General features: G+C 35.1%; 4 protein-coding genes and 1 long non-coding RNA gene across 8 annotated transcripts; 2 read left to right on the forward strand and 3 right to left on the reverse strand.

Annotated features, from left to right (window-relative positions):
- Positions 1-1,672: 1,672 nt before the first annotated feature.
- On the reverse strand, positions 1,673-44,504 carry LOC135134873 (probable E3 ubiquitin-protein ligase RNF144A). 3 transcript variants are annotated; one of them, XM_064063743.1, is made up of 7 exons: positions 44,346-44,504; positions 25,801-25,840; positions 14,897-15,162; positions 8,064-8,623; positions 3,392-3,554; positions 2,975-3,327; positions 1,673-2,921 (listed from the first exon to the last, which is right to left on the reverse strand). In XM_064063743.1, exons 3-7 carry the CDS (start codon positions 15,111-15,113, stop codon positions 2,673-2,675), a joined length of 1,542 nt encoding a protein of 513 aa, XP_063919813.1. In that variant the 5' UTR covers positions 15,114-15,162; positions 25,801-25,840; positions 44,346-44,504; the 3' UTR covers positions 1,673-2,672. The 3 variants fall into 3 exon arrangements, with proteins under 3 accessions (XP_063919813.1, XP_063919812.1, XP_063919814.1); XM_064063742.1 differs by lacking the exon at positions 44,346-44,504 and adding an exon at positions 36,084-36,338; XM_064063744.1 differs by lacking the exons at positions 1,673-2,921; positions 44,346-44,504 and adding an exon at positions 36,084-36,339 and having other exon boundaries at positions 3,143-3,197; positions 3,275-3,327.
- Positions 44,505-58,591: 14,087 nt separating this feature from the next.
- On the reverse strand, positions 58,592-61,181 carry LOC135134917 (uncharacterized). 2 transcript variants are annotated; one of them, XM_064063804.1, is made up of 6 exons: positions 60,986-61,181; positions 60,809-60,936; positions 59,473-59,707; positions 59,238-59,387; positions 58,939-59,189; positions 58,592-58,885 (listed from the first exon to the last, which is right to left on the reverse strand). In XM_064063804.1, the coding sequence occupies exons 1-6, from the start codon at positions 61,037-61,039 to the stop codon at positions 58,621-58,623; spliced, it is 1,083 nt and encodes a 360-aa protein (XP_063919874.1). In that variant the 5' UTR covers positions 61,040-61,181; the 3' UTR covers positions 58,592-58,620. The 2 variants fall into 2 exon arrangements, with proteins under 2 accessions (XP_063919874.1, XP_063919875.1); XM_064063805.1 differs by having other exon boundaries at positions 58,781-58,868.
- A 990-nt stretch (positions 61,182-62,171) lies between these two features.
- LOC135135570 (uncharacterized) lies at positions 62,172-62,924 on the reverse strand. The gene has a single exon (XM_064064667.1). The coding sequence runs from the start codon at positions 62,922-62,924 to the stop codon at positions 62,172-62,174; it is 753 nt and encodes a 250-aa protein (XP_063920737.1).
- A 23,002-nt stretch (positions 62,925-85,926) lies between these two features.
- On the forward strand, positions 85,927-87,224 carry LOC135135315 (uncharacterized). Its single transcript, XR_010281502.1, has 4 exons — positions 85,927-86,014; positions 86,120-86,340; positions 86,389-86,606; positions 86,660-87,224. It is a non-coding gene; the product is annotated as an uncharacterized LOC135135315 (long non-coding RNA).
- A 1,606-nt stretch (positions 87,225-88,830) lies between these two features.
- On the forward strand, positions 88,831-89,607 carry LOC135135571 (uncharacterized). The gene is made up of 3 exons (XM_064064668.1): positions 88,831-88,870; positions 88,919-89,214; positions 89,326-89,607. The coding sequence occupies exons 1-3, from the start codon at positions 88,831-88,833 to the stop codon at positions 89,605-89,607; spliced, it is 618 nt and encodes a 205-aa protein (XP_063920738.1).
- The last annotated feature ends 35,220 nt before the right edge of the window (positions 89,608-124,827 follow it).

Here is a 124,827-nt window from a genome sequence, read left to right on the forward strand (position 1 = left end):
GAACATCCTCCATGCTTGAGAATAAGACGAAATAGGACTAGAGCAAAGTGCATTCTTCAGTCTTTTGAAGGCTGCCTTATATTCAGCAACAAAATTGAGATTTCAAGTCTGTCAGCCTGTGCAGAGGAGCAGCAATAACAGCAAAGCCGTTGAAACGCCTTCTGTAGTAATAAAAATTTCGGCAAGGTTGGAATTTTTGGTTTTTCCAAACCCTCGTGAAGAATTACGTTTGACATCCTGTCTTCTCCGGTCGCTGTGTCGTTTTCTTCCTTGTCGACCTCGCTCTCTGGCCTACTTTCTTCCTTGTCCTTTTCGCCCTCTGCACCACTTCCTTCTTGTCTTCTTCTTCCTTCGTGCCTTGCTCGTGTTTTTTCTGTTTGCTTTCTCGTGTTGAAAATTTCTGATAATTACTGTAATGTCGAATCTGACACACGCTTTGGGTTAACTATGTTTACTTGGACTGGGTTTTCCTCAACTGTCTCCAACGCTTCCGTGCTTCGGCACTTGGGAAAAAAATTTCGGTACTGCGCTTCTTCTACCTTGCGTCTTTGACTAGGAGTCTTTAACGATGGTTTCGTTCATGACATTAAAAAAAAATGTGTCTATCTGCCTATGCCCTAGATTGTCTACTGTGCTGCAAGTTCCGACTCAGCACAACATGCCATTACCTACTCAATAGCTGCAAGGTAACCCCAACACACCATGTCTTCTATGTTAGCCTTTGCAATACCGTCTCCATCAGCGTTACACAGTCTAAAAGGCATTAAGGTAAATTGATACAAGCCACTGCCGGTGGAAAAAGTCGTCTATCTTCTTGATGAATACCAACTTGTCAATAGCCGCTTTTGAGGTCTAACGTGGAGAAACAGAGAACAGATATGGATAATGTTGTTTGTCATTAAATCGTGGAAGCGGGTCTTTCTTGGTTACATAGTTTTGTTTCCTGTAGTCTACGCCGAATTGCGTGGACCCATCTTTTTGGTGACTAGCACTACAGGCGAAGACCAAGATCTATTTGATTCCTCCATAACACCTTTATCCAACATTGTTCGTACCAGTTCCTTGGCTTCCTCTTGTTTTGCCAAAAGTAGTCTTCGCGGACCTTGAGGACTCGGTTGAGAGTCTCAAGTGTTTGTCCGATGTCGCACTATGTTAGTGCTCCTAGAGGGAAAAACATTTGCGGCGCCTACAGATATGTCATGATCGGTATTAATTGAAGCACTCACAATCATGAGATTTTCCTTGTGGGTGTGAGGTGGTTGAATAATGCCGAGGGTAAATCCGGGTTGGACTTTTACTGGCCATCTATGGCGGCTAATCAAATCCGTTTCTAGATAAAGTCATCTTCGATGCTAACCACGAGAGTCCGATGTCTTATCTTATTCTCAGACGACCAATGCAGATTTCTACCGTTGATTCGCCCATGATTGGCGACAACTCCCTAATAAATCTTTTTTTTTTAATCTCTCTTGTCCATCGTGTTGTTTGAACGTTTTGGATCATTTTTCAGAAGATTCCTATCAAGCATTATATTCACAATTTTCATAGGTAATGGTTATTTTTGTTTAGTTCATGGTATTTAGTGTTTTTCGTAAAAGTAGTAGATGTTACGCCGTTAATGTGATTCGTAAAATATAAAAAAAGTTATTTAGTATGAATAGTGTATATTTTTTTATTAATAATAAGTACATGGTACCTAATTAAATCTATGATGTTTTAACATTATGTACATGTAGGTACAGCGTAAGTCAGTAAATGTGAACAGTGGAATTTTGTGAAGAGAAATATAAACAAAATCAAACGAATAAAATTTATGCAGGATGTTAAATTATTAAATTTAACTCTAGGATATTATATAATAGGTACATAACTAGGTACTTAAATGAGTAGCTACATTATTTTATATGCACAATTGTCTTCATAGAGAAAGGTAATTGTGTAATATGAAGCAGCTGTGTTCTAGTGAAATAAGTCTTAAACATACGATTGAAAAAATAAACAAAACAAAAGATGCAACAACCAATAAACAATGAAACTGTACAGATAATAAGGCCTTAAAATCACTTTGTCTAATTTGCTGTGTAGTAGAATACTGCAAGTAAACAAAAATACATTATTCATAAAACAGAATGTTCTGTACACAAAGTAACATAATAATAACATTGTTAAATTATAAAACATGAAATAAAATTATTTATCCTAACGTTCGCACTTTAAATCTCCCTAATTGTTATTATTAGTAATACTTCATACGTACTACTCCTCCCATATCACAGCATTCTAATCAACAGCTAATCATTAAAATATAAAATTTCAAATTGAAACAGCAAATAAATGATGTAACTAAGTTCAAGACACAGACGGTTATTCATAATCACAGTTCTATCACAGATTCCGTCCATGTTTAAACTCCAACATACATTAACAAATCAGTGATGGTTGAACGAATACCGTATGCAATGAATGCCAGACTAGACATGATTTTTGTGACGTGAGAAACCTTAAAGAAATGAACTAATAACCTTTATAATTAGTTAATTAACTTTTTCGTACTTTTATTGTGCAAACTAAACTCGTTTTTCTTCAACGTTTCTCAAATATTCAGGTAAAATTAAAAAACTATCTTCACGACCGCAATTAAGAACGTATAATTAATTTCACTGTAAAACACATCAAGGTTCTTCAACAGGAACGTCTTCTTCGTTGTCTAATTTAGTGGTCCCTGCATTGCACACTCGGCACTTACAACATACTATACATGGTGCAGCTAGTAGAAGCAGCGGAGAAGCGACAAGAAGTAGGATTCCAAATCCGGCAAATATTCCAATAACCTGCGTTCTATGCCAAATTACAGAAGCTCTAGAATGGCCTAATTTATTTTTACAAGGTCCCTTATCATAATGCCGAAGTAAAAAATCGTCCTAAAATTAAAAAAATTAGCACATTTTTCTGTTATCATCTGGAATAAGGTTACATCAAGACTGGCTAGACAATACCAACAAAAAACGTGTTTACATCTTTTACACATCATTTGCGCACAGCCTTCGTCTTTTTCAATAGGAACATTACACATGGGGCAGCATTTAATGAGATCTGAATTGAAAGGTATGCCAGGTTCCTCAACTTTGCCTTCTTTTGCCAATTTCTTGTTGTTTTCTTCACATGTTAGACCTTCATGCCATTCTAATTTACAATTACTACAAAAGTCTGTTGTACAATTTGGACAATGGACACTGTGAGGTTGACACTGTTGCGTTGGACATAAATTACACACCGTTTCACAACCGGCCCGTGGACACCATGTGCGACTTTTATCTAATTCTATTTCTAAAAAAATAAAATATAGGACAGTATAAATATAACAAGATGGTTATAATAAGTACTATATTACCTCTATTTAATCTGTACTTTTTATGTTTCTCAAATAAATCATCTCCAGCCAGTCTTTTTATCTCTTCTTCATGCAAGACTCCCTTAGATGGACACTGGGCGTCAGGACATGAAATGTCGTAAGCTCCTTGCGCTATTTCGAATTCGACGTAGACACGCATGCACTGGAACACATTGTCGAAATGATCAAAATTAATATCTTGTTTTTAAAGGTACAACAATTACATAAGTATTTTATGTAAACCGCAAATATTTTTACAGTGCTTTAGTTTCTTAAATTTATTATAAAAATTATACAATTTTATTTCATTTTTAAGTCTACTGTTCCAAAATTTGTAACTTAGAGTTAGTTGCATTTTGATAAGAAGACTTATAAGTTTACCCACTGAAAGAATTTTGTTCCATAAATGTTTACAAGGATTTGTAATAAAATCAAATAAGTATAGTAAAACATATCTTCTAAGGTTTATATAGCAGCAATACAGTTCTTCAGCACTAATAATAGGGTGCTTTACGGAGGCGTCCCTTGAATCATTTGTAATTGTTCAAAGATTGAAGGCTAATAGATTTGGCTTCAGATTTGATATTTTTACCTGATACTTTTAACAACACAAAGCACACTACAAGCTAAATATTTTTCTTTATTGTAATAAATTTATTCTAAGAAGATATGTTTCATTGTACCTGGTTGCTACTTTTAGATGTGATCTTTTTATATACTTTCTTTATAATCTTTACAGCTTCACCTTTTTATATTAATTAATATCGTTAGATCTAGTGTCCCACTAAAGAAATTCTGTTTCCATTAGATTGGAGTTTTGAGCATTGTGTTATGCGCAAAGTCAACTTTACGTAAAAAAAACCTATTTTTTTTTTCGTGAAATTGACTTGGAAACGACCGAATCTTAACGGTCGTTTTAAAAGGGAGGTTCACCGCCATTTTGAAACTATGTTTATTTTCATAGAGTTCTGTTTATTTTTGCGGGAAATAGATTAAGAAAAATAATACTGTACTTATTTAATTTAATGCCTTTCATCACTTTACACGTGAGATCTAATGATTAAAACTGTAAACTTTAGCATTTTGCGGATAAATATTACAAAACTAAAGTCGTGAAAAATTAGAATATGCTTTATTCTATCTTGTTTTACAAGAATCTCGAAGCTGGTTGATTTATTTTTTGTTCTACGGAAAATTAAAAAAAATTGGCTGCAGCCATTATAATATAATCAAAAGGTTCCTAAATTTAACATTAGAACCTATATGTGTTGTGTGAAAAATTTGGTGAATGTTTGAAATGAACACAGTAGGAAGCGGAACAATTTGTCGCTGCCAAGAAAAAATATTTTTATTTTGTATCTAGTACTTAAAATAGTTATCAATGTTTTATCGTAAGCTTAATTTTAAATATATCATCTTCTCATCGGTTATTTACCAGGTTCTTTGGACTTTACTATACAGATCCTTGTACTCTTTGTATTGATCCGAAACATAATCCATAACCTCCGAGGCACAGGGGATGTCGCCTTCTTAATTTTCGTATCAGACTGTTAGCACAATCACTACAATATTATATTAATTTAACTATGTACAGACACTAGATAAAAATTATCTTAATTTCTATATTATTCACTTCACAAACACTTTGGATAAATCCAGAAATCTGCTCTGGAAGTGCGATTTGGAGATTGCTCGTTTTGTAGAAAATTTCAAAGCAGTATAAACAATCACTGTAATTACTGCTTTTTGTAAAATGTTAACTTTTATAACAGTTTGGGGGAAACAGCAAGTTGTAGCATAAAATCTGTGGCCTTTCGAAACAAGTGACGATAAGCCGATTGATTTCACCACACGCAGCATCCACAAGAAAAAAAAAAGAATCGACGGTCAACATAAGATATTTGTAATGTTAACAGCTATAACATTTTCACCGCCATGAAAACAGTTGGATAAGTAAACATTTTGACTTTCCAGAAAGGACAATTTGGGTTTGAAAAAAGAATCGGGGTACTATTCTAAAACGCTTCTACAAAAATTGGTTCAAGTTTATTTCGACAGAACTTCCCTCACTCCTAAAGTACACTCCAACAAATCTCACTTTTTCGAAAAACTATAAAATGCTGTAGATAATTTTAAGGTGACGTCATCAGGGTGTTGGTGGGCGTGATTAGACAAATTTTGGTTAGCCTTTTACCACGATATTGCTAACATTCATATAGATTTTGGCAGCAATGGTCCAGTAGTTTCGGAGATAACCTGGCCAACAGAAATTGACAAAGGCAGACGACAGAGACAGACAGATAACAGACAGCCGACAGACAGACAGACAGACAGACATAAGGAAATGGGAGACCTATTTTTTTCGTACTCTGGAGTCATGAAACATCGACAAAACTTTATTCTATTTGGTTTGATTGATGTTTCGACTTTATTATATATTAACGTCATCTTCAGGTTTTTACAAGCTAGTAACATGGACATTAAAAAACATTAATGAAATTACAATGATTAAAATATTTAAAAAGCCCGAGAATTCTACAAAATGTTTATTCTATTCTTTCCTTTTTACTTCCTTCACTTGCGCTAGGGCAGTAAAAATCAAAATAATAAGAAAGCTTATTTCTCTAAAAAACATGAATAGAATAAAACTTTACAAACTCTTACAAAGAGGTTTTGTGGGTAATTTTTGCATATATCGGTATGTTTAGTCACTTACATTAATTTTAGCTACCAGTTTTAATAAACGACAATATTTTCAGCATCGGCAATCATTCACATTACTTGCAGCGATAAAATAGAAGTCTAATCATGTACGAGAACACCGGAAATTTTAAAGAAACCAATTCCGAACAGTTTTACTTATTTAAGGAACTAATGACCAATTTTTTTTTGGACCAACATTTCTTTCCTATTTTATAATTTGCAAATATGCATTTTTAACTATATTATTGTTGATATTTATAGACAAAATTGTACAAAGTCTAAAGTGGCACATGAAAATGTTTATATATATTTTTTAAATGAATAATCGGAGATATTACTAAGTTGATTACTCAGAAACGTACAACGTCCAGCACTGCTCTGCATGTTTTTTGATACTCAACTGTGCAACAAGGGCCTTTATGACTAAAATGACAACAGTGCAAAAGTTGCCCAATTTTTTTATATGAATAGAAGGCTTCTTGGGTTCTAATCAGATTAGAATGAGTGGTTGTATATAGATCCTTGCCGATCTTGACTACGGGTAGCGTTACTTAACCCCCGTTAAATACGTGAATAGAAAAATTATGTTATTAGACAGAACTTCCTTCATCCAACAAATCCAGGTTCTGAGAAAATGATACCTTCGGCTCATGGGATTTTTAATATATTTTCAGGACGTAATATCTCCGATATTACAGACCTACTGTTGTGAAATTTTAAATATACTCAATCTACACCTTGTGCGATAGATATAACGCAAGAGCAGTTTTTTTTAACAATTTATCGTCATCTTCTTATTAGCATTCTGGTGAAATTTTTCATCACGTATCTTTAAAAATGTCTGTTATTTACAGAACTCTATACATTACCCCGGAAACATTGTCGTTTTTTTTTTTTTGTTGGAAATGAGATACACCAAAAAGAAGCTTGCGCCGAAAAAGGTGCTTGTGCTGTACTTCATTTTCAACAAAAAAATCGGCAGTTTTTCCATGTAACGTATACCACTTTGTAAACTGAAAACAGTGGTGAAAACCGCATTCCAAAATTTCGATAAATAATTGAGATATTAAATGTTAAAAATACGTGATGAAAAATTTCACCAAAATTTAAAAAGAATGATGATGGAACATAGTTAAAAAAAAACTGCCACTGTGTCATACAGAGTAGGTTGTGTGGACAATTTAGATTTAAAATTTCATAGCTATAAATCTGTTAATAACTAGTTTTGTAATTTAATTGCCTATATACCTATCATATTTGATCAAATTAAAAAATAGGCAGTAAAATTGCTGGGATTATTTTTGTACCCAGTTTCAAATAATTAATACCGTTCTATTTAGTGTGGCTACCTACTGGTTATGCTCTAAACTGCAGCTGGAGTTTAGCTATATACCATACTTAGCATCACTGCCAACTCAATTCTTACGCAGTTACCTACTTTTTGATATTTCGATTTGAGTTTTTATCATTCTCGGTGAACGATCAGATGTAAAATGCAGTGATTTCTGTAGTGTCGCGTTTTAGTGCAACGCATCTGAACAAAACATGCTCAAATGCTTATGTTAAGCATTTACATTACATTTGAGAGCAACGAAAACTGACTCTGCGCGTAGTCGTAGTTTTTACGGTGCATTTACTACAAGCCCAAACCTTAAAAAAATTAGCATCCCAGGTATCATCATTCATGTTTTGTGCATTAGAATGTCTTCTCGGTCGACACTTTATATTGCTGCATATTTTGCTGTCGCAATTTCGTGTTTGATAAATACAATTATTTTGATATGCAAAACAGTGAACTTATCTATCACGTACTAAGAATGTATAACAGTTCCATGTCATATCAAATATTGTGAATCTCTCACTTTGTGTGAGTCCAAAAGTAAGAAAGTTATAAATGGTGTTGTGTTAGGCGTTAATATTTCACCTACCTTAACTTAGAGAACAAGTAGATACATTAAAAAATGCTCACCCCTGCACAAAAGGAACATTTACAGTCTTCAATACAGCACGCATCTTTCGAAGGCACTTCCACAAGACAAAGTTTACAAAGTAGTAGCGTTTCCTTTAGAATGGGTACAAATCCCCCTGTGGACGAATTCAACGAGTACCGCGAAGTGGAAGCTAGTGTGAGTATACTGGAACACCGCGAACAAAACCGTGACGTTGAGTCTTGCGGAGGTATCCTTAGTCTGTTGACTGGTTGTAGAGGTTCGACGCTGCTTGAAGAAGACGATGATCGAAGAACTCCAGTAAGTGCAAGTACGGGTTCGTACTTCCGTAAACTTGCCATGCTGGCAGCCGGTTTGATAAGACTAGCTGAGCTGCCATTTTGCTTTACCAACGGCGCTTGGGTTTCTGATCCGCTATTTCGGCGACGATTTACAAGGGTCTTAAGGCCAGGCATAGCCAGGAGATCCACTTTGCTGCGGGACCGGCGAGACGCCGAAGGAGATGCATGAGTGCTGGCGATGGAGTTGACTAGACGGCGGCCCCGCGGTTCCAGTAAAGTGGCGTTGTCAGCCACTTTTCCTGTAATGAAAATTCATTTTGTAAAGCAGAGATCTTTTTGTATCTCATGGTTGGAATTCAAATATCAAAATTTCAGCTATGTATTAGTAGTATCAAAGCGATTATCCCCCACCGTTAAATAAATGTTCTTAACTATTGGAACTAGTATAATTTTTGCATCGTTAAAGTAGTTCCTTTAAAAAAAAAGAGACACGATTACTAGATTAACACAGTAAAACAGGCACAAGTAATAATTATATAGCATTACTCATCTATTGCAAACATTGAAAGGTGGAACTGTCGCACTGTGGTCGCTATTTCATTATTCAATTGCTACACACTACACAGGTATCGCAAATTCCGAATATGCAATAATGAGAACGTGTAATCTGATTAATATACCATCCACAGGAACTTTTGCAAATTTAGATTGGTACTCAAGATGGACACAGGGGTGCACAAAATATGGGGGTGATAAGCGAGTTTACAAAATTCACGTTGATAATGTGGATATTTCGACGTTTTGCTTTTTTTACAACCAATCGGCAGGACAACGTTATCTAGAAAATGGTTTTCGCACCTCCGGCTCACATCACTAGTTTTTGATAAGTGTCTAGCGGCCAGAAAACAAAGATTGTTGCATTAATTCGGCAAAAATTTAGGGATTTTGTTATGATTATAGACATCAGTTAGTATTATCGCTTGTTATTATGTCACTGGACACCTTAGACTTCTGTCAAGGCGAAAAAAAAAAGTTCAGCACCAAGCGGTTCTCGGTCGTCGAATCGATCCTATGAACTTTCGGCTATGGAGGGTTGTACATATATTTTAATTTCCATAAATATATTCCGTTAAAAGCAATCCAATTAATAATAATTTTATTTATATAAAAATCTACACAAAAATCTTGTCTATCACTCGGCCAGAATATGGTTTTGCGAATACCGTTACTTGCAGGCCTCGCCTATCGGCTCGTCCCGACAAATTCACTTGTATTTGCGTAGTCTAGTTTCTAACCTTGTAATACAAGTAACTATTTTTAAAACGTTTAAACTATTCGCTATATTTATTTAGTGACCGATTTCAAGCCATGCCTTATCATAAAGTAATAATATCACATTGAAGCCAGGCGTTCCGTAAGAGTAAATTCTTGCACCAGTTTTCTTTATTGTTTCCATCAATAACAAAGACTATGCCGCCGACATTACACGGAAATATGTCTTAATTGCTTACAAACTCAGAAACAAATCACTTGTGCTTTTCATTGACGTGGCTGTAGTATTTTTTTATGAATAATTAAAATTCAAAAACGAGTCACTTGTATTTTTACAAATATACATAGATGCTCAAAAAGCATGCCACATTATAAAATGTTTAAGACGTTACTGATGTCTTGACTTTTTATCTACCTAATTATACCGAATAGTTCACGCGCAGTATGTGTAAATTTATTACACCTTATTATTGCTTAGATAAAAGCAAAAGGAGACAAAATAGTATATTATCTACCTATAAAGCTTTTTAATATCTTATCTTTTCAATGAAATTATTATATTACTGCTAATCATATCGTACCTCAAAAAACTACGTTTAAGGTGAACTCATTTATTTGTAATAATTTTTTCATGTAAGGTCTGTAATTTTTATAGAGTAGTTCACATTCGTATCATTTCCTTAAGACAAGGGTAACGTTAAATTATTAAAGTTAAATAATATTTGGAAGATTTTCTAATAAATAATAATAAAAAAAAAACGGACATTTTTTTTTTCTACGGAAGGTTATTATCCTGCCCACTATGTAGTGTCTATTAGTACTTCTTTAGACAAACCCACTTCACTTTCAGAGGAATTGATGGCCAAGATCGGAGCAAGAAGAGGTGCCCCCAAGGTAACAAAGTAATTTCTATCAAAAATTGCTGTTTCTCCTTTACATAAGTTCCCTACCTTCGTCTATTTTGGTCAGTACCGATCGACATTATTAGCTGTTCGACCAGTTTATCTAAATTCTATTCATATTTTAAAGAGCAACTAACATCACGCGACATAACATCGTATCAGGACAACGCAGCAATGCTGCAGTATTTCAGTTAAGGTTAAGTTACCTTTTATGTTTTAATACTTTTTTAAAGGTAAAAGAATAGTTATTAAACAGTACATATAAGTATAAGAAAATATACAGGAAATTTCATACAAGATTTTGATTCCTACACTTGTTTGTTCATAAAGATAAACTGTTGAAATTAGGAACGCTTATACGGTACCATTTACAAAAAAATTATAAAATATTCTGGAACTTTACGAAAAAATTTGAGCCCTATTTTTCCTAAAAACTTACAACTAAACTGTTATATACACAACACGATCGCATAAACCTTTTGAGATTTTTCTAAACACACTGTAGAATATATATAAAAAAAACTTTTCTACTCCCGTTCATGAAACAACACCTTCACACACCGATTGCAGAGTCAATATTTAATACCGGTACTTGAAATGCAATGTAATTCTTATGGAATTTATTTCAGGGACTACCGCCATAAAAACATACACTTCTCGGTCGTTATTAATATGTTGTGACCAAAATTGAATTATTAGATGCCGTCAACAACTGTCAAATTTCAGTTCAACTTATGGCTTTTTGGGTTTTTTTACGTTAATTAATATATCAAATTAGGACCTATATTTGCTGCCTACTCCGCCAGAAATTACAGCGGTAGCAAATGAAGCAAGCTGCTACAAAATCAATGGATGTCTATAAAAATGCACCAAAAATCTCGCTCGACAATGTTGTCGATTGAATGGTCTTTTAATTTTTGAACAGATAATACCAGAAATGGAATGCCGAAATAAGAATATTAATTCCTTTTCTGAAAATGGAATACTAAGATCCTTGTCTGAATTGTGGATGAATTTTAAATCACTGTCGAGTGGTGATGTAGAAGCCTTAAGCAAAATGTAAATATTGCTGAATATCATCAAGTATGTGCTTATTTAAAACGAAAAAACGAAGGGTTTATCTACTTAAAAAAAATTACGTGTTTAGGAGAAAAAACAAATCTTCAAACTTATAAAAGAACCGTCTGACGAAAAATGTTTACTAATTGAACAAAGATTTTAATGTATGAGTACTTAAATATATTTGATGTTTATTTTACACGTAGGTTATTTTAATAGTTGAAATTGTTGGTGCTCTGAGAGTTGAATTTTACTATCTAAAAACTAAACGACAGGAAAAGTATTTCCACAACACCAAAAACGAAATTGCAAGAAAATGTACAGTAACTGAACATGTGAATTACATAGAAAATATGCGTCACTTCGTTCTTAAAACGATTCAGAAATAAAGTTATTCATTCATTAATTACCAAAGGGAAACGTGTACTCGTCAAGTCATCGGAATAAATAAAATTGGAAAAGCATCTTCTGAAATTGTAAAATAATTGAAATTGCTTATTATGAAATACATTTAAAACAGATAATAATATAATCAACGGGAAAAATGTATTCTCAATTTCTCAGTACATGCATAACTTCAACTGTTTATGTTTATACCGCGTGATCAGAAATGACTGAGCCTGTTCGCAGTACCGAGTCATCAAAATTGATTGAGAGAGTTGGTACCTTCCGTTTTTGCCGTGAAGTTTGTCAACCTTATGACAGATTTATTTAAGGTTATGTGGCAATGAATTCAGTGGCGTGACAAGAGAACTGGGGGTTAATTGGCGAACTCACCTGAATCAGTTGCGATACGAAAGTTACCTTGCAAAGTTGCGAACGGTTTTAACGTTTGTACGAATCGCCTTGGTCGATGCTATACCTTATTGCTACTCGCACCTTTGCGAACAAATTCCAGAAATGAACAAATCTAAAATTCGAAACTTCAAATCTGAGAACTAATATTTTTTATCAAAAAAAAAAAAAAAAGAAAAAAACAAAAAACATCGAAAAAAGACGCCACTGAGTTTTGAAATTTGAAACGTGAAACTTCAAATCTAGCAGCTAATAATTACTGTACTTTTTAAATAAAAATGTTAACTTTTATTACGTTTATGTTGGTACAACAGAAGTAATTCTGTGCAAATATGTCAATTGTGACATGTGATAAATTTAGATTATGTTTTGGATACAGTTTGCAAATTTAAAAATGTCAGCAATCTGTCAATGTTGACAGCTGACAACCGGAAATTATAGACATTATGATACCAATTTCAATTAAAAATCCACGATTGCCACTAGACTCAATAATCATTTGTGATCACGCGGTACTTCGAAAAAATTCGACATCAACACGTTCAGCCGAGGCATTTGTGTCAAAAGAAAATGAAATTTGATTCATTTTGTCTCCTTAACGCAGAACAGAGGACTAATTAATTAAACACATTCAATTTTTTTTTTCAAAAAATTAGATGTCAAGCGTAAACATTCATAAATTTGACTTTGTAAAATGACGTCATCATTTTTTGGGTGGGGACATAAACAGACAAATTTTGAATAACTTTAAAATGTTTGCAAAATTTCATAGCATTCGGTTTCGCAATTTCAAAGTTAAACTGTAAATGTTGTAAAATTTTTATTTTCTCACAAAACTTTGGATGCCTATAGTAAAAACTCAAAAAAAAGACGGATTCACAGATTACACATGCAGGAATATGTTATTTTATAAATTTAAAGAGAACGAAAGAAAATCCTGAAAAATGGTGACTGATGCGTCAAATTTCCATTACATTAGGGATATATAGATTTATTGCATATAATATCGTTAAATGTCAAATTATGTTACCACAGACGGACCGAAAAGTTGAACTTTAGCAGCCCAGTCCCCTAAGACTTGATTTTAGCGGTCTAGATCCCTAATGTAATAGAAATTTGACGCATCAGCCATCTTTCTGGCTTTTCTTTCGTTGTTTATTTACTTCTAAATTTTCATGAACAACCGAACCCACCGCTCTGTTAATTAAGAGAGGCTAATGTTTTATAAAATTTCTGCGAACTTTTTGCAAAGAAACGGGTATCGTATACGATAAAATAGTATGTAAACTCGTCATATGGCATATTAGCGGCCTTGTTCGGCATGATATCCTTGGCTTACGCCTTGGACGTTATTACGCCGAGCGCCGCCGCCAATATGTTCCCTATTGCTTTCGTTACATAATATTATTATTATTATTAACCTGTGATTTAACAATCCATCCGTAACAAAGAATAAAAAAAACTAAAATTGAAAAATCAACTTTCATAATTTAGAAACTGGAATTGCTTAAAATTTTTAGTTTTAGTGATTACACAATATTTAAAAACATTGTATTCATTCACAAAAAAAACAAAACCATGTTTTGGGTTTATTTGTCTTTTGGAAATTTAGTTTTTGTAGCTGCGTACACTGTCCAAAAGTAATTGATGAATATATTTATTGGTTTCGCATTCTTTTTTTCGGTTTTCCCAGAGAGTTCATATAATTTTTTTTATTATATTAAAATTGACCAATTAAATTTTCCTAGCATTTTTTAACGCAGTGAAGGTTTCTAGTATGTCTTTAAACGATTATATTTTTATTTAAATCTTGTCTAAATAAACGACTGGTATCCGACCATTTCTTTGTTATTCTGTTTGTGTGGATTCCTTCATCCGGTTCGAAGGACCAAACTTACGTGGGAATGTTTGGAAGGCATTAAAAATGGAAATTCGTGTTAACAAATAAATTCAAAGTGTAGTTGTGGATGTATCTCTACTACTAGACTTGTGCACTATACAAACTATTTCACAGTTTGTTTCCATATTTTTGTATTCCTGCATATGTGAATAATAATTGGTCTCGCTTACCTTCGCTCGCCACAGTATTCACAAAAAAATGTTTAATATGGGAAGATATTCTGTCCTAATTTTCAGACTATTGCCTAAACTTATTAGTGTCGTCGACATAATAATGATATTCAAGGTCTATTAGCAAGACGAAGTATCAAAATGTAATGGTAATGTACTGTAAACTGTAAAATAGTAATTATCGATAAATCGTAAAAAGAGCAACACAATTTACAGCTTAGTTCTTACAATGTATTAAGGTGCACCGGGCTTGAATGATTAGTGTAAGAAATGAATTATAACGATGCGCACGTGTCAACGTCAACATAGATATCACAAGTTTCCATATAAAATCGTGAAGTGCCACGTGACCGTCGTGGTTTATCGAATTTTAACCATAAAATAAAATACTATGTCAAATGATGCGTAATAAACTAACGAACGAATTTTGGGTACCTCCTAGTCGACTCGGTTAGTTAGCGTTAAAAAACCAACCTTTTTTATGAAGAAAATCTTGCTTGATTGGCGATTCGTCCTGTTCTGTTAGCGTACCATAACCGACGGACCAAGAGCAAATGGCTCGTCGTCTTTCTCGTCGTGTAGGTGGATCAGCCCAAGCTGCGCTTAGGCAAACTCTTCGTCTTCCAGTGACACCTCCACGTAATGGTAACGATGTATTATCGCCACAAAGAGGCTGGATGGGCAACGTCATTGTGCTGTGTTGTAAGCTTACGTGGAGACAAAAAGATTTTCTTTAAACCCTGAAAAATAAAGGCGCGATTCAGCTTCGTTCGTCTACATTATATTGTTTGGTACAATTTCAAAATAAGACTGCAACGTCGCAGTGTCAGAAATATTCGTACTATTTATTAAAATGAGATTTTAACAAATTATTTCTTCAGATACGTTTGTTCGATTCTAATCTGTGCGCTGTTATATTACTCATATCAATTAAAAGAGAACCAATCAAGTCATAAACTGGTGGCGTCGATATCCTTTTACTAAAATAAAATACGTTTATAGCATGCTGTTAAATATAACGCTAAAATTTTTACATCAGTTACAGAAATATGATTCGGTTGAATAATAAGGTTAGGCAAATTTATATTTCGCATGATTACCACACTGCGTGTAAATAAATGTACTGTAAATAATTCACCCTCGAGCATTGCCCTAAAATATGTTTACTAAAAAAAGGTACAATTTTCAAAGATGACATTTTTTATTATATGTACATTTAAGTTTTGTGGTTTGTGGGCGCTCCTAGATGCAATACGCTGTAAAATTTATCACAAGATTCGAGTTTCCATCATAAAGTATTTCGCGTTACCGGGAACAATTAAAAACTAAATATTTTCTCTCCCATTTACACTACATTTTTTAAATAACAAAAAGGTAGCTTTTACTAATACGCTGTAATTATGAAAATGTACACTTTAAGTAACGATATGCAACATTTATTGTCTTTATTATGTGAGGATGGAAGGAGCCTACTTCCGAAACCAGTTTTGTTTAACATACAATAAAATCGTAAGAACGTCATTAATAAGTTCCACTTAAAATTTATACGGATGAAAACGAGAGGATAGTTCAAATATAATTTAAAACACTAATAAGTCTGGGTTAAAATTATGATTACATAGGAGTACACCTTTTTAAAATATATCCTAATTAAGATACCAAGATCCCATGCTGTATGGTAATATTTTTTTAAAACATTGTTTTCTGAAAGGATAACACAGGATGGTGAAAAAATATGGAATAAAGCAATCATATAACAGACTTCATTAAAAAAATTTTGTATAACAAAAACTGACAGATTTAGCAATTACAGAATATTAACAAACTTAAAAGTAAATCTAATGTCAGTGAGAAGTGTATTTTCTTCAGAATTCAGTGATATGTCGTATACTTAAAACATTTTAGTGCTGTCCACTAAAAAACTGTATTTTCAATATCAAATAACGGGTCAGTATCAAGTTGTTCCGTTAACATAAATTCGCAAATATTAGTGAGTCATAAGACCCAATTCTGAATCAAACCTGTTAAAATTTAAAGCTTGTTAAAAAATAAACAGCCAATCAGATGTACGAATTTAACTCGTTACTATGGAAATTTGAAATTTAACACCCTTTAAATTTAACAATTTTGATTCAGAATTGCCCCTTTAGTCTTATACTAACATGAGCAAACTTATTAGTGTTGCTATGTAGCGAATTGAAACTGCAGCGACTTGAAACTTGGGTCCTAAGTTGATAAATTTAGTCTATGAATAAAGAAAACATTTAATTGATGTTTTAATTTATAAAAAAATGGTAGAAGGTTGCGTCGCCAGAACTTCCCTCGCCCCTAAAGTACAATGAAACATATCCAGCATTTTCGAAAAATTGTAAAATAGCGTGCTAGGCCTATGTTTCAAATGATTTTTTACTTTACAAAACTATGTGATGCATTATCAATATTTTTGCAAAGATATGCTGATATCTTTAAATGCGTTTTTGAAAACTATATTAACTTACAATAATTTTACGTATGTAAAGTAACTAACTATCTGTTTAATAAAAGTTCAAGAACTGTAATATCTTTATTTACACGAATCATTTTGCACGAGTAAAATTTTCTACGTAGTATTTGAACACTTAAATTTTGAAATAATTTGTCATCGATCTAAACAACTGCAAGCTTTTATTTTTCTCGCAATTTTTCGTGTCCTCCAACTTTTGTTTAGCTATTGTATTTGTCTGACGATCTGTGTGAAATGTAAAACGATCTAGCTTTGTTTGACAATGCAGAATCCACAACAATAATATATGAAATGAGAATTTGTCTAAGGCTGTGACACACACTATGACAAGTTCTCAAATTTTGATCAACCCAGTCAGTCAATAGGGATATAACGTGTCTTCAAAAAAAAATTCAAGTGAGTACGAAAGAAGAAAAGTAGTACCTACCTAAACACAAAAGGCATCGAAGCGAGTCACGTTAGGAACACTAACGAATTAGCTTACTAGGGTCTGGTTTATCAATACAAGGATAAATGTGAGAGATAACTAACTGTTAGTTAAAGTTATCTTCATCAATAAATTTTTAACTAAAAGTTACCAATCTAATGGTTAACATGGTAGCAAACTTGAATTAAAGAGTAACTATTGAAGTTTGAAGTTGAAAGTTGAAAGCACGGTTGGCGCCCATTCGAAACCCTTCAAGCAGTTGGATGTGGATTTATATGCAAGATTTATATTAAAAGACGAAACAGTGCCAGTGATGTCAACTTTAGAATTAATTGAGGATCAATTAGAATTTTCAAAAGACAAAAATCACTGGATGCAGCCAGTGGATCAGCTGTATTAGCGCTCGGCTTTTCTGCAGAAGGAAAGCTTTTAATTTGTTCATTTTTTTAAATGTTAGCAAAACCACAGCTAGCAATTTCATTAAAAAAAAAAGATTTGAAAAAATTATCGCCAATTTCCTCCGAGGTGGAGGGGTCTTTTGGCAGATTATTTTCTGAAGAAAATTTCACCTCTTCTTCAAATTTTCATTCCTCAAAGGAAATTGGTAAAATGCGACAATTAGCAAAAGTCTATGTTAATAAGCTAAACGAAATAAAGAACGAATTAAGAACTGTTTATAATAATTATTGCTTTCATTAATAACATGGTTATCTATTTTTTTGATTGGTTCATGCAGGAAAATTGCTGCGTTAGAACTTGGTTATCATTGGGTCATGCAAGGAACTCATCGATCGATAAGTTCCCCGTTCCCAAAAATGTTCGTGTAAGTCGCCATGGATTTGCCAAAATTTAAAATTCGATCAATTCCATTGGCTGAAATTTTCTGAAGGGAATAGTTACTTTCATATTTTCGCGACGTGGCATGACCTCTATACCACAAAAAAAAAGTAGTCTCCCGTTTCCGTCTATCTGTCTGTTTGGCGTCTGTGTTTTTATTAGACGACCGATTTGTGAAATTTTATATGTACATATACATATTAGGAATATCATGTAGATGGTTAAAAGTTAACTAAGATTTGGCTAATCAATGGGATATAACAATAAGTTTTTTTCAATTTTATAAAACAAGATATCCCTGCACTTGTGATGTGTGAAACCGTGTTAAATTTTCACGCTAGACATCCAGAATTTTTAGAAAAACATTGTGTTACAATATTTTGTAATTTAACTTTGAAACTGCAAAACCGAATGTGCTGAAATCTTGTAAATATTTTAATGTTATAGTAATCATGGTAAATCGTTAAGAAAAATTTATTCGTTTATTCCTTCACTAAAACTTGATGACGTCATATCAAAATTTTGTGGTTTGTCAACGCACTCATAGTTTTTAGAATTACTTACATAGGATGACTAAAAAAATTAATGAAAGAGTCAATTTATTTTATTGATTAAATCAGGAAGTGCACAACCGAATGCTTTGAAATCTTGCAGACGTTTTAAACTTAATTGTCTCGTAAATTTTTAATCGAAATATATCTGTTTATACCACTCAAAATTTTGCCGAATAAATTCTATCCAAAATGTGCACAAGATAATATACGTGTGATTTATCATTGCATTAAAACTTCTTATAATACAGGTGAGAATTAATGAATGAGTCAATTTTTTTATCCATTAAATCGGCAACGGCTCACTCAATTTTTCCCGAAAATTTGTGAATACAATACTGTTATCATTAGTATTACTTTGCACCTATCCAAAGTGATTTTTCCAAAAATTTGGCGATTTTGTTAATAGAAAACTCATCTGAAACGTACGCGCACCACGCTTCTTTATATTTACTTTAACGTTACATACATTTCTTTATTTTAACTTACAAGGGTTCTCACAAATAAATTAAAATTCGCAAAATCCCATTTCAAAATGTTTCGAAAAAGTTAGATTTGTTTTATTGTCCTTCAGGAATAAGGAAAGTTCCGTCGAAATAACCTTCGACCAATTTGTTTTGTAGGGTAATAAATTTCGGAGTTTCGATAATTATGGATTTAATTTTAACACGTTTATAAACCTCTCTCAACACTCGTTTTTTAAACACACGCTCCGCTCGTGATTGAATAAATTCGTGACTAAGCATTTATAAAACATCTTACATAATATATATTTATACTATTAAATTTTAAGTTGCATTTTTTGAATTCATATTAATGTATAAAAAAGCCTCATTACTTCAACACGTTAAAATAGCTAGAATAAAAAAGAATTCAGTAACATACAAAACATTTTATTAAGAACTATGTAACTTTCAATAAGAAGTGTGGTAACTTGTGTATACATTCTTGAAATTTTCTTATCAATAATTACCCATCATCAATGGTCAAAAATCATTGATAATAAGGTCCAAAAGGGTAATTGTTCTGTGGTTATTTTCATTTTGGTTCTGTTAGTTGAACATTATAGTGGCAATTAGCGAGTTTTCTGTTGTTTTCTGATCATTCAATAATAAAACTGTCTAGATTGTCTGGACAAAGAAATTTTTCATTAGAGATCAGATCCTTTATTGATATTGATTTTGTTGTTAACGACAAATTTGGTAATTATATAGGGTGTCTCAGAAATAAGTACATTAATTTTAACCAGTAACAGAACTCGTGAAACGGAACAACTTTTTTATCTAGCATTTTTTCGAAAACTCAAGTCAAATTTCGAATTTTCCCACCCATATATTCACGAGCCGTCTATGTTCACCTTAAATAATAACTTAAATAATAACAACACTACAACAATGAAGAAGGTACCCTAGCAACCGTTTTGACACTGACATTCATTTTTAGGTCAATGTTTTTATTAAACGTTGTCTCTTTAAAGTTTGTTTGGCACAGATTTCTAATTTATAGACGAAATGTGTTAAAATGGCTTTGTTTTCAAATCTGGAATGCACCGATATCGTTTTAACGTACGGTGAAGCTCGGGGAAACGGCACTCGCGCCCAACGAATTTTTTCAGAAAACCTCCCAAATCGTCGTCTGCCAAATGTGCGCAGTTTTAAGAACGTTGCAGCATTTTCGAGAGTACGGATATTTTAAACCTGCACCTCAGGATCGGGGTAAGTTACGTAGTAATAGAATTGCTAATATTGAAGAGGCTGTTTTGAAGAGTGTCGAAGCTCGACCGGGCACTAGCACGTATCACTGTCTAGTATGATGTATCGGAGAGTAGTATTTGGAGGATACTCAGAGAACAAATGTACCCCTTTCAGGACCAGAAAGTTCAGTTATTGAAACTAACAGACTTACCACGTAGGCAAAACTTTTGTGAGTGGGTTAATAGACAAATAAACGAACAAGCAAATTTTGTATCTCTTATACCATCAACTGATGAGGTCGGTTACACGAGGGAAGGTGTTCAACACCCACATTTGGGCCGATGAAATTCCGTACGCCATTAGGGAGCAGGATTTTCAATTTCTCTCTAAATGTTTGTCACATTGACAAGATTAGGAAAATACGTATCCTAGTAACTGTTTTTGACCATAAATTATTAATTATAATAATTACACAGGCCTGCGATGGTTTTCCCCCAACAAAATCAAGTAATAATTTCGGTAGGTCTTATATACTCATGTATAAAAAAAAAATGCAAAAATTTCTATCACGTACAGTTTCTGCAAAAAATATTTTTTTCAGTTTTGTTCTTAGTACTATAAAAATTAACTTCTAGATTTTGTGGTAATAAAATGTATGGATAATGGTGTTGATATTTCATTTCGTGTTCAGCTTAGTAAGAGTTATTTGTGTTGATTATGCGCTTACTACCCTGAATTTAAAAAAAAATTACTAATGTCTTCTCGGAAATGGGTTAATTCTTCAGATAACTTCTGTTACATTTGTAGAAGTTATTTAATCAAAAAACAACAACAAATAATTTCTGAATTTATCGAACAACTATGCGAAAGTTATTTTAAAGTTAATATAAAAAACCAAGACAAAAAATGGATGCCTCATAAAATGTGTTCATACACCTGGCAAATGGTCAAAAGGAAAAAAAAATCTTTAAGTTTGCTGACACCAATGATTTGGATGGAGCCACAAAATCATACAGACGATTGTTACTTTTGCTGTTCAAATATAAAAAGATATAATACGAAAAATGTAACAGCAATAACATATCCTACCGTGAATACAAGAGAAAACGCTTAAATAAGAGTTTTGAAGAAAGAAAAAAAGAAGCTTCTTGATTTATTTGTTTTTTTAAGTCTTGTTTATAACTAATTTAGTTCATTTAATAAATAAACATTCAATTTTATATTCTTTATATTTTATTTTTTCATAAAAATTGTTTGAAAAACTATGAATATTTAGGCCTACATAAAAATAAATCTCGATGTGCTACAAAAAAACTAGAGTTATATTTTAATTCGGCATACATAAATATCTTAAAAAAAACAATATTATTTAAAAGGGAAATTAAAAGTTATATTTCGCAGGCCTGTGTTATTAGTGTCCATGGGTGACTGAGGATCCATGGGCGGGTAACCTTAATTGGGATATAACTTTAACAATTTTTAAGTTGATAATTAAAAAGTTCTTGACAAAACTCTACTAAAAAAAGTTGTTGAGTTCACTGAGCTCTATAACTGATTAAAATTAATGTACTTATTTCTGAGACACCCTGTATATTTTGATTTATATTTAATAATTTTAATGTACACAAACCGGTCATCTTTTGAATGCCTGCATAATTCAATTTCTTTCGGGCTTTTCCATCAAAATGTAGAATATTATACTTCGGAATAATTCTGTAACGTAAAATAACTCCAAGTTGCAAGATTCCAAGTTAAAACTAATTCAGAGTAAGAACTGGTGAACACGTGAATTTCGTTGTGGTTTAGATATACCTGTGAATTCTGCCTTTGATGGTCGAATTCAAAACACGGATCATCCCGAACTGTGAAAGCAAACGTGGGCCAATGGGCTAATGACTAGAGTCAAAACTTTTGCTTGTGACTGTACAAGCAACGATCTAGAAGTTATTGTTTCGTGAATTTTATCTATAATAATAGTTAACGCCCATAAAAAGAACCGAATTCCAAAGTATACAGAGCTTATACAGGATGTTTCTTTTATTTGATACAACCCCTGTAACTTCTTAATTCTTAAAAATAAACCTGTAGTTCTTTGAGCAAATTTGTATCATTTTAAAAGATCTATGTGATGGCAACCTAGTAGCATGAAAAATTAACACTCATGTCATTTACTCACATAAGTGATCTTTTAAAATGATACAAATTTGCTCAAAGAACTACAGGTGGGTACATGCTAGTTGGCTCCGGCGGACGGTATTTGACCCTCTGCCGAAAAATGGGTATAGGTAAATTGGCTCCGATGGTGCAAGGAAGGTAGATTTTATGGTACCTCCTACGGTGAGGGGATCATCTGCAGATACGTTATTTCCTGCTGTCGGAAGAGATGTGTTGTTTGAATTACAGGAACATATAATTCCATAGTCATCAAATTTCTATGTCTAGAAAGTGGTGGCGGTAAGGTAGTTACAAAGGGGTTTTCTGGTATTTCCCAGATTTGCGGGGTCTTTGAAGTAAGAGGATAACAATCGTTACGGTGAGAGTAAATATTTCTATACTTTTATTACTATCTGCACTGGTCGAAAATGCCCATTCAACACAAATACAAAATTTCCGGTCGAAAAATATCAGTTTTTTCTTAAACTTTCTTGTGCCCAAGCGCTTAAGATAATTGTTACAAAATGGACTGTTTGGACGAAATGATTAGTGGAAAAGGGAAAACAGTTCTGTTAATTGGGTAATAATTATAAATATAATTTTCATAAAGTGTTAGCTCAAAGTGTTATACGTTGGCAGTGTGTAAAACGTGGCTGTAAATCGTATGTACATCAAGACGAATGCTTCGAATAATAGAACAAAGTGGTGAACATACTCACGAAGCGACTGAAACTTCAAAATTAAACAGACAGAAGCTCAGCAATTTTGTTTTGGTTTATATTTACCTTATCTTTTGCAGCAAAATACAATACTAACAAAAATAAAAAAATATATATTTACCAAGCAATAGTAAATAAATTGTTAAAATTATTAGGGGTAATAGTTCGAACGTATATGTGTTGTTTTTCTTAAATACTTATCGTTGCAATGATGAACGAATAAAATTATAAATAACAACTTTAAATGAAATTTAATTTTTCAGTTGGCATTAGATATTAGGTTTTGTGAAAACAACCACAGTTCTGCGTTACCCGTCATGCAGGCAGCAGGAGATGGGAGCCAACTAGTACATGCATCTGGCGGGAGCCAATTTACCTATTAGTCCGGAGCCAATTTACCTGTTGCTTAAGATTCAAAAGTAGCCGCCGGAGCCAACTAGTATGTTCGCCTACAGGTTTATTTTTAAAAATAAAAAAGTTACAGGGGTTGTATCAAATAAAAGAAACACGTTGTGTACTTAATAGCAATCACATTCTTTCAGATCAAATCTGTGTATGGAATCACAAGTGTATTTTTCGCAACCTATTTTTGTATATTTTTAAAAGCACACTTTAATTATCTAGCAAGTTCATTTCCGAGTTCGTTCATTTTTTTCACCAGTCGAGTTCGAGATGTGTTTTTCATGTAGAATTTGTTTACAAAAAAAGAAATAAATAAAACGAAGAAATCAAAAACAAAAGGAAGTTGTGGTGTGATACATACAGAAACTAATTTGCATTCAAAAGAAATATAATAGTCTTTTATACAGGGTGTTATTGAAATACATGGAAACAAAATATCTGGTGAATGTAGGGAACCTAAGAAGTCAAATTAACGTTTGTTGTTTTAGTAAAATTTTGAAAGGAAAATTTAACCCCTATCCAAACATTCATTCCTCCACTGATAAATAATGGTTTTACGAAAAAATGCGAAACCTAGTAACTGAAAACTGCCGAGGTGTAACTACTGTTGCTATTAATTTATTGCTAGCAACAAATAAACAATGACAATAATTAATGAACTGACAATTAAAACTTCAAAATCATAATTTAATCAACCATAAAATGAAACAAAACGTAACGTATGCAACTAGAGCAAGTTTTCAAAATGTCCACCACCATTTCGTATACACGCTTCCGCACGTCTAATCAATGATTGTTGCCTTGTTCATGTAGAGTTCTCCACAGCACAAAAGGTGAAACTCCCACTCGGTAAGACAATCGTCTAATGCTTATACCTGGATCGTTTTCAACGACATTCAAAATTTCTTCTTCGGCATCAAGTGTCCGTTCTGTCCTTTCACGACCACGATCACTAAAACGAGGTTGAAATTTCCCATTTTCTCGTAGACGCTGAACAACGTTAGCAAATGTTTTATGATTTGGCAATCTTCGTTCGGGAAATGCTTCTTGGTATAAACGTCGAGCTTCCAAGGAGTTTCTTAAGGCTTGTCCATACATCAGAACCATGTCAGTCATTTCAGAATTAGAAAAATTCATTTTGTTCTTCCAAAAAATTGCAAAAACGTCAAAAAATGATGGGCTAATGAATGTATTGTCATGTTAACAAGCAACAATTTTACCTACTTTAAATTACTATAGTGATCAAATTTACCTTTAACATTTTTGAAATCAGTAGCGCACACGCAAATTTTAACAGATTTTCAATCAATTTTATCTCGAAAACTAAAAGATTTTTATTAGATCAATATTTGATGCATAAATTTCGAAAATACCCTGTATATTAATCTGACTTGTTTTATTTATTTGTTTACCATTTGATCTTTTTTTCTTATCTTCTTAATTGTTTGATTATTCGAATGAAATAACTGGAACAGCGAATTTATGATGAAAAATAACGCCAAATAGCAGTTGAAACAAAATAATCCCATCATAGTTTTTGAAATGTATAAATGAATACTCTTCGCTTAACTTTACGACAATATGTCAGCAACCAAATGCATTTCAAAATAATTCTCTGACGCGAAAGCATGGTAAATTTTGTTATAGAAAAATTTAATGCTTCAATTTAATAATACATATTTAGTTGAATGAGGATGTTCTTGGCTGAGAATATTGGGAAGAAAATTTCTATTATTTTCTGGTTATTTGAACCGGCTTTTATATTTTCTGAGGGAAAAAAATCTTCGTGACGACGGATTTTTGAAAACCTAAATGATCAGTTGTTTTGGGAACTCTAAACCACTGGAATGTCACTGAACACACAGAATCAAAAAAGAAACAGGTTTTCACTAAACTGTAAAACCCGGTAAACCTATTCGAGTGAGTAAACATAGTTTAATTAGACTAAACATACATTTATACAACTTGAAATAAATTCGATTTTGTTGTACATTTTTTACAACATTTTAAGATTATTTTTACTACCCGCTGATTTTTTCTTATCCTACCCTTGAGAACTAAATCTCCATTAAGTACGTGACTGAAACTTACCTTCATTGTGAAAGCCAGTACTGAATAATTGAAGGCAAATCTGAAACAAATAAAAAAATGTAAATCTTTAACTTTTAGGTGTAATTTACGTTTCAAGGAGGCAGGGAAAAGGTTTAAACCGGATTTGGGAAGAGTAAAATTAAAGTTGTTATTATTATGGTTACTGGAACTGGTTTGTCGGTAGTTCTAAACAAACCTGGCCATTTACAGTTTTTGTTGGAATACATTATGGAAAATATTTTTGAGAACAAAATATGATAGTATTTATTTACGAGTATAAAATGTCTATCGAAACAATTACTTGAAGTTTGCGACTAATTTTGGGCTATTTCAGGAACATTCAGTTTTTACTTCCCGAGCCACAGAAGTATTAATCGCGTCCAACGGACGACTGGCTACTTTCATATTGTCTGGATGGTCATGAACCCTAGAGTAAGAAAAAATAGGTCTTCCGTTTCCGTCTGTCTATCTGCCTGTCTGTATCGAACTGTCGATTTTTGTTGGACAGATAATCTTCGAAACCATCGATTGTTGTCAAATTTTATGTGTGTATTACAATATCATCTAAATGGTAAAACGCTAACCAAATTTTAAATAGTATACTAAACTCGCTGGACATACACCTAGTAAAACTTTTATGACTTAAGCAGTTTAAGCCAAACCATCCTTACTAGTCAAACTGGCTATTGTATAACTTAACTCAGTTGATATATACCTAGTAAAACGCTACAGCGCCATTATGGCAACAATGGACAGTAATAATCCTTGCGGTTCGGGTCCATAAAGCTTACAATAGCCAGTTTGACTTATAAGGGTGGTTTGGCTTAAACCGTTTAAGTCAAAAGTTTTACTAGGTGTATGTCAAATGAGTTTAGTATAGATGGCTTTTAATCTGTATAAATAACACACTCGTTCACATGTAGTTTATGAATCCGTGTTGAATTTTTTACTTGAAGCATCCAGCCATCCATTGCAAGCATGGTAATTTTTTAATCAAAGTATATCTATTTATCCCCCCCCCCCCAAAAATTGATGACGTCATCTTAAAATTTTGCCGAATAAATCCTATTGTAATGTTAAAACATAATAAGTATATACTTGTGATTTAAAATTGCATTTACATTTTTTAGAATTGTTTATACAGGTGTCCCAAAATAATTAATGAATGAGTCTCTATCTAATTATCTAACTGATTAAATCCACAACGGCGCACTCCATTTTCCCAAAAATTTGGAAATACAATAATGTTATTATTAGTACTAAACTGCACCTATCCAAATTGAGATACGTGTCCTTCCAAAGATGTTTAGGACGTCATCACAAAATTTTGTACAGGAAAAACTTATCTGAAACATACGTGTAGGACGCTTCTTTACGATTACTTTATCATTACATAGATATCTTTATTTTAACTTATAATAACTCATAAAAAAAAACAAAATTCGCAAAATCAAATTTGATAGATTTTCGAAAAAGCTGGGTCTGTTTTATTGTACTTCAGGAGCCAGGGAAGTTCTGTCGAAATAACATTCGAATTTTTTCTTTGAGAAAATACTAATGATGAGCAAAACGACGAAAAATTAATATTGAATGATCACATAAAACAGTACAATAAAGAACTAAATATAATGTATTTGTTGGAAATTCCATATCCAATCATATTAAGCAGGTACCTGGGGTTGTGAGAGGTGGGGGTGTGTCCCACCCACCCCATTTAGTCGGTACCTGTACACACAATTATGTAGTAAGAGTTCTGGAATAAATCCCAAGTACAACGGTCGCAGTGTTCACTTTTGGTCCTTCGAACCAATTCCTAATAATCATAAACATTTTTGGTCAATTCGAGCCGAATATCCGAACCAGTGCCCGAATAGCGGTATAACAATAAGTGAATAAGTGCGGCAAATCGATATTCAAAGCGGATCCAGAACTCCACGAAATCGTAAATCAAGACACATGCCCAACATCCCAGAAGCGGATAATCATCAAGAGATTGCAGCACCCAGCATCCCAGAAGCGGATCATCATCGAGAGATTGCAGCAGCCAACATCCCAGAAGCGGATCATCATCGAGAGGTTGCAGCAGATCAAATCATTAAAAGGTCGGCTGATTTTATCCCAGAAGCGGATCATCATCAAGAGGTTGCAGCAGATCAAATCATCAAAAGGTCGGCTGATTTTATCCCAGAAGCGGATCATCATCGAGAGGTTGCAGCAGATCAAATCATCAAAAGGTCAGATCCTTCCTTTTTCTATCCTTCTAAATCATACAGTTCTAAATTCTTATACATATCAATCGCCCTGTGCTCAAGTTTTACCTTTGTCGTTGCGCGTCTGTAGTCCTTCGAAATGGCCGAACTTATGAAGTTAAAAAATCAGCGTAAAATAATAAAGGCTGCAATAACGCGTATACAAAATAATGTAAAAGACGACGATAGTGTACCGGAATTAGATGCAAGGTTGTTAGATTTGACAGAAAGATTAAAGGAGTACAATAATATTCAAAATCAAATAGAGTCACTTCAGATAATAGACGCGGAACATAATGAATCGTATTGGGAATCAGAAAATGATAAGGAACGTACCTCGGTTGAAAACCAATACTATAAAACATTAGGTAAAATAAAAGGCATAATTATTAAGAACAGTCCGGCGACGTCAAACCCGTCGCTAACCCCTAACTCTACAACTATTAACATACATAATGATGGTAATAAACTCGAAGCCAATGAACATAGCGTAAATTTGAAACCTTTACCACTGCCTACCTTTGATGGCAAACATAGCGAATGGTTCTCGTTTTTTGATCTATTTAAATCATTAGTACACAATGACGGGAACATATCAAATATCCGCAAATTCCACTACTTGCGTAGTTGTTTAAAAGATGAAGCGTTGCGGTCCATCGAATCATTGGCGGTCCGCAACGAAAACTACAGCAAGGCAATCGAAACTTTACAAAAAAGGTTTGAAAATAAAAGATTAATTGTTCAGGAACATATCACAAACATTTTAAACATACCCAGCTTGTTAAAATCATCGCACAAGGAATTACGGGAAATTATCGACACAGTTTCCAATAATGTCGCGGCCTTACAGGTGTTAAATTTACCGGTCGATCAGTGGGACGCAATTTTGGTCCAAATTGTATTCGAAAAATTAGATTATGCCTCTAAAAAGGAATGGCAGTCAACACTAGACAAGGCAGTACCCACTTTCCTGCAATTTTCCGAATTTCTAGAAAAAAGGTGTGAAATATTGGAAGCGATGGATAAGTTAAAAACCAATAATTTACCATCCAATAAGCCCAAATCAATAATTTCTAGTCCTAAACAATTAAATATAAGACCGCAAAACATTATTCAAAAAAGGTTCAATAATTCTAACGTAGTGTCCAAATTTAATTGCCTTTTGTGCAAAAATTCACACGCTCTTTATCAATGCAATGAATTTCTAAGCAAATCCGTTCTAGACAGAAACATTGTATCTCAAAATTTAAAACTTTGTGCAAACTGCCTAAGAAATAATCACAAAACTGAAGATTGTAAATCAACATTTTCATGTAAGGAATGTAATCAAAGACACCACACATTGCTACATAGCAATGAATTTGTACCATCCGCTAACACTTTGCAAAGGCAAACCTGTAACCAAGTCCTTTTATCAACCGCAACAGTTTTTATTTTAGATAAAAGAGGAGATTTTCAAACATGTAGAGTGCTTTTGGACGGCGGCTCCCAAGCACATGTAATCACTAAGGGTTTATGTAATAAATTGGGTCTCACACCAACAACTGGAACCAAATTTATTTCTGGTATCAGTACCGGCAATAATCGAACACAAGGAAATGTGAACGTAACTATAAAATCGCGCGTCAGCGAATTTGCAACAAATTTCGATTGTGTTGTTCTTTCCAAAATTACTCTGCCGATTCCTAGCGTAACATTTCCTAAAGAAATAATTAATTTGCCACCAAATGTAACATTAGCAGATCCTAATTATAATGTTACCCAAAATGTCGATTTGTTAATTTGAGCGCAATTATTCTGGAAATTATTATTAGACGGACCTATTTTATTAGATAAAAATCTACCATATTTACAAAATACAAAACTAGGTCACATTTTGTCGGGCGAATTAATTACAACCATTCCCGCTCCAAGCGTATCATGTAACTTGGTAAATTGTAAACCCATTTTTAATTACGTATTCCATCAGGACGAATATAAGACCAATCACTTAGAATGTGAAAAACATTCCATAGAAAACGCAACTTGGATGTCGTCAGAACAATTCGTGGTAAAATTACCTGTTAAAGGCCTTCGCTTGGATGAGTCGCGCCCAAGGGCTGTAAAGCAATTCTTGAATTTAGAGAATAGACCGGACAAGGACCATAAACTAAAATCCGTCGACAAAGAGTTTATGCTAGAATATCGCGGCTTAAACCAAACGGAGCTCGTTCCTTTTAATACTTTGGAGTTCCCAAATAGTTATTGCCTACCCCATCGTACTGTATTTGAACAAGCAGATTATGAAAAGGTTTTAGGTGACCAACTGAAATATCAAATAAATCTTCCGCCAATTTGTTGTCCTAAAACTGTTACAAAACGCTACATGTTATCCATGGTCGCAAAAATCTTTAACGCTCTTGGTGAAATAAATCCAATTATCGATAAGGCAAAAATTCTCTTGCAGAACCTTTGGTCGCATAAATCGAATTCGGATGAACCTATACCAGTTGAAATTCGCGACACTTTTATCAAATTTATTAAAACCCTTCAGAAATTGTCCAATTTCGAAATCCCGCGAAAGGTTCAAAATAAAATATTGCAGTACTCCGCATCCGTAGGTACGAAATTTCATTTCATACCCAGTAGGTTGGCTGATTTTGGGGGATTGTGGGAGCGTGTCGTACGAAGCGTGAAACATCACTTGCACAGGGTGGTCGATAATGCATCTTTAACTTACGAGGAGTTTTATACTTTATTAACCCGCATCGAAGCTTGTCTAAAGTCCCGCCCCCTGACACCTTTATCCCAAGATCCAAATGACCTCGAAGCTCTGACACCGGGACATTTTTTGATCGGCGAGCCCTTAACAACGCCAGTGGAACGGGACCTGAAGGAGATCCCTGTAAATCGTTTATCTCGATGGCAACGCGTGCAGCAATTGCAGCAACATTTTTGGAGCAGATGGACCAAGGAGTACTTGGCCCAACTTCAATTCCGTCCCAAGGGTCACCAAATGACGCAACCCAACGTCGACGTCGGAACTTTGATAGTTCTAGTGGAGGATGGGCTGCCCCCGCTACGGTGGAGGTTAGGACGAGTCGCCGAAGTTCACCCAGGTCACGACGGAATTGTGCGGGTTGTATCCGTAAAAACTAGTACGGGAGTGGTGAAACGCGCGGTGACAAAGGTGCGCATTATCCCTAGCGAATGGCGATTTTTGTGTTGCCGGCTGTGCTTCGCGAATTAGATTCGTGTGATTATTATAAGTATTTTATATTTTTATGCTCCTCTGAATTTACAATAGCATGTACCATTATTCAGATGCCCCCCTCCAATTATTTTGAAGTTAAACCTTCAACGGGGCCGGCATGTTGGAAATTCCATATCCAATCATATTAAGCAGGTACCTGGGGTTGTGAGAGGTGGGGGTGTGTCCCACCCACCCCATTTAGTCGGTACCTGTACACACAATTATGTAGTAAGAGTTCTGGAATAAATCCCAACAAAAACGGTCGCAGTGTTCACTTTGGTCCTTCGAACTAATTCCTAATAATCACAAACAGTATTATTATAACAATATTCAGGTCGAATAAATGATTGGTTCCTTTAAATAATTAATTTGCCCCGTGCTATTGCAGTCCATTAGTCGTAAAAAGTGTCAAATATAGAACATCAAATTCACCTCATATGTTTCAGAATTTATCTGCAATTTATTTTGTTGATAAAATTAAAAAACGCCGCACCTAATTTTTCGACAATATTTCATTTAACATTCATTAATAAGTGAAGTAATTAGAAATTTAGTGTTATCACACATCTGCTCCATGTACACAGACAGACCACAAATTTTGACATTTAATGAATGTTCTAACACTTGCATAACATAAGATATATATGTACATAATGCGGAACAGTTTAAATAACAAGTTAATATATTCGTAGATTTTTAATGAGTTTTGTGAAAACCAAAAGAAAAAAACAAAATTCAGGCATCTTATTTTCTTATTTGTGTGGAATACTGAGATATACTAAGGCTGTAGACTTTGATTGCCACAATCGTCACAAGAGGATTAAGATGCAAAATACCGGAATTGCAAACAAGGTCATTTATTGAAATCATCTCCAATCACTTAATTATAAATTATTTGAATTCTGATAATTATATATAACAATAATAAAACAATATTACGCACATGTAATGAAATTATCTGTTTTTGCAGTGAATTCATTGAGATTAACAAATACTACAACAAATAAATTTTACTTGTTATTATGTTTATTTTTGTTTAACATGTGTATATAATACTTCCGTGTTTCGGATAAAAGTATTATTTTTTCCATCAAACTTACTTATCAAAACAGTGGGGTTTAGACGTTTTTACTTCCCAAGCATTAGCTAAGGAAGTATTGTAATAGCGTCCAGTTGTCGAATGGCTACTTTAATGATTTTCGATGTTTTATGATCCCAAGAGTTCGGAAAAATAAGTCTCCCGTCTCCGTCTGTCTGATATTATCTGACCAACATTTGTTTGATCATGTCCACCAACAATGTGATGACATCACCTCAAAATCTTTAATAATAAATGTTTTTACATTTTCTAAAATAACATACTCCTACAGCTGTGGTTTATGAATCCGTTTTGATTTTTTACCCGAGACATTCAGATTAAAAAAATCACAATATTGTGTAACACTTTGCAATTTAACTTTGAAGCTGTACAACCAAATACTCTGAACTCTTACAAACGTTTTAATGTTGCCGCAATCGTGGTAAGTCGTTAATCAAAATTTATCCGCTTATCCCCTCCCAAAAATCTGATGACGAAATGAGATAGCTTGTACAAACATGTGTTTGTATGTCCAAGTTACGTTAAGGCAGTGGTTACTGACTGATATTAATTCGGCAAAATGTCAAGTCATTTTCTTTATGAACATGAGCACGAAGAAAAAAATTAATCCATTAATAAGAAGGAATACATTTATTTTATTCCATTATTATTCGTGAATTATATTTAATTTAGAGTGGCACAAAATGTTGGAAAATTGTTGGCAGAAATAGAAAACACTTATTCTTTCAATGATCTTACACATTTTTTTGGGTAAATTAAATAAATAATTTTTCGAGCCTAGGTCAACCGACCTGGAACAGGGCTAGTAATTGTTTCCACGTAGATATAAGTTGTATGCGTACTAAATTTAGTTTTAAATTAACATCGTGTCCAGCAAGCATCAAGGACAAAAAACTTGTCACACAAAACAAACAGCAGACTTTAATATAAATGAAAACCTGCAAAATGCGGAATTAATTTTAAAATATTCAGGCAAGTAATCAAACATGAATACTAGATTCGACAGTACAAAGGTTTCTTCCAACAATAACAATGAAAAACTGATGTTTATTTCCGGATCTAGGGTAATAGGATCCACGGCTATTTTTTCTCCAATTTTCATGACCCCCAGAGTATGAAAAAAATAGACTTCCAGTTTCCGTCTGCTTGCCTGTTGGGACTATCATAAAAAAATAAAAATCGTAAAATCAAATTTTGTAATTTTTATAAAAGAGTGGATTTGTTTGATTGCACTTTGTGTTTGTACTTAGATCAAATTTTTTAAGTTGGTTTTAATAAACGTGTACGCGTAGTTGTAGTTGTGTTACTTACATTATACGTGAGGATCCGCGTGTAACAGTATTTCATTTCATAGAACAGATAGGCTAAAATTAGTGTAAAGTAATTGAGTTTAAAAAAATATACAACCAAATTTGTATATGTATTTTTAAAAATCCAATAATATAAAATCAAAAAAACATTGAAACCTCGCACCACTGACTTACGTAAGCTTTTACATAAATGAAGTATTTTAAGAGTGTTGAAGAAGGAATTCTTTTTCAACATCTATCTGAATTAGCAACTGATACTCCTATTAGATACCAACATATTTTTTTTAATACATTAATTAGAAGTAACATATAAGGTATACAGGGTGTTATTGAAAGGTACGTACAACAAAATTGACAGTTATTCGCGAAGTCTAAGAAGTCTGAAAAACTTATTTTGTGTTATCGAAATTATAAGGAGAAAATTAACCCTTATCCAACCTTTTTAGACGCTACTGAAGGATAAATAGGTAAAATTAATTTATTTTAGTAAATCCTAGCAACTCTAACAATAAAACTTGTCAAATCTAAATGTTTCTATAGAAACGAAAGATGATCTTTCTATCAAAGGCGTACAACGAATTTGGACATTTTTATCTCTAAAAGAAGAACACTTTTACCTGAACTTTTTTTTTTACTTTTAGCACCCATATTTCGAGACCAATTGCCGATTTTATTTTGTACGTACCTTTCTATAACACACTGTATAACAGTAAAATGTTGAAATATGTTCTTTATAATCCGTTTGAGTAGTGTCTGGATTTGTTTTAAATTGAAACGCAAAGAAATATCAAAAGAAAAAACATGGGTCGCAAAACCAGCAAAAAAATTGCTCGCATTATATTTTCGAATACGTAAAAATTTTACAATAATTAATTCCAATAAAAATAAAATCCCCTCCTTACATACAATTCGTTTAAAAAATGCACCATTGCGTTGCTATAACTCGGTTATTCAACTGTTTTCAATAGTTAAGAACAAACTTATTCTAACAAGTTGTAAGATTAATAGAAACTGTGATTTTCTTTCGATTTTTTGATAGGAACTCCTATTTTGTATAATGCGAATTTTGTTGTGTAATATACACTAAGATTTCGTAACTTGTTGCTTTGGCTTTTTTTGTTTGATATCACTTTTGTACCAATATATTAAACAAATGTAAAACAAAGCATTCACTTTGAACAATTTTTGACAACATCGTTTTTATCTGAGCAGATATAAGGTTGTTAAATATAAAATACTTCATGAATTGAATGTGTTGCGATTAAAAAAAAACAAAGGGAGATGTGATCAGTGCACATAGGGTATAAAAGAAAATTGAATAAGCATACGTATATTGCCCATACCTTATAACTGATTTTTTAAATCCTATGATATTAATAAAATAATAACTATAACAATAATAATAATAATTCGTATTAAATATTAAGCTCGCTAAATGTCTGATCATTTAGATCTTTTTTAGTTTAGAACTGAATGAATATTTTTAACTGTCACACCCAGCAAGAATGACAAACTTTTAAGAAAAAAAAAATAATACCACAACTTATAGGTATCTAAAATATCTAAATCTTTTGCTAAAATACATATTTTTGTTGATAAGGCGACAGTAATTTATACCACAATGGAAGTAATCTACTTAAATCTGTAATGATATTACTGTGCTCTTTTTTCAGTTATCACTTCTTTTACTAACATTTAATATTATATTGTTTGAATTTATTATATTATTATGACCGTTTAATGTTTCATTTGTAAATAACATGATTATGGATAACTGCGAAAATTAGATAGATCATTGACTCCTTTTATAAAAACTTCTAAACGTTTAAACTTGAGTTACCTACTTATATTTCTTTTAAATCATCTCTTACTTTTTTACGAAGTAACGATTCAAATTGTTTACTTTTAAATCTTTACTGTAAACAAGATTAATATGTGCACGTATCAACAATCCACGGATTGATTTGTATTCAAAGCAGACGACTATGTTGAAGACAATTGCAACAGTAAAGTTTTAAACATAAATATTATCCGTCAACACGAATGAAATAAAATTTCCGTCCCATAACAAAGTATAAGAAAAAAAAGGACTTAAAACTTCTCACACTACGTCTCAATCTAAATTAAAATGTGTTAACTAGAATTTATTATCTATTCCAAAAGCAGGGTATTGTGCAAATTATGCCATTGTTTGTAAGACGTCAGCGTCAAATCAGTTGTTGACTATTTTAGATTGTTTTGAATACGTACATGCGACAAGGAGTGTATAATTTTATCTAAAGTGATAAAATTGAAAATCTCGACTAGATTCAACCGTTAATATTAAAATGTGTTAATAAAGGTCACATCCGAAACCCGTTCAATTCTGGCCCCAAAAACGATGTTTACTTTACCTGGGAAAAATAGACGTCCTACTTTAAACGCACACAAAATAACCTAAATTCACAGAGTCACTTGGACACTAGTCATATTTCCATCGTATCTTCCAAAGCACATAGTTTATACGGACAGCTAATAACGTTGTTTACTAAATTCGCGTTTAAGTCACCACAAGTCGACTATTGCCACGTTCTGACCTCTACTCCTTCACAATTTTCTAACTGCTGATAAATGCACGATACACACCTCGTCAGTGTAAATGATCAGTGTATAGCTGGGTGCATATAGTCAACATCATGTAGGAATTCTATTCACTTCGCTGTCGCACTCACACATTTATATTTCTCCGAAAAATACGGTGACAGACTGATTGGCATCTCCAAGAGTGGGTGTAGGACTGGGCCGCGGAACTGCCGAAACATTTTTTAAAAAAGGAGTTAGGGGACCAATAATAAATAAAGGACATATCAAAATTTAGAATCGCCGATCCAATGAATGGACAAAGGCAGTTCCTGGTATTAAAAAAAAATCCAAAAAAAACTTACGCATAGTCTGTTAGGTGACCAGTTGCAAGGAACAGAGAATTTTGTGTTGTGTTTTGCATTACTTTATATCGTTGTCTAAATAGAACTCAATGATTAGTTAAGTTTGTATAATAAGTGCTAAGATATTTGTCTGTGTAATGCAATAAAAAATTTAAATAAAATTAAATTATAAAAAAGTTAACTTTTTAATAATTAAATAATTTAATAATTTTAATGTGAGTAATCTGTTCAAATTGTGTATATGTTTCTAAGAAATCTTATTTTCACGAGGCAAAACAAACTATAATTTTGTATGCCAATAAACCATTATTATTAAAAAATCATCATTATCCATTTACAGAGCCATATTGAACGCAACTCATCATATTTCTCACATTTTTTGCACATTATGGAATTGGTATTCGGTATTTTTTATCTTGATCACAACGATAAATTCTAAAATATTGTTTATAAAATTGTTTGGAACATTTGAATATTTTTAAAAGAATTTTTTTGGGTTGTACCCATGAATCTTACACATAGTAGGGAATACTTACTCCTCGAAATTTTATACTTAGTAGATTTGTAAATGAAAAAATTGTAGACAACTAAGAAAAGCTTTGAAATGTTTTCATAATCATTCCTAATGGGTGTTAACTTTATTTCGTCCTTAATAATGCAAAAATAAAACTTAAAATTAATTTGTCGTTGTTTAATTATTTTCGACTAAAATTGTATAAAGATTCATACATACTTCACAGAGTTTATTTGTTAATTCAACAGTTCGTCATGTTAGTTTCAGGCCAAGCAATTAGCTCTCGGAATAGAAAGCAGAAAATACTGGTTGGTCTTGTAGTATCATTTTCTCTTTAAAACATAAATATGTTTCAAATAAAGAATGAATTTTTAGGGTTTTTTTTTTCATATTATAAAAGTAACAAAAATAATAAGAATAGTTTTGAAAGCAAATATTTTATAAATCTTTGCAACTTGCGCCTTAAAAGTTTGCTGTATCCTTACTCAGTATACAAACCTGTAAAAAAGGAGTATATCGTTGAATAACATTTAAATCACTTTAAAATTGAATTCTTTGAGATGACGTCATCAACTTGTTGGTGGGGATGATTAGCCAAATTAGCCACCCACATGATATTCCCAATATTCACACAAAATTTGACAGCAGTCGGTCCAATAGCTTCGGAGATTATGTGTCTAACGTGTGTAATACTTGAAAAAAACTTTGGTTCTCCAGAATGTGGTGCGTCTTCAACGGGTGTTCTCCTGCGCTTGAACTCATTAACTCAAATAATATGAATGACTCAATGTAGGACAAATCTTTTAATGGATTTCTTTCTTAGTTTTTCTTTTCAAAAAGCAGAATTTAATCACACTACGAATTGAAGTTTTCTCACACACTAGTCTTCAATTAATTCTTAAGTATTAATTCCTAAACGAATAATTACTGACAGAATGACCTGACATTACAGAAACATTTGCAATGACTGCTTTTTCTTCTTTCACCCTCCAAGACGATGCGAATTGAGTTATTCATCAAACCACCCTCCTAAAAACCTTCCTGACTGAATCGGTTTTCAAACAAGAAACCGCATTGAAATCGGTTGATCCATTTAGGAGCTACCGTACAACAGAGATACGCAAAGAAAACAGCTGATGATCTTGAAGTGATTGAAGTGATTATCGTTACACGTAGTTAAAAACATTCCGAGTAAACTAACTTTCAAATAAAAAACACCGCATCGAAATCGGTTCATTCGTTTGGGAGCTCCAGTACCACAACACACACACACTCAAACAAAGGGGTCAAAATTATAATACTCCTCTTTTTCAGTCGGAGGTTAATAAAAATTAACACACACCAAACACTCCAAACAGACAAACAGACAGACAGATAGACCGACAAACAAACCTACGGATAAAAAACACGGACTTTTTTGACGTTTGGCGAAAAACTATATTACTAGATCCTTGATGTACACCAACTGAAGTTATTTCGGCGAAAAGATTTTGTCGCAGCTGGAAGAGGTTTTAATTTAATCTTTTGTGTACTAATTAACTAATTACCTAATTGATTTAATAAGATAGAGTGATTCACCCACTCATAGCAGTATTAGGTGCATCACGTATATAGATATTAGGGTGATTCAAAAAAAAAAAATAATTTTTTTTTTCGTGCAAAGAGGTTCAAAAGTTTCTTTTCAACGTAAAAAAATACCAGTTAAAATTTGAGCTCTTAATATTAATATTAAGACGGTCCGCATCGCGTTTTTCTATTTCCCATAAGAATAACATGGGAAAATTTTTTTTTGCACCTTCTGATTTTTATTGCTAGCCCGTCGTGTGTCGTGAAAAAAATTCAATCACATATTTTTATGGAGAATTGAACGCTCTACAAAAAGTGTCTCCTATGATTTTGCGAGAAACTTGATAGTTGAAGAGTTATTTTAGGCTAAAGTTAAATTTATCGCAAATTTTGACGTTTTTGATGCATTACAATAAATTTGATGGTCTTATTGGAATAAATCACCACAAAAATTTATACACATTTTAAATTTAGTTTTTTAAACAGTAATTGTTTATAATTTTATGCTATAATAAGGCCAGTAAAACTCTTTCCGAACATTTTCAGCATCAGTGGGTTAAAAAATCATAGTTTATTTAACCTAAAGACAAATATTTTTCTTCAGTAATTTAAAATACTTACGAAGGAATAAATCAAATGACGATTGGTATTGTATGAATAAAAAATTTATTTACTTTACTTTTAAATCAGGCTTTTAAATCGTTTGAAAATTACTTAGCAATCCAATGTAATTTAAATTTTTGTTATTATTGAAGATTTTTTTTTAAACAATCTGGATAACGTTGCCGATGTTCTCGAACTACTTGTAATAAATACTGTAGTTGGTCTTCATCCTTAGTGAGATAATTGTTATATTCTCCAATTAACGCAATTCCTCTTTCAGCTACGTCATTCGTTACTTTTAACGTTTTAAAAAATTCAGTACATTCGATATAACTATCGAGTTTCACTGACCTTATTATAGCATAAAATTATAAACAATTACTATTTATAAAACTAAAGTTAAAATGGGCATACATTTTTGTGGTGATTTATTCCAATAAGACCATCAAATTTATTGTAATGCATCAAAAACGTCAAAATTTGCGATAAATTTAACTTTAGCCTAAAATAACTCTTCAACTATCAGGTTTCTCGCAAAATCATAGGAGACACTTTTTGTAGAGCGTTCAATTCTCTATAAAAATATGTGATTGAATTTTTTTCACGACACACGACGGGCTAGCAATAAAAATCAGAAGGTGCAAAAAAAAATTTTCCCATGTTATTCTTATGGGAAATAGAAAAACGCGATGCGGACGGTCTTAATATTAATATTAAGAGCTCAAATTTTAACTGGTATTTTTTTACGTTGAAAAGAAACTTTTGAACCTCTTTGCACGAAAAAAAAAATATATTTTTTTTTGAAACACCCCAGTACACAAAAAAATCGAAAGGATCTGTAGGAGGCAATTTGAACATTTTTGTGTGACAAGAGGGTATGTTTTTTAAAGACATACAACTGCGTCGGAACTCGTTCTGACATTAAAAGATTTCGCTTTCAATATGAGACGTTGTGATGGGACAGAATATAAGGAAAGCATAATCAAGACTTTTTGGAACACTGTCGCAAAACATCTGCAGTGTAATACATAGAAAAAATGCGGAGGTCGTCGTCTTGGTGTGTATAAAACAAAGAGTTATAAAACAAAAGTTTCCTTAATTGTACATGTAATAATTATTGTACTTTTCCGAAATGAAACCTTCCTTTTGTAAATAAAAATTTGAAATTAGTCTTATTGTTTATCATTTTCAAGTAAATTAATATCAAATCTGATACTTTTGTACTATTGTACATGATCGATAAATAATTATATAGCCTGATATTTTCGAATTTAAGGAAGAAAAGAAAATGAGGGAATATGATAAATAATAATTAAAAAAATACATGCAAAACACAGGATCAATTTAAATACATAATTAAAATCAAATAATCAACATTAACATAGAAAGAATATCTTTTGTCCAACTTCCGCACAAATTATATTTGAATACAACTGCGTAAATATAAAATACCTATAAAGTAAACAAGACGCTTGGACACTTCTTATTTTCTTTAGTCAATACCAAATTCCTATCGACAGTTTGACTTAGTCGAATTTTATAGTTTAAGTTTTTGACGATAGTGTGGTGTTCGTGAAATGGGATATGAGATAAACATAATCAATGTCATGTGGATACCGAAACTGTCGGCGCGTGCAAGTTTTCGGCGACCCTAAACTGCGCACCATCCACCTGTGACCCTTCATAATCTTACCTAAACTGCGCACCGACTGGAGGATCGCCTACTTCGGGTTCCTAAATTGCGCACCGAGTGGGTAATTAACGGTGTCCTTTAAAGCGATTGTTGGTAATCTCCAATTTCAGTAGTAAATGAAAAACATAGAGCATTTTTGATTTCTGTTTATTTGCATAACCTTAACATTTTACATAATACAATCTATCAATACATCGGTTAGTATACTCATTTATTTTACACTAAACAAATTGTTGTCTCCTTCTAGTATCTACAACTTTTATTCTTACTCTTTCGTTCACACTTTGTAATTTCATATAAGTATATATTTGAAACTCGTTCAAAACTGCCACAAAATTATTCAAAGTTGGGTTTTATAAGATATAAAGTGGTACCTAACTGACCTGACCTGGTTGTTGGGGGGTGTAATAAACATTTCAAGTAAATGGTAATAAGTAAGAAGTCGTTATAAAGGATTTACCTCAGTCTTTCTCAACCTTTTCTGTTGCGTCCCCCCTTTATCTAATAGGTACCAATTTTTGTCGGCGCCCCCCTCGTAATGTAATGTACTGTTTGTGCCATAGTTTACAACAAATTTTGACTTTTAAGACACTATATTGTTTTCAAACTTTTTGTGAATATCAAGTTAATTCGAAAAATAAATAATAATAAGTTGATTGAGACTGATGTAGTTGATTTCAAAATTTTTGCGTTAAATTTGGAATGCTTTGAAACATTCTGTGTCGTTAATACGCCCTTTTTCTATTTTTACAAAATAACGATTCATCTTTATTTTATTTGAAATTCTCGCGGACGCGCCCCGTAGGTTGAGACGCAATGAATTTCGGTAAGGTATTATAGGTACATGAACAGATAATGAGGGTGCGGATTAAAACAGTGCGCAGTTTATGAACGCCCCAAGTTTTAACTAGGGGTAGACTGATCTTTTGTGCATTTATTGTCGCTGGCATTTTTTGGCGCCAGTATTTTAACTCAGGATTGATGATTCTTATGAGAAGAAAAATTTTCACATAACCATGCACACTACATTTGGTAGTAACGTGCCGAACACTGCTCATTTAATATATATCAATGGCTGCACAATATGCATTTAAATTCTCATCTATTAGGGGAGTATTTATTTAAATGTCGATGAAGGTCCATAAAATCTAAGCGTAGTGACGACCTTTACTAAATAGTAGAAATTTTAGAGACAATATATTTATTTCTTATTTATTTGCTTAAAAAGAGGTTCTATAAGCGGTCAAAAATTTTTACTTCCTGAGCATAAGCTAAAGGGGTCCATCGGGCGACTGGTTATTTTTTTTTAATAATTGTCTCGATAAAAAGTGGAACTCAAATTTTCTAGAATCATCGCCTTCTATAAATTAAGAACCATCACAGTTCAGAACATTAATCTGAAATTTTCTTAGCTAAGAAAAATTTGTGAACATGTGCGTATAGATTTTTTTTTTCACTAATAGCGTAGAAATGCACCATTATTATTTTTGTCTGTGAGTTGCGAATTCGTTTCCCTCCATTAAGTCAATAATGATAATGAAATTTGACCAAGGTTAATAACAGAAGTGAAGTTGATCATTTTATACCAAAGTTTAATGTATGTGGGTAATGCTTGACAAACGAAAATTTAGAATTACCAGATTTTTGAAATTAAGAATATAAGGAATGTAAAAATGCTACTTGCGATTATTGCATCTCGGGATGGGTACATAATTCACTGTGTGTTATATTTCTTAAAAATATTTAATACTAATTAAATGAAAATTTGGAATTATAAACCACATTACAAACCAACATTTCAAATGTTGAAAAATAATGATAGCAAATATCAAAGCCTAGTTAGGTGATGTCATTCATGTTATTTTACTTTTAATAAATTGAAAATTTGTCAAATCTGTGTTTTGGAGTGTGCTACTAGTGAAAAAATAGTATATTCGCTACAGTGACCTAAGTACGACAATCATAGACCTCGCTACGCGTCTCGGGCTACGATCTCCGTTTGGTCTATGGGTAATGTTGTTTTCGCTACTTTGGCGTAGAATATAATATTAACGATGGCTCTGCATGATAAGTAATTCTGAAAAGTTACGTTGTTATGTTCGCTGTGTGTGCGAAATAAATTCCCGTTTAATTAATTATTTAACAAAAATGTTAAACTTACTGCTTTGGGAAATATCTCCGAGTTATTGCGCCATGGCAAATTCCACTTGCATACGGAATCTTCATAAATATTCACAAGCTAAAGATGTAAGCAACTCAAGTTTCTCAGCAAACCTCCACAAAGCTGTCTATTAATCAGTAATACAAGTGACACAAATTGAAATTTTGCTGGTAGCCAACTAGATTTTCATATAGGTAGTTGCTTGTTAAATGACTGGTTATTTTTATTTTAAGATCTCTGTGAAGACTCAATAAAAAATCTTAAATAGGAGTATTTATTTTATTTATAACATTGTGAATTTCAGATAACACCTTTATGTTTGATTTATTTAAAAATAGTTAATGTGAGTCAGTTAAATGGTTTTTGAAAGAACAACCAATGATCACAAAATAAAAAAAGAAAACCTTAAATATCTTAACTTATTATTATTGTTATAACTTACCAGACTTTGTAATCAGATCAGAATAATTCTTGTTAGGAACTCAGTGTGCTATTAAATTTTTACCCGTAAACTGGGTGCTTATGTTTATGTATAGAATTCCGTGATTGCCCACTTGGCGCATAGTATTAAAGTTAACACAGCCATGATCTTTTTGGACAACGTACTTTGTCCTTAGGAATTGGTATTTTTCTACTTTTCTCTAAACTTTATTACATATTTTGCTCTGCAAATATATTTATACATAAAAAAAATTATATTCCATGAAGCCATTTAAACTACATATTTTGATTCTACACTTATGTTAAAATACCATTACTCTCATTTAGAAGCGTTATTTTAATTTAAATATATCTTAAACAAAATCTAATTTTGTATTTGTAATAAAGTGTGCATTATTTACTATTATCATTATTGGCATAACCTGTATATAACCAATAATAGAATATAACTTTTAGTACTACCACTAATAATAATTGTAACTGCACTAAAATCTTATTATTTTTATGCATATGGTTCATATTTTGATAACAATACAATTGAAAAGCAACGAATCGTTATTTTTTAACAAGAAGTGTTACTTCTATTTGCTATTAGCATAAAATGAACTTTGCCGTGAAACAAAAGCTAAAGAATTTTTTTTTCAAAGAAGGTGATGTGAATTTGTAATTGTAAATGACATGCTGCTACCTCTCAAAGGTCGGTACCTATCTATCTACATAACAAATAAAAACAACAAGCTGAGTGATACTCACGTGACGAAGATGTTTTCTATTATTATTCATTTTAGTACAAACAAAAGCAAAATTCACTTTTCACAAATACAAAATCACAAAATATTATTTGCACTTGGTGTTTTTTTAGACCGATTTCGTCTTGATAATTTTACAGTGGCGCCAAGGCAAAAGGTTGAATACTCTAGGTCGTCGGTGCCGCACTGATCGATATTATTGCGTCGGTTGTAGGTTGAAGCCCAATTATATTTACTGTTTCAAAACAATACTACATAGTATGCCTGACACGAAATATAGATTTTATGATAGAGGGTTATAATTGAATTAAAATGCTTGTTCTTAACAAAAAATGTGAATATGATTTGAAACAAAAATAAAAATTAATAGGTAAATTTAAAAAAGTCTAAAATCCTTATTTCATCAATTATTCCTGTATTATTTTTCACTTAACATTAAGAAGGTGCAAATTTTTAGTACTCTTCATCTTCATTTTCCATACAGTAGTTCAGTCATAACTTATCTTAAAATTTTCGACATTCTTCATAATTTTATTAAATTACTCAACATGGTTTATTTTACGATTTTTTACCATGTGAAACTGGGCAACTTTGTAAAAAGAGTGGAGATTTTATGTTTAATCATCAAGACGACCCGATCGATGGTGAACAAATTTGGCCCGTAAAGTAGCACGTGAAAGTTTCTGTATCCAGTTTGTTTTAAGTTACAGACAATCACTTGACTCATTCTCATTAGTGATTGATTTCGTAGTTTGGATACCTACTATGTCACATGTTCAAATTTCTATTCTATTTAAATTTTTTATTTGTTACTTTGTGACTATATCATTAATTTATTCATATTTCAAAGAATATCTACCGAAGATTTTTCATTTGCACATAAATCTCAGACTTGAGAAGTTGTCTGCATAGATTCTCAGATAATTATTTTGCGAAATACTCCGTTTATACAATTTATGAGTTCTGCAGTTCTACAAGTCACCCTTGAAACGTACTACCTAATGAAGAAAATACATATCTTCGCCGGATTCTTCTAGCTGTTCCATGTTATATATGTAGGTAATTTGAACATCAAAAGTATAGCCAACGTATAAATTTGAAAGATGGAGGTTTATGTGTTGTCAGTAATAAACTTTAGGCGGATTATGAAATAGAGACGAGAAAAAGATTTCCGCTCTCGTATTCGTACATTAAGTATTTCTAAGAAAATAGGTAATGATAAAATCATGTTCTTTGTTATAAAACACGAATTTGTTTTTGATGATTCAATGCAGTGTAAATTACTTAAGCTTTCTCTCGTGAAAAAAAACTGAAATATCCCAAGCACTTATTGAATTAGATTATCCTACATATAAAAAAGCCTCAAGCACTGATCATTGCCTTGTTGGACAACTGCAATATTTATAAGGTGATTGATATCCATTGGTGTTTTAATTGTGACGGATTTCATCATTCGTCAAGGGTTAAGAACCTCGTCCACATACAAATAAACTTTTTTTGGTTAACTATAATTTCTTGGTTTAACCAACAACTGAAATACCGGGCCTTATTAAAGGCTGTCAATCGGATGTATTAACATACGTGAACTGCTTGCTTCTAAAAGAAAAAACAGAAACGGAACATATTAGTCTTGATCATGCAGTCTGGGATTACCGTGTTTGTACTATATACAGGGTGCCGCATCCAAGTCTGGATATAGGGAATTAACATGTGAATTGGTTTTTATTTTATAATATCTCCCCAGATCACTTTAAAGCTATTATTGAGTGATGCCTTTGTAGAGGTCGAAGAGGGCTATCGGCCAGTATTTTTTTCAAATCATTGCATCGCGCTCATTCACTGTAAAAAGGTTTTAAAAATCGTATTTTGAAATTCGCGCCCGATCCGATTTATCACGAAATGTTCCGTCGCACCGTCGAAGTTCGGCGATCGCGTCTTTGGAATATCCATGCAAAATTCAAATGTCAAAGTGAAATTAGGAATTATTCTCAGAAATCAACGAACAACTCAAACTGAATTATTTTATCCAGTGTGATGATTATTGCAGGTCAGTTTAAACGGAATAAATGCACAAACTGTACAAAATATTTTATTAGGTTATGCTATGTTCTACTGCGATTAGATGAAAAAGCGAGGGCCTGCTTGTTCTTCAACGGTTAATTTAATTAGTAGGTAATTTGGGAAATTTTCACACTTTTTTTTCGAATCACTAAAGATTGGAAGTCAATTGTGTTTACATTCGTTAAGCAGGGCTGGAATTTTTGCCACCTGGAAGCATGTTCGTTACAAGAAATTTTTGAGAGAGAAATGTAGAACATTGACTCATCAACATTTTAAAGTATTTTTCTCTATTACGAATGTGTTTTGGGATTCAGAAACTTTTGTGTTACTGTTTTATTTGTTTATTGTGTTAACAACAACAAAAATAAAAATAATATTTCAAAAACAAAGTTACATTTATTTTCAAAGGTGATAAAAAGTAAATAAAATCAGGTGGGCACAACGTTTTCTAGGGATCTTAAAGAGATGGGATAGAAGAGTTTCAAAAAGCATCATGACAAAAAATTCAAGCCTGAGGACTACTTCTCACGTAGGGAGTTTTACGAAGGAATGCTTAAGAGAATCCAGGCTGATGGAGAGTTTTTGAGGAACATTTGTTTTACTGACGAATGTTCATTTGCTCTTAACGGAAGTTATAATCGTCAGAACGATCAAATTTTAGCATAACACAACCCTCACGTGGTCCATGACTATCGTTATTAATGGCGTGCAACTGTCAGTGTCTGACTGGGGCTTCTAGGACATCATGTCATTGCACCTCTTTTAATCGAATCTAGATTGAATGCTCAGAAGTAGGACAATATGCTAGCTCAGCAAATACTTCCTGGGACTCGAAGGGTGAGGCATCTGCAGCAGGTCTTTTACATCCAGGACCAAATCTCCAGCCATATAGCTCGCATAAATGTTGTTTATTTGAACCAGTATTTTCCCGCAATGTTGGAATGGAAAGTTTGCACCGGCCCATTGGTCTGTGCATTCGCGGGATCTAAATCCCTGGGAATTTTTTCTTTTGAGATTTCTTCACGACCATCTGTATTCAAACAATACCAGCTATACAAACAGAGACGCGCTGAAACAAGCAGTCCAACAAATATTGTCTTCAGATTGCAACGCAAATGCTGATCAACACGCGTAGAAGTTTTGAAGATCGGCTTACTTACTGTACAGCTGCTGAGAGCAGTCTTTTTGAGCAATTCTTGAAAATAGTGCAATACTTCTCCAGATTCGTACAATATTTCATTACTTCATTTATCAACAATTGTTAAGTTTTGTTATTTGTAGTTATCTAAATGGTTCATTAAAAGGTTCTCTTCAAAAGCACCAGCTGTTTTGATGGTAAATCTTATCATCACACAATAAGAAAAGCGGGCCCTCGCTTTTTCATCTAATCGCAGTAGAACACGGCATTTTAATGAGATTTTAGTAATAAAGACTCGACCAGCACCAGCAACATAACCTAATAAAATATTCTGTGCAGCTTGTGCATTTATTCCGTTTAAATTGACCTACAATAATCGACATATTGGATAAAATAATTCAATTTGAGTCGTTCAGTGATTACTGAGTGAGGCAGCGCGAGTACATTCCTAGCTTGAGGGCTCCCAGGACATGTTACAATCCTGCCGATGGGGTTTTGAGGAAGACCAGCTGCTCGAAGTCTTCATCTCGGGCTTTTTGGATACGGTCTGAGTGTAGTTCGAGATGGCTCGTTTGACGGGGTCGCGCACTATGACGAATGAATGGATCAATTTGTACATTTATTCCGCTTAATTTGTCCTACAATAATCATCACACTGGATAAAATAATTCAGTTTGAGTTGTTCGTTGATTTCTGAGAATAATTTCTAATTTCACTTTGACATTTGAATTTTGCATGGATATTCCAAAGACGCGATCGCCGAACTTCGACGGTGCGACGGAACATTTCGTGACAAATCGGATCGGGCGCGAATTTCAAAATACGATTTTTAAAACCTTTTTACAGTGAATGAGTGCGATACAACGATTTGAAAAAAATACTGGCCGATAGCCCTCTTCGACCTCCACAAATGCATCACTCAATAATAGCTTTAAAGTGATCTGGGGAGATATCATAAAATAAAAACCAATTCCCATGTTAATTTCCTATATCCAGACTTGGATGCGGCACCCTGTATAAATAGGAAGTAGACAAAATCAAATCTGATGTTTTTGGATAAGTGTCATAAGTTCATAACCATCAAATGTATCTGTTAAGTCTATGGCCCGTATTCTTCTCCTTTAATGAATATTTAGAGACGTTCGTTAAAGTTTTCTCTTTGTCCGATAGATGCTTTTATGGTTACTCATTCTAATCAAAATTTTAGATAATGAATGATTTGACGAAAGGAAAAGGACTCGAGTCTATTACCAAAATGTATATAGATTAAATTCTAAATTCACTTCTTTTCTAAATAGCTCTTTTAGAAACTTGGTTTCATAAAGCTCTATTATAAGACTGTGAATTATTTAGTAGAGACTATGTAGTAGGTATACAGAAAAGATTTTACAAAAACTAATACCTCTAAAGGTGGCGGTGTCATTTTGGCTGTCAAAGATTGTTTTGTGTTCTGAAGTTAATTTAACCCACTCTTCTTTCAGTAGTCTTTATTTTGCTAACATTCTAGTTTTTAATTGGGCGTGTTATTTTTGTTGTATTGTTTATTCATAATCCATTAGTAATGTGATACTTTCAACATTTTTAAAAGTTTGAAAGTGAGCTTGCCACGAAATTCCGGTGACGACGGTGACGGTCCGGAGTTTCGCCGATATCGCGTGGGTCTGTGCCAAGCCTAGGGCCGACTAGTGCCACACGTCTGGCAGACCTAGGTCACCTTCACGCCACAGGGGGTGGCGCCTTTGGTCGGGAGCGGAAGTGTTCGGGCGTCGTCTCCCTTTCCGGGGAGGGAGCACCGGGGTTACTCTAAAGCCGGAGACCGAATCTCCAGGTTGTCTGGTGAGCGCCCGTGGAAACAAGAAATAAAACGGAGGAAAAATTTAAACAACAATCGGACTTTTATTCCCTGCCACCAGCGACACAGTTAAAATAATCTTACGGCTAATTCTTAAATTAAAATTACAATTCAGATTTACAAACAAGCAAACAAAAAGAACAAAATGTCCGGCACGGTTGTTCCCTCCGGGACGACGACTTTCTTCGTGACGGGCTCCTCCTAATGCTGGGGGCGACGACCCTAGAACGGGAAATCGCGCGAGGGCGGTAAGGCGGAACGCGACACTTGTTCAATTTTTTCCATTATTTTTTAATAGTATACGAGTTTTACAAGAAGCATTTTATCGTACGCATGGTTTTAGGGCACGACGAGCCCAACGAATTCCTAGCAAAACCATCGGGAGGCAATCAACTCAATTGTCGGTGTTGTGACAACGAAAAGCTGCCTTTAGCTGACGGTGTTGTCGTTCTACCATGCCATTTGCTTGGGGGTGGTACGCAGTAGTTCGGATATGCTTGGCTCCAAGGAACTTCATCAGGTGGTGGAAAAGTTCTGATTTAAATTGTCGGCCCAGATCTGTAGTGATGATGTCTGGTATTCCAAACCGTGAAATCCACCCGTACAGTAGTGTGTGAGCCAAGTTCTCTGCTGTAATTCTTGTGATCTGTATTGCTTCCGGCCATCAAGTATTACCGATCAATACAGGTCAGACAGTATTCAAAACCATGTGAAGATGGAAGTGATCCAACTAAGTCGATGTGTATATGTTTGAATCTACCAATGCCTGATGGAGTTGGAAAGTTGCCCATCGGAGACTTCGTGTGTCTGTGGATCTTAGAACGTTGGCAAGTTAGGCACTGCTGAGCCCAAGTGCGGCAATCTTTCTCTAAGCCGGGCCACACAAATCGTTTCTTGACAAGCTTGACAGTAGCTTTAATGCCGGGGTGTGACCATGGTGTGACAGGTTGTGCAAATTATCGAACACTACTTTTCGAAAAGCTGCTGGCAGAAATGGGCGAATCATGCCGGTGGACGTGTCACACATAACCTGAATCTGTTCTGAAACAAATAACTTTTTTAGTTCCAAGCCTGTATGTGTCTGCAATACCTTCGTCAATTCTTCATCTTGTTCTTGCACCGCCTGAAGCTGTTCATCAATGCACTGGACCGACCTGGAAGTGACAGCGTGCAGACGAGGTAGTGCATCAGCTGGTGTGTTGGATGTGCCGGATACGTACTGGAAGTCAGTCGTAAATTGACTTATAAAATCCACGTATCTAAACTGGCGTGGTGAAGCTTTCTCTGGTTTTTGCTTTAGACGGTAAATTAGTATTGTAATCGAGTCCGTCGGCCGAATATCTGCTTTTACGTTTTCTCAACCTTTCATGACCCCTAGGGGACGAAGAAATAGGTCTGCCGTTTCCGTCTGTCTGCCGTCCAGGATTTCTATTAAATCGATAATCTCCGAAAGTACTGGACCGATTGTTGTGAAATTTTGTACTTATATCAGGAATATCATGTAGATGGTAAAACGCTAACCAAAATTTGTCTAATCATCCCCACCACTAATGCAACGACGTCACTTCAAAATTGTACATAGTAAATGGGTTTTAAATTGTATAAAATAACATAGTCCTACACATGTAGTTTATGGCTCCGAATTGAGTTTTTACCCGAAACGTTCAGATTTTTGGAAAAAAAATCAAAATTATAAAACAACATTTTGCAATTTAATTTTGAATCTGCTAACCGGAATGTTTTGAAATCTTGCAGATGTTTTGAGGTTATAAAGAGCATAATAAATTTTTAGTCAAAATATATTTGGTTATCCCCTCCAAAAAATTGATGACGTCAGCTCAAAACTTTGCCAAATAAATCCTATCTAAAATGTACAAAATATGATGAGTCAGTACTTGTAATTTATCACTCCATTCATATTTTTTGGATCGTTTGCTGCTATTTTAGTTTGGGTACAAATTCGAATGAAAATAATTGCGCTTGGCGATTTTTATAGGTGTAAGGTTCTGTGCATGTTGTTCGCAATGTCTGACAAGCGCAATGATATTTGCAATTTGCGAATTTTGTTCTTACGTTCGGGGATTGTTGGTCGAATTTGATTATCTGTTTGAATGGCACTATATCCAGATTAGAACATGCGTGTTAAGTAATTAAGATTTGCAATGTAGTAAGCCGTTTCAAACCAAATTTCCGCGCGCCGAACTTTTGGTAAGAAAAGGTGTAGGAATGGAAAGAAACGAAAACCACTAAGAGGGAGATGCGCAGAAGGGTGTGTTTGAGCAGGGTGAGTCGCGGCCAGTTTGACTTGGTCTTTCTTTCGAGTAAGACGTCAGGTTGGTGCTCTCTGTGTTTTTTTCAAATGTCTGTGCGCTGTTTGTTTCCTGTTCTAGTGCTGATTTCTTCTAACGGAGTTCCACCCCCCCTGACGAACCAGCGAACGTAAGAATTCTCTGCTACGTTCGAACACAGAGAGGTTATTTCGGTGGTGAGCACGTATTTGGTTTGAAGATCCGAGAGGTATGTTTTCCACGTGATTCCGTGTGTGCTGGTGGAAGAAGCGGCGTTGCTTCTCGATGGTTACGGAGTATGTGAGACGCGGGAACCACACATATGTGAGCTTCGCGTGTGTGATTCATGTGTGGACGGACGCCACAAAACGGCGGCGCTTCCGGATGACGCCATGGCCGTTAATTTTCGTACTAACCTTTTCAACATAATTTCAATCCGTTTTAGTAGGGCTTTTCAGGGAATTACGTTAGCTAGGGCAGTTTTATTTAGCGAATGTTATGCGGAAAGTTGGATGGCAATTTTCGAGGTATTATTTTGCGTTGCATAATTTGAGCACGTGTGAGTAAAGTAAATTCAAACGTAATCTGAACAAGTGAATCTTTAACAAAAATAACGTTGAGAACGGCATCAGAAAATTAATAATATCATAGTCTGGGGGACGGGGCATTTTCTTTGTGTTAGTAACATCAATTAATTAGGCGCATCAATTTGACTGACATTATAAGATCTAAGATATTTGAATGGCTTTTCCTCGATTTATTATTCGTTTGTTGTAAACTCTAATGCCTGAAAATTTCATGTAGTTTTCAAATATTCAGCCGTTCAAAATAGAAAGAGAAAGTGGTAGGGTGCAGGTACGGGGTGTTGACCGGGGAATTTCAAGGGCAACCTTTGTGAATTTTTGTATTAGTCATTGGGGATTTGTTGTTGACCGAAAACTGTTGATGAATTTGAAAATGAATGTTATTGAAAGAAAGGCACAATTCAAAGCGAATGTTGCACCCACGATTGCCTATATTTTATTTATTTTGCATATTTTATGTGTGGTATATTTTTTGTGTTGTTTTGTTTATTTCGTATGTGTTTTTATTTATGTGTATTTTGTTTGGGGATGTGTTGGGGGGGGGGGGGGGTTGTTTAATTCGGTCAATGACGTGTTTAATTTGGTCAACAACGTAGCTTTGCCCAGATCATTTTAATGCAGTCGTAACTTCTTTGTTTAATGTCAGATAAATATTTCAATAAAATCCATAGCTTCTTTATTTTCATTGATAAGAATCAGCGACGTAAATGTAGCTTAATTTAATAAAATCATTGCCAAAATGTGAGTAATTTAATCTCTTTCAAAATTCTTGTTCTTTAAAGTTATTGATAAAAACATGAATAATTTCTCACTTTATTTTCTTTATTGTATAAGATTGTTGATCACACGTGCATAATTTAATCTCATTTAAATTTCTTTGTTATTTAAAACAAGTGTTGATGGAGTGTGGCCAATTAAATTTTGCTTATTGCTTGTCTGAAATCCAAATACTCATTTTGATAACGCTAGTTAACTCGGGGGTCGTGTAGCGTGGACGTGGTGGCGTCGGCGTCTCCGTGCGAGTGTCTGCGGGTCTTGCTAGACTTCCGGCCCTAGTGGATTCGGAGTTTACACAGCTACCTTATTTGCGGGAAACAGGAGGGTCAACCTATGTCATGCGGGTGCGTAAGACCACGCGTGTGAAGTGGTGAGGTAGGACTATGTGGACCTTCACGGGGAGTGTGGCCGTCGCCCTGCACCCGTTGGGCCCCCCCATTTTGTTTGTAGAGGCCACACTGCCATAATATCTGGAACGTTGCCATCCATTTACTTTCTGAGAATTCCGCGACTTTTTTATTTTGTTTCTTGTTGTACTTGTAAGGTTGTTAATCTTTATTCTATGGTTTCAGGTTCGAGTGAAAATAAAGGTTTTTTTTTCTTTGAGGAATAAATTCTTTAAGCTCTTCTGGGGCCCTTGGCCAAGGTCTCTTGAGCTCTTATTGGATTTATTTTTCATAGTTTTTTTTTTTTTCCAAATATAAGTTTTTTAAATCCGTCACTCTTCCCGCTCCGCAGTGCGCCAATTTGTATGAACGAACGCCTCCCGCCAGTTTTCAAAACACAATGTAGGGTCCCACTTTTGTAGACGATCACAGCCAAGGCCAAATTTCAAATTTTAGCGGGCTTTTTCAAATTTTGTTCAATGTCAAATAAAAGGTGGGAGGTTTGGGTTATTACAGCAAATTTGCTAATTTTGTTGTTATGTTCTGGGGATTTGTTATTCGTCTTTTTGTTACGATTTTCTCGTGAACGAATTTAGTGACGGCTCGTCACATTGAGTTATCACAGTATATTATGCTTATGCATATGTGTACTCTAACATAATATGTGTCATTCTAGTTTTTCGGTCACTACCGTGCTGCAAAGTATTTACTTGAAGGGAACAAGGGCTATTAGAATATTATAATAATAATAATAATAATATTAATAGTTTATTGATCCCAACAGGTCACCCCCAATTACAGGAACCAAACGACTAAATAAAAATAAATTCATTGTTAACAAAAATCATAACTTAATTATATATAAAAAAAAAACTATTAAGACAAATCCCTAATACAACAGCATATGTAACTAGAAGAATCAAAGTGAATGTCACATTTATCAGCTATCTTATTGTACAAAGAACACATTAATGAAATTGGTGATCTAAATAAAATATTTGTGCGCGAATAAGTTTTATAAAATAACAGGTGTTTACGAATACTAGGACGCGGTACCAGAAAATGTATCTTATTTAACAGTGCAGCACAGTCAAGCTTATTGTTAAGAAGATTATACAGAAAACGTATGATTAGAATGTTGCGACGCACACTAAGAGCTGTAAAGTTAAATCTTCCTAGTAGAGTGTCGTGATTAAATCCACGAGAAGGATATGCACCATCTTCCATAAAGGCTAAAAATTTCAAAAATTTTCTCTGAACAGCCTCCAGATTGACTCGGTGAACTTCGTAAATTGGCGACCAAATAATAACACCATATTCCAGTCGAGATCTGATTAAGGAATAGAATAAAATTTTTAGAGTGTTCTGATTGGAGAACTCACGACCATTTCGAAAAATAAATCCATACATTTTGAAAGCTTTTGCTATTATGTCGGTAATATGTTGCACAAATGTAAATTTAGAGTCGAAAATTATTACCAAATCTTTGAAGCTTTCTAACCTTTCAATGACGACATCGTCAATGTTGTAATCGTATTGAATAATCAATTGCTTTCTAGAATATGACACAATTTTACATTTTGAAATATTCAGCATGAGTCGGTTTTGTTTACACCAAGTATACAAAAGATGTAAGCAAAATTGCAAGAAGGCACAGTCCTCTATCGATTCTATTTCAGTATATAATTTGAAATCATCTGCAAACATAAGCTTTTTACATCCTACTATATCCGCTAGATCATTGATGAATAGGAGAAAAAGTAGAGGGCCTAAATTAGAACCTTGAGGTACACCTGAAGATGGAAAAAACGATTTGGAAATAAAATTTCTATATTTAACTACGTGTTCTCTTTCGTGTAAATATGACTGAAACAGTTTGATTAAGGAATTAGAGAAACCCAAACGATTTAATTTTTCAACTAGTATAAGATGATCGATTTGGTCAAATGCCTTAGTGAAGTCGGTGTATATTACATCACACTGTCCTCTGTTATCAAGGATTTCACATACATATTGTGAGAACGAAGTCAGATTCGTAATGGTGGACTTTTTTTGTTGAAAACCGTGTTGATAAGGAGATATCATATGCGTGGTTGAGTTGTAAATGTCACAGTACAGAATCATTTCCAGAACTTTTGAAAAATTGCACAACAGGGAGATACCTCTATAATTGGTGACATCATTCTGTCTTCCTTTTTTCAAAATGGGACAAACGTACGCTCGTTTCCATAAAGATGGAAATACCGAATTTTTTTAATATTAAATTGAACAATATACAAAGTGGTTGTGCAAACGCATGTGCACAATCTTTAATTAGGAAAGAAGGAACACCATCGATGCCCATAGTGAAAGAATCTTTGCATCGCTTTAAACATTTTAAGACGTCATCCACTGTAATATGCGATGTTTCAATCTTCGTACTGAACATGGGCTTTAGTGATAATTGAGAAAAGTCTGCTGGACTAGGCTGGATAAACACGCTGTTAAAATATTCAGCAAATGCATTTACAATATCCGTTGGGGTTGAAAGTTGTTTGTTATTATACTCCATATGAGCTGGAATCCTCGATGTACCCTTTTTCGCTTGAATGAAACTCCAGAACTTTTTTGGATCACTAGATATTGAAGCCTCGATTGTAGCCAGGTATTTTTTATATGCTTCCTTGATTAGACGTTTACATTGAGAGCGACGATGTTTGAATAAATTATAATAATAATGAGTTTTGTGTTTTTTATACAACGAATAAAGTGATGCCTTATTATGAATACTTTGAATTATTTCAGTCGTGAACCATGGAGGGTAATACTGACGATGACTAGATGAAGACGAAAATTTTGGTACAGCCAGATCAAATAGTTTATAAAGTTGGGCATAAAATTGCGAACAAGCATCTTCGACGTTGTCGATGTGTTCCAAGAAAGTCCAGTCAGCAGCTAACAGTAGATCATATAACATAGGATAGTTGGCTTTTTTGAAATTGTAACTTTCATTTAAGTTGTTAATTTGAAAATCATACGACGAAGTGAAAGACAAATTGAAATTAATAGTGATGGCAGGATGATGAGAGTCTAATATTATGTAATATTTACTTCAGGGAAGATTGTCGGCATTGTTTTGAGATCTTGTCTGTTCTTAAACTTCCGTGTTACTATATTCTGGTATTATATGTTAAGTCTCACTTAAATGCATAGTGAAACTCATCAGTTATTCAAGTTTTGGGTGGTAGTCTTGTCTTCAGGTTGACGGTGTCAACCTAATTTTTAAGTACCTATCTAACCACTTTTCTTCACTGGGTGTTGATGAAATGTAAATACATACATGGGCCTCACTGCACGTATTTTTTGACTCTGGTAGGTGACAACTTGTTAGTAAACAGAAGGATATGTATACCGGCCCATTTTTTTAATTTTGTACATACACCATAAAGTCCCTATGTTCAGTAAAATACAACATGGATGCATTGGAAGTCTATATCCAATGTTTCGTGAGAAAAATACAGACCTGATTTTGTAGAACAAGATATTTAATAGTTGGAATGAAGTTTTGAAGATACTGGATTTTCTTCTGCATAGGTAGTATAACATATTTAACTTCGTTTCTTCAATTAAAACATCTTTTGTTCCATTTCTTTAGTGGTGAGTATATTCGACGTTCGAAGTATCGATCATTGTTTACATTTTTTAGTTTTTTTACTTCCCGAGCGTAAGCAAAGGAAGTATTGTAATCGAGTTCGTCGGCCGACTCTCTACTTTTACATTTTCTCGACCTTTCATGACCCCTAGAAAACGAAGAAATAGGTCTCCCGTTTCCGTTTGTCTGTCCGTGTTAAAGTGCAGGACCGATTGTTGTGAAATTTTGTATTTATATTAAGAATATCATGTAGATGGTAAAACGCTAACCAAAATTTGCCTAATCATCCCCACCAATAATGTGATGACGTCACTTCAAAATTGTACATAGTAAATGGGTTTTAAATTGTATAAAATAACATAGTCCTACACATGTAGTTTACGACTCTGAATTGACTTTTTACCCGACACGTCCAGATTTTTTGAAAAAAAAAAACAAAATCATGAAACAACATTTTGCAATTTAGTTTGAAATCTTGCAGATGATTTACAGTTATGATAAGCATGATAAATTTTTATTCAAAATATATTTACTTGTCCCCTCCAAAAAAATTGATGACGTCACCTCAAAAGTTTGCCGAATAAATCCTATCTAAAATGTACAAAATATGATGAGTCTGTACTTGTGATTTATCATTCCATTCATATTTTTTGGATTTGCATATGCAGGGTGACTCATAAAAATTAATGAATGGGTGAATTTATTTAATTCATTTAATCAGGAACTACAAAACCGAAAGCTTTGAAATCTACTGTGAAAAAAAACATTATATGCATGCAGTCGTCACGTTTCCGACAGCGAGGGAAGTACTATCTAAACTCTCTAGACCAAATTTTTAATAGTGTTTTTTAAAACTGAACATGAGGATTATGCCAATACTCAATTTCATGTGTTGAGAGATCACCTATTGTATTGTATATTTTATATGAAGCTGCCTTCATAGCCAACTGTAATTCAATTTATCTTCGATCCCACGACCCACGGTATTAGTACCCGCTTTAGTTTGGGGCATCTTTACAGCGTGGAAAGAAACGGAGTAATTTCGTTCCAAAGTAGAATTCAAAACACCCGTTGTATTAAAACACCATCCTTTATCACTTTTGTAACAAAATACGTAGGTTTAAATTCGTTTTTTGGCGGAGGTTTGTATCTAATAATGATGCTTGCCTGATGTAAGATATCATTTTAAATCTTGATGAAGTCATATATTCGGAAACCGTGTGGAACTTTCAGCGTAACGGAAAAAGACATATTGGGTATGCACGTACAAACGTGTTAGGATCTATGACAAATATAACTAGCACAGGTTTTGTGCGTATATTTCAAGGTCACGCTCTCGATCTAGGTTTGGTGTTCTTACAAAATCAATAGTTGCTATGAAATTTCACTTTGATGAAACAAGAGATCAGATTCCTAATATATATATTAAAATATTCGATATATCGCTCCGATCAAATTATGTGCTACTTCAGACTGTACTTTCGTTAATTATAGTAGTGTCCAATCTTTAATATATTAAACAAACAAAAACAATACTTCAAAAAATTTATTTTATACAAATTTTACCGTTTACCAGGTATAACAGCTTTTAAACTAGCTGGATTTCTCTTAATACAAAGATCTGTAAAAGCAACTGACAATATTAATGACTGACCAAGAAGTTCTTTATGGGCTGATGACTGAGATAAATAATCATTTTTCAACTTCTGTTTCACAATAATAGGGGTACATGGCAATGTAAATGAGTTAGACGAGGGATCACCTAGTAAGTGAAGTACTGTTGTTGTATTTGAAACGCACTCATTCCCGACTAATGTTTTAAACAACCTAAAACAGTATGAAGAAAAAAGAAATTTTTTACCGATTTCATGAAATATTACCTTGCTGGCAACTTCGGTCTTAAAAAATAGACACAATTCGATAGTGTATCATATTTTGTTAGATCATCTTGGTAACCTTTGTTGTGACCTCTACTAGTGTTAATAAGTGCTAACAACATTGAAGATAACTCTAAATGTAGTGTGTAAGTTGCGACAGTTGCTGGTTGTTTTTGTCCTTGTAATCCCATACCATTAGCTCCTTCAAAAACATAAACATCACCACACGGAATTTGGCTCAGTACGCTCATAGCCTGCAAATCCCAGTTACTAAATAATTAGACATTATTGGACTGTATTACCAGTTTAAAGGTATCTACTGGACACAGTTTCTTCGGAAGGTTTCCATAATCCTGGTATCCCCAAGATTCGAGTTCGTTAGTGGGGTTAATTATTTTTGCCCAACTTACTCCCATGGGTGCCAAGTGTATTCCCACTGAAGAACCTAATGTCTAAAAGATGGTTACTGGATTCATAAGTTTTCAATGAAACACTGAAATAATGTCTAATTTGAAATAAACATGGTAAAATACATACATCTATCACAGAGGATGGTAACTGAGGTACAAACAATTGTTTGATTTTCTTATTATCATTATTTACAGATTTCCCATTTTGAACTGCTGTATCGGTAATTATTTGCTTGCATAGCTTTTCCAGTGTCTTTACACTTAACCCATCAACGTCTAAGAGTTCATCTAATGATTTAAAAGGACCTTTTCTTTTTTTGTAGTTTTCTAAATTTCGTATTTTATTCTGGGCAATATTGAAACTAAAAATTAGTGATGGTAATGAAGAATGCTAGGAAAATTGCAATATAAAATACAATAAAATGTAATTATACACCGTATTCGACGCACGTTAAACTGAAAGCTTTATTTTTTTCAGCAAATATATACCACATATTTTTCTAACATAAGATGTGTTAACATTAAAAGGACTCAGTTTTAACGGATATAACATCTTTATTATTGGTATTAAAATTGACAAAATTGGTTTTTGAAAGTGAAAAACAATAACGGAAAACATCGATTAGTGGTTATTTCTCATATTTAAGTGGGTATTTAACTAATGGTTACTTTGAAAGTATCTTATAAAATTATAAAAAAATGTAGAGTTGGTACTTAGTTTTAAATTTATTATTCCAAAAATCCAGATCATTTCTAATTTCAAGATACATAATTATGAATATATTAAACTGTAAAAAATTGAAACGTTTAAATCTAATGCTCGTTATTTCCTCAATTAATTGCGTATCAATTTATCTTAATTTTGGATAAAATAGATCTTTCATTAATTTATTTTAAGGAGATGATTTTTTCTAAAGTCATGTGCGGAACTTTTGTCTTTACTAGAATACCACTACTAGAATTGGCGGTTTCTTAAGTGTACCAGCAGAATTTTGTTTATAACTATTTTATTAATTGGGGTTTAATCTACAACGGAATAAAAAAAGCGGTGAAACTCTGAAACAACTGCGAAAAAGGAACTTGTCTCCAAAGCGAGGAATGATCAGGTCGGGTTAGGTAACACAGGCACCTGAAGTAAAATCTCAGTCATAGTTGAAGATAGTGTAAAGTATCCGACTTGTGGAGTATATTTATTTCGCACTAATTTGAGCCGAAGCATTGACTCTTAATCTTGCCTTTTATACTTTTGTCAAGCAACTACTTATTGCTAATGCTCTTCTATAATTCTACTGTTTAGTGTTGTTAAATAGCCAGCTATTTTCAAAAATAGCCTTAATAGCTGGATATTTAACCACATATTTTTCAGGTATCTATTCGCTAAAAACACTACCACTTTTGGAATTTTTATAAAATATCAGCTTGTTACAGTTAAAAAAATAACTCATCCTTATATAATTGTTTACCACATTAGTTGATCACTGTTAGATCCATTAAGAATAGATAATATTTTTTCTTTTTCTGCATTAGAAAACTTTGGTTGCAACATCAAATCTGGGTAATTAGTAGATGTATTTGAACTTGAATACTGCATCTAAAAATCATAACACTGACCACAGTCTATTAACCTGTTCTGAACTTACCCCATGTTTAAAATTTAACCTAAACTTGGAAAATCCAGCTCGTATATTCAGCATTTTAATATGAATTAAAGTTATTATTAATTAACTAATAATATTGAATTAATTGTATAGCCGTATTTTATCACAAAACCATTTTTACGAAATCCACTGTACAATCACATCTAATTTCTAACCTTATACTCTTTGAATATTGTGACATAACCTGTAACTTAGTAATCTATTAGAAAATCAATCTACTAAAAACGAGTTTAATCTTACAGGCAACCAGTAATACAAAAGCGTATTATAAATTGCATAAAGAAGATTTCCTTTAAAAGACGCTAACATTGGATGGATTATTTCATATCACCTGTGTATGCATGTTAAACATAGGTAAAATGCGAGAATCTCTTTGACCCTTATACACAGTTGAGTCGAGCTGTCATTCACGATACTCTCAGCTTGTCTATCAAAATGCATATAAAAATCCAAAAATGGTATACTAGACGCAAACATTTAGTGTGTTTATGGCGTCACATCAATTTAATAACTCCTATTCTAATTCAATAGGCCATCACAGCCGGATATCTTAAACCAACTTACTTATAAGTGATAACCTACCTGAAAAGACCTTTTCTGGGAAAAGCACAGGACAGTACTGTCTACTGTCTCGACCGTCCCTGACACGTGGTATGGTTTGCATTTGCTAAGTTTTATGAAGGGTCGGCTGTAAAGTACTTTAAACGTCAAAGCCACAGACGCACTAAATGTTTGCATCTAGTACCCCTATAAAGAGTGTAGATATTTTTCCCCGCCCTCGGAAGCATGTCTGGGTTTTTCTCAGATAAACTTCTTCGATGAGTCATTTTTGTTAATTTATGTGCGTATTTAAAGTGCGAAAAATAAAAGGCCAACGATGTTAACACTAGCGAAGGTATTTATTAACTGACTTAGATATGTACAATATGTGCAAACTAACTTAGTAAAAAAAGGTCTCGACATCTGGACGTCGATTTGCCGTGAAACGCCGACAAAGACAAAAGGGTCCAGACTTTCAACCACACAAGTGTCGCACCGGTACTGGGCCAGAGCGTATCTAATTCTGACATATTGCAACACTCCCACTCGCTCTGGTCAGATGAACTAAATAAACAAACACAAGAAAAATTAGAACACACAAATAAAATAATACTTAAGAGAATAAGTCTTAAACTGAATGTAAATTCAACAATTTTAAATTATTGGCAAATTTATCACGGCTTAGCGGTTTCGTGAACATATCCGCCAGTTGTTCCGTTGTCCCAACGTGGTTGATATCAATCTCTCCCCGTTGATAAGCGTCACGTGTGTAGTGGAACTTGACGTCGATGTGTTTGGTGCGTCGATGGTGAACAGGGTTTCGCACCAAATGTTCAGCGGCCGCGTTGTCCATGTGCACAATCGTCGGTTGTCGCTGCACTGCACCCAAATCGGCTAAAAGTCCGCGAATCCAAATAATTTCTTTCGTCGCCATGTACGCCGCTACATACTCTGCGTACGTTGTAGAGTCAGCCACAATCGTTTGTTTCCTTGACATCCAGCTGACTGGTCCACCGTTAAGGATTACGACGACGCCACTGATCGATTTTCGATCTTCATCCGACGCGTAATCCGCGTCCGAGTATGCAACGAGTTGATTTACACTTCCCCTTTGGTCACTAAACGTAATTCCAGTGTCCATACTTCCACGTAAGTACCGGAACACTCGTTTCACAGCTTGCCAATGTACTTCAGATGGATGCTCCAAATGTTGACTTAATTGGCTCACTGAAAACGCCAAATCCGGACGCGTAGCCACTGCCAAATACATTACCGATCCGATCGCTTGTCGATAAGGTGCATCGGTACCACCTTCACTTGGATTACGCTTCAACACTACACCGGGGTCTGCTGGTATTAAGCTGGGGTTGCATGTACTCATGTTAAACTTTTCGAGCACATTACGGACGTATGCAGTTTGCTTTAAATGTAGAGTTTTTGCACTAACGGTGCCTGTTTCAGTCCGTATAAACTTTTGTTTAGTTTACACACACGGCCACTACCGTCGTCAAAACCGTCCGGTTGCACCATATATATTTCCTCTTTTAGTTCACTATAAAGGAAAGCAGTTTTCACGTCAATCTGAAAGAGTTCATAATCTTTGGCCGCCGCGACGGCCAACAATACACGCACTGATTCGAACCGTGCAACGGGTGAGAACGTTTCCGCGTAGTCGATGCCCGCTTTTTGCGAACATCCCTTAATGACCAACCGTGCCTTGTATTTATTGATGCTGCCGTCCGGGTTGGTTTTAATCTTGAATATCCATTTATTTTGGATTGGTCGTCTGTTCGCTGGAAGCTCCACCAATTCCCAAACTTCATTTTTGGCTAAAGACTCCAATTCATCAGCCATTGCAAGCTCCCACTGTTTCGAATCATTCGTGGCTAACGCTTCTGCCAGAGTTTCAGGTGTTTGAGTCACTATTTTCTCACCTTCAGTCAGGAGGGCTGCAAATTGAACTTCGGTAATTTCATCTTTTTCTTCCATCCTTTTCTTCGTCTTAGATCGGGTGTTGTTTACGATGGAGTTTTCATCTGAAGGTACCACGCGTTTCGAGTACGCCGCTCGTGCTGGTGTTGATTGTTCTTCATTTGTAGCGATTTCAGGTAACAATTGAAGCGGTCTTTTTGGTGGTAATTCGACAATTTTTACGTCACGACTCTTAATAATTACTTTTGTACCTGGCCGCCAAAGTCGATATCCGTGTTGCTCAAATTCATATCCAACTAAGATGAGCCGTTCGCTCTTCTTTTCAAATTTGCTCCGTTTCGACTCGTCAATTAATGTATATGCAGTACTACCAATTTTACGCAAATGACTCAAGTCAGGCTTTCGACCGGTCCAGAGTTCGTAGGGGGTTTTCCCTTCGAGACGGGCACGTGGTATTCTATTTCTAATGTGAGCCCCGTTTCTAATCATTTCCGCCCATAGTCCTTGGGGCAGGTTTCCGCTTGCAAGTTGACACCGCACCATTTCATTTAATGTCCTGTTAGATCGTTCGGCCCGCCCATTCTGTTGTGGACAGTACGGTGTGGTCAGTTCTTGTTTAATAAATTTCTTGGTTAACACCGCCTTCATTTCACTGCCCAAAAATTCACCCCCATTGTCCGATCGCACGCGTTTTATTTTATGTCCATTCGCTTCTGCATCAGCTATTACACTAATCATCGCGTCGACGACGTCGGACTTTGTTTTCATAGGAACTGCGATGATCGTACCACTGCAATCATCTGTAAATACAGCTGCGAACCGCGAACCACCTAACGATTCATTCAATGGTCCGATCGTGTCAAAATGCATTAGATCTCCTGGCCGTTCAGCCCGCGAATTTGAGGACGGGAACGGTTGTCGCACGTGCTTGCCGTATACACAGTCTTCGCAAAATGTGTCCTCATTGTCCGTACTATCTTTCGAGTCCACAACTTTCATGCCAGTTATCGCGTCACTTTTGGCCATTTCGCGAACCACTTTAAATGCAACATGTCCAAGCCGTTCATGCCACACTCGAACGTTTTGAGCACTTGCACTTGCGATCATAGCCTCTGCCGTTGCCCGCGCGCGAATATTCATTTCGAATAAACCGTTTTTAGCCAATTGTCCGGTGGCTACCACTTTGCCACGACTAAACAATTGTAACGTGTGTTTGCTGAATAATGCGTTAACACCACGATTACTAGCTGCACTTATTGAGAATAGATTTTTCCCAATTTCAGGCACGTACCACACTTCACTCATGCCTTGCTCCAGTACTTGTCCATTAACGTACGAGCTAATCATTACATCTCCTTCACCTTCCGCGTAAATAGTTTCATTGTTGCCCACTGTGATCGGTTTTCTCTCACTTGCACTAAACTCCCTATAATTTGTAATAATGTCGCGCCGAAAAGTCATGTGTTTACTCGCACCAGAATCCGCGACCCATAATTCGCCCGCGTAACCGACAGCCATCGTTTCGGCTGTGTACATCATCGCTCTCAATGCGCCGCTGTTTGATGCTGCATTCGCTTGGCCATTGTTTTGAGTGTTTTGGGGTTTGTAGCAGTCGATCTTTCTATGTCCCGTCTTACCGCAATTATAACACTTCCCACTAAATCGCTGTTTTGTAGATTGCTGTCGCTGCTGATTTTGATAACGACCACCTCTATTTCTTTGATGATGTTGGCGTTGTCCTCGATTGCCGTTGCTTGTGTAAAGGGCTGAATTGTCTTCTTCGTCGTTTTTAATCTCGACCATTCCATTTCTCATTGTTTCCAGCTTTAATAACCGAGGAAGAAGGTTGACCATGGTTTGCTCTTTTTCTGGAAGCATATCAAAAGCCGCTGCTATATGCTGATACTGTTGTGGTAGTGTGTACAGTACTTTCGTGATTATTTGTTCATCGGTGGGTTTCTGATTCAGATCTTCCAGCTGTCTCACCAGCTCTTCGATAGCAGCAACATGTTCAGTAATTGTTGCGCCTGGTCGCATTTGATAATTATAAAATTTTTGGTGTAAAATATGAATCGACGTCTTGTTCTTTTGTTCGTAAATAGTCACCAGTCGCGTCCACATTTCAGCTGCAGTCTTCATATTCATTATATGACGCACAACATTCGTCTCTAGAGCACACGATAACGCAAATTGAGCTTTCTCGTCTTTTCTGTCCCATTCTTCTTGTTCCTTGGACGTACCTCCCGAATCAGGGCGAGCTTTCATACCTTCGACAACGTCTAACAATTCGTGATACCGTAGATAGGCGCGCATTTGAAACTTCCATACTGCAAAATCGTTGCCGTTAAACTTAGCTATCGCGAACTTATCCATTTTCGATGTGTCTGCTACTATTGGCCGCGAAACCGAACTTGAACACTGACCAACTACAAATCACAACTTCGAATAGGAACTAATCGCTGATATTCCACTAATTGCACTTTTTCAAAATACTAACTGCACAATACTCGATACGTAATCTGGGCCCATAACCTGTTAATTTATGTGCGTATTTAAAGTGCGAAAAATAAAAGGCCAACGATGTTAACACTAGCGAAGGTATTTATTAACTGACTTAGATATGTACAATATGTGCAAACTAACTTAGTAAAAAAAGGTCTCGACATCTGGACGTCGATTTGCCGTGAAACGCCGACAAAGACAAAAGGGTCCAGACTTTCAACCACACAAGTGTCGCACCGGTACTGGGCCAGAGCGTATCTAATTCTGACATATTGCAACAATTTTGATACACAATATCGGAAGATGAGTAAACCAATAGTATACACATACATACTTTAGACACTTAAATACAATTTAATTTGCTTAGCAAATTTTTAAGGTGACTTCATCAAAATTTTGGTGAGAAAATACATAAAACTTTGCTGGACAATTCTGATTTTTTTTTGAAAAAAATTTGATTGCAGGGTTAAAAATATCGGTATCCACACTTATGCAGCACACGTATAGAAAATAATAATAATAATAATACTTGTGATAGGTTTTATGTTGGCAAAATTTTGAGAAGAGATAACGTATTTAGTGGGTATAAAACCACCGTGGGATAAAAGTACATTTTGATTGCAATTTACCAATCTTATGCTAATATTAAAGCCTTTGTAAAATTTCAAAACAGCGCTTTTATATTTTCTGTGTACAGTATATTTAACTCTTCTTACAAAATTTTGATTTATATTTTCAGAAATCGAGATGTCTATGGTAAAAATAGGGACACATTAATAAATTACAAAGTATAGAAATATAATACCTAGTGCAGACAATCTGGTATGAGATCATGCATTTTGTATAGGCAGCAACGGTTGGCTTTTCCCGTCAAAGGAAAAACAATGACGTTTAGAGAATTTTAATACCTCTATCCGTTGTTAAGATATAAGACCGCGGAATTATAACTGGTACACTCTGTATATGAAAATTTAGGAAGGAAACGTTTGAAATTGGACTTCGTGTAAAACAGATTTGTTTGGTTTTTGGTATTTTAAACTTTTATATTTTTCTAAGAATTTTAAGTTCCAGAAGTTTGAGATGTAGATTCTTTAGAAAGAAAAAAAGTAAGTAAGTGAATGTTTTAATAATTTTTTTCATAACATTAACATATTTTCGAAATTTCCTACCACATTTTATAAATTTTAGATTTGTTTTATTCTAAAATTTTATTATAGAAATTTTAAAAATTGTTATCACAGTTGTCATCGTCAATACTTTTTCTAAAGTATACAATTCATAAAACTTACAATAGGTACTAACAAATCATAAAACAAAGTAAATATGTTGGTATAGTATAATCGTGTTCTAAAAAAAAAGTGAAGATGCAATTTTTTGTAGGAAAGAAAATACAAGAGTTATCTCGGCCTTTTTCATCCCATCCTTAGTTTTTACTTCCCGAGCGTAAGCAAAGGAAGTATTGTAATCGAGTCCGTCGGCCGACTCTCTACTTTTACGTTTTCTCGATCTTTCATGACCCCTAGAAGACGAAGAAATAGGTCTCCCATTTCCGTCTGTCTGTCCGTCTGTCCGTCTGTCCGTCTGTCCGTCTGTCCGTCCGTCTGTCCGTCTGTCCGTCTGTCCGTCCGTCTGTCCGTCTGTCCGTCCGTCTATCCGTCTGTCCGTCTGTTGTCCCGGATTTTTATTAGACAGATAATCTCCGAAAGTACTCGACCGATTGTTGTGAAATTTTGTACTTATATTAAGAATATCATGTAGATGGTAAAACGCTAACCAAAATTTGTCTAATCATCCTCACCACTAAAGCGATGACGTCACTTCAAAATTGTACATAGTAAATGGGTTTTCAATTGTATAAAATAACATAGTCCTACACATGTAGTTTACAACTCTGAATCGACTTTTCACCCGAAACGTCCAGATTTTTGGAAAAAAAATCAAAATTATAAAACAACATTTTGAAATTTAATTTTTAATCTGCTAACCAGAATGCTTTGAAATGTTGCAGATGTTTTAAGGCTATAAAGAGCATCATAAATCTTTAGTCAAAAAATATTTGCTTATCCCCTCCAAAAACTTGATGACGTCAGCTCAAAAGTTTGTGGAATAAATCATATCTAAAATGTACAAAATATGATGAGTCTGTACTTGTGATCTATCACTCCATTCATATTTTTTGGATTTGCATATACAGGGTGACTCAAAAAAATTAATGAATGCGTAAATTTATTTTACTGATTTACTCAGGAACTACAAAACCGAATGCTCTGAAATCTTGCAGATGTTTTAAGGTCATAAAGAGCATAATAAATGTTTAGTCAGAATATATTTGTTTATCCCCTCCAAAAACTTGATGACGTCAGCTCGAAAGTTTGCCGAATAAATCATATCTAAAATGTACAAAATATGATGAGCCTGTACTTGTCATTTATCACTCCATTCATATTTTTTGGATTTGCATATACAGAGTGACTCAAAAAAATTAATGAATGCGCAAATATATTTTATTGATTTAATCAGGAACTACAAAACGGAATGCTCTGACATCTTGCAGATGTTTTAAGGTTATAAAGAGCATAATAAATGTTTAGTCAAAATATATTTGCTTATCCCCTCCAAAAACTTGATGACGTCAGCTCGAAAGTTTGCCGAATAAATCATATCTAAAATGTACAAAATATGATGAGCCTGTACTTGTCATTTATCACTCCATTCATATTTTTTGGATTTGCATATACAGAGTGACTCAAAAAAATTAATGAATGCGTAAATATATTTTATTGATTTAATCAGGAACTACAAAACGGAATGCTCTGACATCTTGCAGATGTTTTAAGGTTATAAAGAGCATAATAAATGTTTAGTCAAAATATATTTGCTTATCCCCTCCAAAAACTTGATGACGTCAGCTCGAAAATTTGCCGAATAAATCATATCTAAAATGCACAAAATATGATCAGTCTGTACTTGTGATCTATCACTCCATTCATATTTTTTGGATTTGCATATACAGGGTGATTCAAGAAAATAAATGAAAGCGTAAATTTATTTTACTGATTTACTCAGGAACTACAAAACCGAATGCTTCGAAATCTTGAAGATATTTTAAAATTATCATAAGCATGGTAAATTTTTGATCAAAACGTATTTGGTCGTCGCCCCTAAAAAATTTATGACGTCACCACAAAATTTTGCTGAATAAATCCTATCTAAAATGTACAAAATATGGTGAGTCTCTTCTTGTAATTTGTCATTCCATTCAAATTTTTTCGATTTGCATAAACAGGGTGACTCAAAAAAATTAATGAATGCGTAAATTTATTTTATTGATTTAATCAGGAACTACAAAACCGAATGCTTTGAAATCTTGCAGATGTTTTAAGGTTGTAAAGAGCATAATAAATTTTTAGTCAAAATATATTTGGTTATCTTCTACAAAAAACTGATGACGTCAGCTCAAAAGTTTGCCGAATAAATCGTATCTAAAATGTACAAAATATGATGAGTCTGTACTTGTGATTCATCATTCCATTCATATTTTTGGATTTGCATATGCAGGGTGACTCAAAAAAATTAATGAAGGCGTGAATTTATTTTATCGATTTAATCAGGAATTACAAAACCGAATGCTTTGAAATCTTGGGAATATTCTAAAGTTATTATAAGCATGGTAAACTTTTGTTCAAAATGTATTTGTTCATTCCTCCTAAAAAAATTGATGACGTCACCCTTAAATTTTGCTGAATAAATCCTATCTAAAATGCAAAAAATATGATGAGTTTGTACTTGTGATTTATCATTCCATTCATATTTTTTAGATTTTCTTAAGAGGTGGTTCAAAAAAATTAATGAAGTCAATTTATTTTATTGATTAAATTAAAGGCAACACTTATTATTAGTATTACACCCCAACCAACCCAATTTGGTAGACAAAAAATTTGTTAAAGGAAATACTCGGTTGAATCATAAGGGTAGCATGCTTATTTACATCGACTTTAACATTACAGACCTGCATTTGTTTTATGCGTTCACTTGGTTCCGCGAATGTGAAATAGACATGTTTATAATCAACCAATTGTGAATTTCACCGTCAAGAATTAAAATAAAACCCAATGTTTTATATAATAAGCGGAAGTCGAAGCAATAAAACCGATGGTCGTTTTGTTTACAGTTTCTCTGTTTGACTCTCAAGTATGCTGTTACGCCTGTCATCTTAAATTAAGAATGTTTATACATACACGATTTTCAGCTGCCTGGGATACGTATACGTGAGTAAATTGTTTCGTTATTTTATTGATAATTACAAATCAATATTCAAAACGACCCAATTCATTTTCCCGAAAATTTGAGAATATAATAATTTTATTCTTAGTATTACACTACATCTATCCCAAACTGATATACGTGTCCTTGCAAAAATGTTGATGACGTCATCGCAATTTTTTTTTAAATTCCCACTACAAAAATGTAATGAGAAAAAACACAATAGGCATGCAGTCGTCAAGTTTCCGACAGCGAGGGAAGTACTGTCTAAACTCTTTAGACCAATTTTTTATTTCTCTGCTCATAACATTTTTAGTATTAATGTTACTTCGAAAACTTAAGAACAAAACTCGTAAATATTTAGTTGCATTATCTATAAAAGTTCTCCTCACAATTTTTTTGGCAGACTCACGGTTGCGGTGTTAAATGAAAAAAAACTGTTCTAAGACTTCTAAGGTTATTTAGACAGAACTTCCCTCGCTCCTGAAGAACACTACAACATATCCGGTGTGATGAAATACAACAATCGCAAGTTAAATATTCTGCGTTCGTTATTAATGCCTTCGGTGACTATTTTAAATCTATTTATGACAATTCAAATCTTTATGTTTCAGAAACACTCGATAACAATTCAGCGTTCAGTTTTTTAAATCATATTTCGGATGATGAGTTTTTAACAGCATTGAACTAGTGCAAAAATTCCGTGACTATGGAACTTGATGGTATTCCAATTTTTTTATTAAAGATTGTGCTTAGATTTTTGAAAAACCATTGTGCAATATATTTAATTTAATACTTAAGAATCCTTAGTTCCCGGACGTCTGAAAGAAAGGATTGCACTCCCCGATGTTTAAAAAATGAGATGCGAGTGAAATCACAAAGTATAGACTCATTTTATTGTTAAGCAACTTCTCCAAAGTTTTTTTGAATCAGTCTGATACAAACATTTATTTTATAGTGTAAAGCATTAGATACGCACATGATAATATCAGTATGGATTTCCGACAAGAAAAAACAAGTTGATGTTGTTTTGTTGATTCATAAATTACGTCATTGTGATTGTTCAAATTCTTGGTTGCTTCTTTTTAATTCATATTTATTAAACAGAGAACAGTAGGTTAAATATCGTAACTTTGTACTGAACCTGATTAGACCACATTAGACCGACAGATAGAGTGCCTCACGGATCAGCAATCAATCATGCCACGAGTTATATTCCACGAGAGAATATAATGAAAGGAAAAATCAGAAATATATTTTTTATTTATTAGAATAATAAATATTTACTACATTAGAAATACAATTTTTGTATACTATTGTATGTTGATTCTGAAAAGAAGTTGACGCTGAAATTGATACATTCGTTTCGTAAGTTTCTGCTAAATTACCCTTCATACAGTTGATAATTTGTTTATGATGTTGAGGTTGCAAATTCAAATACGATTGAATAGAATTGGAATTTGTGTGTTTGTGTGTTCTGTTATTTTCATTAGCTGTTGATTCGGAATATTAGCATTTGCTAGATGGATAATCGCGGTAAATCTATTATTATGATTTGTAAACTTCTTATTTACAATATCTAAGCCGATTTTTGTTAATTCCAGTTGGACAGTTTTTATACCAACAGGAATTTTCCTAATTCGGATTCTCGGCCAGGAAGAAATGATCGGTAGTTGCATTCTGGGTAGATTTTCCAAGATTTTGAACTACAAGCGAACTGGGCAATTGTCCTCATTTTCATTTTTAATTAACCACTTGCTTGACGCACAGGGGTTTGCATTTCTCGGCTATCTAATTTCCTCTGTGGGTCCGTTACCCGACAAGCAACTGCGCCAGTTCTTGAGGATGGTGAATATTTTCAGGGGATTCCTGCCCAAGGCTGCCAAAAATCAAGCAACGCTCAGTAACCTCTTAAAGGGTAACACAAGAGGAAAGACACTGGTTGAGTGGACACCTGCGGTCATCCAGGCATTCGAGACGTGCAAGGAAAGTCTCGCTGAGGCGACCTTGCTCATTCATTTCAACTCCGGCCTCACGCTGACCATTTTTAGTGACGCTTCCGATCACGCCGTCGGAGCCGCCCTCAAGCAATTTGTCGACGGCGCCTGGCGTCACTCGATTTCTTTTCGAAGAAATTAAGCCTGGCCGAATCCAAGTACGGAGCGTACGACCGCGAATTACTCGCGGTATACCTAGTAGTCAAGCACTTCTGACACGTGGTGGAAAGTCGTCAGTTTATAATCTACACGGGCCACAAACCCATCACCTACGCCTTCAGGAAGAAGAAGCAACAGTACTCGCCTCGGCAATTCCGGTACTTGCCAGTTTACCACAGACATCCGTCACATCTCCGGAGAAGACAACATTGTCGCTGACGCTCTCTCCCGGATTGACGAGCTTAAGTTCCCCTCAACTATGCAGCTCTCGCAGCCTCGCAACAAAAGGACGAAGAATCGCAGAGTTCTCGGAAAATAACTCCGCTCCGCAGCCTCGCATTCCCGACACCAACGCGACCTACAGGTTGTTATTGGTTATTTTCTTCTCGGATAACTATGATGTAAACAATAAAAAAACTCCCGCTAATGAGTAAACGGTTTATAAAGCAGGATACTATTGTGTGGCAGCTAAATTATAAGTCTACTATTGTGTCGTCAAATCAATCAAAATATTCTGAAAAATAACAAATCTCTACAAAAATACAGATTCTTTCATCGAAAAAAAAAAAAAATAGAGGAAGTTCAGCTCCCTAAAATAGAGGAGGCTCAGCCTCCCCTGTAGTATCAGGCATCCATATTTTTATCTTTGACCTGACCTGACCTGCTCGTTGATGCAGATGGTTTCACAAACGCAGGGTCTGGCCAAAACCAACCAAAGTGTTCGGTTTCGAATCCAAGTTCTGCAAAATTTGACACCTTTACTTGTGCGGCAATTGGTACTTGGCTGGTGATAGATCGGGGGGCCGTCAACGAAAACGTGCAAACCAAACGGTTGTGAGGGCGGCGAAGTACTTGCATCTCGATCGCCGCGGACAGCATTTGAGGCTCAGTGAAAGCGGAAGCGCACCAAGTTCAGCAGGTACCCCAAACCACCAAGCCGAAGGTTTATTAAATTTTGAAGTGATGCACTGGCCTAGGTCTACCAATATCCGCCGAATTCAGGAGCGACTCAGGGAGCTGTTCGGGTAGTATGGTACCTAAAGCATGTTAACTAAGCATCCTACCGAGTTATTCGCTTTTTTCACATATTTCAAAAGGTATGCACCTCCTATGGTAATGAGTGGGTAGCGAACATAGGAATATCCGTAGGGCTCGAGGAGCCGTAGGTGCCCACAGCGTACGAGGAAAAAAAGCAGTGGCGATAGTTTATCACTACTTGTCCGAGGTGCTCCCTCGGCAGACAAGTAGAACCTTGGGGTGGGTCTCAAGCTTCGCAGGACGGGTGCCTTCAGTATTCCCGCATTGGGTTGAACTCGTGGGGGTAGTTAAAAGCTTACGGCTGATGGTCTTCCCTTTGGGGACGCATTAAAGCCTAACGATCGGAAAGGCCGGAAGTCCATAGTCTAGGTTAGTGTTGGGTTGTGAAGGAACAGTCTGCTGCTTTGTCACTGTTCCTCACATGTCACCGTTCCTCGTGGTGACACATGTTTAAAAGTAGCAGTTACTCTGAGGAACAGTCACTTGTATTACAGCGGAGTCGAATCAAAGAAAGACGTGGACCTAGCCTACTGGAACTGTATACATGCAATTCAGTGACGGCTTGGAACCATTGCAGACATTTGATATCACATGTGGATGGTAATCGACACTTTCAGTACGTGCTTTATTATATATATTACATATCAGAAAAAATAGTCAATGTCCGCTAATGTACCAGTATCTAAGTCAAGTATGTCATCAAGTTAAATTATGTCCATGAAAAACATTTTTAAACAACGTTTTTGGTTTTCGTTTGGTTATACATATTTTTAACAAATATAAATAATGCTTTATACCAAAATGAAATACCTTACTTTTTGTGTAGATTATAGGAATAAAAAAAAATAATGTGTATAAAATATTTTCTTTACTTAAATAAAACGGATTTACACATTAAAATTCTGCCTCAAGTCTTAATACATAAAGGTTCCGTGCTGTTGTAATTCCCAGTATAACGTTTGGAACAATAAGTCTGAGTGCGGTTGGTCGAAGAACAGTGACAGAAAGTAGCTGCTATTTGTAACTGTTACTGTGGTGTCACAGGAACAGTCAGTCATCGTTCCAGAGAAGTCGCAGTTTTTCCCATCACTAGTCTAGGTGCTTTATTACCATCTGTAGAGAATGCTTACATAATCCATTTTACTAATAGTTTTTCTCGGATGGGTCAACAAATGGCTATCATGAGCGGTAATCCTATTTTTTTTTTGTATCGAAAGAACAACAAAAAACACAATCAAAAACAGTCGTGGATTGCAACGAAATTTCGGTGGCGTGGGGGTGGCGTGCCTCAGTGCCAAGCCTTGGGCCGACTAGTGCCACTGAACAGAAACACGTTTGGCCGACCTAGGCTTATACGGTCACCTTCACGCCACCGAGGGTGGCGTCTTCGGTCGGGAGCGGCGGTGCCCGGGCGCCAGTTTCTTCTCCGGGGAGGGAGCACGGGGTTGCCGTAAAGCCGAAGACATGGATCTTCAGGTGGTCTCGTGCGCGCCCCCGGAACCAAGAAATAAAACGGAGGAAAATTTTAAACAATAATCGGGTTTTTATTTTCTGGCGCCAGCTACACGGCTAAGATTAACTTAACTACAAAACAGTTTTACAAAAAAAAAAATAAACAAAAATAATTAAACGTTTATCACGGTTGTTCCCTCCTGAATGGCAACTTCCTTCGGGACGGGTTCCTGCTGGTCTTGGGGAGCGCGGCGGCGGAAAACGACGCGGGCTCAACGGTTTTTGTTTCTTGCGGCGACGAAAAAAAAACGGTGACGGCGGTACGGTTTTTCGCTCGGGGGCGGCGATTCAAAAACGATACACAAATATGCAGAAAACTCAAAACGGTATTTACGGTAGTCGGTTTTCTCTTTTAAAGAAAAACTTTCAAAAAACCTCCACCACAGCCGCAACACAGGGGCGACCCACTTCTGCCTCGCTGAAAACTTCGAGAGAGAATCCGTTCTAGAGCCCGCGTTGCCGCGGTGATAGCGGATTTACCCCCGGTTCTCGGTACGCTTTCAGTTACAGGATTTTTGAAGATTTGTCTTTTTTGTTGTTGAGAGAAATTTGGCTACTTCACGGCAATCAGATCTGGCAGTCCTGCGGTAATGAGGCTTTCGATTTACTTGCGTCAAGCAAAACTTGACTCGTAAAAGTGAAATATTGGATCAACCAGTTTTAACAATACTAAACAGTGAACACTCAAAGTAAATCCACATTTGTAGAAAACTCGAAGCAGAAGAGTGGTTACAAGGGCTAAGAGGGGAGAAACAAAACGTTTTCAAGAGGCGGAGGCAAATGAAACACCCGATATGACGCACAAGTGAGCCGGACTTGCACAAAATCCAGTGAACCAGAATCCGAGCTTGCATAAAATAAACTAAGACAGATGATGCACTTCAGCAGGAATTCAAGTTTTCACTCAGTGTGAGTCAGAACCCCCACTATATCACCGCTATTGACATCCAGCGTTTGTTTGTGTGCTTTGATCAACAGAGCTGGTGCGGACGTTGTAATATACATCCACTTTAGGCTAGAAATGGCAATTGTATTATACATCTCAAATTTTTTATTGTTACAATTTTCTTAGGTGAGCAAATCAATTAGCCGATGTTGTGTACATCTGCTTGCCTGATGCCTAAAATTCGGAAAATATTTTATGAAGACGTGTTACGCCAACCCCTACTGCAATCCCTTAGTGACAAATATGTATTTTCTGGTACGTTTTTTTTAGATAAGTCGGAGTTACACATGAAAATGAACAGAAACAATTGTCTGTAACAGATGGCTCGAATATATACTATATATAAAATTTCGACAAAAATTATCCAGTATTTGGGAAATTATGTGTATATGTAAAGATCATTTCTTCAATAACTTAATAACACAAAATAAACTAATGATCGTCGCTCAAGTGCTCATTAGATTCTTCAGTGTTACTTGTATCGAGGTGTAAATATAATGACGGTCTATTAGTTTTCACTTTTGCTGTTTCTAGCTGTTTGTCAACAGTGTGTAAGAAATATATCGAAATTAAAACTATCTATATTGCAATTGGAAAAAAATGCAAAGGTTACAATAAAAATCTTTCTAGGTATATAAAAATTTCTCTTGAACTCTAACCTTGAAAAGTTTTTTATTTAGGTTATATAGAGTGTTTTTGAAAGGTATGTCAAAAAAGAATCGGGAAATTGAGTATGCGAAGCACATGTCATAAACTCAAAATCACCTTAATAATAGTTTTTTGCTTTTAGAAAAAATTCGCTAAAAAAAATGGTTAAACTTTGCTATGCGCTACTGATTTACAGCAATTTGTAGGTTGTTAAGCAACATTTGCGGTGTGCTAATATTACTTTGGAGATAAAAACTGACAATTGTTGTTCAGCAATAAAAAGTTTCACGTGAAAATGATTTGATGCTTTTTGCCAGTGTTTTCAAAGAGGTTTTCCTAAAAAATTCAAGGTTATACGAAATGACCGGCATGGTCTTAATGCACGGGAGAGCCTTTGGAAATGGTCTTGAAGCTCGACGTCTCCACGGTCAAGCGTTTCCCGATTGGAATTTACCAGATCATAGAGCTTTCAACGCCGTTGTTCAGCGTCTCCGACAAAATGGAGGATTTCGTCGACGTACGTCAGACTGGAGTCGCCAAGAAACCAACCAATTGCTAAATGCGGAACCCGAAATTTTAAATGTCGTAGAAGAAAATCCAGGCATAAGCGTGTGAAGATTGGCATACCGAGTGGGGTTTCACTATTTGTAGTTTGGAGGACCTTCAGTGAGTAGGGCCTACACTCAGATCATGTGTAACGAGTACAACACTTAAAGTCTGAGGACTTGCCAAAAAAGGGTTGAGTACTGTGAATGGTTGCTTCAAAAAAACGGGGAAAATCCACACTTTACAGAAAAATTATTTTCAATAGATGAGGCAACATTTACCAGAGATGGTATTTTCAGTTCCCACAACACCCATTTTTGGTCAGACGACAATCCCCACGCAATTCAAGAAACGCACTTTCAAAATCGCAGTGTCAATGTTTGAGCAGATATGGTTGGAAACCACCAAATAGGTCCTATCGTGCCCAAATAGTTTTGACCGCGACCGAGCATTTGGACACTAACAAAATTATTTATTTGGGTGTAGGCCCATTTCGTTGGAAATGGAAGAGCTAAACTGCATGTAGGGGAAGAGGTAATAATTAAACATTTCTAACGTTTTAATACATATATTGAAAGAAAGAATTACAAGCATATCAAAAGAATAATTGAGTAAATATGTAAATGTAGAACGGCAAAATAAAACATGAGAATAAACTTACATAACTAAAAACATGCAAAACTATTCTTAAAGCGCTACGCAATTGTATTCCATTAATAAAAAAAACTTAAAATCTATGAACATAACCCACGACTCTAATTAAATTTAATCCTAAAAAATCATCATGCAATTAAAACTTAAAATTAATTCAGTAAATCCCTAATTAAGTGCGAAAGAATTTAAACAATATTAATATTACGTGCGTGATAAATAAACTTCGAAAACTGCTAACTATGAAATCGAGTATTTATTTAATTATTTAATAAACTGCGATTGGGTATTTATCTGCTAATTAAAATCTATTAAAACAACTAAAACAATTAAAAACTAATAATTCAGTGGATCTGGAGAAATTTCCCACTGATAATAAGAAGAACAACTAAAATTAACGAATTAAAATCATGCACTTAAATCTACGCTAACTTGTGTATTTAAACATATAAAGAGAGAGATAAATGAATTTTACTTTCGTTGATTAGCTAAATACACCGAGCGCGACACTTGTTCACGAGAAAACTAGCGGTTACGGAACAGTTAAACACTTGCAAAAATGAATAGTCACCGTTTTTAAGAACAGCTAAACATTGGGAAAATAGTACCATAAATGCACTAAAATACAGTGAGATTATTAAATTAAAATAAAATGCGAGGTTTCCAAATACTATGGTAAAATAATCAGAGAACGGAATCATATTTAAACAGCAATAAATTCAAAATAAAATTATCGACTGCAGGAAAATTAAATTAAAATGGTTTCAATTCGGAAACTTCCCAAAAACTCATATAAAATATCCGCGTCGCAAACGAAAGGGTTAAATCCGCAAATTAAGCAAACGAGAACATCTGGTAGTACTAAAGATTACTTTCTTTGCCGGCGCTAGCTGTTCACACCAAACGTAGCGAAGAAAAGGCATAAATTAAACGGTACATATTAAACCCCAACTCGAGAACACATTATGAAAAAATGGAAAGCAAGATAAACCGAGGATGACTGAAGGTAGACTTACACAATCGCAGCATTGAGAATTTTTCTATCTTCCTCGCGGGCTCAGCAAATTCTTCTGAGTTCGAATTTCTTCAAAATTCAGCAAAAATAGCAAAACATCTCGACACGGATTTGGTCAGAGTCTTCGACGACAACTTGGAACTTGAATGGAATTGAATGCCTCTCCTGCTGGAAATTCGCCCTTATATAGCTTTGTGTTGGACAGGAATAGACTCCTGCTTCTTGTGTGGTACCGTATGCTCTTACATGGTCATGAAACTGGGAAGATGCGTCAATCAATCGGTAAGTCCGTTTCCTTATATGGTAAAAATATGGGAAGCTGATGAAATCCCATTTCCGGGGATGAAGTGGGGATCAGTCTAGCGAGGGCTAAGATGAATGTGCGTGCACAGATGCACTGCTGGGTTGATGACGTAGTAAGTTTGAAGCGGCGGCGTCCTTTAATGTTTTTTATGTGTCTGCGCTTCGTTTGCAGCTGTTTGAGTTTGGATACAATTTCGGATGAAAGTTATTGCTATTGGCGATTTTTATGGCGTATTATTCGTACAAGTTGTTTGAAATGTCTGACAAGCGCAATGTTATTTGCAATTTGCGAATACGCGAATTTTGTTCTTGCCTTCGGAGATTGGTGGTTGAGTTTGTTTATCTATTTGAATGGTGCTCTATTTAATTCAGATTAGGACATGCGTGTTAATTAATTAAGATTTGCAGATTTTCGAGTTATGTTTTGAGGATTTGTTATTCGTCTTATTGGTTACAATTTTCTCGTATACGAATTTAGTGACGGCCCGTCACAGTCCATACGTTTTACCACCTTGATTAACAGCCGCTGCTTATTTAGACTTTTTATATAATATCTTGGGCAACCTTTTAGAGGATGCACCACTAGGTATTCACCGTGATATGTGGTATCTCTACGATAGGGCTCCTGGTTATTATTATTATGCCCATGAAGTGCGTGGGTGGTTTAACGAGAACTTTCCAGGTCGGTGGATAGGCAGAAATGGGTCAGTCTTATGGCCTCCTCGATCTCCCGAGTTGGTATATTAGACCCCGTTGGATGTAGTGGAGCAGCTAAGAAATCACATTGAGGAAATTGCAACAAACATTATAGCTAATCCTGATATGATCTTTAGGACGCAGTAATCACTGATTCGACGTGGGGAAGCCTGTATTAGAAACGAGTGACGTCATTTCGAACACTTATTGCCATAGGCAATGTGAATTTTTACCTTGCGATTTTTAACTGTTTTTTGAAAAATAAAAAAACTTTTTTTAGGTCGTACTATTATAAGGATGTCCTAAGCATTAATGCATAAAAATTTATGTTTAGTGCTCTATGGTTGTATTCGTTGACAATGATTAATGCTTAGGACATCCTTATGCTTTATGCCCATTGTGAATAAGCACTTATGCTCATGTGAACGAATACAAGCATGCAGCACGAAACATAAATTTTTATGCACTAATGCTTAGGACATCCTTATGCTTTATGCCCATTGTGTTTGAGGTAAGAAATTTTAACTACATACTGTAAGTACATTCTGTGAATTTAATTTTTTTTTAATTTGTTACATACTGTAATTATTCCTCGTCCTTTAAAACCCACAGTGATACATGGCAATGTACAATAGGCAAATATTCTCCTTGAGTCCTATTTAATAGACTTCGGTTTTCTTTGTTAATCTTTCTTCTAAGAGACTTGACAAGCAAGAAATAAATTTTGACTTTTTACTTGTCACTGTCGACCTGTCGACATACGGGGTGTCGACTATTACCTTATTAGCCAGTTGCTAGGAATCGGTTAATTATGTACATTGAAAGTTTTTATTTTCCGAGATATTGTCGCGTGTAAGAACCCTTTTAAATGTAATCTATAATTTAATTTAATACTAACAGGTGGTTGGGTTTTACTTACTGCCTCTTTAATGATGTAAGAGACACTCACATCGAAATAAATCAATATAAAATACAGAGAATAAATCTTTAAAATGAATTGCAGCAGTCAGTGAATCTATTCTCCGCTCCACTTTGTGTTGGCACCGTGGAAAACCCGTCAAGGTGTTGTCAGTTATTAAAAACTTATCGATTTCAGAAGAAGTTGTCACATGAACCTTACACAATTTATAATAAAGTTTCTGTCATTCCACATTTATTCGTGTTAAAATTTGATTTTTATGTATTAAAATTTCATAGTAAACCGCATTTTTTAAATTTTCATAATTTTAAAAATGGATCTTTTTAAGGGGATATAATCAAACTCTACTGATTCTAACAATGTAACTTTTATTACTATACTAGTGACAAATCTATCAAATTAAGTGCGGTGCAAAGGAACATTAGTGACTTGCAGGAAACAGAAGTGAAGTATATGACAGTTCACTTCAAACTTTTAATACGTTTGAAAATGCTCTGTGGTGTCACACTACTGATCGATTGCGAAAAATAGTGCATACCGAGGTGTTTCGTTCCTTTGGAGAGAAAAGAACTATTTTTCGAGAAAGGAATGAAACTTTCCCCGAGTTTGGTATACCTACTATTTTATTCATAATCGTTTTAAACAGTTTTTAAAAAATAATACACAAATTGAGATATATAACTTGACAGCATAACAATATTTGACGTTTTAGGGTATCTTCCATATCAACAGTAGAAACCGAAACTGATATTATTTATTTCCATCTCATGGGTGGAATATGACATATAAATGAGACATGTCACTTTCCACCATTGAAATGGAAGTGAAATATATAACAGCTTACTTCCAAACTTTTAAAGTTTGAAAGTATCATATTACTGACCAACTGTGAATAAACATAATAATTAGTAATTACAGACTTGCTGATAGCTGTGTAATTTTGGAAAAAAATTTAAATTGAAAGATTGTACTATACCAATTTACAATTTAACTTTGAAACTGCAAAACCGAATGTCCTGAAACCTTGCAAAGCTTTGAAAGTTTAAACATTTATTCGCTTATGACCTCCCTAAAAATTGATGACGTCACCTTACAATTTTGTCGTTAAATTTTGTAAAATTACATACTCCTGCGTCCAAGATTTATGAATTCGTGTTGAGTTTTAAGCCTAGGCATTCAAATTTTTGGGGAAAAAATCAAAATTTTATAACAACATTTTACAATTTAACTTTGAAATTACAAACCCGAATATTTTTTCTGACATCGTTCATGGCAAAGAATAAAAGTCTCAGCTGATTTTAGTGAAAATAAGAAGTTTACATATGGTTCCATAGTCCCCAAAGATTTGTTTCGTTTTTATTTGCGCATATTTTAAACACATACAAAAAAATTAAATATTTTAGATGGTATTTTTATATCTGAATTTTGGCAGTGCATAACTAAGTATTTTTCTAAATTATTTAAACAAATTTGCCGTCCCGCTGTAAATCAAACTTAAATGTTACATATTTTGATCACTGTCCACAATATAATTAACTATACACCTCACACTGCACACTGCACACTGTGCAGAACAAACTTTGTTATTTCTTTAGTATAAATTTCATATAATTAAAAGCATACAAAAATAAACTATGAGCAAATGGTTATTTTACAACTAGTTTTTAAAGTGATACTTTTTTCATGAATTTGTAGTTTGATTAACTTGGAATTTCGCCCTAGTTAATCAAACTGCAAACTGCAAAAATCAAATGAGTTTAAACGGTTATATTGTCACCATTGGTAGAGTGTGGTTAAAAGCCCAGTTCGTATTTTAAGGTTTTTACTACGCAAGACAAAAACCCAATATACAAATACAAATAGGTACTTACAGTCTTCCTGTGGGAAACATGTCACAGATCACTTTCCACATTTTACTCTTTTCTCATTACCAGTGCGTGGAATTAAATCTCACTAAAGAATACCAAGAAGGAATCCTGATTTTGTAACGAAATTTTATATACAGGCTAACGGGTGTCAGAATAAGAATTGATTAAATTTCCAGTGTTATCGATCCAGTAGTTCTAAGAATTTTTTTTTCTTTTATACTGAATTTACATTACATATGTCAAAGTTTTGGATGACAAGGGAGAAGATTGACTTCAACTTCTTCAAAACTAGCATTGTGTGGTTGGGCATTGTCTTGTTGAAAAACAGTGTTTTGCAGGGTGTGACGATATGGAAAAAGAAGGTATTGCCGTGGATCAATAGTTCTATCAGGGTGATCCATTGCCGTATCCAATCGCCTCCCACACCATAATTCTAATAGTTCGTTGCACATCCGTTCCACGAAAAACTGTAGATGTCGTGGTTTTCCACGCCTTCGCCTTATCCTTATCCGACCATCATTCATGCCCAAACAAAATCAAGATTCGTCAGTAAAGACAACGTGATGCTTAGAGCTGTTGGATTCATAAGTTCATAATATAATGTAATCTTTTCCATTGTTAGTTTGACAGTTACATAAGCCAGAAAAATTGTAAAAAGCACAGAACACTTGTCTGCAATTAGCTCCTATACTTAGCAGTAGGTAAGTGAATAATCTCATTTATCAGAAAAGGGCATATCAAATTTACTTAATAATTCCACTTCGGAATTTTCGATTACAATCATAACCCTTAACATAAAAGGACACAGTTGAGATGTTTGGAAATATTTTATTTTTCAACATTGTTCCCTAGTAAATTAATGCACTGTTCATATCAATGCTGCAGTTTTTGTATGCCCCTAGAAAAAAATTCTTGTTCTTTTATATGATCATTCCTTCATCATCAAAAAACTGGGTATCTCGAAGACATTCCTTCAATTCAGGAAAGAAGAATAATCGCTGATGGCTACGTCTGGGGAATAGGGGGGTTGTTCAACAATTTTTAAACCCGAGATGTGAATTGCAAAATTGGATTGGGGTGTTATCGTAGTGAAACTAAAATGAAACAGAACGCTTCATCTTGACTTTCCTCTTCATTTTTCCTTGATGGTTTCGCGTAATTTTTGGATCAGCTCGGCATAATATTCACTAGTTACGCTGTACCCACCTGGCAATTCTGAAGATTAGCCTTTCAGAATTCTAAAAAAGTGTCACAATTCTGGGTCCAACATTGTTCTTAGTGTAGACCGCTAAGTTTCCCTTATTAGTATTATGTATTTACTTGCTCCTTGTTTACTGACGACGCGAAAATCTATTATTATTCACAACATCATACGAGTATATCATCATACCATAAATGGAGCGTAACGTCGCTTCATCCTGTAAATAATAACAAATCTAGCTTTCTATATTTGAGTTCAAATAACCTCTGAGATATATACACACTAAATGGGTAGTTTTTATACATTGAGATATGTCATCGTGACCACCTAGGAATAATAATAATAATAATACAAAATTTATTCTGGTCACAGTATACTGGGAAATAGTGTTAGCAAGAAAGCGAATAATTAGTTATATCTGCTTTCGCACTCGGACAACTTTTTATACTTAATGTAAGAAAACTGTACGTAACATATGTACGCCCTCTTTTGGAGTATGGACGATCTGTATGGAGTATTGATTGGATACGAGATAGAAACATGCTTGAGAAAGTCGAAAAAAAGCCACTCGAATGTCATTTAAATCAGGCAGACCTCATTACAAATTACAAGCAAAAACTCTCCAAATTTAAAATTCTCCGCCATTAACTGACTGTTGACCTTTCGCATTTCTTCCACCTCAGTGTTGGCGAAAGCTTACGCCACCACAACCTCAATTTAATTCAGAAAAACCAAGTCCAGAACAAATTTTCTCAGCAGCCCTTTTGTGCTTGCGTTAAACAGTTTTGCAAAAGACACAGTTAAAGCGCTAATGGTGAGCATATGCCTCAGGTGCCTCGCGCTTAAATTATAGTCGCTTTTTTCTTTAGTTGTTAATAAACTACTCGCTGCTTATATGTATTGTACTTGGACTAAATAAGAGAACAGAGATTTAAATTTTAAACAGTGCAGATCTTATGGATGTTTTAAATTTACCATGTGGAATTAGTCCTATTTCATATTCCTTACACTGTCTGGTTAAACTTGCTAAACGACAAAAAGGTGATTGATAACTATGTAAAATTCGATGATAAGGAATCTGAAGCAGTGAGCAATTCTTTATAACATAATTTACTCGTAGTACATGCATACAGAATAATAGTAATACATATATCAAGTCAATATTATTTGATAAAACGTTGTACAGGAAACACATGTCTAAGTAAAGACTATGATTTGTTAGTAGATGGGAATTCACCAAACCACAGTATCAAAAACTGTGTAGAAAAAGTGATAATTACAGATCCTGATTGGATACATTTTCTCAATACGGCACAGGAAATGGTCAGTGCTCAAGAACAATGGCAAGAATTATATAGATTTTTGAGAGCTATTGGCGCACTTGATTGCACTCATGTAAGAACAAAAATCCAAGTATAAATATTCAGGTTACATAAAACAGCAAAGAAATATTTACAAGCGTAGATGCAAGTTGGCCTGGATTAATCCACGACAGTTGAATTTGGAAAAATTCGGGCATCCGAAGACTGCTGCACAATTTGCTCAACGCAATATTATTAGGTGATGCAGGATATAGATTCGAGCCTTGGCTAATAACACTTGTGACGTCAAACTGCTTAAACAGGCGTTGCGATAGGTGGCGGCCAGCCAGCTAGTCGTGTGGGTGGGTTTCAAAAAAAAGAGAAAAATTATTAGGGCGCCACGAGTTCGTTATAACGCCCCTATCGCAATCGTCTAATCCTGTTTTGCCTCCCCAAACTCGAAAAGAGCAGCTAGCAACCCGCAATGAAGGAAAAAAAAGAACAAATTTATATCTGCAGTCTATATTGTACGGTAAACAGGAAAAAGAGTCTAGTTAAATGATGATAATAACAGATAGTGTTTCTAAAATATAATCCAGGAAGATCCAAAATCGATAAAGCTTATTGAAAACCAAAAAAAACAGTGAAAGTTGTACAAGGGTGAAATTGTTACGTTGTGAGATTGTCACACAATGAATGAAACGTAAGTCAATATCAACTAAATGTATAAACAAATAAATAAGACCAAGTTGTTATTATATTTCGCGCACTTTATCGTCAACCGATGTTCGTGAACGTACCTTATATCAGACGCAGAGCGTATCAGCTGAGTCGAACGGCGTCTTATCAGTAACGTGATATGAAAATAAGCGATAACGCAACCAACCAACAAAATAGCGCTCCCAAAATAACAACCGGTGCACAAGTTATACCACAGTGAGGTGAAGCCCCAACTGCAGGACTACAATAATCAGGTAGGTTACACAAATCTAAAATCGACAATGGCACAAAAAATGCCAAAATTAAACTATTACACCGAGGTTATGGTATTATCGTAATATACGCTCGCACGATCGTAGGTAGGATGGTATTCCGGGTACTTATCGTTCCGGTGTCCTCCACGTCACCTTCAGCTAGATGGAAGGGTTCTCCTCAAAAAGGATTCGGGAATCCGGATTTAAGTCATAATCGAGCAATCACAGCAAGACCCCGAAAATCGTGGCTCCAGGAGCTGCTGAATTTTCCTTTAGCGTCCAGGCAATGAAGCACCAAACGAAGGGAACTTGGTGGAAAACTCCGGGTGAGTAGTACACTCCAATAATAAAAGCCTAAAAAAACGAAGTTCTAGAAAATTCGCCAGGAAATTGACAATGGGGCACAAATTGGTTCATCGACGAGAAAAGTTGAAACTGTGAGAATATTTAATCATTTTACCTCTGGATGGGCGAGGCTGCTTTAGATATTGAGGGTGTGGTGGCGTCCAAAAAAAATCCAACAAACGTTGCGTGCTTTGCAAGCACCTTTTCCTCCGGTTTTTTCCAAAATCCGACACAATAAGTCGTTTGAGTAAGACCTTAGCGACAATTACTCCAAGCAATTTCACAAATCTAAACTTTTAGGTCTCTCAAAGCTGAAAATTCCGGGAACAGAATTCGCACAACCACACAAGAAGGCATTTTTTTGTGCCATTGTCGATTTTAGATTTGTGTAACCTACCTGATTATTGTAGTCCTGCAGTTGGGGCTTCACCTCACTGTGGTATAACTTGTGCACCGGTTGTTATTTTGGGAGCGCTATTTTGTTGGTTGGTTGCGTTATCGCTTATTTTCATATCACGTTACTGATAAGACGCCGTTCGACTCAGCTGATACGCTCTGCGTCTGATATAAGGTACGTTCACGAACATCGGTTGACGATAAAGTGCGCGAAATATAATAACAACTTGGTCTTATTTATTTGTTTTTACATTTAGTTGATATTGACTTACGTGTCACTCATTGTGTGACAATCTCACAACGTAACAATTTCACCCTTGTACAACTTTCACTGTTTTTTTGGTTTTCAATAAGCTTTATCGATTTTGGATCTTCCTGGATTATATTTTAGAAACACTATTTGTTATTATCATCATTTAACTAGACTCTTTTTTTCTGTTTACCGTACAATATAGACTGCAGATATAAATTTGTTCTTTTTTTTCCTTCATTGCGGGTTGCTAGCTGCTCTTTTCGAGTTTGGGGAGGCAAAACAGGATTAGACGATTGCGATAGGGGCGTTATAACGAACTCGTGGCGCCCTAATAATTTTTCTCTTTTTTTTTGAAACCCACCCACACGACTAGCTGGCTGGCCGCCACCTATCGCAACGCCTGTTTAAGCAGTTTGACGTCACACACTATTCACGACGACAATACAATGCAAAATGTAAACGAGAAAGATGCATTATTAAGAGCTGTAAAATAGAGTCTTATAAGTCTAGCTCAAAATATTTTTAAATGTTTACGTACTTAATATTATCATATTGCATTTGTAAACAGATACTTCATAATTCTTTTTTGAACACTCTCTAATCTGTAAATATATGTAATATAAGGAGACCAAATGACGTTTGCGTATTCCATTATAGAACTGTGGGAACGACCGTTCCCCAAAAACATGTGATCTACCTGAACGCATTAATAATTTATATAAATCTCTGTACAAAGGTCAATACGTCCTATCTTTCGTCTATCTGCCCTATGCTCCTACTTTCTCTTCCAGTTTCTAGAATTTTCTAAACTCTTTCTTTACCGGCTTCCACCTCTTCAAAACCCAACCTACCTATCGACAATTCAAACACTCTTCCTTCTTCTCCCTCGAAGTCTCAAGCCGTAAGCATCTAATAAAAATCTGAAAGCCGTAACCGTCGCTATCGGAGCAGTCCTCCAACAGAAGGCCAATAGTCACTGGCAATCGTTAGGATTCTTTTCCAAGAAACTGAGTCCCACTGTGTCGAACTACGGGGCTTATGACCGAGAATTGCTAGCCGTTTATCTCGCGGTCAAACATTTTAGGCACATGGTGGAGGCGCGGTCTTTCACCATCTATACAGACCACAAGCCCATCACGTACGCCTTTCAGAAGAAGAATACCGACTCCTCGCCCCACCAAATACGACACCTGGACTTCCTCAGTCAATTCACGACTGACATTCTCCACATTGCAGGGACCGAAAATGTTGTCGCAGATGTTCTTTCCCGTATCGAGGCCCTGGAGACCTCGATCGATTTCCAGGTTCTCGCAGCATCACAACAGCAGGATGAAGAAATCGAAAGATTTCGGATAGGGAATACAGGCCTTCAGCTCAAACTGATACGAATTTTAGGCTGCGTCGTATCGGTACTCTACGACGTCTCCATGCGAACAGCGCGTCCTTTCGTCACCGAGTCGTTTCGCCTAGCTGCATTCGAGTCGATCCACCGTCTGTCCCATCCAGGCGTTAAAGCCACCGTAAAACTGGTGACCTAACGTTACGTCTGGCCATCAATCAAAACAAATTGTCGAGAGTGGGCCCGCAAGTGCGTAGAGTGCCAGCGTTCGAAGATTTCATGCCACGTCACTTCGCCCGTCGTCGGTACGTTCTCGCCACCATCAGCCCGGTTTGAGCACGTGCACTTGGACATAGTAATTATGCCACTCTCAGAGGGTTGTCGTTACTGCCTTACCATGGTAGATCGCTACACCCGCTGGCTAGAAGCCGTACCAATTAGCGATCAGGAAGCAGCAACTGTGGCACGAGCTTTCTACGATACATGAATCGCACGATTCGGCACCCCGCTACGAGTCACCAAGGTAGACAATTCGAGTCGTACCTATTTAAACAATTAAATAGTTTATTAGGAACCACTGATTTGAGAACTACAGCCTACCACCCTTCAGCCAACGGAATGGTTGAACGCCTAAACCGACAGCTAAAAGCGGCAATAATGTGCCACCAGAATAATCGCTGGACTGAAGCCCTATTTACCGTCATGCTCGGCATTCGAGCAACATGGAAAGAAGACATCCAGGGTTCCTCCGCGGAGCTCGCGTATGGCCAACCTCTCCTCCTGCCCGGTGCATTCCTGGGCATCCCACATAACGAAAACGGCGCAGACAACAGCACCGCAAGCTTCGTCAAAGAGTTACATCAACACGTGCGTAACTTGAAACCATGTGGTGGAACGCGACATGGAACAAAGAAGACCTTCGTTTTCAAAGATCTCGCCACCTCCGAATAAGTTTTTGTACGCCACGACGGTCCCAAGCAGCCGCTTCAACAGCCATACGACGGTCCGTCCAGAGTCATAAGGCGATCGGCTAAAACATTCGTCGTCAACATAAAAAGTCGAGATGTCACCGTTTCCATAGATCGGCTCAAACTCGTGTATATACTCAATCACGACACGCCCACATCATGGTTTGGCCGCGACACTGTGAGGACGATGCCCACAACAGACGAACCAACACCTTTTGCAGATCAATCGCGGGACCACGACGACGAGGTGCCAGCTTCCATAACAGCTAGGAAGACGGATGCGCTTCCCTGAGCGCCTGTAAGGTGGTTTTTAATGAAAAACACTAGCAGGGGGTCTTTCGTCTACCTGCCCTATGCTCCTACTTTCTTTTCCGGTTTCTAGAATTTTCTAAACTCTTTCTTCACCGGCTTCCACCTCTCCAAAACCGGACCTACTTGTCAATAATTTAAACACGCTTCTTTCTTCTTCGTCGAGCTCTCAAACCGTAAGAACGAACCAATGAGGGAGTGTATTGTGAATACATACAGTTTTGAAAATAATGCTGACTGTCTTTTTATAAATCCTGAATCGAAATTAGTTGAAATTACTTTAAGTACTTTGAGGTCATCTGCAAATAGCAGACATTTACTGGTTTCGAAGACTTCTGTTACGTTTTTGATGAATAAACAGAAAAGAACTGGACCAAGCTGAAGTTCTTGGGATACCTCAATTGAGCAGGACTTCATATCATGTAATTTAACAAAATGTTGATGGCTGTGCAAATGAGATTGAATCCACTGAGAAGAGGATTTCTCGTTCCCAGTAAACCAAGTTTGTGAACAAGTAGAGGAGATTTACTCGAACACTTGATATCTCTGTGTATTTGCAATCGACTTCCAAACTCATTTCGGAATGTTTTGTTACATAATCAGTAAATATTTATTAACGAATTTAGTACAGGTTGAATGTATTTTTTAAACTTAATAACGATTCTCTTTGAAAATTATGAGTGATGTAGATGTAATCATGAATTCGAAGAGGGAAAGGGGATTTTATGCTAATTTTGTGTTAAGATTTATGTGTTCTACAACATGCCTCTCAAAGCGACGTGTGTACTAATCGACATTTTCGGGTTTTCGACGATATTTAACATATGCTTTTTTGTGCAATGGGGAATTCAATTCATGATATAGTCATAATTCATGAATTTTGCTTTAATGAATTCGGGTGGAGAGACCAGAGCTCTGCTCAAGTCCAGAGTGATAATTTTTATTGCATTCGTATGACTGTTTATTCCCAATACCGGATTCCGCCAACGTGAGATATTCGGAAGGTGTATAGTTGGGGAATAAAACTTGAAGCAGCTGGCGAAGGTTCCAGCGGACACAATAGGCATAGCAGACGCTTGCAAGGGCACCGCGGCATGGTTGTACGTAGCTGTGATTAGTGCAAAAAGACCATCAAAGATAGGGCCTAGAACCGGTAGCGTTACAAGTTCCACGTGCCTGAAAGTGTTGAATTAAATCGTGATCTTTTCTTCCAACTGCCAATAAAAAAAATCTGCCAATACGCCACCACAATAATTTGGGCGTTGCCATCCATTCCGTTTAGATAAGATGTTGCAAACTAGAGAATTGTGTACATTTAAAAAAATGTGTTTATATGATCGAAATTTGTAATCTTACATTTAAAAAGAACGAGGAGATTTTGTAACAGAGAATACAGCCTTTTGAAAGAACTTAAAAACGCCATGTTTTTGGTCGTAAATTCAAGGTCACTTTTCCACTTTTGCGGTTCACCACTTTGCATTAGAACGTATTCCGCCATTTTTAGACCCATTGCAGGGTTCCCATCTTGTTAACGACCACCGTTCATGGCTACTTTTCAAATTTCTAACAAGTTTTCGAGTTTTGTTCATTTATCAATTTTGGCAGAAATTATGCGTTAACACAATATTGAAAAAATCTCACTTGGATTGTGTAATAATGTAACATGGTCATTTATTTGTCTGTTGATAGTGCAGCCCTTTAATTTTGGATACACAGATGTTAGTTTGCAGCAGTAAATTTTGCACCTTATGTTATTTTTGTTTATCTCCTGCGTTGTGATGATTATTAGATTGTACACATTAAAATTACCAAATTCACCAAGGACAAAAACTTAATAATGCGATTCTAAAGCAAATATTAAATGAATCTTTAGCGAAAATACTGTTCTGGCATGGTTCGAAGACATGAAAAGGGTGGTATTAACTCGACAGCTGGTGTGTTCGTGACATCCTAGCCTACTTACTCACACATACACATTTAAAAAGGTAAACTGTGAAATACCCAACATTCCAGCATACTGAGACATGTTCACAAAAGTGATAAAACCCCCGAAAAAATTTGGCAATGAGCTGCAGTTGTCAGCAAAATGAAAGACCTACGTTGTGTTTTCATATAGCGGAATGCGTTCAAATGCAAATTGGTAAACCGGTAACGTGGAAAAGTGATCCTGGACTAAAATGCAAAATCATAGGGTACATGTTTGTATATATTAATTGTATCAAAGAGCTGATGAAAAATTGTGATTCCTCTCTAAAACAAGGAAAAAGATACGAAATAAGTCTCAGGGAGCGTACTTTCCCAGCTGCATAACCTTCTCGGCTTTTCAAAAATAAGTTTACAAGTTTAAACCACTGAGGTATAGATTGTTGTGAAATTACTACATCTCTTGCGTTCGCAACAGCCTAACTAAAGTGAATGAATGATAATGCTCGAGTTATTATTATGATGATTTGGCGGTAAAATAAAATATTAGCACCCATGGAGAGAAAGAAAAACAAGATAAACAGCTGCGGAGAACATGTAACGGCAAATGTATTAAGCCTCTCCGATCTCTCGTAAGCCGTCACACCTGCACCTGAATGTGCTGTTACGTGGACACGGGTATATCCCAAGACTGGACAACTGAACAAAAGCACTTTCCCCAAAGTGTCATTTTATCCAGACCATTGATTAAACTGCAAAAGGAACGAGCAAAATTTTGTTACGTCATACACTTCCAAGAATTTGAGTTATTAATTAAATTAAAATAAGTTGGTGCAAATTTACATCGTGGACCGAACATTCAAAATCACATAGAGCAAAACACATTGAGATAATCAAAACAGACACATACTGAATACAACTGATGTCAAAAACAGTGGTTTTGACTACTGTAACCTCATTTGACATACACCTGTTAAAACTTTTATGACTTAAGCACTTAAGCAGCTTAAGCCAAAGCACCCTTATAAGTCAAACTGGATATTGTAAGCTTTGTGGACCCGAACCGCAAGATTATTACTGTTCATTGTTGGCATAATGTAGTTGTGAACTGAGTTAAGTAATACAGTAGCCAGTTTGATTTATAAGGGTGGTTCGGCTTAAGCCGCTTAAGTGCTTAAGTCATAAAAGTTTTAACAGGTGTATGTCAAATGAGGTTACTTTACGTGTTTTAAGCATAAAGTTACCAGACTAATGGACGTGAATTTACTGGGGATACGAGAAGTAAAGCAGAAATTTTGATGCACTCATCAAATATATAAAACACATACGATTTGAAAATTGTTAATAAACTGATCTTATATTAATTACACTCGTGAGAAATTGGGGCGCTTAAGCAATTTTATTAAAAGAATTTCCATTAGTAAACTTTACCAAAACAATTGGTCTAAAGTTATTTAGGCAGAATTTCGCTCGTCCCTGGAGTACAGACGAACAAACACAGATTTTTTGAAAAATTACAAAATTTAACTTTACTCATTTAATTTTTTTATTACAACCCCTAGATGGTAACAAAATATTTTAATTAAATTTCTTTTTCGGGTTGGTCAGATTTATTTCGCAATAATTTAACAATACAAAGTTTTCTAAACGTTTCGGGATAATATGTTTAAAATAGTGTTAGATTGACCGGGCGAATAAAATTGGCGTGGATTAAAACTCAACAATTTATTTCTTAATAACTCGAATATACACGAATAACTGTTACAGCGATTATGTACAAAATAACTTCGGCGTAACTTGTCTGGACACTCGCTGGACTCAACGTGATGACTTCATGAATAATCCCTGTTCCCGACGGTGGCCTCTATTTAAACAGCACGCATGGGGGCGGCGTGCCTCGGTGTCAAGCCTTGGGCCGACCAGTGTCGTTAAAATAGAAATGCGTCTGGCCGACCTAAGCTTATGTGGACACCTTCACGCCACCAGGGGTGGCGTCTTCGGTCGGAAGCGGCGGTCGCTCGGGCACCAGCTCCCTCTCCCGGGGAGATTGCTTGGTGAGCGTCCGCGGAAACAAGAAAATAAAATAAAACGGAAGAATATTTTAAACAATAAATCAGGTTTATTCAGTGCCACCAGCTACACGGCGACCCGGGAGGGGAGTGCGGTGGCGGAACACAGTTTATTTAGGGCCGATTTCGCTAACCTCTATTAAATTTAACTGTAAAATAAGTCCATGGAAATGGTTGTTGTAATCATAGACCCGGTTGTTTATATGTATCTGCCAGATAGATTTAACTGATGTTGGTGAAATCCATCCTTAATTATTTAATTATTAAATTATTTAATTTAATGTGATTGCTATAGTTTTTGATATTTCATTTTTCTTATAAATACACAATGCTGCGCTATTTGCACATATAAATTTTAAGAAGGTTTGAGTTTATGTAAAGAAATTCGAAAGAAATGTATACGAGTACTCATCAAAAACGATACTGGCGTTAGTAAATTTTCCAAACTTGCTGCATTTTGAAGAATTGTTCAGTAGATTATTCAGCAGAAAAATCTTTAGTATTTGTGAAGGAGCAGTTAATACAATTTTTGGGTACGGTTCCAGAACGGTAGCTCCTCATGAAGGTGTGTGATATTTTTTTATTTGCTATAAAAGTTTGTTATAAAAATTTGGTTTTAGGTAGTTGCAATATTCGGTCTATTTATTGCTTGTACGCGTATAGAATTCTACAATTAGTGTTGGCGATGTGAAGGAAGAAGGTTGAGCCTTGGTGGTACATTTTAAAGATACTAAAACCCATAGACATAGAACATTCACAATTTTGAATAATGATAACTTTAACTACATTGGAATAATTAAGAAGTACATGAATTTAAGACCGAAACACGGGAAAATTGAAAAGTTTTTTTTATTCAACGGTGCCGACAAATGTATGTGTGACCCTACTAGCATTAATACATTTGCCCAAATTCCTCGCAATATTACAAAATATCTCAACATTCCCAATGCTAACCCATTCACTGGTTATTGGTTTCGCTGAACGTCTACTACAATCTTAGCAGGTGTGGTGCCGAGCCGATATTAAAATACTCAAAAGGTATGGTGATTGGAAATGCAACCCAATGTTAAAGAATGTGTGGTGCATGCGAGAGAAAATAAAAACAAAATCGCTAGGAAGTTATAAGCTGTGAGCTGCAGAAATAACATGGATAAGAAATTTTTGCATCGACTACAAAAGAATATGTTCTTGTATATATTTTGGGGATTGCAATACATATCTGGAATTTGTAATTGTACAATTAATATTATTATAAATAAATAAATAAATAAATTAATTAATTAATTTATAAAGATCGTACATAATTCGTTGTCAAAATGACTTTGTGGCATAACATTACGGCACAGATTTTAGTGTCGGCTGATTAACGATTTTGATATTCATAATCATAGCATTTTGATACTAGCCGGCAATAAATATATTTCTGAATGTCGTCCCTTAATATGTATGCCTTCCACTGAATATCGCAATTATAACTGATATATTATTTTTTTGTGTCCTATTAGAATAAATTATTTTAATGCCATTGATCATTTTGGAATTATCGAGAGTTATGGAGAGTGAAGATAGTAGTAAATAAAAAACCCTGGTTCTTATGCATTCCTATCGGTTTTGAAGCAAATTCTTGAAATTCGAGGTTGCCCTTCCCCAGGATTCGCAGTCTAAATCGATAAAGTGTGTTATGGCAGACAAAGGCAGCCATATTGTCTGTAATCATCTGCCATGTGCGGTCGTAAGTTTACTGCAGTATTTTCTAATCACCAAATCAGGGTAACAAGGCACTGAAAGAGGAAAATATACTTAATAACTAAATACATATATGAAAAAACATAATTAGAGGTTATCGAAAGGAATTGCTTTCAGAAAACGTAGTACTGAATTGAATACTTAAGAGTATGTTGTTGGGTTCGGACGAGCTACTGCAGAAAACAATCTCATCACAAGAATTATAGGAATACGAGCCGATAATAATTATTATTTGAGCGTATGTTATATGTCGAAATTTTTAAAGCTCACAACCATCGCATCCCTCCCAAAAGTAGAATAATAAGGAGTGTTATCAATCTCTTATCAGGAAAACTGCCTTACATTGCTATTATTGGCAATAGATCTGAGAAATAATATCAGGATATAAATAAAGAATGCCCAAGTTTTCTTTTGAACCAAGATTACTCCTTATAAGTAAACAGTGACTGCTTAATTAGAAAAAATTACAGAAAATTGAAGACAGTAACCACCAAAATAAAACGAAGAACGAAGTGGAATGTACAAATAAAATATTAAATTAAGAAACACCCTAAAGTTCGAGCAAACCAGTTACGAATCAAAAATATTGGTCGAAGGTTATTTCGTTAGAACTTTCCTCGCGCCTGAAGTTGGTACAGTACAACAAATCAGCTTTAATATTTGGTTTTGTGAATTTTATTTTTATGATAATCATTAAAAGTTAATAAAGACATGTATGTAATGTTAAAGGAAAGGTAAAAAAGGTGCTACGTACGAGTATATGTTTGAAGTGAGTTTTTCTGTTACAAAATTTTGTGATGACGTTATCAACATTTTTGCATGTACATACCTTATATCAATTTAGATAGATGTCGTGTAATACTAATAACAACAGTACTGGATTGCCAAATTTTCGGGAAAATGGGCTGAGTCATTTTTGATTTAATTAATAAAACCATTTACCTCATTCACTAATTTTTTTAGTCATCCTGTATAAGTAATTCTAAAAACTGTGAGTGCATTGATAAACTACAAGCATAGAGTCATAATATTTTGCATATTTCAGAGAAAATTTATTACGCAAAATTTTGAGATGACGTCATGAATTATATTTGGGAGGAGATAAACGAAAAATTTTGATTAATGATTTGCCATGATTACTATAACCTTAAAATGTCTGCAAGATTTCAAAGCATTCTGTTCTTTAGTTTCAAAGTTAAATTGCAAAATGTTGTTATACTATTTTGATTTTTTTTTTCCAAAAATCTGGATGTCTAGGGTGAAAATTCAACACACACAAAATTGGACAACAATCGGTCCGGTCATTTCGGAAACTATCTGTCTAAAAAAATCGACACAGGCGGCCAAACGATAGAGAAACGGAAACGGGAAACCACTTTTTTCGTATTCTAAGGCAAGTCGCCCGATGGACTTGATTTCTATACTTATACATAATAAGTAAGTACCTTTACAGAGTATGATGTTAAAAGTCCAATATTTCTCTGCAGAACACACCCCAATAACCACATCTGAAAACAATCAGCAACTGGAACCAGAGAACATAGAGAAGAGTTTGTTTCTAACTAGGAATAAAATTAACTAGAAGAAATGTCATAATATTTTTAACGACGCGTTTTATTTTCGACAAATTGACACTAGATTTACCAGAATATTACAAGCTGTTTACTGTTTCCTTCACTTGTATTCAGATCACACGAATTACAATTATAGTGATCAAGGTTTTTATTGGCATTTCAATATTTAAATTTGGCGCTTACCTTTGGCGGTTGAGGACTCCAATGACAATTAGGGCGGTTTTGCAAAATCAGCCTCTATGTCGTATCTTTATTAATGTATGTTAAAACTGTCTACAATTTTTCTTCCCGAGCGTAAGCTAGGAAAATAAAAACCTTTCATATATAACTCCTAGAATATAAAAAAATAAATCTCCCATTTCTGTCTGTCTGCGTCTACATATTTGACGATTTCATTAAATAGTCAATTTCCGAAACTACTGGACGAATTATTGTAAAATTTTAGGAATACAGTTTAACCCGAAATCATGCGGGTCTAAAATTTTATTCTCTTTTGGACGGGTTTCCGACATCAATAAGTAGGCCTGTTTATTGTAGCGGAAACAAATCTCTCTAATACAACAATATTGTGTTAAATATTAATTATTATTAAAGACAAATACAAATATATCAATATATAATTTGCTTCCATTCTAATTCGCAGTTCCAAAATCTTTGCTACAATTGAAGTACAATCAATTTTCTCGATACATTTTTATAGTGCTGTAACTTTTTTGAGAACATCAGTGAAAGACGATACCTCCTCATTTTCTTCAATATTCATTGCTAAAATTGCTACATATATCATATTTTTCTACGAAGGGAATTCATGCATTACAACCGAAATCATCCAAACTTTTTTGTTGGCTTTCCAGGAGACAGGCAACTCGTATATGTTTAAGAATATATTTAAAGCTACGGAGTTTTAGGATGTTACCCATAACTAAAGGTTTTTCCATTATTCCGTCAGTAGAACCACTTTCTTCACAATTAGCTATATCTTTCTGATCAATATGTTGAGACTTAAAACTTTCAAGCCATTTATTGGAAACCTTGAAAGAATCATTTTCTTAGGTGTTGTGAGATAGTTTTTGTTTCTCCTTTCTGCAAAATAGGTCCCGAAACTAGAATATTTAGATCTCGCATTCAAAAACCGTTCGTATATTATCTTGTTAATTGCTTCGTGGCCAGTTTTCCGTAAGTTTTTTTTAGAATCGCCATGACGTTTGCCAGTTTTGACATTCCTTACTAATTGATTTTATTAGGAGTACTACTTTTTTATTTTGTACACTTGAGTTTTGCCGCAATTAAATTTTTTGCAAAATTCTTTTATAATTGTATGGTGTTTTTCTTCATCAATTATTAGCTCAATTTTATTTTTAATGTCATAGTAATTTTGTTTTTGCGAAATTGCATGTCATAAATTCATGCAACAATGTATGCACCTCCAATACATATTAAAATGTTGTTTTAACTGTAGAAAGGTATAAAAAAAGTGATTCAGCAGTCTATCATGCGATTTCCGATTAAAATTTCGTCTTGTACAGGAGAAACTACATTGGTCTATCTATAAACCAAGACGAGACTACAAAAATTTTACGGGGTAGACAGATTTCCGGTTTTTTTGGGAGTCGGGCTTAGACAAATTCAACTGTTTGTATTTGTAGATGGTGAATTACTAATAAAATTTATCTGATCGTAGTGATCCTCCTCACCAACATTCTGATAACGTGATACTAACATTGATTTAATAACTGCAAAAACAAGTATTAAAATTTATTGCTCCATTCCCTCTCGAAAATTAATGACGTCATCATATTAAATAAATATTTGCTAAAAACTATGCTACGCGACGCGTTTTAGTCATATGGTTTTATTTTTTAGAATTCTTATAAAGAATGTTAAAAACAATGCATAAACCAGCTCTTTATCTAATTTTCGCAGAATTTTGAGAACATGATAAGCGTTATAATAAAAAAAAAAGTTTGAATAACAATTGATTTGATTGTAAGTATAGTATTTCTAATGAAACGGGTATTTTTATAATATGATGTACAGTCGGTGGACATATACAATGTGTTATTGAAAGGTAGGTACGTACAACAAAATTGACAGTTCTTCGCGAAGTCTAACAAGTCTGAAAAACTTATATTGTGTTATCAAAATTAAAAGGGGAAAATTAACCCTTATCCAACGTCTTTAGACGTTACTGAAGGATAAATATGTAAAATTAATGGCCTCATGGGCGTTTCCAAATGCTCTACAATACATTAAATGCATATCAGCCATTACAGTATTTGTATAACGTGCCATTTTTTTATTTGACAGACGTCAATTTTAATTTGCCAACATTTCATTGTTGTTAAACACTAAAAAAAAACTTTTTTCAAGACTAATTAATGTTGCTATAGAAACTAAAGATGACTTTTTTACCAGACAGAGGCTTACAACGAATTTGGACATAAATTTTAATAATTTTTATCGGTAAAAGGAGAACACTTTTACCTGAACTTTTTTTAATTCTTAGCACCTATACTTCGAGACCAATTGACGATTTTATTTTGTACGTACCTTTCAATAACACGCTGTATAAAACTGGTATACGTAAAATTTTATCAGTGTGTAGTAAGCTGCTTAATTGTCGATCAATTGTCAATGAAAAATTTAATTTGCTCCCTTGACACTTTCAAGTTTTACTATAGAAATCTAAAAATGGTTGTAACTGGTTTTCAGAAGCATATAATTTGACGCTTTGATAAACCAGTCCCCCTCCCCAAGCAGGATCCCCGGTCATCTTGTGCGAAAGCAAGAGATGTTTGGAAGTTTCATTTCGAATGAGGGAGAAAATTATTCGCTTCTCTTGGAAGTAATCCGCGTCAAACCCGTCGATATAAACGACTTCAGGGGACTCACGCGTCTCTTAGATCGACTGAAAGCACCATACCACACCTTCACCGAGATACTGCCCTCGGCGTCGAAAGCCAGGACCTACTAGAGAACTTGAAGGCTCTAGGTGTTTTTAGCTGATCCGGATGAACCGCCAAATTTCACAAGGCTACGACCTTCGAGCTCAAGACTCTGCGCGGGTTCTCCATCAAGGTAGAAAAACCGAACAAGGCTGTCACTATCAGCGTCACTCCACAGCGGAGCACCGCTGCGTGAAATATGGAGCTGTACACAAAACCAGCGAATCCCATAAGCAGCGTTCCAGGCCCGCCAAGTGCTCCAGTTGTGACAAACCCCACACAGCCAACTACCGAGGATGCTACAAATTTCCAAAAACGAAGAAGCAATCAAAAATTCCTCCATCGCCGCCAAGAAGGTTGCCCTCACGACTCGCGAACAAGTCAATTTCACGGCACAGTAATCTCAACTTTTCACCGCCATCACCGCTGTCAAGGACTTCACATCCAGAGCGGAGAAGTTGACGACTTTATTTCCGCTCTTTTTAAAAAAGTAAATGGCTAGTAACCAATTAATTTTAAATTCCTTTCAGATCGCTTTTTGAACCGCTTGCAGCCTCATCTATGAAATCCAACTTCAGCCGCAACACAGAGATCCCAAGATACCGGGATTCGCGCTGTACCGAACGGACCACCGGCCGTGACGAATTAGGAGGGGAACCGCCATTTACGGAAGAAATGAGATCAAACACTCTGCTTTTTATGTTACAGACTTTCAACAGTTGGAAGCTACGGTGGTGACATCGCAGATCTCACCCGCGTATACGAGGCCCTCATAGCGGCTGGCGCCCTGAACATCAAGCACTCGGACTGGCACAGCAGACAAAACAACGCGAACGGGAGGCGTCTCCGGAGCTTCCTCCAGAAGAGCATCGAAATGACCGTCATCTCTAGAGAGGGGCAAACCCACTACACCCGAAATCGATCAGATGCACCAGGTGATGTCCTGCACATCGCACTTGTCAAGAATTTCTGACATAACGTGGACGTAACCGTCGTCGACGAGCTCCACTCCAACCATCTTCCGGTGATAATGCGTATCGGGAACGAATCCAACGAACGCCGAACCAGAAAACGAACAGACCAGACTATAGCAAACCGCCTCCGCTGAGAAGTGCGGAATGCATTGCTCGATCTTAGGAACCAAGAGTGGAAAATGCCCAAAGCGCTGACAGGCAGTAGAAGGCCACTAACACCGATTCACACCGTGAACTACGACATCTTCTTCACTGAAGAAGATAAAGGCGTCGCCTTCGCTCACAGTCTGGAGATCCAGTGTCAGACGAACATCTATCCTGATGCAGACAACGAACACATGGACCTCGTCCAAGAAATCGTCGAAGATCTTCGAAAGGAAGAACCTACGACGACAAACTCATCAGCGAAACCAATCTCAACGAAGTCCGAACCATTATCCAAAGCCTTAAGCCGAGGAAAGCCCCAGGTCCCGATCATATCCCTAATAAAGCACTGAAGAATCCTTTTGATGAGGCCATCATCGCCTTGACGGGTATTATATCAATGCTATGTTCATATTTCGTTTCTTTCCAGATAGACGGAAACAGACCAATGTCATCTTTATTACGAAATCCGGAAAAAAATCAATATTTTCTCCTAAATTATTACCCTATTAGTCTTCTATCGTCACTGGTGAAATCGCTGAAAGGGTCATACGGGAACGGCTTACCGAGATCCTGAAGGAATTAGGCATCTTTCCCGATGTGCATTTCGGCTTTTGACTACACCATTCCGCCTCCGACCAACTTCTTCGGATCGTAGAATTCACAACGAATGGAAGTCAGTTGAATGGAAGAAGTTCACAGGAGCAGTGTTTCTCGATGTACCCAAAGCTTTCAACAGTGCCTGGCGTGAGAAACCTGTTTATAAGCTCCACTTTGCAGGAGTACCGTTAGTGATGGTACAACTCATCGACTCATTTCTGGAGACTTGCACGTTTCGGGCCCGCATAGCCCACCCTCTATCAGTTGAACATCCAATAACCGCCAGTGTCCCTCAGGCGCTCTCTCTGCTATATGTGATCTTCACCACAGATATTTCCAAACCCCGTCGAATTACTTAGTCTCGTGATCGACACAGACGACACCGCCATCCTTGAGAGCACCTACTTACAGGGGACATTACTAGGTTAAGGGGGAACGCTAGACAACAGACAAGTTTGAATTGGGCGCCATTTGTTGCCTTAAACTCAACCAGCAATTCTTCTTTAAATCTACCTGACGCGCTGGGATAGACGACTACCGGACGTGGATCATAAAAACATCCTAAGCCGATAATGAAGAATAATGATAATTTATGACAGGCGGCCCACAACATACCTTCAGCACAGAATAATCATTTCCCGTATTCTTTTGAAATATTAATTTTAATATTCTATATAATTATTATATTATTCAAACACAATTTGGACACTGTAGAGCAAACAAGGCTTATCAAGCCCGTCTATTAGTTTATTCGCCTAAACGTATTATTAATACCGGTTTCTTGTTATTTAGATAAGGGAACAAATTAAATTCAGTTTTATGTATTTTTAAACGCTCTGTATTTTTGCTCGGTAAAAATGATAAATGCTAAGTTATATCATAAATGCTCAGTTAAAAAATAAATTCTCAGTAAAAATAATATATGTTTAGTGAAATAATAACTGCTTAGTTAAATTAATAACTGTTCGGTTAAATAAGGAATGCTTAGTAAGAACCCTATTTGCTAAGTATAAAAATTGAAAAATTGTAAATGTTAATTAAATAAATACATCCTCAGTATATTTTACAGATACTACTTATTTAGTATGACATAATGAAATTACAGAATCTTAAATTTGGACTGGAGTTTAATAATTTTCCTTCATAATGCTAATTATTAAACACAAATACTTACCTGCGTAATATCTAATCTGTAGGTACTGCAAAAAGCAGAGGCTGGGTTAGGCTTACCCTAGTTTTTTGGTTATACCAACTTATTTTCAAATGTCATCCTTCGTTGGGATTCAGATGGAAAAAATGTGGGTAAGGGACTTAATTTAGTTCAAAACATTTTATACAAGCGACATCAAGAAGTAATGAAACCTACTCCAGCTACTTTGCAAAATGAAAAAAGACTACGTTTATTATTTTAAACTGAGTACCGAAAATTGTGCAATAAATTAGAAAATACTGTGGAGTTTTAATTGATCGCGACTGATTTTATAACTATGCAAATTACATTTATTTATAAGTCAATGTCTTTTTTAAACTGAGGAGATCTCAAATAAATACCAAGCGTTTTATCTACCCTTTAGATAAGAAGGAGTTGATATGATCGGTAATATACAGAAAGAAATGGTATTAGGGTTTTGAATTTTGATGAATAATTTTAAACTTAGATGAATATAAATTATAATTGTGCGAATTATGGAAAACTGAAAACCCTAAGATAAGAGTTACCTACTAAATGTTTCTTCTGAGAATTTGCTATTAGCATTATCGGATTAGTTTACTGAAGGGTATAAATACTGTTCGAAATGAAGAGAATTTCTTATCCCCCCGAACTAGCCTTGCCATCTACGCAGACGACACGGCTATCCTGACGCGCTCCAAAATGCCGCACCTCGTAACCTCCTACTTACAGGAGGCCGTGGATGCGCTGGAGGAGTGGTGCAAACGATGGCTCATTACAGTCAATCCAGAAAAGAGCACTGCGCTTCTTATCTCGAAAAGACGTACTGGGCCAGAAGGAAACGTCACGATGTTTAACCGGGTCATCCCTTGGCGGAGCCAAGCAAAATGCCTAGGTGTCATCGTCGACAAACGGCTGTCCTTTATCCCTCATATTGACTACATCGTGGCCAATACGAACATGATAAAGGGTTCGTTGTCAGCGCTGATCGGTAAGCGCAGTAAGGTGTCGATCAGGAACAAGTTGTTGCTGTATCGCGCCATCATTCGCCCCACCATGTCCTATGCTTCAGTGGCCTGGAGCTACGAACCGTCCAAAACCCAGTTTCACCGTCTGGAAGTGATCCAGACGAAAACCCTTCGACAGGTTTTCCAAGCCCCATGGTTCGTCAGAAACGCCCAACTGCTCCGAGAGGCCAACCTCCCGCCGCTGAAGGAGTTCCTGCACGAAATCGCCCTCCGAGCCTTCAGGAAAGCTGAAGAACACCCCAACCCCCTGGTGCGAGAAGCCGTCGACTACGAGTTCGACGAGGAAGCCCCCCCCAGTCGCAAGCGGCCCCGTAGGGCGCTGCTTGAAGACCAAATCGGCAAGTAACACCACCTGCCGTCTCCACCGACCGGCCTTTCCCAGCTTTCCCAACTTCCCGACCGCATCGCCTCCAAGGTGTTGCACATCTAACGCCAGCGCATAGCGCATTTTTTCTGTTTCAGATCTCCACTGGCCGCAGGACCGCGAGGAAGAGCCGATGATGGGGGCCAACTCCTAGGCAATCAATAGCTCAACCGAGCTCGGTAGCGCAGCTCCCGCTGTGACTACCGAGATGCGCGTCATGGGTGCTGGTACCCGAGCAGAAGAAGGAGGGGTTTTAGAGCGGTAACCATTCCCCCAGTACCACCGTAGGCCGCAGAAGAGGCCAAGAACCATTACGGTGGTCTGCGTAGACATTTCCCCTCCACCAAAAAACAAAAAAAAAGAGAGAATTTCTTAGTTTCGTTTGAACTTTTCAAGTTAAACTACCTTGTGTTTTGTGTTTGTGTTTTTGTTTGTGTATTTGTGTTTCACTATGGGAAATCATAGTTTAAAAAAGAAGTCTCTTAGTGTAAGCAGAAAAAGTCGAAAAATAATCTCAAAGAATATTTGGAGGTAAGTTTAATCTTTAATTAAAGCTAAAATATGCAACTTGACTAAATTTTTGCCTGAGTGAAAATAAATTATGTTTTTATTATACAGTGCCTTTTTTTTCTTTTATTTTATTTTCTGCCAATTTTTACGTGAAAATTTCTGGTAGGAAACTTATTAACACAACTCAAAGTTTTTATCCCTATAAGGGCAGAATTAAAAAAATGCATTGTATGAATAACTAAGGTAATTATACTTATTCTTATACGTATTGTTTTATTTATATTGGTTAGAATGAAGACCGCATCTCTCCAAGAATTCAAAGAAATTTTACCTCAATCGTCGAGTGAAATAGAAGAACAATCTGAAAATAAAAGTCAGGATTTGTTTGATACACCTCCTAACGAAGAAGTTGATGTTTGGCATAAAGAGGTAGATGTAGAAACAGAACAGAAGCGCACTTCGTGTGGTAATAATGTAAAAGATACACCTTTTATTGCTACTGGTAGAAGAATTGTTTCAATTTCATATTTATTTGAGCAAATAAAAAACCTTTGCCATCAAGGATTTGACTGTACGTTCAAAAATATGCAAATATCTTCTGAACAACGAATAGAACTAGAAAGTGTATTTTTTTTAAATGTGAAGTTTGCAGAATAACTGAAATAGTTATTTACATTGTGAGTGCGGTAGGTAACATTTTGCAGGTCGAGGTCCTAATTTGCCACCCGACGCGAAGCGGAGGGTAGCATGGGACCGAAACCTGCAAAATGCCTAACGCACGAAAATTGTATTCAATTTTTTCCCCGACATTGAGTTTATTTTAAAAAATATTTCATTTTAAAAATATTTTCCGAAATGGCAAGAAATGAAGTGAGTTTCGGGACTTGACGTTTACTAAAGGAATCTATAATACCGACAGCCACGAGATGGCGCCATGTGATTTTTTTTAAATAATTCATTTTTTCTAATTCAAAAGTTTTGATTGAACAAAACATGATGTAAAGTAGTGTTCTAGTATGTTTTCTTTTATTATTTATACAGAACTTTTTTTATTAGAGCTTCTACAGGCTAATGCATATTGAGTTACTTTGGCACCCAAAGGCGGTAAAGCGACGGTAAATTGATATTTGGTGCGTAAAGTCACTGTTACGCGGCATGTCAAACCATGGCCGACTAGTATAAAGATTATGGCCTGTCCAAAGGTACCATATGTGCTGCCATCTATTAATAATTCAAAAACGACAAAAGAATTATATATTAACACTTTTTGAAAGGCACAAAGGCATTCATACCGAAACAAACGACCATTACACGTTTTGAAGTCTCATAATGTTAAATCAAATTAAAATTTTGCTAAATTATTAAGGGCCGGTTTATAGAAGCGCGAGTTAAATATTTAATCCTCGATTAATTTAACACTGGATTAAAATGTGGAATGGGAGCTCGTGATTGGTTAAAACCTGCACGTCGCCTAGCAACGAACCTCAATTAAAAGTTAATCGCGAATTAACTTTAACTTCGGTTTCTATAAACCAGGTCTAAGTGTAATTATTAATAGATGGCAACACGTATGGTACCTCTTGGACAGGCCATAATCTTTATACTAGTCGGCCATGGTCAAACGTGTGTGAATGTTTTGTTTACATGTCAGAAGGGGAATAGTAATTTACGCAACTAGTTCGGGATAGCCTGCTTCCCGCATGAACGCTTGTTTGAGGCACGACCGAAGGGAGTGCCGCATTTGCGTGAATGCGGGAAGCAGGCTCACGAACGTGTTGTGTACAATATTTTTTGCGACGAATAAACCTTTAAACTGAAGAGATTAACTGTGAGTTATTTATAAACAACGCCATTGACAGCGCCGTCAACACGTCACAATGTTGACACTACCCGAGTATTTTAAGGTTACCATGGCAACGGGAAGTTAAATGCACGTGTGCGGGAAGTTCGACCTCCCGCACTCTGGTGAATGCGCGAAAGCTATCAAAAAAGGTCATGAGTGCAAAAAAAAATTTATACTGAACCGGAAAAAAATGAATTAAATGTGCTTGCGGTTTCGGGCTGCATTTCTACTGGCAATGGTTATGCACCAACAAATGAGCTTTTCTCTTCTATGGATGTACCATTTATGGCTCCTGATACTTTCCAGAAGCATCATCAAACAGTATCCCAAATTATAGAGCAAAGCTCTTGGGGAACAATGGTAGAAGCTGCAATAGAAGAAGCGCGGTTAGCAGTAGAATGTGGTGATGTCAATGAAAATGGACAGAGTAGTGTCTACCATAAATTACTGTCATCATCTTCGTATGGCCCACAATTTCATATTCAAAAAATTGAATGTAAAAATCATATTATTCGCAATTACGTATCTAAATTAACGGAACTAAAAAATAATACCAAATATATGAAAAAGCAACGAGACATTCTAAGCCCTAAAATGGAAAAGTTGCGCATGGCGGTGAACTCATCTATTTCATTTTGGACAGAAAATAAAAATCATTTATTCGAAGAGAGAGTACTAATGTTACAAAAAGAAATCGAAAATGCTCCCAAGCATACCTTTGGAGATCACACTTTTTGTAATATTAGTGAACATTATTTTTGGACAGTGAAACCTGTCTATGCCGGACTCTGTAGAAGGCGGAAAACTGCTCATCGCGGAAATTTTCCGCAGTCCCGTTTTTTCAAATACCCAATTTAATGTATTTTGGTCCGTATAAGCCGGAAACTGCATAACGCGGAAACGGAAAATGTTTTAAGTCCCAACGTGTCAAAATACATGCACCCAATTCTGTGTAAAACGGAAGCGAGAACAAAATTGATGATTTCTGCGAAAAACATGTAATTCAATTCGTAGACCTGCAGGTGCATTTTTTGTCAACACAAAGTCACTGTTTTCAATTCTTATTTGATTAGTGTGTCTCCTGGTTGTATGTGTGTTCGCAATGGCCCAAAACAAGACCAACAACAGCAAAATGGATTTAATTAATGTACACGAGCCGCAAAATTTGAGTCTTAAAGAACTTTGCCAACAAGTTCGGTTGCAAAAAAAGCAATTATAAAACATAAAATAAATTAGAGAAGAATGGCAAAGTGGTGAGCGTGTAGCCAACCTTTTGTAGTTGAGAATAAGTATTGAAAATATGGCCGAAGAAGCAAAGAATAATAAACGGCTGTTTCAAATAATTATTCAATTTAATAAAAATTGTTTTCCGTTTTATAGAGGTTTACTTTCCGTGATAGGCGGGTTTCCTGTAAAAGCCGGAACCCTTGTTTAAGACGGATCAAAATTCAGGTTTTACTGAAGAATCTGTAAAAAAGAAAGTGGAGGCTGGAGAACAAAATCTTGTCCCACTGTTGATGGATAATGGATTTTTTTGATGAAATTTTGTTTCGAAATAAAAGGGTGGCAGATAATGCGTGGAGTTTATTACACAATGTTACCAACAACTTATAGGAATGTTATAATTCTGTAATCAGTAAGTTTGTTGGCAGCAAAAGGGTGAATTTTTCTTTAAAGGGTGGCTATACGACCAGGTGTTATGGTGCAGCCTTATCGTACAATTCCGAAAAAGGTATGTATCATGATTCATGAAACAATCCAACAAAAAGTTAACAAAAAACGTCCCTGGTTTAATAACAAAAAAATATTGTTCGTCTATGAAACAAGCTCGTCTTAGACAAAGTATTCGTAAAAAAAATATGTCTTAAAAAAATGTACGTATGCTGGTCCCGACTGCGATTATGGTTTAAATGTTTTAAATAATCCTGACATGGATGTAGAAACATTTGTGACAGCCAAAGAGGTTTTTTTGAGAAAATTATCTTTGAATTTAGACCAAATTGAAATAGACACTAGACAACAGGCACTCTCTGACACTTGGGGAAAAGAAAGGTAAATTAGGGTTACGGCTTCAAATTTTGGACGGATTTACAAACTTAGACCGACTACAGCAACAGCTAAAACTGTGGAGTCTCTGTTGTACAGTACATTTAGAGGTAATAGTCATACATACTATGGATAACAAAGTGAGGAAAAAGATGTCAAGTGTTTTGAAATAAAATAAAAGTATAAAAACTGAACGGTGTGGCTTGTTTATTTCAAAACAATTTCCTTACTTGGCTGCTAGTCCAGACAGGATTCTAGAGGATAGGAGTGCATTAGTCGAAATTAAATGTTAAAATTATTCGACGTATTTTGCTTTAATTTGTGGTATATTTTGATTTTAATAAACACATTATTATTTAAACAAATTGTGCCACTAACAAACATTTAATGACTCTGCGGCCTGTATAAAGTGATGCTTTGTCCATGTGCGAATTTTCAAGCGATTCTATGATGGTTATGACTCAAAAAACTTGAAAAGAAACAATACAATGGTGCTTTTTTTTACGATATTTCTCAGCCGTATTTTTTTAATTGATTGAACTGGTCTCTGTGCTCTAGAATATGAAAAAAGCTTAATTATTATATAAAATATTATACCTCGTTTAGCGAGTCCCCTTAAAGCAATGGTGCAGACGCCGGTTCATCACAGTTAGTCCCGATAAAAGCTCTGCGTTTTTTATCACAAAACATCGTCAAAGCCCGTTAGGGCATGTCTCAATGTTTGGCCCATTTCATCTAGGCAAAAATTCTCCAGAGTTTTCAGCGCCCCCTGGTTCGTCAGGAACAACCAGATTCTGACCAAACATTCCAAAGTTAAAGCAATTTCTGTACGAAATTGCACTCCGCACATTCAAGAAAGCTAAAGAATACTCCAACCGCTTGGTGCGAAAAATCGAGTCCGCCGAAGAAGCTCCGCGAAATCGCAAGCGACCCCGCAGGGCGCTGCTTGTCGATAGAATCGGCTTGTATTGCAAGTGACGGTAATAGAATCAGATTTTGTCGACAAAATTGCTTTTGCTGTATCTCATTTCCAACAAAAAAGTTGGGTAGTGTCTAGAGTTCTGTGCGCTGAAAGTGACGAAAACCGCATTCCGAAATTTCCATAAATAATAATTGACACAGGTTTTTAAAAATACGTGATAAAAAATTTCATCAAAATTAAAATAAAAATGATGGTAAGCTGTTTTTTTTTAATTGCTATTGCGTTATGTCGAAAAATTTGTGGACACGTTACATTTAAAATTTCATAAGAATAAGTCTGTTAATAATGGAGAACTGATGACGTCATAGATCACATTAGTCGTACCACAAAAGAAAAAAAATGGTCGAAGGTTATTTTTGGACAGAACGTCACTCGCTTCTGAAGTACAATAAAACAAATCCAGCTTCTTCCCAATCTGATAAAATTTGATTATGCGAATTAATTTTTTTTTATGAGAACTCTTATAAGTTAAAATAAGGGTAGGTATGTATGTAACGTTAAATTAACAAAATTTGTGATGAGGTCATAAATTTTTTGAGGGGGATAAACAAATACATTTTGATTAAAAATTTACCGTGCTTATGGTAAGTTTAAAACGTCTGAAATATTTCAAAGCAATCGCTTATGCGGTTCCTGATTTAATCAATAACATAATTTGACTCTTTCATTAGTTTTTTTAATCACCCTGTATAAGCAATTCTAAAAATTGGTCGAATATTATTTCGATAGAATTTCCCTTGTCCTTGAAGTATAATCCGATAAATCCAATTATAAAATTTGATTTTTCGTTTGTGTTTACCTCTGTAAAGTAAAAAACCAGCGGCATAAATAACACCCCCGCAGCCCCTGCGCCGTGGGAGCTCAGATTCTTGGAATTTGCGCTCCCTAGTACGAACAATGTAAAATATATTTAAAACACATAACACAACAACTAACGGGATAAAATGTTCTTCAGCACTAGGTAATACCAGTCGGAAGTTCAACTATTTATTTATATGTATATCGAAATAATGTCCCATTGAAATTAATTTGATTGGAACGAGATTGTCTTCTCAAAACAGAGAACTAAAGTTATTTGATGGTTCTGAGCCACCAAACACACTTAAAGCATGCAGAATCGACTCAGAATAGGAAAAGGAGACGTTTAGGTCAATTTTATGCATTCTGGCGTTCGTAGATACAAAATTAAACCACAATCGAACAAAATGTTCTGAATATTATAATGCTTATTTTATCATTAGGTATATAAAGACATGCGTATTCTCACATTTTCGAGAAAATATGAGAATAGAACTCCTTCTTAATTTGACCAATAAAAAAATCTGTGATGACGTCATCAACATGGATAATACTAGTCATAGAGAAAAGAAAACTAGTCACAGCGCATTACCAATGCAAGAAAAAAAAAAATGAAAGAAAGGGCCAAGTTTGGCATTGAAACTACGACCACAAGTCCGTTCCTCTAGAAATCTCGTACGCTTGTATCCTGTGTTGATAATACAACGTTATCATACTTTGCAAATGTTTTTGCAAAAATTTTAACGTTTAGCAAAAAAACTACATTTTAGGAGTATATTTTTGTATAACATTCAAATCATTTTAAAATACAATGCATCGAGATGACGTCATGAAATTTTTAGTGGGGATAAGTAGCCAAATTTTGGTTAGCGTTTAACCATTTACATGATAATCAACATCCTAATATATTATCAATTTCAGATCGCTAGAAATGACTAACAGTAATTTTTTTGTCATTCAGATGGATTCTTTTAATCATTGAAACTTAACGGTTGGCGGCCTAACGCGAAATTTTTAAAATGCCAAAATATTTGTCACATTATTTGGGGTTTAGGGGATATGAACCGATTCGTCTTCCACCGTACCATTGCCAGTACAATCCTATGGATTTGGCATGGGTGCAGGCAAAGACTTCTATAATAAGCACATAGGATCACAAGATAGTTCGCAATTTATGGCTGAAAGCCATACTTGCGTACACTTCAAGCATTTGGAGAAAAAATTTTTTGCACTCTGAAACTCTAATGCACGAGGACTCGGAGAAGTTAATGGGAACCTCACCTGTGAACAAAATTCCACCCGTGGTTATAAATTTTGTGGAATCAAATTCGGATGACCCAGAATTTGAGTTTATAGACGAATTAGATTAATTTATTTAGACTGACATTACTGACATTTTAAGGAGAATTAATCATTCGGCTTGATCTTCTAAGTACAAGTACAAGTACAAAATTTAAAAAAATATATATATCAATTTCAGTGATTTCATTCTAGAGCACGGCAGAATTACCCATAGGGGGTGTTGTAGCACAAGCGGAGTTTGGGGCTCCTGGTAGTGGTTGTTCTTCTACCGCGACGGTGATTCTATTCTATCGACAAGCACTGCCGCCCAGCACCCCTCTATAACAAAGAAACGTGCCGCGCTATACAGGCCGTTGCGGTCGCAAACTCGTGGTTGGAAATCACGGCTATGAATAAGCTGACAGCGTCACGTCATCCCGACCTTCCCTGACTTCTATTCAAAACCTGCATCTTTTGTTCAGATGGCGCGGCTACCAGCTCGACAAGGAACCGCGCACTCCGCTTCCGCTATGTGTTTCTGTGTTATTTAACTTCAGTGCCATTTAAATGTTCAATTTCTATAACCCTGACATTAAACTACAACTAAATAAGTGTTAAAGTTTCAAAAAGAGCAATAAACAACATTTAAGATTTGCCATACACTCTTGTGAAATTTGAAACAGCAAAGAATTCTTATCTAAGATTAAGATTGCACAGCAGACTATTTTATGATGGAAGCATTAATCAACAAAAAATTTACAAAACAAAAACTATTAAAGATTTATAAAAACAAAAAGATCTGGTGTGAAGTAAAAGTTGTGGAAACAAAAGACATTACGTGAGGTTAAAAACTGCAGAGCATGAAAGTTTACGTTCAATTTAAATTATACAGCAAAGAAAATTATTCAGCTTAAAGTTGCGACATAGAGAAAATTGTATGAGGTGAAAAATTGCAAAGCTAACAAAATTATGAGTTTAATATTTTATGTCCATTCGAGTTATTGTTTAATTTTCAAAAGTGAAGTTAACCAGCTGCATTGTGGGCCATTGTTATACATTCCCCTAAGCAGACAAACAAACAAAAAATAGTAGACAGTTTGGAGGTTCAAAATGGCGTCGGACGAGTGCATTGTTCAAAAAATGCATCAAAAATATGTCTCCCAGGGATGCGTACAATCCTGTGGCGCTGTGCAAATAATAGTCTAAATCAAACGAATGAAACGCACGTCCCACATGAACTACAATGTTGTTATTTTGTTCAACAAAATTTTACAGTTCAAACATGTGCTCGGTCTGAAAATACGCTTTCACCATGGCCACTGCCAGAACAAAGAATTTACGTAATATTAAATGATGCCATACTTTATCAACGATTCAAAAAAAGAATTTTTCTACTTTGCGTTAACAATGGCCTCATTATTAAACCGAAACTAGTTTAATAACGGGATCAATTGTTAAACTGTATTTCAGGTAGCGTGCAAGAAGTGGGGCCCCCTTCTTCCATTTTTTGAGGCAAACTTAGGTTAGATTGTTAGTGTTCGGTGATTAGATGTCAAACTTTGACATTGTGAAGTTAACCACAACGCTACAACTAACCTTTCGAATTAAAAGGCCCTAAATTATAACCTTGAATTTTTATTAATTTTTTGTTTCCGATCAGATGCAAAGTAGAAAAAATAGTATATTATACTCGTTTAATAAGACGCATTGTGGCACTTATTCCTTTGGAGTACTCCTCGCTGCGCTCGTCATGCCCCAAACCCATGCGTGCCACAATAAGACGTCTTATTAAACTAGTATAATAATATACTAATATGAGAGTTTATATCGTGAACTGTCCCCAGCTTATCCCAAACAAAACACATGATAAATAAACAACACAAAATATATCAGGCGTTGCGGTGGTGTAATTTTTCACGTTGCGAGAAAATATAATGTCTCGGTTATGTGATGATGATATGATGATAATAACTGCTTAAGGAGAGAAATGTTTAATCCCCCCATACCTCGGTGCACGATATTATGAATTCGACCGCACTTTCCACGGTCTTTTCCTATTGTGGGGCAACGTTAGGTTAATTTAACTGCCCTAAATGAACTATTAGCAATCTTGTGTGAGGAATTAAGAAGTGTTATAATGTAACGCTTAAGTATAAGCATCCAGAAACCTTACTCATAATTAGACAAACAAAATCAAACGAGTTTTGACTAACTGAATTTCACGAAAACTCCTGCAAGTGCTTATCTAAACAAATTCCTGATTGTTAAATTGTGTTAGAACTAGTTAACGATTAAACTCCTAACATGAACTGTGAATCTACAAACAATAAAAAAAATTACACAACGTGTTAGCGTCGGTCGAAAATTCGCCTATTTCTGTTTGGAATTAACTACGCGTGTTGGCGAAACTGTGGCGTCGTCGTCGTTACGATTAATTGTCGTTAAACAAAGGCTTCCGCTTTTTACTTCCCGAGCGTAAGCAAAGCAAGTATTGTAATCGAGTCCGTCGGCCGACTCTCTACTTTTACGTTTTCTCGATCTTTCATGACCCCTAGAAGACGAAGAAATAGGTCTCCCATTTCCGTCAGCTCAAAAGTTTGCCGAATAAATCCGATCTAAAATATATAAAATATATTGAGTCTGTACTTGTAATCTATCAGTCCATTCATATTTTTTTGATTTGCATATACAGGGTGACTCAAAAAAATTAATGAATGCGTAAATTTATTTTACTGATTTACTCAGGAACTACAAAACGGAATGCTTTGAAATCTTGAAGATGCTTTAAAATTATCATAAGCATGGTAAATTTTTAATCAAAATGTATTTGGTCGTCCCCCCTAAAAAATTTATGACGTCACCACAAAATTTTGCTGAATAAATCCTATCTAAAATGTACAAAATATGATAAGTCTCTTCTTGTAATTTATCATCCCATTCATATTTTTTGAATTTGCATATACCGGGTGACTCAAAAAAAATTAATGCGTAAATTTATTTTATTGATTTACTCAGGAACTACAAAACCGAATGCTTTGAAATCTACTGCGAAAAAAACATAATAGGCAAGCAGTCGTCACGTTTACGACAGCGAGTGAAGTACTGTCTAAACTCTTTCGACCAATTTTTTTAACTACCAAGCCAACTAAACGTGGCTAATTCACCACGTGGTTTTCAATCACAACAACAAACCAAAAATGACCCTCTCCCCACCCTCTACAAAGCAAGCACCCCTCTCACTACCAACTTTCTAACTAAAATTCCCTGGCAGAACTACTAAGTTACCATTAAACCTTATTAATTAACCTATTTATTTATTTTATTTCGAGTTAAAAATCCTTTGGAAGAATGGATGAAACCGTTGTCCAAAAACGCTTCTCAAAATTAAAAGTCAGATCAACCGAAACCCAACATCTGACTTCTTATGTTCCACTTACTGACGACGTATTGGGCGACAAATGGAAAGTAAATTTTGGTTCATAACCGAACCTATCGACAGTGTTTATATTATCGATTAGAACTACAAATACAAACTACAAATAGAATTTCTACTGTGAAGATACGAAATTAATATATTTTTTTTAGTTTTATCTTTAAAGACATTATTCTGAACTTGGTCGTCAGTTATGGCTGAGTTCATTAACCATTTAGGTATTGTCGTTAACTCGTGTGTATAACTTAGTAGATTTGTGTTATCAGCTTATTTGTCTCTGATATGAGAGAGTCATGAATAATTTGTTTCCAAATATTCCGCATTTACATTTTCAGGCATTAATTATGTTGCGTGCATTTAATACTCATTGTCAGTACTTCGGTAAACCACATGCGCCTTCAAGGCTTCGATCTGTCTGCTTTTGTCATATCTTAAATACATGGTGAATATCATTGGGGTTCGGCAGTTGCATTTTAAAAATACGAGACATATCGTTTAAAAAATAATGTTTCCTAACAACAAACTCGTGTACAGGTCCATATTTATATTGTTTCGAAATAAAGCCACACGCCGCCCCGGTACGACATCTATGGGTTTTCTAGTACGTATGTAGAGAAAGGAAGTCTCGATAGGGGATTCCAGAACAACTTTGAAGAACCCGTGGCGGCTTAAATAAAGACCACCACCGGAAACGGGCAGTCAATGAGAGTATTAGAGTCTATCCTAATCTAGTCTACGAATTAAGCCTAGTCAGAATTATTCGCTGTTATATTTTCGCTGTGTAGTTAGTAGTATAAAATTGTATTACTGAGGAATAAATTGTTGAGTTTTACCCATGCCATTTTTAATTACCGATCAATATAACAATATTCGAGTATGGTCTGCATTTCAAAAAAAAAATGTAAATGTGACCAGTTTTTAGATCGTTCTTAAACAAACACTTTCATGCATTTTTACTTCCCGAGCGTAAGCAAAGGAAGTATTGTAATCGAGTCCGTCGGCCGACTCTCTACTTTTACGTTTTCTCGATCTTTCATGACCCCTAGAAGACGAAGAAATAGGTCTCCCATTTCCGTCTGTCTGTCCGTCTGTCCGTCCGTCCGTCTGTCCGTCCGTCTGTCCGTCTGCCCCCGGATTTTTATTAGACAGATAATCTCCGAAAGTACTCGACCGATTGTTGTGAAATTTTGTACTTATATTAAGAATATCATGTAGATGGTAAAACGCTAACCAAAATTTGTCTAATCATCCCCACCACTAATGCGATGACGTCACTTCAAAATTGTACATAGTAAATGGGTTTTCAATTGTATAAAATAACATAGTCCTACACATGTAGTTTACAACTCTGAATCGACTTTTCACCCGAAACGTCCAGATTTTTGGAAAAAAAATCAAAATTATAAAACAACATTTTGAAATTTAATTTTTAATCTGCTAACCAGAATGCTTTGAAATGTTGCAGATGTTTTAAGGCTATAAAGAGCATCATAAATCTTTAGTCAAAAAATATTTGCTTACCCCCTCCAAAAACTTGATGACGTCAGCTCAAAAGTTTGTGGAATAAATCATATCTAAAATGTACAAAATATGATAAGTCTGTACTTGTGATCTATCACTCCATTCATATTTTTTGGATTTGCATATACACGGTGACTCAAAAAAATTAATGAATGCGTAAATATATTTTATTGATTTAATCAGGACCTACAAAACCGAATGCTCTGAAATCCTGCAGATGTTTTAAGGTCATAAAGAGCATAATAAATGTTTAGTCAAAATATATTTGCTTATCCCCTCCAAAAACTTGATGACGTCAGCTCGAAAGTTTGCCGAATAAATCATATCTAAAATGTACAAAATATGATGAGCCTGTACTTGTCATTTATCACTCCATTCATATTTTTTGGATTTGCATATACAGAGTGACTCAAAAAAATTAATGAATGCGTAAATATATTTTATTGATTTAATCAGGAACTACAAAACGGAATGCTCTGACATCTTGCAGATGTTTGAAGGTTATAAAGAGCATAATAAATGTTTAGTCAAAATATATTTGCTTATCCCCTCCAAAAACTTGATGACGTCAGCTCGAAAATTTGCCGAATAAATCATATCTAAAATGTACAAAATATGATCAGTCTGTACTTGTGATCTATCACTCCATTCATATTTTTTGGATTTGCATATACAGGGTGATTCAAGAAAATAAATGAAAGCGTAAATTTATTTTACTGATTTACTCAGGAACTACAAAACCGAATGCTTCGAAATCTTGAAGATATTTTAAAATTATCATAAGCATGGTAAATTTTTGATCAAAATGTATTTGGTCGTCCCCCCTAAAAAATTTATGACGTCACCACAAAATTTTGCTGAATAAATCCTGTCTAAAATGTACAAAATATGGTGAGTCTCTTCTTGTGATTTATCATTCCATTCAAATTTTTTCGATTTGCATATACAGGGTGACTCAAAAAAAATAATGAATGCGTAAATTTATTTTATTGATTTAATCAGGAACTACAAAACCGAATGCTTTGAAATCTTGCAGATGTTTTAAGGTTATAAAGAGCATAATAAATTTTAAGTCAAAATATATTTGGTTATCTTCTACAAAAAACTGATGACGTCAGCTCAAAAGTTTGCCGAATAAATCGTATCTAAAATGTACAAAATATGATGAGTTTGTACTTGTGATTTATCATTCCATTCATATTTTTGGATTTGCATATGCAGGGTGACTCAAAAAAATTAATGAAGGCGTGAATTTATTTTATCGATTTAATCAGGAATTACAAAACCGAATGCTTTGAAATCTTGGGAATATTTTAATGTTATTATAAGCATGGTAAACTTTTGTTCAAAATGTATTTGTTCATCCCTCCTAAAAAAATTGATGACGTCACCCTTAAATTTTGCTGAATAAATCCTATCTAAAATGCAAAAAATATGATGAGTTTGTACTTGTGATTTATCATTCCATTCATATTTTTTAGATTTTCTTAAGAGGTGGTTCAAAAAAATTAATGAAGTCAATTTATTTTATTGATTAAATTAAAGGCAACACTTATTATTAGTATTACACCCCAACCAACCCAATTTGGTAGACACAAAATTTGTTAAAGGAAAAACTCGGTTGAAACATAAGGGTAGCATCGCTTATTTACATCGACTTTAACATTACAGACCTGCATTTGTTTTATGCGATCACTTGGTTCCGCGAATGTGAAATAGACATGTTTATAATCAACCAATTGTGTAAATAAAACCCAATGTTTTATATAATAAGCGGAAGTCGAAGCAATAAAACCGATGGTCGTTTTGTTTACAGTTTCTCTGTTTGACTTTCACGTATGCTGTTACGCTTGTCATCTTAAATTAAGAATGTTTATACATAAACGATTTTCAGTTGCCGTATACGCGAGTAAATTGTTTCGTTATTTTATTGATTATAAAAAATCAATATTCAAAACGACCCAATTCATTTTCCCGAAAATTTGGGAATACAATAATTTTATTCTTAGTATTACACTACATCTATCCCAACTGATATACGTGTCCTTGCAAAAATGTTGATGACGTCATCGCAATTTTTTTTAAATTCCCACTACAAAAATGTAATGAGAAAAAAACACAATAGCCATGCAGTCGTCAAGTTTCCGACAGCGAGGGAAGTACTGTCTAAACTCTTTAGACCAATTTTTTTTAAGGAAGTGCTGCAATGGTAGTAGGCAACCTGAAGCTTTCTTGCGATATCATTCGCAATCCTAAAAAATCCGCAACTGATAATTTCCGAAAGCGTTATAAAATAAAACGAGAACTCGGCTATTTTGCCGTAACCCATAGCCCCCCTCTACTGCTACTTTGAAGTAGAAGGACTATACAGTAACAGAAAACATGTTTCGCTCGATTTCAGCTATGTTTGTAGCATTCGTAACGTGTTGTGCCACAAAGGGTGCTGTTAACATTCAAAGCTTTATCCAAATAAATATCGGTATTAGCAATAATGCTGATGAAAGAGTAAGCGAAAATTCACTTACAGTACGGTTTCATTGGCGTCGTTTTAAGGCCAGCTTTATGCAGTAGCACAAAAGTAATAATATTGGTATATCAGGGCCGCCTTAACCTGTGGATACAAGAAGTGCAAGGCGCCCGGGCGCAAGACCCTAGGGTGCAAGCCGAATGCTTAAGTGTACTTAATAAAAATGGAGGTAAGCCTGAGCTGGGAATTTATTTAACAAAGACACCGAAGCCATAGTCTGCACGTTAGCATGCCATAAATCTTAATAAAACTTAGTGATGTGCCAAAATAGGGACTAAACCCAAGCTTTTGGGAGGTATAAATATTATTTTATTTTTTTATGATAATCCCATCCTGCCGACAAACACGTGGGGCGCAATTGCCCGTTCGAACAGCTGTTTGTCAAAGAACGCCGCAATATTAGCCAGTAGTTGTAAATTATTTACAAAACATTATTTCCGTATTTTTATTGATCATCCGTTTTCAAGAATTATATCTTACTCTAAAATACAAATTTTTGTATTTGGTAGAATACACACAAATAACAACTTACTGTTATTGTGAGGTTTATTTATCTCAAACCGTCCAGAAAGCTTGTTGAGGTCAGAGAATATTTTTTAAGGTTTTTACCAGTTACTGATACGACTGGACAAGGATTAGCAACTTATTTCCTAAACTGTTTAAAATCAATACATATTGAACTGAATGATTTGCGAGGCTCAGGATATAATAATGGGGCAAACATGAGAGGAAAAATATAAGCCTCAAAAAAAAACTTTTAAACATGAATCCTCGTACTTTTTATATTCCGAATGCGGCCCACGGCCTTAATTTAGTGGTAAATGATGCTACTAAAAGCTCATTGAAAATAACGGTTTTTTTTCAATCGTCCAAGAAATTTATGTATTTTTTTCAGGATCAACATCACGTTGGGATGTTATCATGAATCAGATACCCACTTTAACGTTAAAGCCACTTTCAAATACGCGATGGGAAAGTAGAATTCATGCTCTAAAAGCACTTCGTTTTAATACGGAAAAAATTATGATGTATTATATTTTATTTTTTCAAACAACAAGTAGGACAGCAACACAAGGAACATAGCAAGCTGATTGATGTCGAAATTAAAGAATTTTAAGTTCATATGTTCGGCAGTTACTTGGTACAATATTTTATCAAAAATTAATATTGTCAGCAAAAGTTTGCAAAAGTCAGATGCCATTCTTTCAGAGGCCGTCAAAATGCTAGATCAAATCACAAAAGATTTAGCCACAAACCGTGTTCTACACTGAAGTTGAGCAGTTGTTATTTGACTCAGTATCAGTTGCTGAAGAATTAGAGTGTGAAACTGAATTTTCTGAAACTGCTCGTCCATGTCTCCGAAAAGGAAATTTTAATTATGAGACTGCAGATCAGCTCATTTTAGACCCAAAACAAAATTTTAAAATACATTTCTATTATTATTTATTCGACACAGCAGCTGGAAAAATACATGAAAGATTCGAATTGTTGATAAAACACAATAATAATTTTTCATTTTTGGAAAATATAGAAAACTGGAGGAAATCGAAAGCATACTTACCAAAAAAACAACACAGTGTCTCAACTTGCAAGAGAAATTAACTTTTAGAAATAGATCCGACGTAGATGAGGAAGATCTATTACATGAGCTAGACTTGTTGTCAACATTTGTTATAAATAAGGACACAACTTCACGTGATAATTTAAGTATATCTATATCTATACAGGGTGTTAGGAAATGCTTGCAACAAACTTTCAGAGCAAAGGCATTACAAAAAAAGAAATCTAAAATCTATGTACAACTTTTTTCAAAAATGTATAGTTTTTCTTTTAAATCGCCTTAAAAATAGGTATCACACCGTTTTGGAACTGCATGGAGGCCAATTTTTCAATAATACGTTCCATTATTAAAATTTCTATTGTTACTTAGCAACGAATTAGGAATGGCAATCTGTTTTCTATCTATCAAGGGAATCGTTAAAAAAAAGCATCGTTGCTTAGTTACCGAGATACACTAACATTGTTCAAATTGTTTCAAATATTATTGTTAGATTTATAACTGTCATTGTCAGTAATACTCATTGAGAAAAAATGCCAGAATACAGCATAGAAGAATATGTAGACATGCATTTTGTTTATGGGGAGTGTGGAGGCAATGCTAAAGCTGCAGCAAGACGGTATGCTGAACGTTTTCCTGGGCGTCGACAACCGTATCGCGAAACCTTTTCAGCCGTGGATAGGTTGCGGGAGACAGGATCAGTTTTACCTAAAAATCAGGAGATCGGACGAGGTCGAGATCCAGATATGGTCAACATTGAAGAGCACATTATCAATCGTGTTGAAGAAGACCCGTCAGCTAGTATGTGAGAGATGGATTGGAAGAGGTGGACCCATCGCTTGGCCACCCCGTTCTCCCGATCTTAACAGTTGTGATTACTACTTATGGGGTTATATGAAATCAATTGTTTATCGAACTCCAGTTAATAATTTAGAAGATTTAGAAGCAAGAGTTATGATGGCCGCAGAACGGATTCGAAACGATCCTGAAGAATTAAATAGCGTCAGTAACTCATTACTCAGGAGAGCAGAAGCTTGTATTCGTGCAAACGGTGCTCACTTCCAACATCTGCTTTAATTTGCTTGTTTTGTTTTTGCGTTTTTTGTTTTTTATTTTCGTTTATTCGTTTTGTTTGTTTATTATAATTAAAGGTTATTTTTCTTTGTGTTGAAAATTATATTTAACAAACTGGCTTAAATTTTAAAATCGTTGGAAGATTTTGAACAAAGTTTTTAACTTATACAATACATTTCTTGTATTTGTTTTTCCGCAAAGCAAAAGTAGAATATAAATTTATTAAGAAAAGATAACTGATGCTGGACAATCGAAAAATAAAAAGATAATGTTGGACGTTGGAGTGCTAAGCTGTGTTTAACACCAATTTTTACCTGGTTTTTGAGAATATTTCAACTGCTTAGACTATTTCTAGGATCTTTTTTTATTTCCTAATATTAAAAAAATTCTTAAAAACAAGAACAATTAGTATATGGTTAACCATTAAGAAGTAACAAAGAAAATACCTTAAGCGTTCTATGATTTCGGTACTCTAAGGGTACCTTTTTATTATCAATAATGAAATCACTTCCATTGCAAAGAGGATACTAAACACAGTTTAAGATGAGGGAATTGGCAGGAAACCCGACAGTTATCGTACAAAGGGCAAATGAAAGTGCGTATAAAATGAGTTTTTCTGTCATTTCAGTAGTAAGTGTTCCTTGCTACGGTTCACTTTCGCGTAGACGGCTTGCGCCGGGATTGTTTGCTGATCTTGTTCGTGCGCAGGAGCCTCATGTACATTGTGCAAGTTCGGATTTTTACCTACAAGCGGCAAATTATTTTGTTGCAATTTTCATAACGAGTGGTATACGAACGATCAACAAGCGGAGTTAGTTGTCCTACATTCCCAACCGTTCCGCTGCTACATTAATGGACCACATTAGGCGAGTGATCAGACCGGACTCGGAAATATGGACCGACGAACTTAGGTCCTACAGACTCCTCCGAATTTTGGGTGGACGTCCTCATTTGTTCATCAAACAGTTAACCATAGTCGCTTTTTTCAAGATCGAACAACAGGGGTCTGTACTAATCAAGTCGAAGGGTAGTGAGGAGGATGAAAAGTTTTATCACGAGGTTGGGTGCCATGAGTTGTCCCTTTTTGCCGTAGTATTAGATCAACTGGGAGCGCTATTGCGCTTGAGTTGACGAACTATTTCAACATTTCATTTACCACACTGCTGAATAGATAGATTTTCCTAATCTTTCTAGTGTTTTCCTTCGGGATTTTTTTCAGGAGAAAAACGCAAAACCCCTTCTTTCTGGTATCACTGCAAGTTTTCACAGGCCGTTTGCGGTGTTTTCTGAAATTTCCGTTAACAACCGCGTTGGTACCCTTATTAGCGTGTCGGAACCGCGTCTATTTCGTTAAAAGTCCGAATCAAACATTTTAAAACTCAAAGGTGTTTATTGTATTGATGTAAATGTGACATTTTTGTCAATTTTTGACAAATTAGATTTAATCGTTTCTAAGGAAATAATCATTTTAGTTCCAGAATTTTCACAACTACCTTAGAAAAAAAAGACAAGGTCGGCAGTTCTCAAAATGTGGGGACTGATTTTTCGATACGCTTTTTGGAAAAAACTATTAACCTTTGAAAAAAGTGTTACTAGGATTTTTTGTTGTTCTCTTCTTCAGGAGCCTACCTTCAAATTTTGTTGCAAGCATTCCCTAACACCCTGTATATTCCAATAATAATTTACTATCCGTAATCCCTACACCTACGGCGCGTGTCGTATACGCGTTCTATAATATGAAAAGAAAGGAGTTAAAACTTTAATAATAATAAACTTGAGCAATTTTTTACAAAATCTATAAAATACATACGTTACATTAGTTATGAAATATGCTTTATTTAAAAGGTGAAATAAATAAAATTTATTAAGAAAAAATCCTCCGCCCCTGAGCACAAATAAATCTGTTTAACATTAATTACTTTTTAATTCTCTGTAAAACCTCACATTTTTGAACAATTTAATAATTTTTTGAAAAGTTGTTATCCAGTTTTGGTGGGGATCCAAGAAATAAAATCATACCAATGTTTTGTAATCAGCCGACGCCGACATGCATATTAAAGACAGGATACATAATATATACCCACTGTTGTCTAAGTGCGCAGGTATATGTTTGAGGCCCTAAAATGATAAGGAGTGCGGGCTCTCTTTACCTGCATAAATACAGTGTGTTGAACGAAGACAGAAACAGAAACATACCAGATGTCACAACTGGTATATATTTACAACAGCTTGCCGAAATTAAAAGAATTCTATTGTAAGGATGCTGTGTTGAAATTCAGATTTAGCCTTGGTTGTTGAACAGTTTTACACATTATTTAACGTCGTTTATTGATATTTTTAATGGGAACAAATATTTTTTTAATTTGTTTTCTGTGGCTTAATCGTTTCAAAATTTGTCGTTGTTAGGAAACGCTAATTAATATACCTACGTTTCATTTTTTTTACAAAAGAATTATAAACCATTTGTCCCAATAAAACATAAAAAATATTTTTCGGATGTTTTTGTGAAAATTAGATACATGCAAATAACCATAACGGTAGAAATGAAAAAATGAACAAACGGGTACAGCGGTCTGTGGCTAACAGAAGTATATACATATTAGAATGCTTCCGGTTTCAATAATGAAAATGTCGAACAAAACAATGTGTACCCGTAATTGTTGCACGATTAATGAAGTTTTTTGTAATTTTCTAAATTAATATAAAGCTATTTAATTTAAATCAAGTCAGTGTTCATGATCATTTAAGTTATTGCAATAATTTAATCCTTGCTATTAATTTTATGCAATTTGTTTGCGTTACAGAAAATTTATCAAATTGGTTTTGAACTGATAGACCACCCTACTGTTCACCAAAATTAGCTTCATTCTACTATTATTTATTTCCAAAGTAATGAAAAGATCAGAAATATAACAACAAATTCTTATCGAAGTAAGCAGTAGAAGGTATTGTGGAGGAGTAACTTGCGAGACCAAAACAAAGTTTTTTTAAAGCTTTGAACTACTTTATGAACGTTATGCTAAGTGTACCATATTTTGAAAAGAGAAACGTGCTCTGTTTTCCCATGCACATACTTCACAATACGTCCTTGT

Source organism: Zophobas morio, unplaced genomic scaffold, assembly GCF_036711695.1.
Source record: "Zophobas morio isolate AGI-343-1 ecotype UQ-CSIRO unplaced genomic scaffold, CSIRO_AGI_Zmor_V1 ptg000024l, whole genome shotgun sequence".
Taxonomy (NCBI): Eukaryota; Metazoa; Arthropoda; class Insecta; order Coleoptera; family Tenebrionidae; genus Zophobas; species Zophobas morio.

Bases quoted from the DNA above. Each gene is read 5' to 3' on its own strand.
- LOC135134873 (XM_064063743.1), bottom strand. From the start codon at position 15,113: ATGACGTTGCCCATCCAGCCTCTTTGTGGCGATAATACATCGTTACCA. The intron at 3,555-8,063 runs GTGAGCATTTTT...AATGTGTTCCAG, and splicing joins AATGTTCCTTTTGTGCAGGG to TGCATGCGTGTCTACGTCGA. The intron at 2,922-2,974 runs GTAACCTTATTC...TTTTAATTTTAG, and splicing joins ATTGTCTAGCCAGTCTTGAT to GACGATTTTTTACTTCGGCA.
- LOC135134917 (XM_064063804.1), bottom strand. From the start codon at position 61,039: ATGCTGAATATACGAGCTGGATTTTCCAAGTTTAGGTTAAATTTTAAA. The intron at 59,708-60,808 runs GTAAACAATTAT...ACTAATTTTTAG, and splicing joins AACAGTGATCAACTAATGTG to TTTCAATATTGCCCAGAATA. The intron at 59,190-59,237 runs GTAATACAGTCC...TGGGATTTGCAG, and splicing joins CAGTAGATACCTTTAAACTG to GCTATGAGCGTACTGAGCCA.
- LOC135135570 (XM_064064667.1), bottom strand. From the start codon at position 62,924: ATGAGTACATGCAACCCCAGCTTAATACCAGCAGACCCCGGTGTAGTG.
- LOC135135571 (XM_064064668.1), top strand. From the start codon at position 88,831: ATGAATCGCACGATTCGGCACCCCGCTACGAGTCACCAAG. The intron at 88,871-88,918 runs GTAGACAATTCG...ATAGTTTATTAG, and splicing joins CCCCGCTACGAGTCACCAAG to GAACCACTGATTTGAGAACT. The intron at 89,215-89,325 runs GTGCGTAACTTG...GACGGTCCCAAG, and splicing joins TCAAAGAGTTACATCAACAC to CAGCCGCTTCAACAGCCATA.